Source organism: Centroberyx affinis, unplaced genomic scaffold (genome assembly GCF_046629955.1).
Source record: "Centroberyx affinis isolate AG114_WGS23_722 - 3 ecotype Tasmania unplaced genomic scaffold, CSIRO-AGI_Caff_v1 ptg003166l_1, whole genome shotgun sequence".
Taxonomy (NCBI): Eukaryota; Metazoa; Chordata; class Actinopteri; order Beryciformes; family Berycidae; genus Centroberyx; species Centroberyx affinis.
Genome location: NW_027281219.1, coordinates 128,058 through 272,236, shown reverse-complemented (window position 1 = coordinate 272,236; position 144,179 = coordinate 128,058). Strand labels below are relative to the sequence as shown.

The window sequence follows — 144,179 nt, the reverse complement described above, 5'->3', positions numbered from 1 at the left end:
GAAGGTGAGATAATTCCACTCGATTCCAACGTTAATTTCAATTGTTTCGTACCTTGAAACAAGGCAGAATAAGACAGATCACTCCACTAGTGTCAGTAGAACATTCTTCAAATGTTTTAATTTGCATTGGAAACACATACCATTATCTCATACTATTATCTTATACAATGTGACTTCAGTAGATTGTTTTCACCTGTTTCAAGAAAATAAAATTTTAAGGCTCAATACTGGACTAAATGACGATGAATATTTAGTCCTGTTGATGCTGTCAACAGTTTGACCGTTATTCCCACTGTAACCAATGGGAATTCACTAACAAAGACCACGCCACTGTGAGATGTATTTAGATGGTTTATTGAGGGAAAGAGGGGTCGAGAATGGAGGGATGAACAAGGGGTCGAGGGTGGAGGGATGAATCAAGGGGTCGAGGGTGGAGGGATGAAACAAGGGGTCGAGGGTGGAGGGATGAATCAGGGGTCGAGACGAAGGGATGAATCGAGGAGGTGGAATGAGCTGGGGTCGATGGTTAGCTCGAGGAACCAGGGAATCGAGACTCAGGGTGGGGGTACTGTCTCGCTGATGGGGAGTCTTCTTGGCAATTGGAAATTGAATGAGCTTGAGACGTGGTCTTTAGTTATAATATATATATCCCGAATATATAATATATAATCCCGAACTTTAGTTATAATAATAACTTCATTAAGAAGAGAAATGTTGGTGGAGATGTCATGCTCTACCTTATATGACCAGTGATAATGATATTCACTCGATAGTTCACTCATAGTTCATGTGGAATAATAAAGTATTGATATATATACATATATATACGTATATAGCAATGATATAACACACACACACATACACATACATGCACACAACAAATGATCAGTTCACTCCATACTCATAGTTAATGTTGAAACATATCATATCAGATACACAAATACACATTCATGCACACATGCAGACTTGCACACAGGCACGCACACACACAGCATCAAACAGTTCATATCTGACAGCTGCATGCTTGTCGATTAAGGAGATGTTCAGGTTTTCAGAGTCTGAAAGCCCATCAAACGTACAGGAAATAGTGGGGAGAAAATCCTCCTGAGGGCTCAGAGAGAGGGGGCCTTGTTTTTGTGCGGAGCAGAGACTATCATAATAGTGGATTTATCCTGTTAGCTCCATGTGGGCAATTCAAAGCCGAGCTGGAGCATAAAAGGAAAAAAAAATGATGGCTCCCATATGTTAATCTATTCTGAGCAGGCTTGTTGGGGAAATATGAATAAATGTAAATAGTGGAAATTGCTCTGTCTTAAGTTGAAGTGATTCCCCCCCTCCTCCCCTCCCCTCCCCTCCCCTCTCCCCTCTTGTTAATTTCTCAAAAGTGTAAAGGCACCAAATGAAATGTGGATATGCAGAAGTTCCTCTCTCACGGAGGATGCTTGGCAGTTTGCAGACGGCCTGGATCAAAACAGACTTCGGATATTGACAGAGAAGACGAAGGCGCGAACACAAAGGGAAGCCCCGCCGTCGGACACGTGTTGCACAGCAAACGAGCAAACATCTGAGCTCAAATCAAATCCAGGAGATTGGAGTCGGTACAGTAGATTGAAGGCAAACGTCCTGTCGCTCAGCCAGAAAAACGCAGGCGCCCAATATTATTTCCCCTTTAACGAGAGGAGATTCCTGTCTTCTGGTGTGCATCCGGCCCGGATGAAGATGATCGATTTTGGCAGTAGCTCAGCGGCAATTCCGTTGTCAGACGCTGATGAGCATTTCTGGAGTGTGAAATACACAAGTGATCGTTCTATCGGTGGTTTTACTTGCCACAACATTCTCGAACCGTTCCGATCCGCAGGTGTTTCTATTGATGTGCAGTCGGTGACAATTTTAACAATTAAGAGCAATTCTGTGGAAAGGATTTGTACGCAGTTGAGCCGGTGAAAGGATCCCCTCCGTTGGCTGTGTGACCACGGGCTGTATGTGTGTGTAGGATTGTATTTTATTTTGCATTTCTGTTTGCTGAGGCCCAAAACGCTTTTCTGTGTTTGGATTAGCTTTGTTGTAAAACCCCTGGCAGCCAAACAGGGAAGAAGTATTAACAGGACGAACTGGAGCCACCTCAGAACGGCAAATTAGGACAGAGAGGGGAGATGAGGTGTGTGTGTGTGTGTGTGTGTGTGTGTGTGTGTGTGTGTGTGTGATGTATCCATAGGTGTTTGTGTGTTGATGCATGCTTGTATGTGTGCCCTACTTTATGTATCACCCACTGTGTGTGTGTGTGTGTGTGTGTGTGTGTGTGTGTGTGTGGCTGGTAACTTCTGATTCCTGGCCAGTGAAGTGAAAAAAAATCAATCAATCCATAGACTAAAAACCATAACCTGTAGTCAGATTTAGCCTCCATTGTACAAAAGGACACAATGCACACCTGCAGTTTGTTTCCTTTAGTGGAAAAGTTTACCTTGTTGCATTTTTGTTATTTGGTTTGTTTAGGTTCACACTGACCAATTACAAGTGAACCAGGGCTTGTAAACAAAAGTCACATTGGCTCATATGTAGCTTGTTTATTGGACAGACTTTCAGTGATTTTTTCAGTGAGATTTTGGCAGCGAGGGGGAGTCAGATCTGATTCCAGTCTCTGTAACTTCAGCTAATCATGATGGACTTTGCCTGCGCTCTTCTTCTTTGGTGTTCATGCCAGTTAAGAACACATGAAGAAATAGCTGAATATGAGCATCAGTCCAGGCTTTCCACACATGAGGAACTGCTGGTTATCAGATGTCAACATCCGTCCCCTTATACCCATAATCCCTTGCGTTTTGTGGTCGTTTCCGCATCCTGGGAAAACTATCATTTAATCGTCAGCTGTCAAGCAGTGACCGTAGCACACAGTCTGAGCACATGATTGTTTCCTGACTATTCTCATCTTTTTCATCATGAAGGATTGTCAGCCCTTTCTCTGATTCTCTGCCTCGTCTGGGACTGTGCTTGTATGTACATTTGTCTTCCTAAGCCTTTGAATATTCACTAAGGCCGACTTCTCATTTAGTTCTCAAGTAGCCTAAACTTTATTCTTCAAGATAATGTCATTACACGGGGCTTGTAACTGTGTAACTGATCCGGCTAGAAGGCTAACAGTTAGTCCAGAGAGCTGAAATCCAACTGGACACAGTGTGTGTGTGTGTGTGTGTGTGTGTGTATGTGTGTGTACTTGTTTTGCTATCCTTGTGAGAACCAGGTTCAATTCATTTTAGCTGGCCCTTGCTTCTTCAAGAGGTTAGTTCAGGATTAGAATTTGGGTTTAGGATTAAGATTAGAATTAGGATGAGGTTTAGATTAGGATAAGGGTTCAGGTTATGCGCATAGTGGAGAGGGTTAGGGTTAAGGGGGTTAGGGAATTAATGTAGTCAGTGGAAGGTTTTCACAACTATAGTAATACAAACATGTGTGCGTGTGTGTGTGTGTGTGTGTGTGTGTGTGTGTGTGTCACATGCATGTGTATGGAGTCAGTGCCAACTTTCCACTGCCAAGGAGAGCAGTGGCCCCGCAGCAGCTGGAGCTCTGTCAGGTAGACCTTAGAGGCGTCGCCCGAGACTACATGGTTCATAGATGGGAAGGTCATTTATCACAGCGCTGCAGCTCAGCTGGGTCATTAATCAGAACGAACATTACACTCTCATCTGTTTGGAGACATAAGGTCTTGATTTCTATCTGCTTTATTAATCCCCCAAGAGGGAAAAATCTCTGTTTTCTCCCGCTGGTTGGGGTTCAGGGTCAGTGGAGCAGGTAGGGGTTGGATGTCTTGCTCGAGGACACTTCGGCAGGTACAGGGATCGAACCCGGGACCCTCAGGTTGGGGGTTTGATGACCATACTAATAGGGCTGGGTATCGTTTAAAAAATTACGATACCATTACCAATACCACTACCCTTAAAGTGATACCGATACCAATAGAGTACTTCATTCGATACCTTTTTTTTTTACGTTTTGGTGGCATACACCGCGCTCGACTTCACCACCACAGACTGTATGGGTTGTAGCTGCTGCAGTAGTGGGCCAATCACACGTCGCATTAAATCGAAGAACGCTTGCGTTAATTGGCTGCGAGCAAAACCAGACAAATAGTCATTTTTTCTAGATCTGTGTACAAAAAGTATCGAATGCAGGTATCGTTTGACTGAAGAAGTTTCGATACTACTTGGTACTGGGTTATTTCGGTCGATACCTTAAAGGTATCGAGTACCGATACCCAGCCCTACTTACTAACCACTAGAACGTCCTGCAGCTCAAGTACAGTATGGGCATTTGCAATCCCTTTGGTTACAGTGGAAAGGACACTCCAGGAAGTCAAGGTGTCTGTCTGCCATCTTTGATTTTGTTACAATGGAGATTTTGGGTATCCTTGTCTTTAACTGTTTTAAAGTTTATTTGTTCATGAGATGTAGCACGTGCCAGTGTGGTGAAAGTAGAAAATTCAACGTAATTTCCTCCTCTCTGACTTTTGTAGGGTGAATTCTTAGTGCAGCAGGACAGCACCCTTTGGGAGAGACAACAACCAATGCGACCAAAGGGTCCTGTATCAGGACTAACTATAGACCAGACCTAGGCCTCTCTAGGTGCTGATCTGATACCACTGATCACTTCACAGTGTGATCTTGAAGGATAACCCGACCCTAGGTCAGCACTCCTGCTCTGAGATGCTTGAGAACCACCAGCTCTGAAAAAAAAATTCTTATCTTTCTTATTTTTAAGTGAAAATCTCAACTGCCAATGGGGGTGAGACGCTTCCAATGGAAATCAACTTGTTTCTCTTGATGTTAGTGGAGAGATAGGTCAAAGGTAAGGGCTTGACTGATTTGAATCGGAACCTCTCGCATCCGAAATGGCAAAGACAAATCATATTATTGGCTATTGATTAAAAAAAAGAAGAGATGGTTAAAACCCCCTGCAGGAACAAATGAACTATTGACATGCCCTCCAGTGAGCTGCTTGAACCCAGCCAGTGAAAACACAAAATGAATTAAGGCAATGAGCTGCAGAACAAGGCTGCTGGAAATATGAAGCAGTCGAGTCTCGGTCTCCACATCGCTTTTCTGACGTCTTTGGTCTCTGCCTCGGACCTGTTTTGCTTCAGACTTGTCTTGGTCTCCTTCCCCAACCTGTGTATGTAGTGGTCCTGAAACATCTACACATTGACATTCCTATGCATTGATTAGTTGGATGTTGAAGATCGGATTTGCGGACAGATCTATGTCTCTGTTCAGCCTTAAAGGAAGGAAAAATCCATCAGTAAACACTTAAACACTGTTAAAAACAACTATTGGCGATGGTCCTTGCATCCGTGGGTCCATTTAGTTGTTTGGTGGTGTATTTTTATTATTCCTGTGGATAATTGGCCAAACGTAGACAATATGACTTCATGCTGAGATATTTCCAGCAGCTAAAATGGAGTTTGATAGCAGAAAATGTTTCATCTGTCTAAAACATCAGGTTTTGCTGTCAGTCCTTCAGAATAAAAGAGCGAGGGCTTCCAACCACAAGACATATCCGTTTTGAGTAAAGAGCGTTTTTACTTTTTGTCACTATTGCTCTCTCCACCTGCATGTGTAACCCACAGCTGAATGCAACAAGTTCACACCTCAGTTCTCTGTGGGTTGTCAAAAGGCATTCTGGGAAATGTAGGAAAGCACTAAGTGGAAGTAAAAGCAGACGAGGCCGGTTGAAGGAAAGTGGGTACAGCAAAAAAGTAAATTGCAGCACTTTATCACAAGCGGCTCCTGGCTCTCTTACAGCACTTTGCAGCTAATGGCTCTTGACTCTCGGACCCCCCCCCCCCCTCCGCCCTCTCTCCCCCCCACCCCCCCTACCCCCCTCCTCCCCTCCCTCCCCGGGCAGGAGTGAGGTTTCTAAGAAGTGAGGCTGGATTACAGTACCGTGGGGCTGGACGGCAGGTCAAGGCAGGTTCTCTTTTTCAAAGCCAGTGACGGGGTGCCATTCCTGATTATTTGCCAACATGCTGAAGGTCCATGTCCAGCCCATGTTGATGTGTGTGTGTGTGTGTGTGTGTGTGTGTGTGTGTGTGTGTGTGTGTTCCAACCTGCTGTGTCAGGACTGAAGGATGTAAGGCACAAAGACTGGTTTGTGTTACTGTGGACGGTGTGGAGTGCCGCATACTTCAGCCCTACATTAAAGCCAGCCAGAGGCAGACCGGCTCGATGAATAGGCCATTCTATAGGCAAACCAGGAAACGTTTAGACATGGTGGACATGTACCATTCCTAAAATGTAGTTTGTTATTTTGGTTTATTTTATTTATTATAAGATAAGTTGACTCGCTGAAGTGTTACACGATTAAAAGCGTTTCAACATTTCAACATTTTCAGGACAATTTTAAAATCACTAGTTCCACGTTAATGAAATTCCAATATATATATATATATATTTATATTTTAATACTGAAATAGACTTGCAGCCCGCTGTTCAGCCGGTGAAAGTGACAGAGACAGAATGTTTGTGATGCTGATGTTTAATCAATGCTGAGTAATTAAAACATCCAGCTGTTATTGGGGCTTTACAGCTTTAACGGGCTTCTAGTTTCCAATTAAGCTAATTCATGTCAACTACACACAAACACATGGCGGGCAAACACAAAGCAGACGGTTCTAGCTAGCAGGACACACCTCCCTATCAATGCTGCGGTGGAACGTTTCTGTTGAAAGTCGAACACTTTAATTGGAGGCTGCTATGAGTCCTGTCCTGTTCTTTTGTGACTCCTAAAGCCAGTCTCTGTCACTTTCTCTTTCTCTCTCCCATAGTCGTTGTCCCTCTAGCTAATTCACTTCCTTTGTTGCTGTCAATCAGGAGCAGTGTTGCCAAAGCAGCACACAAAATGTACATTTTCAAGAACTGACAAACATCTATATCCTGTGTGACTCGCCCACAGCAAATGGTTCACGACCCAAAATGGCGCAAGCATCTCTTTGAAAAGTCGATTTCAAGCAAATGGGGGGATTTAGTACACATAGGGTCACAGACAGACTGATAATTTATAATATATCCTATGTATTTGTTGTTATTTTGATGTGGAAAAAAAGTTGTGAAAGTTTAAGGTTGAAGTGGAACGGCCTTCCTAACCATCTAAGTGCAGCACAGACCCTGGACTCTTTTAAGACAGGCCTACAAACCTCTTTATTCAATAAGCCTTTTTCATGTTAACGTTAGCGTTTTTGTTTTTATGTTTTGTTTTTAACGCTGTACCACTCTGAGATTCACTGTGAATGAAAAGTGCAGTACAAATAAAATGCATTATTTATTATTTAAGTGGTAGCCTAATCTTCACAAGGTTCGTATTTTTATATTTTATTTTGTCATCTGTGGGCGGAGCTTAGATTTTCTGTTGGTGAAGTTTTAGTTCCTGTAGGTGGCGCTCTTTTCTTTGTCTGTTCAGCCATGGTGGCTATGGCCCAAAACGTAATAACTGACCATAATGTAATAAAATCAAATAAAGCCCATTACATAATAAAAATCCAATAACATAATAAGATTTTGAACCTGTAAACGAATAGCTTTTTTTTTATTGACTATATTGTTCTTTTTGGTGTCGACTTTTTGGTGCTTTGGGATCGGCTCCCTTTTAGAGCTGCAACGATTAATCGATTAGTTGTCAACTATTAAATTAATCGGCAACTATTTTGATAATCGATTAATGGGTTTGAGTAATTTTTTAAGAAAAATAAGTCAAAATTCTATCATTCCAGCTTCTTAAATGTGAATATTTTCTGGTTTCTTTACTGCTCTATGACAGTAAACTGAATATCTTTGGGTTGTGGACAAAACAAGACATTTGAGGACGTCATCTTGGGCTTTGGGAAACACTGATCCACATTTTTCACCATTTTCTGACATTTTATAGACAAAACAGCTAATCGATTAATCGAGAAAATAATCAACAGATTAATCGACAATGAAAGAGTCAGAGTTTCCAGTATACCTTGTGACACTTTGAGCAGCTTTGATACTCAAATACTGGTACTTGTGGAATTCTTTGTTTGTTTTGTTTTGTTTTTTGGCAATGCGAGTGTGAGTAGAAATAAGTTACTTGATTAATTGGTATTCATATAAAGTAATGGATGGTCAATGAAGTAAGTGAAGTTATTATATTACGGGCAAAAAATGTTATTATCTTACAGGTTCAAGATTTTATTACGTTATAGGATTTTATTATGTTACGGGCTTTATTACATTTGATTTTTATTACGTTATGAGTAGTTATTACGCTATGGTCAATTATTACATCTTGGGCCTTTACAGAGGATTTTTCCCAGGAAAGAGCTACCAGACACCGGCTGTTTAGAACAGACAGTGTAAAAGCTTTCATTAACTATACGTATATACAGTAGGTTGAATCACTATTGTGTCAAATCAATCAGAGATGGAGATCAGACATTACATTGGGGAATGACTGTGGTCAATGGAAGGTCCTCACAAGTATAGTAGTCCAAACGTTCTAAACTGCTTAGCTGTGTTTTCAGCACCCAAACCCCTTCACTGCACACTGACTATCTGCCATCCTACCTGGTAGCAGGTCGGAGCTCCCATGGGTGCTGTCTCCCATCCCTCCCAGTGTAAGTGGGTGAGTGGGTCCAGTCCACCTCACCAGTGAAAGTGTCATCGCTGCAGCAAGGTAATGAGAAGCAATTAGCAGAGCCGTCCAATCAGCTTCCAGCCAACACATCTGCACTCTCACCCAGCCTGACAGAGGGCACCCCGGGGTGCTGCTGCTCCTACTTCTACTGCTCTGTCTGTCTTCCTTTCTTTCTTTCTTTCTTTCTTTCTTTCTTTCTTTCCTTCTTTCTCTCTTTCTGTTTTTTTTTTTCATTTTTCTGTCTCACTTTCTCTCTTGTGAAAGAAACAAGAAAACAAATTCTTTCTTGCACTGTCATATTTTCTTTCTTTTGTTCTTTCTTGTTTGTTTTAACTTGGTTTCTCTTTCTTTCTTCCTTTCTTTCTGTCTTGTTTGCTCTATCTTGCTTTCTCTCTCTTTGTCTGTTTTTTTCACTCTTTCTTGGTTTCTCCTTTCTCCTTTCACTTTCAGTCATTTTTTCCCTTCCTTTTTTATTTCTTTTTTCTTCCTTCCCTCATTCCTTCCTTCCTTCCCTCCTTGGTTCCTTCCTTCCTGGCATCCTCCTCCTTGCTTTGTTCTTCCTTTCCTTTCCTGCTTTGTACTTTCTTTCTTTCTTTCTTTCTTTCTTTCTTTCTTTCTTTCTTTCTGTCTTTCTGTCTTTCTTTCTTTCAGTATTTGAATGGTATAGTATGGCTTTGTTCTTCCTTCCTCCCTTCCCTCCTCCTCTGCTCCCAGTATTGCTGTGAATAGTATTTTATGGCTTTATCCTTCCTCCCGTCCTTCCTTCCTTCCTTCCTTCCTTCCTTCCTTCCTCCCTTCAGTATCCCAGTATCGCTATGTGAATGGTATTGTATTGCTTTCTTCCTCCTTCTTTCCTTCGTTCCCTCCTCCTCCTCTATTCCAAGTATCACCACAATGTATGAATGGTCCTGTATGGCTTTGTTCTTCCTTCCTTTCTTCATTCTCTCCCCTTCTGTCATTCCTTCCTCCCTCTCTCTCTCCCTCCCTTCCTTCCTTCCTTCCTTCCCTCCTTACTTCCTTCTTTCCTTCCTTCCTTCCTTCCTTCCTTCCTTCCTTCCTTCCTTCCTTCCTTCCTTCCTTCCTTCCCTCCCTCCCTCCTCCTCTGGCCCTGTATGGCTGCAGTGCTGCTGGGTTTGTTCTTCCTTCCTTTCTTTCTTTATTCCCTCCTTCCTTCCTCCCTCCTTCCCTCCCCTTCCTTCCTTCCTTCCTTCCTTCCTTCCTTCCTTCCTTCCTTCCCTCCCTCCCTCCTCCTCTGGCCCTGTATGGCTGCAGTGCTGCTGGGTTTGTTCTTCCTTCCTTTCTTTCTTTATTCCCTCCTTCCTCCCTCCTTCCCTCCCCATCCTTCCTTCCTTCCTTCCTTCCTTCCTTCCTTCCTTCCCTCCTCCTCTGGCCCTGTATGGCTGCAGTGCTGCTGGGTTTGTTCTTCCTTCCTTTCTTTATTCCCTCCTTCCTTCCTCCCTCCTTGCCTCCCCTCCTTCCTTCCTTCCTTCCTTCCTTCCTTCCTCCTCCTCTGGCCCTGTATGGCTGCAGTGCTGCTGGGTTTGTTCTTCCTTCCTTTCTTTATTCCCTCCTTCTTTCCTCCCTCTTTGCCTCCCCTCCTTCCTTCCTTCCTTCCTTCCTTCTTTCTTTCCTTCCTTCCTTCCTTCCTTCCTTCCTTCCTTCCTTCCTTCCTCCTCCTCTGGCCCTGTATGGCTGCAGTGCTGCTGGGTTTGTTCTTCCTTCCTTTCTTTATTCCCTCCTTCTTTCCTCCCTCTTTGCCTCCCCTCCTTCCTTCCTTCCTTCCTTACATCCTTCCCTCCCTCCTCCTCTGGCCCTGGGTGGCTGCAGTGCTGCTGGGTTTGTTCTTCCTTCCTTTCTTTCTTTATTCCTTCCTTCCTTCCTCCATCCTTCCCTCCCCATCCTTCCCTCCTTCCTTCCTTCCTTCCTTCCTTCCTTCTTCCCTCCCCTCCTTCCTTCCTTCCTTCCTTCCTTCCATCCTTCCCTCCCTCCCTCCTCCTCTGGCCCTGGGTGGCTGCAGTGCTGCACTCCACACTGCAGCATCATGCCTTGTGGGTTGAACTGAGGTCACAGTGCAGACAGAGCAGAGAAACGTCAATACAATCTGACCGGAGAAACTGTGAAAATGTTCAGTTTTACACACTTGCTTTGGCAACAGTGTTTCTGCCAAACAGTCAGAATTGATGGGAGAAGTGTGTCCTGAATGCTTTAACCACACCTGTCTGGCATGGCACTCTGCTGTGGTATGTGTGTGTTTCAGAGTGCGTGTTTCATTCCGGGTTACGTGCGTCTGCTGCCGTGTGTGTGTGTCTCATTCATGATAAACATCAGCTTAAGCGTCAGATGTCTGTTTAATCTACCTGCCAGAGAGCAATCACAAACAGACATCGTATAGACATGACATGAATAATAATATGGGTCAGAGAGGGAGAGAGTCCAATATGCTCCGCCTGGATTTTGAATGTTCTCACTCTTCTCCATGTTGGAATGGTTTATGATATTACACATACTGATGATTATATTATTGTATTGTGCGTGTTTTCCAACCAAGCAATCTATCATCTCACTGTGGTTTGAATGTATAAACTGTTCTTCATCGGTTTTGGGTAATTGACATTTTGTACACCGCCTTATCAATATCGTTTCTGATAAACAGTCATGACTGCTTATAAATTAACTGAATGGAAATGAGAGAGAAACCAGACTGACAGAAAGAGAGACCCCGCCCTAGAAAAAACTACAGCACAGGACTGCTGCAGTAAGACAAAATACACACACACACACACACACACACACACACACAGGAACACACACTCACACACACACACACAAGCGCACACACGAACGCATGCACACACGCACACACACACACACAGAGGAGACACAGAGCAGTGAGAGTGGGAGAGGGTCCCCACCCCTGTCTGTCTACATTGCAGCAGTGCTGCAGTCAGACAAAGGAGAACAAAGGTTTCATAACAGCCTTGAAACCGGTGTTACAGCGACCCCTAGTGGGCCAATACTGAACAGCAGCACAGGGCTCGTTAGTGAGGCAGGACTCACTAGGAGACTAGGAGTCTAACATGGGTGTCATTTGGGGAAAGCATTCAAAATTTGATCTTGCAGTTTTTATCGTTATAATGGAGAGTTGCCAAGATTCTACTTGAAACCCATATCTAAAATTTCATCAGGGAAGCATTCAGGACCAATGTTCCCTCTAAGCTGATAGTTTGGTGACCCACGTCTAAGAATTCATCACACTGACCCAATAATAATATCTTGTCAGTCATCAGTCGTTGCTCCATTTTGTCTCCATAAATTTAGTCAATATAAGTTGGTTTGGAAGATTTGGTGGCAAATGATATTAGATGGAGGGACCTTGCCATAGCTCAGGTTTTATGAATTGACCCTAGACCAGTACATATTTCCAAGGGAATTGGATGCTCATCTGAAACAAGGAACCATCTTCAAGTCATGCGGTATCCCGGATTCCTGCTAAACCACCATGCTGACACAGAGTGACAAGTGGAACTGCAACACTGCATCATTATCAACTGTATACATGACAATTTACTAAGCATAACAATCAGTTCAGAACATACTCATTGCGTCTTGGATGTGTTGTGGGTCAGATTTGATTTGATTTGATTTGTGATGGTTGGTGCCCAATAGATTTTCCCATTCTGACACCATTTCCAGTAGGGCCTGAGACAGAAATCTACACTGGCATACATTTAAATGGCCATATTCTGTGTCAGGCTACACAGCTGAAGGCAAAATACTTATGCATGCTGAAGTTCCATTCCGTTTCAGTTGCAGCTAAGATGCAAAGGGGGGACCTAGTGATTGGACAAACTGTCCTGTAAAGTATCAGGTCTCAATCCTGGTAATATGAACAAAAGACATGAATGTGCAAAATGTTCCTCGATAGTGAAATTATCTAACTGTGTGCTGCTGAAGAAAAAGTGGGGTGGAAACTGGTGTGAAAGGTAATGAAGTAAGTTTTGGGGATCATTATTCCAGTGTGCAGATTTATGACTTTTGTTCAAGTTGCTGCTTCTCATGAATGAATTTTTGTGGATGCGCGCAGACTACAGCCCATTTCAATCCTGGTAACAACCAATGGGTCCATCACAACAAAGTGTCCTTGAGCAAAAAAAACACAAAACGTCTATGTGCTCATTCATTGTAAATCGCTCTGGATAACAGCGTCAGCTAAATGCCTAAAATATGAAAAGTGAAGGCAAGAATTAACTAAAAACAAGTGCATTGTCTTTGCTTACTTCATAAAAGGCCTACAGTGCAGATCTACTATCCTGGATAACACAGACATATTCGGTTTTGTGGTTTTCTTCACGCTCACAGATACACACACACACACACACACACACACATCCTCCAGAGAGGACCCATTATGAGACATGAGCAAAAGGGTCAAATTAGAAAAACCAAAAAACAACAGTGGAGGAGTCAGATTCAGCCAAACATATGGGAATCCTTGTCTGCATATGTGCGTGTGTGTATGCTTTTTCCGTTAGTGCGCGTGCGTGCGTGCGTGTGTGTGTGTGTGTGTGTGTGTGAGTGTGTGTTCGTGTGTGTGTGTGTGTGTGATGAAGGCTTGAAGGGTCTATGATTTGGCCTGGGGGAGGAGAGTGGAATAACAAAGAGGCTGATGTGTTTTATTATCCAGACGCGGGTTCACACAGGGTGACATTGTGCGGCCAGGGTCAAGTGTCTGACTGAGGGCCGATGGGTGGGGTTGGGGTTGGGGATGGGGTGTCGGCAGTGGTTGGAGTGGAGGGGGGGGGGTTTGGTGGGTCAAGGGTGAAGGGTCACTGGGGAATTGCAGTGTTGTATGTGCTGCAAAGTGTTTGGAGACACACAGACACAGTCCAGAGTTCACTGGCAGACAGACCTCCGCTATGAGTGAATCATTGTGTCGGCTTCCCTTGTACTGCCAATCTAGACGCTTGGAGTATAGATCGAAAGGTCCGAGGTGCTCAGGCTGGTTTCATGCAGGCATGCAATGCAAGCAATGAGATTTTTTCAGCAGATCTGGTTTTCCTGTAGCTATTTAAGTTTTAGATTTAGTTTTTTTTTTTTTTTTTTTAGTTTGGACAGCCACAACAGAATGAAATCTGCTCTAGGTTGAAGCTGCACATGGCAATTTCGCACTTTGGCGGCCCCAAGTGGCAGCGAGACGTAACTGTTTGAATTTTTTTTGAAAGTTTGAAGGACTTCATTACCCAGAAATCCTGTAAATAAACATGTCTTCTGCCTGTGTATCGCGCCATGTCAGATTTACCGTAAATTCGATCTGCCGACTGGGAAAAACTGTTCACGTCTGCCCCCTAGTGGTAATTACAAGTAGGACATGTATGAATTGTGTGTAGGCTGCAATATCTCCCAGTTTGCAGCAACAACAAGCATCATGATGTCATCCAAGCTGCAGCAACGAGATATCATCCTGTTCTCGCGCTTCTTCCGATATGACATGAATATGGCATGAATGTGTTCTTCTTAGTGTGCGGTGGGGTGGAGGTGGGGAAGAAGCACAGCCATCATTGAGTCCAGCTTTCTCTGGACGGAGCCCCACTCACTGCTGTTTAGGAGGCAGTGTGTATTTCACTCTCGAGTTTCAATTTGTCTCTTCCTGTGTGGAGAAGATTTCCCACCAGCAGCCAAACCCGACACCAGAATTTCATTTGGGCAAATTTAGCACATCCACAGCATCTTAATCAGCGGGGATGGGACGCTCTTCTCTCTTGCACCCCCCCCGACTTTATGATTTGGACTGATAGGGCCGGTGTATTTTCTACATTAAAATCCTAGGCTAACGCGAGTTTGAAAATAAATAAAATGCAGGAGCCAGGAGTCAAGTCGGGAGCAAAGTCGATTCTGCCTTCCACTAAATTCCTACAGCTGCCTGGGACTCGCTGTCATCCAGTTTATTACTAATCTGCGATGGATTGTGGCCATTGGCAAAGATATAGCTGCTGCCCACAGATCTTTCGCAAACAATGGAGGGCTCTGTCAAACACAGTCTCTGTCACAATCCAAATACATGGGAATGATCCGCACTAAATTACAAAGTCTTGCAGGGAAAACACGAGAAACAGTTTCCTTTTGCCTCACTCTGACTGAACTGAGTCCTGCATGCACACTGTCTCAGCACGTACTAATTAGGATAACTCTGTCTCTTTGACACCAGAACACAAGATTATAGAATAAGACTGTATGCTTTTTTGTTCTGTATGGGGAGAATAATGGGATGGGAAGTACTGAATCATAGGTGAAAGGGCAAATCAGAGTATACTGAGCTACAGTGAGTGGGAAGCAGGTTGATTAGCACATATTTAAGCAGCAGAGTCAATATTGTGAAGATGAGAAATGGATCAAATTGAGTTATGCTGGCCGGTTAAGAAAGACGAGGGGAAAACCAACAGAGGGAGGGCTGGAACGGGCCTGCGCCTCCGTCGATAGAGCCGAAAACAAATGCCACCGTTCCCTTTCATCTGATCATGTTCAAATCACATACAGTGCATAAAGAAAAAAAACACACACACACACACAAAACAACAACAAATCTGCAGGGAATTGATAATATTCAGTGTTCGCTTTGAGGTGTCTAATGAGATTAGGCGGCATTAATCATTGAGCCGATACTTCGCTCATCACCCTAATTTAGGAAGATCGTCATTTTGAAAGGATGAACCTTCTGCTTGAACAGATATATTTGGGCTTCGGGGGTTTGACTTTAAGCTTGTCATGTTGGAACAGCGGGGCCTTGGCGGCTGGCACACACTCTTTCAGGGCCTTAATCCGCATTACAGTTGGCTGGCATTCTCCTTCCCACCCCGCATCTTCTGCTACATGATCCGACCGCACTACAGAGCGAGATGGAAGCGAGACAGAAGAGACAGAAAGAGAGAGAGACGATGACAAGAGAGAGAGAGGGAGAGGAGGTGAGGAGGCCTTCCTCTCTCCTCACATGTCTCTCTATCTGCTGAGTGGCGGCCTATAAGAGAGGAGAGGCAAAGTGCTGTTTTATTAGATTCCCAGACAAAACACACACACAGAGGGAGCTGCGGCCTGCTCCGCTCGAGATCGAAAATGAATCAATCAGTCGCGAAAGCAGTGTTAAATTGTGGATATTACCTCAGACCTCTCCCCCTCCTCCTCCTCCTCCTCCCATTCTCTCCCTTTTTCTCGTTCCCTTCAGAAAGCGGTGGGAAGACGAGAAAAGGGAGTTCACGGCGAGTTCACTGGCACTCGCCTCCCTCTCCTACAGCGGTCTTTCATGTCGGCGTGGAGAGGCGGCTGCAGCAAATGCAGTCTGTTTGAAGATGCCAGCCTAGTCAGTCTCCATAATGAGCTTTCCCTTATGCGGAGTTCTCTCCCTGCTTATCAGCTTCTCACTTCTCCCGCAAGTTCCATGATAAACACGCCAATTACACATTTTTTTATATCAGTGATCGATTAGCACTTCCTATACGTCCAATCAGCATCTCTTTATCCATCACTCATCCATATTTAGGATTGATTCCTTGCTCCTAGACACTGGAGATGCGCAGTACTGTTGCTGTTAGGCTTGGTGTGTTTGCTCATCATAAATGCAGTTTGTTTAAAGGTGGTAAACAAATGAGCAGAAACACACAGTGAGCAGAAACAGAGGGGGGTTGAAAGGATTGAATGTGTCGTATGGGAATGTAATAGGGGCATTCGTCAGAGGCGCGGCACTGACTCATACCAGGCTCTCTCCTGCCCCCTAGTGATGCTGCTGGGCAGAACAGTGACAAAGAACAGGGAGGTGGTGGAGGGACGGTGAAGAAAGACGTTTGATACTGACTGAGGCACTAATGATTACTTATTTTGGGTGCGTTGGCTCAAAAGAATAGTGTATAATATAATACAGCTTCAAAAGGGAAAAGGAGCCCACACACCAGCCAGTAAAGACATCAAACCCAACAACAGAACATTAAGAAGCTGAGGTGGTATAAAAAAAAAGTTTCTTTTAATTTGACATGGTGCTCAAAAAAGTGCAAAATGAAACGTGAAGCCAAATAAAATTGAAGCAAACGTCATCAGCGCTCTGGCTACAAGCTGTGCAGGGCTTCTTCAAATAGATGAGATTAGACAGAGGATGAGGACGGTTAAGACCCTGTCCTTTTTTGGTCTCAGACTAAGTCATGGGCATCAATTGGGTATGACGCATTGCCCAAGTGAGTCAAATTTGATCGTGCAGTTTGTATCATTATAATGGAGAGCAAAGATCAAGCACATGTTGCCAGAAATCTATTTGGATATCATATTTCTTTTTTTTTTTAAATCACAGCAGGGAGGATTCGTGACCAGAATTTCCTCTAAGCTGAGAGTTTGGTGACCTACATCTAATAATTTATCACATTGACAAAATAATATCTCTATAAGTCATCATTCATTGCTCCACTTTGTCCCCAGAAATGTAGTCAATGTAGGTTTGGAAGTTTTGGTGGTAAAGTGACTTTCCCATAGCTAAGTGTTAAGTGAACTAGTGCCCTGGACTAGTAAATGTTGCTCAGGGAGTTGGATGTTCATCGGAAACGAAAGTCAAAAACAAGGACAGGTTGACAGGTTGCTGCTTCCATCCCCACTTCTGCTTCTTCTACTGCTGAAGTGCACCTGAGCACCCAAACCCTATATGTGAAGTGTGTGTGTGTGTGTGCCGGTCTGCTCCACAGAGAGATATTGCATAACATTAACCTAGTCGGGCTGAAAGGCACTTTTAAAGATTTTTCCAAAAGAACAGTGTTTCTCCCTACAGTAAGGGGTGCGATGAATGCACATCATCACACTTTATAGGTGCGACTTTCAGGAACAAAGCCAGTGTAGGTTTTGCATGTGAGGGGCTGGGAGTAGATGGTGGGATGGGTGCTGTTGTAATCTGGAGTGGGTTCCCTTCTTTTTAGGATAATGATGAAACACGATGTGGGTGATAACTGACCAGCTATTCACTGGACCAATTTCATCGTTCACTGAAAAGAGCCACAATTTGGAACCTCATTTGAAAAGAGCCACAATTTGGAACCTCATTTGAATGGCTAGAGCTTCACAGTCAAACTTGAACTTTAAGCACAAATCCGGGGTTTTCTGTTTTTTTTGTATGTCAGATTTGCATATATCTATAGAAATTTTCATATCCTAAATCATGTAAGAAAACTCTAATCTGAGCGATCATATATTTATGTCTACATAACATGAGTCTGACATGTGGATGATACTTCACTAAAAGTACTTGCAAATAACAGTCTGGAAGTAATGAATATGTTGCATTTAAATCATTCAATTTTCACTAGACAGCAACTGATTTATTTTTATTGAAAGGACATCTGTAATCAAAGCAGATTACAGTTGCTGAGGAGCATACACATGCACATGCTAATGGAAGAAGCAATGTGACTTCAAACGCACACAACCATATGTGAACCACAAACACAAGCACATGATTATGCAGCATATAAAACACCCACATACTGTATGTTCAAAGTATTAAAGTCACGCAATGACTGGTCCAGGCTCACACACTTAATGCAATGTACAGTGTGTTCCTCAGAAACTAAGGCTAACTACAGTAGAGTTAATAGATTAGATGAAACTTTAATGATCTCCATGGGGAAATTGGGGAAATGGGCAATTAGCAGGCTTCAAAATGAAACCACAGCGGCCAATTGCAGCATTTTGGATTTACAAAAAAAACAACATTGTACCCACTTGGTTTAAAGGATGTGTGTGTGTCCAGGCTGACATACAAATACAAACCATAGAAAAGCTGTCACATAAAAATGCAAACAGATAGACAGACAGGGTAATTAAACCCTTATTAGTCACATTAGCAGCAGAGTAGCAGGTCTCTTGCGTAGAAATATTGGGCAGCAGTGTTGAACTCCCATCGCAGAGTCTAGACTAACTTGCACTTCCCCGCTGTTCTGTCTCTACTGTGTTTGGTTAAATCTTTTACAACCAATTTGTCTTCATTTCTGCTGGCTTTCAGCGGAGGCCCGAGCGCCCGAGGCCAAGCCTAATTGGACTACAGTCTGTATAATGAAGCCTTCCCAACAGGATGCCAGCAGAGAGAGAGAGAGAGAGAGAGAGAGAGAGAGAGAGAAAGAGGAGAGAGAGACTGCAGGCTGAGGTGGAGATTTGTTCCTGTTCCCTCCGCAGCAGCTACACACGAGCCCAGCTCCACTTACTACAGGTCCTACTGTCACCATCTGCTGTTAGAGGACAAGTGAAATCTAACACACACACTCACACACACACACTCGAATCCCCAGACTGGCTGGGAAAATGTATGTGGAGAAAGTGAATGAGTAACTCTATTGTGGAGGATGTTGAGGTCGACCCCCACCTGCTCAGTGACCATGTGAAGCAGGGCGATGCTGGGAAAGAGCAGTCAGTCCACTTTCCATAGTGAAAACACACACACACACACACACACACACACACACACACACTTACTACCTCCTTATAACTGTCATCTTGTCACACCTTTCATTTAGAGTTATAGCATCCACAAACAGCTTATAAAACAGGTGAAACCAGCATATATTTAGGATTATATGGATTTATATGTATGTTATGGAACGACATCGCTCTGAGGCAACTTTCTTAATTCAATTCACTTCTTTATTATCCTATAAGGGAAATTTGGTTTGCAGACAGGATTTACATTACACACACACAGTAAAACACATCAGAAAAACACATATAAAAACACACATAAAACATAGTAAAACACATAAATGTCAGCATATACCATGCAGACAAACATCAGTTGATAAGACCAGATAAGGAGTCAACTGCTTGATATAAGGCAATAAAAAGTTTTGCATCGAACTTACATCATTATCACGTGTATCTTCTCATTTCTGAAGCAGCACCCAGGGGACTTCGGCTCAAACTCCATTTAAAGCAGACCATCATTATACCACTCGTGTTAAAAGAGTTCATCCCCTGTGGGAAAAAATAAGCTCCTGCTCAGAGACTCTATCCATATTTGTCTCGCAGCAAAGTTTTGCTATCGACAGCAGTTCCCAGGTACAGTATGTACAGTTGTCCAGCAATCCACTTTCCTTAATGATCTGAAAACCTGAATAAAATGTCGATCCGCACATTGCCTGAGGCGGCCATTAGTATATAAAATGTACAAAAGTGGGGAGAGAAGAGTGGGAGGCAGTAAAGACGTAAAGAACCACTCCAAGAGGGCAAACGCACTGAGATCTGTCAATAAAAAAGTCCAGTATTCAGCCCACAATGTTCACATTTAGAAGAGCTTCTCTGTAAGAATGTTGAAGGCTGGAGAAAAATCTATGAACAGGAACCTTGCAGGAGGCTTTGGGTCCTTAAGGTGCTGATGCAACAGATGAAGTCATGCAAGTGTAGCATCTTCCTCTCCTTTCCCTGCCCTATAGGAACACTGTAATGAATCCAATGCAATGTCAACTTGATTGAGGATATATGTAAATGTTCTACTTACTAGGGAAGTTAATACCACTAGCATGAAATCATTACATTCCCTTTGATTTCTCTTGTTGGCAATGGGAACAGAGGCACCTACAGGCAGCTGAAGTGTGAATTAAAAATTAAGCTAAAGATGCAGCTGAGGTGTGAAGTATCTTCCCACAGACATTATCTGGGTTCCTTGAGACTTTACCTTTTGGAAGAACTATAAATATGTATATTCCTGCACACTGAAGACTATTTCAGGACCAGCTGTTTTTCTTCCTAATGATCTCATTACTTTCAGAAATAAAATCACGACAGTCAAAATGTAAATAAAAGCTACTCAGCTCATGTGTGTCTGAGTTCAAACCATCCAGTGTTCTCTGTCTTGTTATGTGACCTTGCCACAGCTCTCGTGTCGTGACTGTGGCCACAGATCTCAGAAGAGGGGGGGGGGGGGGGGGGGGGGGTGCGGCACATATCGGCTTCTTCAGGATAAAATATCACAGCAGCTCAGTGACACATAATCTACAAAACTGGTCTTCCAAATCAATGACATCACAGGGCAAGCAGCATGAGCCTAGAAAAAGAGTGTCTAGAAAGGCCATTCACATTCATATCTAGTCTACATTATTCAAGGAACCACCAGATTCAGTGTAAAGATTCACAGAGTAGAAGCAGGCTAGATTCTACTTTGTCAATGTAAATTGAATCCTTGATTGGTTCCTTGATTTTTGTAGACATCCTACTATCCTATTATAAAATGAGGAAAACTCTGTCCTTCTGTCTGTCTGTCTGCATCCATTTTGCTCCTCAATGGTTTGGCCAATCAATCTGAAACTGCACATGGGCATTGAGCATTGGCATAGGCAGGGACTGACAAAGCTGATTTTTCCATTTTCCCAAATTTAAGCTGTTTATGCACATTTTTGGCAAGTCTGCGCAGAGTTGTGGTGCGGGTATCCCCGGGTATGGACTAGTATGGATGTGAATGGCCTTTCTTGGTGCTCTTAATCATTTTAGGATCCACTTTATTTTATTATATTTTACGACATAAACTAAACTAAAGACAGGGAAGAGCCTTTCTAGTTCTTGGACAGCCTCTGCATGCCAGGTCACTCTGATGCCTTTCACCCATAGCTGTGCTTCATGCCAATCCCACCCAGTTAAAGTTGTCACAATACCATCAGTCACCCACTAGAGGGAGACCTACAGCTGCACTACATGTTATCCCATTGCATCTTGTTCGTTTGTTTAGTGGAGACACAAGGCACACCGGGGGGCACATGAAATTTAGTGCCAGTTATCGCAAACAGGCAGCGCTTTAATGCTTTGTTTTAATGCCTCATTGATTAATACTTCCTGCAAAATGACAAACACACATAAGAATGCTCACTAGTGCATTTTATTGATTTGTTTTTACTACCTGATGTGCTTTCACAAATGCCTTTGCACAGCTAGACAATAATATGCCCCCCAATAAATTGCCAGCTGGGGTTTATTTAAAATTGAGGTCCATCCCTTAAATGCAGCAAGTTTGGCTTTTACATAAATGATGCATCTGCTCTAAGTGTCAGGCTAATGAATATGCAGATTTGTTCCCATAATTTAGTTTTTATTTACAGATCTGGGTTTACTGCTTGAACCATAAAAGCGAGCACTCATCACAAATCCTCCCAATTGATTCAAATTGTTTCTAGGCCTGTATTAAAAAGTCTTCTTCTTAAGAAATAAATGTTTAATGAAACATGTACATGCACTCACATCTTTGCAAAAGGCTGTTGTGTCATCAAAGCTAATGACGATGTGGAGTGAAGCTGCACAACAACAACAAAAGCTTAAAGTAATAGCTGATAGAATGTCGGCTTCCAAATCTAGCTGCTCTGGTAAACTCCCTGGCATTTTTCTCTCAGCTTTAAATATCAATACTTAATATCAATGCTTGAAAACAGATATTACTTTTTGAAGTGTGATTCAGGATACAGAATGAAATAGCAATACCTGGATCTACTTTTACTTGCATGTAGCTGTTTGAAGAACAATTTTTAGATTATGCTTTCAAAATAAAAGTAAACCTTAAATCCCCAGAATGGGCAATTCCGGGCAGTTATGTGCACTAAAAAATTAAAATACTCCCAGTGAGCTAATGTGCAATGCAAGATCAAATTTTGATCATGCAACCTCCTGATATAAAGGCACACTGTGGTGTAGATATGAACTATGGTTTAAGACACATTTTTAAATCCTCAGCAGATGATGATATCATCATCATAATCATCATCAGAATTTTACTTTGAAAAAATTCAAATTTAAGATAAAAATAGGGTGAAACTTTAATGATCTCTCTGGGGAAACTGGCAAAATAGCAATAAGACGCAGCAAAGGTGAATATAATATAAATTAGAATTAGGGGGATATTAAATATAACGCAACTGACAATTACAACACTAGAATCCTGCATTAAGTACAAATATCTGATTGAAAAGTATGAAAATACATTAATTACAGCATGTATGCACAGTGTGCTTAATACTTGCAGTAGAACATACTGAAATAGAGAAATAAATGAAACATGTCAGAAAATACAAAAATATGAAATATATGAAACATAAAATACATGAAAATGTATGCAAATATATGGAATGTATAACAGATGAGAAAATATGACAATAAAAAACATTAAGTTACAGTATATGTCACATTAGCAGGTGTACAAAAGGCCATAGATATATACAGAAAGTAAAAAATATATAAAATACATGAGATATATTCAATTTCCACGAGTAAATTTATTTTACACATTTCCCTCCAAATCACACATTAGCTGGCTAATAAAAGAGTGGCACCAGGTACAATCACATTTCAACCAGTCAGCATGATGCTGTCATTCTATTTTAGAAATCCAAAGTGGCCTAACAGCCTCGATCCCTGGAAGTGATGCTCTCATGATATCAAATTCACAAGGAAAATGCATTTTGAAACAGATTGTTCCCCTCTAAGCTGTAATGATCGATGCCCGGCAGTTCTATGATCTATGGCAGGAGCGGTAAATAATCCATTTTTAACTATTGATCATCAATGGGTGATGATCTCTACACAGACAGCTCCGTAGCTGCAGAAAACATCAGGTAACAGGAACACAGGACTCAAGGCAAACTCATCTAACGTGTACACTATTGAATTATACCCAGGTTAAGCCCAGCAGCTCTCTTTGGCCGACCCCTCTCTTCAATGTGATGTAAATCTAAAAAAGTGCAGACCGTGGTGCTTGAAATGAAAGTATAATGATAACCGAGGCTCCACATAATCTACGGCCGACGGGAGCCGGAGAACCTCAGACTCTCGGCAAGGTCAGAGATGTTCCTCTCCTCCTCTCCATTACCGCAGGTCGCTCCCCGGAGCGGAGCGGTGCGGAGCGGGACGCGGTCATCTGTGTGCCGAGGCTCGGCTTACACAAGGCTTCGGGACTCGGTCCAGGGGCGATAACTCTGAGAGACAATCAAGCGAAGCAGAATTGAATCATGAAGGAGTGATAAACGAAGCAGCAGCACCTGGATGATAGTGTCTCTGTCTGTAAATTCAATACGCGGTTTATCTACTTTTCAATAAAGCAGATCCCCAACTATAGGACACTGGGGACATGGCGCTACAGCCAGGGAACAAACTGTGATGCAGTTGTGTGCTGGAAGACTACTACACTAACTACTGCGTGAGAGTAAGACATGAGCTGATGTTAATAAAGCACTTAAAATACGCTCCCATGAGCTTCTAATTACTTTTCACCTAATTAATTGCTCATGAAGTATTGAATCTTGTGCTCCAACCTCTGACACTTCACTGACAGCACTGTTGTACCATTCACAATGAGGCTAGCTGCTTGAATAATCGCAGTCTAATCCGTAGTCAGATGGTGTGATAGGGAAGAGCTGCTGTGTGATTAATGAAATCATCAGCAGACATAGTGAGGAACTGCGGCATAAAAGAGTCAGTGCTGCTGAAATACAGGCAGCCATGCTTTTGTCTGTATTATCTAGCCCTATAGACCGCTTTTGGGTGACATAACACACCCACTGGCAGCCATATTGGAGGTCCTCAGCTCTTGGGCAACAAGAAAAGCTGATTACATTAAGCTACTAAACATCTTGGGCATCTCCACAGAATTGAATAGATAACTTATGGTTAGTTTCTGTGCTGTTTGTGACAGGGAACACATCGTTTTGCCACTGATAGGCCTACCTCTGATTTATGTTTAGGTGTCAGCTTGTTAGCTATATCAGTGGTTCTCAACGTGGGGTCCGGGCACCACCAGGGGTCCTTGAGGGCATTCCAGGGGGGTCCCCAGCAAATTGATGAATGAACTTCATTAATTTGTCATTTTAGAATGACTATTTTGATCATAGTTTCACTGTTATCTCTCTACCTACAGTACAGATAGTCATAGAATTCTGGACAAAATCATATCTAACAATAAAAATATTCTCAGATTTGGGTCCGAGAGACAAAATCTCATCAAATGGGGGTCCGTAGCCCTAATGTGGACTAAATTAGGGGTCCTTGATATGAAAAGGGTTGAGAACCACTGAGCTATATGATCAGCTAACCATCACTGTCTTGTAAACACATTTGATTTGCACTCTAGCTAATGTGTAATGGAAGCTAGCATTAGCAGTGGTTGCATGGTTGCTTTGCTAAATATTCCTGCTGGCTAGTTAGCTAGCTAACAAAGCCAGAAAACCAACTAAATTGACCTTATTAGACTGTTCACTTGCATATAACTTTACTCAATTGGCCTACACCCACACCACAACAGTCTTTTTCTGGTTGTTAAATATTTAGACATGCATAGCCATTTCTCCAATGGACCTCCATGATGGCACCAGCTGTGGCTGCTGGGAGATTTGTGACACAATTAAGCCTCTTTTCTATCAAGGTATTTAAAATAACTAAAGACAATTATTCAGAAATTGTATGATGAGAAGTTAACACTACTTGACTCTCACTACTTGGTGGACAAAGACAGTGATCCTCGTTGCATATAAGAACTTGATGAAATTGTTTTTAGTTCTTGTTTTTGTTCTGTTAATTGAGTTCATTGCAGTGTCATTACTGTTGTACAGTCTTAAAGCCCCAGTCCAGAATGTTTCTGATATCTGATATGTTATATCCATTATGGGTGTTCACTGGTACAGCTTGCTGATAGAAAATAATTGTGCAATTTCAGACCCAAATTAAATTACAGGTCTATTCTTTTAAAGCTAGCGTAAATCACCACATATTGTCGATCCTTGTATCAACAGCTCAGTTGAAGAGTGAAAAAAAGGTTTTCAATCCAGTAGGCTAAATCAAAACAAAGATTATTGATGCAACAATGCCGTAAAAGGGACATCTATTCCACATTTTTATGTTTTGGGTTTTTTTTCTACCCTAAGAGTACACGTTCCTGTAACTTTTGCCCAAATTCTCTGGTTAACATTCAAAGGGACTGTCTGAGTTGAGCCTCCAGGTTTTCCATTTCAAATTAAAAGTTGTGAACGTGCTCCATGGAGAGAGGCACACTGGTCAGAAGTGCCCCGCTGAGTCCAATCAAACAGAGACCAATTAAACAAGTGACGTCTGTCAGAGCCTTCAAGGTCTCATTTCAGCTCTGTGATCCTTCTGCCCCTCAGCTTAAACGATAGTTGGACGAAGCCAGGAGCCAAGTGAACATATGGCACATTATGCTCTTACAAAAAAAGGTGCTGTGTAGACCCATAAGGGGTTCTTCAACTTCAACATAGGGGAAACCTTTTTAGTTCTGGTAAAAACCTTTTCCCCAAGAAAAGTCTTTGAAAGCACCCCTTCCTTCTAAAAAGGTGTAAAGTGAAAAAACAGGAAAATGCTCATAAGGTATTATAAGGCATCAAAGGCACATTGATATAATACAATACATATGATGTAATAAATAAAATGTGCCAAAAATGTAGGGGATTGGTTTTTTGTCGCAACTGTATAATTAATGACATGATATTAAATGTATTACAATTTTCTAATTTTCTTTGTCTTGATTATTATTTCTATATCTTGATGATTATATTGCAAGAAAAATTTACTAATGCTTCTAATGGGCTTCTTATCTCCTTGTAATGTATCACAATGCAGACAATACATGAGAAAAGTGTTACTCATAAATGAGCTCACTTTGGGGTTTCAGTCCACAAATAAGACTCAAATGTAATCTAAAATTGTTGCAAAAATGAATACTCACACCTTCTACATATGCATTTATACACATAGCTATATCCATATGCATACATGAGGAAGGCAAGAGAGGTTAGGACAGGATGGAAAGCGCTTGATCTGTTGTGTGCTGGCCCTTTAAGCGGTCAGTATGGATGTGATTGGATTGATGAAGGAGTGTGTTTCAGCCTGTATCGCTGGAGTGTGTGGTGCTCCAGTGGGGGTCTGGAGCAGCAGGTAGCCCCAACCACAACACAGTCAGGCATCCTGGAGCTTCACTACACCTCAGTCAGGCCAGTCAGTCAGTCCAGCAGCAGGGAGGGAGCAGGAGCACACAGGGAGTGGATGCACACACTTTTTTAAAGGGGAGGACACACTCTCATCATTACACACACATGCACACAAACACACTCGCACTCACCTCCACACACAGTTTGGCCACTTTCTTGATCTCAGTCATGCACACACACTCTGGGGGGCGGTCAGGATGAGTGCGGTGTCTGAGCCTTTGGTGGCCAGCAGCAGATCCGTGTCTGCAGCCAAGAGACACAAGAGTGTCAGGAAGAACTCCAGGAGGATTTATTCGCCCTACCAGGACCACCAGCAGGGGTGAGTCAGCTCATACTGTCTGGATTTTAAAGCAGCTTTCCTTTATTTGAATTTCTAGGATGTTTGATCTTCTCCCATTTGCTTTGTTCTCTTTGCGCTCAGCTCTGTCAGTCTCACTCTTTCGCTGCATGACTGTCCTCTTGGTTGTTGCACTGAGTCTTCAAAGAAAGAAAATTATATCCTGCAAGGCATTCAATTAGGCATTTACAAAATTTCTATGAAGAGTTTCCCATGTGCTATGTTGTCATTTTACTCTCATCTATGGAGATATTGACTTTTTGGTCTTCTTTGTGAATTTACTAAGCTCATAAATCACAAGTGGTGGTAAAAAATGAGTGTGACTCAGTGAAACAGAAGAAAATGCTATACAGTATAATAGTTGTGAATCAATTAAATGTTTTCTAGTAAAAAACACAAAAGGGAGCATCACTGGAGCATCTTCTTGCTGTTTCTGCCATGAACATCGAGCACCTGGTTACATTTTTGGATATGATATGCATCAAACTCTTCCTCGCTGCAAGTGAAATGATTCATCTTTGACAACTTGGTCACAATGGGACTTATTTATCAACCAATTTAATGACAAATTCATACAGAAAGAATTTTTACCCTGGGCGTACATTTCAGCCACAAAGTAGCGCATTCCCAGCCTTTAACACATTTGTCATCTATGTTTTATCTAATAAACTGAATCCTTGACCAGGATTAAAATCAAGGACAAAAATCACAGTCAAGCTGGCAATGCAGACCAAAGCCGGAATGACAAGCTGTGAAAGTTGGAGACTCCGACCTTTCATTTCATCAGTGATCCAGATCTTCTCCATCATGTTATTTCATCTTTCCCCCGAAGCCTTGGAGCATCTTTCAGCATTTTCCACATCAGAAAGTCCATTATGTATCTTGGAAAAAATATTTGTCTTACAGAAAATACATATGCAGGATTTTTTAAGCATTTACACCAGGAGTCCTTGAAAATGAAGTCCTGCCGTTTTACTTTTCGTTATAATGTAACAAACCAAGTCATTTTTCATTGTTTCCCCGTATCTTATGCTATAGCTTCTCAGATGATGAGGATAAAGAGAATGAGCGGGTGGACAGCAATGACCCAGAGGAGATGTTTCAGAATATTCAGTACCAGAAGGAGATCATCGCCAACATCCGGACCAGACCCTGGCCCATGAGACGCAAGCTCAAAGTCTTAAAGTACCCCTCTATTTGATTTCTCTCTTTGTATCTGTGCATGCGTAATTTCATTCTGTTTGCCTGTCACCTCTCTTTCCCTCCTTCCCGCTCTCTCTCTCTTACACACACACACACACACTCCAAACATTTGAGAAAAGCTACTTTACTTAATGAAAGTGCTCTGAAAATAAATGCGTAATTGAATTTAAACAAAGCGTGCCAACACCTCAGCAGCAACCTGCAGGTCTCGAGGCGGAGGTAAATAGGACTGCATCATGCTGTGCTACTGAAATGTATCCATGGATCAACACTGTGTTTTATCTGTTGAATACATGAATTAGACACCACTAACTACCTTCTCTGCACTAGCATTTGGAGCAATATTTAGTCTTTCCTCGCATACTCCCCGCATCTCTGGACTTTTAGAGGTTCAAATAGGGATAGCGTGATCTAAACACTACCTCTTCATTAGCATCAGTGCTGTTAAATAGCTAGAAAGCACTAACTCTCTGTGGTTAATGGGTGGAGAAACCAGCAGTGTTTAACGCCTGGGAGGTAAATAACGATTAACCACTCTCCACTCCGGGGCTCTTAGCATTAACCGCCCCTTCCCTTTATGGAAAACAAACCAAGGTGGCTCGATAATTATTTCACCACTTGCTCCCCCGGTTTCTCCCTTCCACAGGGTTTAGGGACCTCAGACCTCAGCCCTCCTCTCTAAGAGTATCGGGCTGTCTCTTTCAATTGGTCAGTGATGGATAAGTAATTCATGGTACAACACCATCAATACCACCAATAGAGGCTTTGCAGCTGCATCACAAATCTCCTCACAACAATGGCTGGTGCTATCATGGAGGTCCATTGGTGAATTGGCTGATTACCTGATTACTCCTATTTATGGTCACAGGGGGCTGGAGCATATCTCAGCATGCGTTGGGTGGAAGACAGGCAAACACCCTTGACATCACAGGGCAGTGTGTAAATACCCACTGAGCAATTTTACGTTGATTAGACGTTTAAAACACGTCTAAATGGCCCTAGCCGTCTAGGCTAAATTGAGTTTAAATGGGGTTGAAAAGTGAAAGTTTATTAGATGTCTATACATAGACAAAATTATCCTAGGCTATATGAGAGCTACGCATAGACGCAATGTTGAAATTACTTCTTGTGCTCAGATAATTATCTTGTAGGCTAGTCTACAGGACTTCTCTGGTGCATATTTTTGGTATTTACAGATGTTTATTCACTGTAATAATGTATTTACTGCTTGGTCTAAAATAGGTCTATACATAGCCATAATGATCCTGGGCTATATGAGAGCTAAAGCATAGACGCAACGTTGAAATCACGTCTTTTGCTCAGTGGGTAATGTCTACATATATAACAAGCTGGCTAGGAAAAGAGAGATACCTGAAAAAAGATTGCATGTAGATCAATTCGGTAATGTTATAAGAAAAAGTGAATAGACTAATAAGGTAGATATGTTTCCAAATATAGGCTGTGACACAGTCCTAGCCTCTACTCACTCAAAACACTGAATTGTAGCTAAGATGAGTCAGCTCAGTTAGCCAAACAGTTGGTTTTTGGCTATGTTAGCTAGCTAATGCTGCATTCCACAGATTTCAGGGTCAGGGTTACGGTAAGTTGGAAATTCAAACTTCCTACTAGGCAACCCTGAGTTTTCTGACATCATGTTAACATGGTGGCATGCACTGTAATGCACTGCATTAGTTTTAACATAATCCTGAAAATACACTTCAGTCCAATTTTCATGACCTTAAATCTATCAACACACCTGTGTCTTTAACATCTAAACTTGAAATGTAAAGTTACACTTTAAGCTGCTAACCATTCTATGCCAACTGTAGCTATAGCTAACATTACTAAATGGCATTGACAAAACATTAGCTGCTGCATGGGGAACAGTATTAGGTTGGCATAGAAAATCTCGAGGGCGTCCATGTTCTTCCCTGTTTTGCACCATTAGAACACACATAGGTCACTTGCCAGCAGACTAATTTAGCAAAGCAACTGATGTTAACATGCAACTAGCCACTGCTAATATAGCTTCTACTAGGTGCGTTAACTGTTGCACAAATCAGATGTGTTTCCAACAAGTGGTGGTCAGTTGACCAAATACTATGGTTAGCTAGCTAACAAGCTGAAATCATCTGTACACCAAATTGTATCAGTGATGAAACAATCAGTTCCCAGTCAAAAACAGCACAGAAATTAACCGTGTTTGTGCTGCCAAAGAATTTATTATTACAACGTTTCGACCAGGATGCTTCGTCAAGTAAATATTGCAGGAACCTTGTGACCTAATGAACACAGTATATATATATTTGTAAAGAAGCCTATCCCCAAGCATTTTATAAGACAGCCATATTCTTTTCTGTGATGGTGAGAAATTGTGTTGGCTATTTACTATGTTTGGGTAAAGGTAAGTAGATGGTACAGTACAGATGGATTAAGAGGGAGCCAGATAGAGAGCTTCTAAGATGTGCTGAGTATGTCCCATGGATAACAGGTTTTATATGGGTAGTTCATTAATGCTGCAGAGGCTTTATTGCCATCATCGGGAGGCGATGCAAGTCTGCGTTTCTACACCCCCTGTAATCTCTGGCTGAACGCCTGTGATTACTCCCACTGCAATAACAGCTCATATTTCACACCACAAATCAAACATTTTTACCCCCATTTTAATCTACCATTTTGTTACCCATGTTTGATTTATTTTTCAGGAATTTCACTGTGACCCTAACCGTAACCATAACTAGTGACATGGCATCACAAAACTGGTCGCACAAGTTTTTTCATGGGTGTTGAGTGTGTAAAATGCATGTGGAGAATCATCATTGATTAATACATGTAGGCTCATCGCCCTCTGAATGGGCCCCGGTGCTTTGATGGGATGAGCTGGTTTCACTGTACTGTCTTCATGAACGATAAAGCTGATGAATCACTTTATCGAATGTGTTTTAATAGGACCGGTCTGCTGTGGCTGGTTTTATCTGAATTTGGGTGATAGTGCTCTGGTTTGCACTGTGATTTAAAAGATTGAAGCCATAGTCTGCAGCAGCAAGTCTTAAACCACTAGTTTAATCAAGAGTAGAGTACAGCCATCTTTTTAACTGGGCTTAACAGAGCCACCCACTCACCCACCTACTATATCAGCATTAATACCGTTGGCTGTTATTGGATGGTAGAGTCACATTATATCCACCTCCTGGTCACAGTAGGCTACACATATCGTCCCAAGGCGTAAAGTTGTTTTTTTACAGTATTATTATTATTATTAGTAGTAGTAGTATTAATGTATTTACCCTGATTTCTACTTGCAAGGTAATTACATGCAAGGACCATGCTGAAATTGATTTTGGAGTAAGTAGCCTATTTTTTTCAGTGAGTCACAATATTACTTTTACTCAAGTACAAGTTTGACTTCAGGACAATTAGGCTACTCTTACTCTGACTACTGGCTACTTACTACTCTGACATGAGGAAAACTGAACTTCTACTTGGGTAAATAATTTAAGTCCTCTTTCTAACTCTGCTATATCTTCAACTACAACTGTACTACTGTCTTTATGTAATAATAATAATTACCAGAGCACTTATCAAAACAGTTGCTAAGCGCTTTATGAGATAATGCAGGCAAACAATAAAAATGTGAACATCAAACAATAAGATAAAGAATACAATACACAAGGGTAAAGCACAGAATAATTAAAACGGCAACACAAACAGAATGTAGACCGTAGTTCAAATAAAACGTGTGCTTTTAAAAGGGTGTTAAAGGAGGACACTAAGTTGGCTTGACTTGGCATAGTTCCTTTAATATGTTGGCATAGTGATGAATGTGTTGTGCTGTTTCTGTGTTTCCCAGGCAGGCCAGAGAGATTGTTCTGAAGTATGAAGGCCGGCTGACCAGAACCAGAGGTTACCAGGCTGCAGGAGCTGATGTACGTACACAACAACCACACACTGTACTGCTACAGCAACTTTCTTCAGTCCAACATATACTAGTGGCACTGAAGCCTGCTTTAAATGCAAAATTGGAGAGACTGAAAATTAGAATCCCTCCATGTGGTTCAATATTCGTCTTTTCACTTGCATAATGTTGCACAATGTTGATTTTGATCCCCATGGGTTCTTTGGCTAAGGTAGTGGTTCTCTATGGTAGTGTTTCTCAACTTAGTCCGCAACTTTTAGCACCAACTCTGCTCTTGCACACCTGATTCAATTAAGGGCCACACATTCTCGTGACACCTTACTTAAATCATGTGTACAAGAGTAGAGTTGGAGCTAAAAGTCGCAAGACATGGGGGTAGTTAAGGGCTCTTTCTCAATATTCATTCTTGTGCGTTCTTGTTCCCGTACATGACGTGTTTTACGTAATATCTAACTGCCGAAGCATGATTTCAAAATAAAACAACGCAAGAATGGAGGATGGATAAAGATACCGGAAGTTTACTTGCCAGCCGAGGATGTATTGGATGGTGACTCAACCGCCGAGAATGAATGGGAAGATTTTTTGCGAGAACGACGCATTACGCATCACGGAAACAGCCCATCTCAAACTGTAAGGAAGCATCTCTGTGCTTCATGAGAAGATCGTTCTCTCCAAGACGACTCGGGAAGAACTTTCTCCACAAGGTCACAGGTATTGAGTTGGAGTTCTTGAATTTGATAATCAGCTGAGGACTGGGTTGAGAAACACTGCTGTATTGGGCCAAAATGATTCAAGAACCCTCTGATTTGTCAAAATAAGAATACTGGTAAATCAGAATAAAGGACCCAGCATGGTTCTTAAAACGTTCCTTTAATATGAATGCATTTCACAAATTATTAAATGGTTCTTTACAGCACCATCAAGGTCCTATGTAGAACCATTGGAGCATGGTGCAATAGAAAACCATTCTAAAAGGGTTCTTTACAGCCCCAAAAAGGGTTCTGGTAAGGTACAAGCCTAAAGGACCATTTCAGGGTACTACATACAGTAGAACCCTTTTTATGTATGTGTTTGTGAACCGTTAGTGCTGGTACTTTAAGATACTTCTCGTCTTTCCTCCAATAAGTCTGGAATAGGCAACTTCAGTGAAAAATGGGCTCTTTACAGCCACAACTCCATTTTATTCTATCAGACTATTTGCTGAGAGGAGCTTCTTCCACCGCACTGCAGCAACCTGATGCCTAGTGGCTGAATTATAAAACATGTTTGATTTCTGTTGTCCACACTGCTGAGTTCTGCTTTTAGCAATGTTTTTCTCCGCCTGTGGGTTTATTAGGCAGCTAGGTCACCTTGTGTGTGTTTTTTGCTCTATCTTCCTCTTTCTATCTCTTTCTCTCTTGTGCACTCCCCATACATACATACACAGAGAGAGAGAGAGAGAGAGAGAGAGAGAGAGAGAGAGAGAGAGAGAGAGAGCCCTACGCAGCCATAGCACAGCAGCATGACCAAATTTATAGCCTGTTGTTATGGCCCAGTTTAATTAAAATGTTCCAGAGACATTGGGCAAGGCTGCTCAAGCCCCATTAGAATTAATTGACTTTTAGCGAGCGGTCTGAAGATGAATTATTCATTCTAAAGATTCGCTCCAAGTTAATTGAAATTAGAAATCATTGGCCTTGCTGACCCCGTCCTGATTGACAATCATCATCTCGAATCTCGAATGATGGAGTAACTCGGTAGAATGAATTGAGTGAAATTCTGTTATCACAAATATTTTTCATAGAAACTCTGATTTCCATGCTAGAAAAAGTCTAGTCTCTCATACACAGTTCAGATATTCAGATTTGAGTTTCAGTTATACAAGTATTTCTCAGAGACAGAGCTGCTCTGGAGGCAGAAATTGGTTGAGTTAAACCTCAGTGGGCGGAGCCAAAGAATCTCAGTTTTTCTGGTTAAGTAATGTTAGACTGAAGCCCAGTGAAAAAGGAAAGGGGTAAGAGAGGTGGAAGCTAATATTATGAAGCCTAGCACTCAGCTACTAACTGAAAAAAATACAGTCTAGCCTAGGTTATCTAGCTTAGCTGGTTAGCCTAGCTGACCTTCCAAGTTCAAACTAGCCTATAGCTTTCGAGTTAAAGGATAAGGCTGGTGTTTTTTAATGCATTGCTTACTGTCAACAAATCTTATGAAAATAACAAAATTTTGTTTTGCCAACAAGTCTTGTCTATGTAGCCGGTGCCCAATGCAGCCATGTCCCAGCAGCCATAGAAGTGTCCAATCGTCCTCCATTGTATTAAAAAAACAATTAAAAACACGTCAAAGAGCCATGCTGTTGCTCTGGGCAGCATATTTAATCATCACCGACCTTTTCCTCAAACAACTTAATAAACCGGATGTAAACATGTTTGCAATCTCAGGAAAGTAGTTCTGTAGCACCGGAAATAGTCCCTGGCATAATGAAGAATTTGTTCCCATTTGAATTTGATTTGGTAATAACTACAACAGCCTGACTTTTCGTGGTAACAGTTAGCTATTTTAAAAATTGAAACTATGTCTTTGTGAGCTGTATTTCAAGGTTTTTAGCTTACAATTGGAGCCAATGACTTCCGGGTTGACGGCTAAAAACGGTCTGTGGGAAGTCAGAAAGTAACGGGAGTAGAGCAAAAGCATTGTTGGTTTTGTTATTTTCATAGGATTTGTTGATGGTAAGCAATGCATTAAAAACATCAAAAACACCAGTGTTATCCTTTAAGCTAGTTAGCTAGAATGTTGACCTTCCAAGATCATGCCATGGTCATGAATGAATGAAAAAGATAAGTCATTTCCATTTATATTTTTTATATGTTTATTTTTAGAGTTCTTTCTTTGCCATTCAAGTTTACCAGTTAGCTACAGTGTTGCCAAACCTTTCTAAGCTATTGGCTGTTCAACAAGTCACTAGAACTGCTCTTTGGATTAGACAAGCAAGTAATGCCAATCAGCATCAGCTGTACCAATTTGCCACCAAATACTTTGAGAGTCAACAAGATTGTTCCCCAAGGTCAAGTTGGCAACAGTGGCTTGCTAACTTGCGCTCTGAAAACAATTTTGCTGGCTCCGTCCATTGACGTTTAACAGTCGTCTTCTAATGTGATTCCCTAAATCCTGTTATCTCCTCCTGCAGCTGTTGAAGAAACTTTCTCGACTGCTTTACAACATTGTGGTTCTGTTCATTCCCTGGGAGATGAGGATCAAGAAAATCGAAAGTGAGACTGCCATCCTTTTGCTATAGAGAAGTGCGAAAATACTGCATTGACATTGCCCCACCTACTGTATACACACAGTTTGCCCACCTTTTTTTATTTGTGGACTAGTTTTTCAAACTGTTTAAGCTGACATAAAACTTTATGTCCTAAATTCATAGTATACCTAATAGTAGTATCCAAAGGATGTAAATCATATGAAGATAGGGGCTTTTAAAGGGTGGGGGGGGGCATAGTTCACCCTGCTTTTTACTTACCACTGGTTGTGTCTGAATTATTTTTTTTCATTTGATTCCTGGTTGATGGTCTCAGTCAAATGTTTTCCAGTCTATCCAGTGTTTTGAGTTTTCTGTGTCTATTCAAGGTCACTTTGGGTCGGGCGTGGCGTCCTACTTCATCTTCCTCCGCTGGCTGTTTGGGATCAACATCGTCCTCACTATCATGACCGGAGCCTTCATCGTCCTACCAGAGGTCAGTAGGTGTGTGTGTGTGTGTGTGTGTGTGTGTGTGTGTGAGAGAGAGAGAGAGAGAGAACAATTGCTAAATACAATAACAAATTATTTCATATCATTACTCAACATCTGGTCAGTCTGAATGTTAAAAGAATTTCACTACCCAGTACATTCAGAACTGATGCAGTTGTTCCTTTTATTTTGTTACATTTTTTTGTTTATTTCTTTATTCTTTTCAGATATTCAATATTTTTTTAAACCACTTTAATATTATTATTATTATTATTATTATTAATATTATTATTATGTATTTACTAATTACTCATTTACTTCTACAATATGTAAATGTTTCTCCTCTGTTTTATCATTTCATATGTGATGCTTCCACCACCTTTGTCTCAAGCAGCACAAAATAATACATAGAGGACCATAGAGGACAATGGAGAAAAAAAAGCTATTAGATTTATGTCTGTCACTGACATGCAGACACAGGCAATTTCCCCAGCCATGAGTTGTCCTATCACTCATCCCCAATCTCCTTCCTCCTTTTATTTATTCTACATTGCTCCCTCCCTCGATTTCTTGTAGGTAACCTGACATGCTCTGGCCTCAGGTGTCCCATCTTCTTCTCACCTCTTCTTACTGACCTTGTTTTGTGCTGTGCGTTATGCGTAACCAGGGATGTAGTGGAGGGCAAACCCGCCTAAACTAAGTTTTTTACTCACTTTTTATTTGTGGAATAGTTTACTTCCACTACTCCTTTTAAGGGTGACTTAATCTTCACAATGTAAATTCATAGTATAAATCATATTAAGTCATGGCAAACTGATTTAAGTTATATGAGGGTGAGATCTTTAAAGAAAAAAACAAAAAAAAGAATGCTTTTCTGAAAATCTAATTGGATTTTTGTCCATATTGATGGTTGTTTGCCTTAAATGGATGATTTGAAGAATGCTGTGTGTTTGTCTGTGCTAGCTGCTGGCCGGAGCTCCGTTCGGGACGACGAGGAGTAAAACCATCCCCAAGGAGCACCTGGCTTCGGCCCAGGACCTGGACACCATCTGGTCTCTCGGGGCAAGCCTCTCTCTCCTTTTACTGTTCTGTCAATAGCACATTACACACAGACAGATACAATAGACCATTATTTAATCATTACTTTACTGCCTCCCTGACCTCTTTTACAGGGCCAATTTCAATCCCCCCTCCCCTCCACAAGTTACATAAGCAGTATACAAGGGCCGATATATCAGTTTGCTAATATTAACCTTCAATTAAATATCAGATATGGTTCAGTCATGTCGTCCACCTCTGATATGATGGAGGTTCCTCCCTGATTCCAGCTACAGAAAAGCAGTCTGGAAAACCTCCAATGAAATTTTATTTTTTATGCGCGTTTTATTTATTCATTTAATTGTTCAATTATATTTTTTTGTAAATCAGTTTAAAGGCAGTAATGTATCACAGAGTTTCCCTGTCCCCCGGTCATCCTGCTTTAAAGAGCTAACCCTAAAAGAATTTCATTATCCTGGGTTTCAGTGGAGAGTTTCTGGTCTAAATGCTGTTTCAGAGGCTTTTCCACCCTGACAAGAATAAAATTATTGAGGAAACACTGAATACTTGAAATTTATTTGAAACTGAAATTTTGATCAAATGTAAAGATATTAAATATTGGCACAAAATGTCAGCTATCGGCAACTAGCAATAATATCAGCCTAGAAAAACGTCCTTGTGGCTCAGTGGTCTTTGTAGCGTGTCATCCCTCTCTCTCTCTCTCTCTCTCTACCCCAGTCTTTCCTGTTTCTCTTCACGAGGCAAAAAAGAAACTCTTAAAAGCCCGAATCAAACCCTACAATATAGAGTGTAATAGATGAGATTAGTAAAAAAAGATTTAGCACTAATGGTGATTTGTAATGCTCTGCTGAGTGATTTATTGTTGCATCTAATCTGGTTAGAAGCATTAGATCGGATAGCCTTTATACTCAAGATTATACAGTTGGCTTACTTGTCATGTCAATCTCTGTGCGTGTGTGCATGGATGTATACCCTTGTGTACGTGTGTGTGTGTGTGTGTGTGTGTGTGTGTGTGTGTGTGTGTGACTCTCCACAGGGCTATCTCCAGTACTCGGTGTTATTCTACGGTTACTACGGCAGGCTGAGGAAAATCGGCAGCGCAGGCTACCGGTTGCCCCTGGCCTACTTTCTGGTTGGGATGGCTGTTTTTGCCTACAGTTTCATCATTCTGTTAAGAAAGTAATCATTAGTCTCTTTACAACTCGTACTGATGTGATCATGATGTGATAATGTCGTGATGTGGTTTAGTGTCATAGCCTGATGCTGATGTTGTAATATATTCCGGGGGTAAATTAGCTGTAACTTCACAACATTCTTGTGTTGGCTATAAGGAATATATAATTCAATTTAATTAAATCAATAAAACGAGGCAACAGTAAATATGTTGTCCAATACGAATGATGCAGTCTCTCTCTTGGACAACTTCAAAAAAGCCATAATGAAGTGGTGAGATGCATCATTCCCCCAAGTTTCATCAAAATCCAATCAGTGGTTAAGATATCATGCATGATGGTTGAATGAATGAATGAATGAATGAATGAACGAATGAATGAACTGAGACCGATCCATAGCCCCCCCCCATGGAAAACCTAATTCTTTACATGTCAAAGAAGAATTATGTGATTTAAAATAAATGCCTATGACTCTATACTAAAAGATAGTCATATTTGATCATCAATGATTCTTAAAACAATAAACATGATGCTATGATAATATATCGTATGGTATGATAAAATGTTATAATGCTCCTCCAGAATGGCCAAGAACTCCCGTCTGAGCCTGGCCAGCGCCTCCGACGAGAACTTCACATTCTGCTGGAGGGTTTTCTGTGCCTGGGATTACCTGATCGGAAACCCAGAGGCTGCAGAGAGCAAAGGAGCGGCCATCGTCAACAACATCAGGGTCAGAAACACACACACACACACACACACACACACACACACACACACACACACTTCAGTCCCAGTGATACTCTGTTTTTAATTTGATATACTTTAATGAACTGCCTAACTGAGCACAGCAGTCAGTACAGGGAGGTTTATGAGTCATTATATCTTTTGCTAGTTTCTCAAAAAGGCAATTAATGCACGATTTCTTTACCTGCTTCCATCTCTGAAAAGCTATCCTCCCTAACTCTACTTGGTTTTTTTTTTCTGTTCAGGAAGCTATTGTTGAGGAGCAGGAGAAGAAGAAAGACACAAGCCTGTAGGTGCCTCTTTTGTTTGTGTGTCTTGATTGCATTTTTTCTACTGAAGCTGCACCTACCCATGTAAAAACCCCAATAATGACTCAGTCAACCTGTGTTCTATTACACCTCCTTGCTTGTTCCCCCTCGAAGCGCTTTCAGATCCAGCTGATTTACAGCACCCAGCATGTGAAATCCCAACCGTTCATACTCAGCGATGCACATTCTTCCTGGCGTAGCTCATACAAACGGCCCTTTACTGCCCTTAAATCACTACCAGAACATCACTGCAGCAGCTGAAGATATTAAAATTGGATTAACTCGTCAGTGAGTGGGGCTGACAGCAGACCCACTACCCTCTCCATCACCCTCCATGCCTCAGGTGTCACAAGCTGGGTGTCAGCCCTCTACTCCCAACCAGAGATATATGTGTAAACAGACATGAGAGTCAATGAGAGGAGGGTTGAGATGATATAATCATTCACCAATATTTCGGGCCAGTATTTGCCTTAAAAATCAGATATGGCCCAGTCTGTGTCATCCATTTCATTAATTAATACTATACTGGTTGTCTGTGGGAAGACCGTATCCTGAATTGATTCTAATGTGACATTTTGATTGGATTCCCCACAAATATTAATGAATATGCTGTATTATTGGAGGAAAAAAGCGGGTATTTTTATAATTTGAGTAATTATTTTAATTTTTACTGTTTCAGAGTTTTAGTGTTCCATGATGGCCTAAATGCTGTTTCAGAGGTTTCTCCACCCTGACAAGAATACAAATCTGAGGGAAACACTGAGTACTTGGAATATTCTGGATGTTTTTGACATGAAAATGGTCAATTTGAATATCAGTATAAAATATCAGATACTGGGAACTTCAACATAAATCGTTATCATCCTTTAAAACCCAAAGTAGTCAAACTCTACGGTATATTTACACCAGTGTACATTCATTCAGCCTCATTCCTGAAATATTGCCACCACTGCTAAAGAAGTACAGTGACAAGCTGAATAGTCATCTGAGCCAATTGCTCAGCCAAAACAAGCAAATGGGGATTGCAGTGTGATTATTCTATATATCATGTGTATTTGAAGATTTTGAAGATAAAATTTGGCACACTCTTTCTGGATTTCTGTGTTCCTCTCTGTTTCTTTAGGGCAGTCTTAATCAGTCTTCGTATCTTAGCCAACATCCTGGTGCTGCTGTCGCTGGCCGGCAGCATCTACATCATTTATTTTGTGGTGGATCGTTCTCAGAAGCTGGAGCAGGAGAAGCCGGAGCTGACGCTGTGGGAGAAGAACGAGGTATAGCCAGAGCAGGGGCGGACATCGTCGTCATGAGATTCATCCGATTATTCACCGTACAATACAATTACAAGGAATCAATGAAACCGGAGACCTGAGACTAATCCAGTGGAAGCAGACTGTTGATTGTCGGCTTCATTTACCTCCATCTGTCAATGACAGCTGATAATGTAATTCGCCTCCTAAGAGACTATGGTGGTTTATCAGCCAAACATTTCCACTGCCGGGTGTTCAGCTCTGCCCTGTTATTTTTTCACACAAATATGACACATTACAGAAAAACAGGTTGTTTTTAAGCTGTATGACACTTTTTCCTCTATATGGTTGTGCACGTTTATATTTGAAATGTTTTGAAATATATACTATTTGGAAAATATGGCATCTGCTTTTACAAAATGGTTATTGGTATGATAGTACCATAAAACTCAATGTTATTCAAATGATTACCTATCATAAAGCTCCTCTTCTTTCTTGTGTTTGGCAGGAGTTCCAGCTCTGTGTGTGTCCAGTGTTAAAGCTGCACTAGGCAACTTCGCACTTTGGCGGCCCCAAGTGGCAGTGAGAGATAACTGTTTGAATTTTTGAAAGTTTTAATTAGTCTTTGGTTGGAGTAGAGGAGGTGAAGAGGCTCAGTCATCGTTGGTGAGTCCAGCTTTCTCTGGACGGAGCGCTCACTCACTGCTATTTAGGAAACAGTTTGGGATTCAACACTTTCTGTTTGCAGAAGATTTCCCATCGGTGACCATAAGGACACCAGAATTTCATTTTGGCAAACAGGGTGAATCTACAACGTCTCAATTAGTGGGATGGGACGCTCTTCTCTGTTGAAGCCCCACTTGGTGATTTAAGCTCATAAGGCATGTGTATTTTTACATAAAGAAATTTGCCTAGTGCAGCTTTAAATGAGTTTGCTACAGAACACACTAGCATGTTAAGTGGATGGTATGAGCTTGTCTGGCATCATCAGAAAATGTAGTACAAGTGCTGAACACACACAGTTGACACCGAATCTTCTTTTCACACAACACTTGGTTCATCAAAGATCTTATCTGCCAAAAAGTTGTATAATACTTAAAAATCTTTGCTGCTAAAAGAGTGACATTATTGAGGATCTATATCTTCAAGGAGCGAAAATTTATATTTTGGTGTAAACCCCCAACAATTTGGAATAAAATCCTTTTCCATTTCATGTCATTTCTCCCTCCAGGTGAGTGTGGTGGTTTCTCTGATCACCATGATTGCCCCATCTGCCTTTGAGTTGGTGGCTCAGCTGGAGATGTACCACCCACGAACCTCGCTCCGGTTCCAGCTGGCCAGGTACTCTAGTTTGCAAGCATTTTTGGAAATCAGCTGTTTTGTTGGAAATTTGAGTTTTATCTGATAACGTGACATGGGACGCCCCAAGTTTAGATTTGTCTTTCTCATGAGGGGTCCCATGTCTCTTATGGAGGGTCCCACTCCCTCCAGCCCCCTCCTCAATTCGGTAAACATGAGCGTGCTGCATACAGTTCACTGACATCACATGATTTCTGGTTATTGAAGGCCTCAAAATTCAAACAGTCAACCTCTCGCTGACATTTGGGGCTGCCAACGTGCAACATTACCTACGGCAGCTTTAATTACAAATAATGTTTCACAGGTGTTACTCCAAAATGACATTGGCAGTTGTTTGTTTGCAGGGTGCTTGTTTTATACCTTGGGAATCTCTACAGCCTCATTATCGCCCTCCTTGATAAGGTCAACAGTATGAGCTCTGCTGTAAGTATAGACGTTCACACTTTTCCTCTGAAATCATCTAGTCTAATCATCTTGTTTACTCATTCCATGTCACAGAGCATTGGTTTCTCACACCATCACTGTAAAAATCCATTATTATCCAACCATTCACTGTATAGAAGTTTACACTGATTCTGCATTCACCCAGTCTGCCTACCTGAATATCCACTCACGTAGTTTCTCATGTAGTCATAAACTGCTGTAAAAGTCCATTTTATGATCCAACCATTTACAGTATGTGTCCCCCAGCTGCTGATAATGTAATAACTGTCGGATAATGTCATAACATGTAATAAAATATTCCTCTAAACGGGTTGGGCGAAACATCTGTTGCGACCTCGCAGCTCCTCCAAGGTGCATGAATAAAAAATTTAAAAAAACGAGGAATGAAAAATTCCAGCACATTTTGGAGAGTAAATGAGACAGCATTAATATTAAAAAAAACATGCTTCAGCTGCAATAGCCTTTGTCATGGTTACAGGATTGCATACATTCTCCTCTGACTAAATAGACTATATTACAGCTGAAACACGTTGGTTTTTAATATTAAAGCTTTGTCAATTGTTCTGCAAGAGTAGCTGAATTTTTTCACTCCTGTAAATGGATTGAAAATGTAATAAAACCTGTAAATGTAATAAACTGCCAGATAGTATAATAACATCTTCAGACTGCTAACCCTTAAAATTAGGGCAGAATGATTTTGAAAAAATATCTAATTGTGATTATTTTGACTGATATTGCAATTACGATATGATTTGCGATATTAGAGGGAATGATCATTTTTACATCATTATTCTCATTTTCATTGAAAAACGTATTAAAATGATTATGGTGTGATTTTTGCGGGGATCTTTACCAAACAAAGATGTTTTCTTTAAGTCTGTAGAATATGATGTGTAGGCCAGGACATCTCTGCAGCACGACAATATTTATTTTAAAATGGTATAAATATTAATATAATATATTAATGTAAATATTGCGCCTCCTGTGATTTGAAAATTGCAGTTGGCCATATTACGATTTTGTAAAAATTTTGATTAATTGTTCAGCTCTACTTAAAATCTATTCATTTCTGGTTAATGCAATAACGTATTACATTATCAGGGAAAAACTGATTAAAGTTAAAGTTATACATTATCAATTGCTACAGTCCCATATAACTGCACCTATTATATAATAATACATATAATAGCATAGCATCCAACTGGTGATGGGTACTACTGTATTTGTATGTTTTCCAGATCCCAGTGAGTCCAGGTAACTGGTCTGACTCTAGCTCCTTCCTGGCCACCATCTCCCAGCCAGAGGAGGACAGCCTCTCCACCCTGGTCTCCGACATCTCCGTCTCCGAGCATCGCAACAGCACCATAGCAACCATCGCCATGGTGCTGGATGTCAGCAACAGCACCAAGAGCAGCGCAACGACCGTCTCCAACCAGACGGCTCTGTTCGAGAAGAACACTCGCTCTCAGCAGGACCAGTGCTGGGAGACCTACGTTGGACAGGTTCTCTTTCTTAGACTTGATTCCTTTATACTTTGTATTCACATGGCTGAAAAGAGAAACCATTCCGGTGTGGTGTGGGAGGATTTTACTCAGCAGCTTCAGTCAGTCTGTAAAACCTGACATGAGTTTACTCTGCCTTAAGGAGCTGCTAAGAATGCTAAGAAGTTCATTAGTCTGGCTTTCAATGGAGAGTTTAGTGTCCCATGATGGTCGAAATGCTGTTTCAGAGGCTTTTCCCACCAACGAAATTTAAGGGCATGAAAATTGTAAAATTTAGAGATAGTTAGAAATAAAGCATCAGGTATCTGCAGCTTGAATCCAAAAATATCAGTCTTATTTTGGCCTTCAGAAATCTATATCAGTTGAGCCTTTCTTTAGCTACTGTAGGTTTGCCTTCATTACCAGCCAATGTGACTGGTGGCCAAAAAAAACCTGCAAAAGTTTCCTGCTTTGCTGCTGACTGCATATGTCAGAAAAGAGAAGAGCCTATTTAATTCAAAATATCTGTATATCCCGATGTCTCCTGTCAGTTTCTCCTGACAGATATTTTTGACTGAATGTGATTGAAAAGAACAACTTTCTTCTGGATCCTCAAAATAGATATGTGATGGTGGTTACACAGGATAAGTTTGGTTGGTTTGTCTTGAAGGAAAATGATATAAGCCGTTAGCTCTGCCTCCCCTTCATGTCCACACCAGTGAGCATTATTGCTCTTTCTATCATTCCCTCTTCACTGACTGGATGATCACTGAAGACATTACTCACATATCTTATCTTTAATAGTCTCTAGCTGCATTACACTGACAAGAAAAATGAACATGCTCTGTTGAAATTGTTTTCTACATGTGAGACCCTGAGCTACAGATTGAGTTTGGACTGAAATGTGCAGCCAAAGACGTTTCACTAACCATGAAGAGAAGACTTGAGACTTCACTTGACTTGGGTTCTGGTGACTTGGGACTTGCCTTTGACTTGTACTTTGATGACTTGAAAAGGTTTCTAAAGTCTTGACTTGAGGTCTTGTGTTTGTGTAAATAACTTAGATTGAAAGTGATGAGATTTGTTCCACCAGACGAATGATTGAATTTATTGAAGTTGAAACTGATTCTAGAAATCAAACTCATGATGCTCTTACCAAGTTTTTATCCTATTAAAACCATATTGCATTGAAGGGTTCTAGATATTTGTTTTTCTTTAAGGTATTAAATTGATACTGGACTGGATTGATTTGTTCTGACTTGACTCTGTGTTCTACATTTAGACTTGAGACTTGACTTGAGACTTTATATTAATGACATGGACTTGACTTGGCAATCCACAATTAGACTTGAGACTGCTGAGGGACTTGGGACTCTTGAGGAAAGATAACATGGCCACAATTCTGCTTAACAGGCATCCATCCACGTTTTGATGGTGAAGAATGAAATTAACGTGTGTGTGTGTGTGTGTGTATGATGCATAATGTGTCCATGGGTGTGTGTACGGTGTGTATGCAGGAGATGCTGAAGCTGTCCATCATTGACATGATCTTCACGGTGGCCAGCATCCTGCTGATCGACTTCATCAGAGGCTTGGTGGTGCGCTACCTGAGCGACTGCTGCTGCTGGGATCTGGAGAGCAAGTTTGTAAGTACACCACCTCTACTCTATTTTCTAAACATCATTACCATCACATTTGTACCATTTGCTGCTCTAATACTCTCCAACGTCTTGTTTTTACTTGAATCGAATGTTTGCTAGGCTTAGACTGACTTTTGGGGCCAATTGGCCTTTTTTAAAATATCAGATATCAGCCAGTCATGTCATCCACTGCCAATATGATGGAGGTTCCTCTCAAACCACAGCTACATAAAAACAGGCTGTAAAACCTGCAATAACATTTTATTTTGTTTGCACATTTTATTTATTTTTTTTATTTTATTGTTCAATTATTATATTTAAAGGCCAAATGTATCCCAGAGTTCCTCTTCTATTAAGTAGGTGGGGTTGGCCTTAAGATAACCCTAAAGAATTTCATTATCCTGGGTTGCAATGGAGAGCTTTAGTGTCATATGATTAATGGGACACGTAATGCTGTTTCAGAGGCTTTTCCATCCTGACAAAAATTCTGGGGGAAACACTGAATACGTTTAAGTTTTTGGCATGAAAATGGTTCAATTTGAAGACTTTGAATATTGGCACCAAATATTGGCTATTGGCAACTTCTTAATTTCTGAAAAGCTGATTGCAAGTTTTTTGTCTGAAAGCAGCACATTGTTTCACTTCCACATCAAGTAACACATTAGGCATATAACAACTCGACAATAACACACTTTTTTCTGTCTTTTCTCAGCCTGAATATGGAGAATTCAAAATTGCTGAGAATGTCCTGCACCTGATTTATAACCAAGGAATGATTTGGTGAGTCAGATAAATGATCTAAAACAATTGACGAAAAGTTGATCATCAGAGACATTATAATTACACTGTATCACCTCTGCCTTGCCATTGGACGGGCAATACAGGAGCCCATTCACTCCTAATAGACTGGCTAGACCTGACCAGTCCCTGTGACCCTGGGTAAAAGACTTCAGTCTGCTCTAATCTCTCATTACACCTCTACGGCTGGCTGGACTGTATTTCCCCAACTCATTTCAGAAGTGTCGACTTGCGGCAATGAACATAATGAAGCGAAACCACGAGCCACTGGATGTAATGTCTTTTATATGGGGTGTGAGCTGACCCCGGTGTGTGTGTGTGTGTGTGTGTGTGTGTGTGTGTGTCTCTTAGCTCTGATTTCTCTGTTTCTCTCCTCCAGGATGGGGGCGTTTTTCTCCCCCTGTCTCCCTGCCTTCAACGTGTTGAAGCTGATTGGTCTGATGTATCTGAGGAGCTGGGCCGTCCTCACCTGTAATGTTCCCCATCAGCAGGTGTTCAGAGCCTCCAGGTCCGACACACACACACACACGCAGTGGCATACACAGACACTTAGGCACACATACACAAACAGGAAACACCCACACAGACACACACACACACACACACAGTCAGAAAGGACATTGTCTCTCACTACTTCCAGATTAGCTCCCCCTCTCTGCAGCTCTGCATCAGTGTGTGTGAATCAGCAGCAGCAGTCCCAGTGCTGCCGGTCCTGAGGGCCTGGTGTTCCCTCTGGACAGGGAGACTGGCTCATTACATATCACACATTATCAACCACCGTTTTCTGCTTATTTTTCCCATCTCATTTCATTTTCCAGCTCCGTGGTGATGGCGACAAATCAGTGCGCAGTCCTATATGCATCTCCCTACACATACACACACACACACGCACGCACACACACACACACACACACAGCCCCCGGCCCTCAGCCCACTCTGATTTATGTAACGAGGCTGTCGGTGCTTCTTTCAGGCCTTATCAGTCACTCCCAGATGTGGTGGAAAATACCAGCATCCTTCCACACACACACACACACACACACTCTCTCTCTCTCTCTTTCTATCTCTCTCTCTCGCTCTCTCACTCTCTCACACGCACACACACACACAGTGCATGGTACTGCTGAGACACCCTTCATGTGAGCCATTAAATCCAGCTCTGCTGAAGGCGAAGGAGATTGATACTGACACTTTGCTGATAATTAAAAGGCCATTTTAACATCCCCTCCTCACGATTATGGAGTGTCGAGACAGTTGAAAGTGTAAAACACCAGCAATATTGTATTTCTATTGGTGATAATATGGATTTTGTTTTCAGCACTGTAGCAATAGTTCCAGCCCTGGAACACAAAATGCGGCAGCTAAAAATCCAGGCATGTGTTCAAAACATTCAATCAGCGTTGCAGATAATCTGAGATGACAGAGTTATGGTAACTATGTGTGTAACGGAGAAAGAGACTTGAAATAATGTGGAAATAACTCAACTGACGAATGACTGCATATTCGTAGATCTTTTTAAAATGTTTTCATAGTCTTTCATCATAGCTTCCAGCTTGCCAAGCTACCAGTCTCCCTTGTAAATACAAGCTGCAAGTCACCGCTTCTGTCTAACGCCTGGTTCATGCTTTATGCCGAATCGAATGTGGCAGAGAGTCTGCAGTCAAAACGATGTGATTGCAGCCAAAGCGACTAGTTGCGTTGGCCGCATTTAAAGTCCCAAGGAAACAGTGTTTCAATGGTGTCTCGCTTCCATAATTCATGAGGATGTTGGGGCGAGGAGGGGCTGTTTAAATGTGGGTAGGTTGGACCATAAAAAACATGGAAAGTGACTTGGAAGAGCAATAACAAACCTCCTCCAACACATAATGTTGAGCCGTCACAAATTGCGTATTCTTCAAAATGAATAAACTCCAGCCACCGCAATGCAGCCATGGTGTGTTAGGAAAAGGAAACAGGGATTTTGAGGGGTGAACAGTAATGGGATTTTGATTTAAAACTACAAGAAAATGTCTTTTTTTTTTATTTCATTGTGACTTTCAATGAGTCGCAGGTGAGATTTTTTGTTCTGCCTTTTCCCGTGTGGTATTTTCAAAATGGAGAATTCGTAACAAAGACTATCAAACGAGGTCGGAAAAAATACCGCCATCCTCTCTTTGACTCTTCTTTGAGGGACTATAAAGACATCCAACATGTTAAAGGAACATGACGTTGGACTCGGTCAGTGATAGAAAATATAAGAGCCGGGTCAAAACTGAACCTCATAACATGGAATAAATGTGTTTGTTGTATTGTTGCATATGCCTTCACACATTAACGTCAGCATTTATATCATATTTAAAGAGTTTCCAGGTGTGCGGTAGTCATGAAAGCGCCAGAGGCATGACTGCCAAGGTAGACCGATAGCTTGTCTGTGTATATATGTGTGTGTCAAGTCACACAGAACCAGAAGAACAGGCATTAGCCCATAACCCCACTCACCCAGCGTTTTGCAGACATGACTAACATGTTATTGTACACAATTTAGGCCAATTCAAAAAATATATAGAGCTGAGGATGATATCGTTCCACTACTACAACTGGCAGTTCAAGTGTTACTTTTGAGTGAGCGATAGACCAAATTCTGCTCTCTGTATTAATATTACATCTGTTTCTTTTCTTCTTAGATCAAACAATTTCTACCTGGCCATGCTGCTGTTCATGCTGTTTCTGTGCATGCTGCCCACCATCTTTGCCATCGTGAGATACAGACCGTCGCAGCACTGTGGGCCATTCAGGTAAACCCTTTAGTGTAGTTTATTTGGTTTTTATAGATTCAAAAGTGACCTGACGGAAGCTACACTATCCATATCATAAGTAATACTGAGGGCAGCAGTAAAATATTGAGGAGGAATAAGATGGGTGAATTTCATTATATGCAATAGCACATTTGGCCCTTTGGTTCCACCTCCTCTGTTCTGCAGTTGTCAGAGGACGTTTTATTTTTTATTTCCTATATATATATGTGTGTGTGTGTTGCAGTGGTCAGGAGAAGATTTATGACATCATCTCTGAGACAATCGCCAGCGACTTCCCCCTGTGGTTCAGTAAAGTGATGAGTTATGTCACCAGCCCCGTCGTAGTGCTGCCGGCACTGCTGCTGCTGTTGTAAGGCTGCACACACACACACACACACACACACACACACACACACACACACACACACACACAGTACATTGTATGCACAGACACAAACTTTAATCTAGGTATCGAACAATGAGAATCATGTGTTGAATCATTCATGTGTTTCAGCATGCTGATATACTACCTCCAGGCCATCGCCAGATCCCTCAAATTCACCAACAACCAGCTGAGGATGCAGCTCCAGACTGTGAGTTCCTGATGCTCTCAGAATGGAGCAAACGCTAGAATCGTGACGTGCTGAATTTCTAGGAAGGAGTCAAATTGAGGCTACATCTTCATTAAAGCTGCACTAGGCCCTAAAAGGCAGCGATAGGAACATTTTTCAACCGTTTTAAATCATTAACGGTAAATGTCATGTTTTGCTGTCAGTCCCTCGGAATCAAAGAGCGAGGGCTTCTTTCCAGAGCCGCCATTTTGCACCAAGAGACGTTCAACAATCATACAGGGAGAAATCCATCGTAGAAGAGGTAGAGAGACCAGTTTCTCCACTGACAGTAGCCTCAATAGACCAGAATGCAATGCAGCCACAAGACATGTTGTGTTTTGAGTAAGGGGCGTGACTCTTGCTTTTTATGGACTGGAAACTCTCGCTCTCTTGCTCTTACTTTCACTATGTACTGCTCTCTCCGCCTACATGTAAAACCGAATGTGACAACTTCACACCGTTTTTCTTAGGGGTTGTTGAAGGTCATTCTGGGAAATGTAGGAAATCACTAACTGAAGTAGAAGTAGATGAGGCAGCTGGAGGGTACAGCAAAAAAGTAAATCCCAACATTTCATCACAAAATATCTCCTGGAATGAACTGCACATCACAGCTTGATGAAACATCACAGTGTAAGTAGACAGAGTATCTGAGGGTGGATGTTTCCTTTGATCCCATCAGGAGCGGACAGAGGATAAGAAGAAAGTCTTCCAGATGGCTGCAGGTATATCCCTCTTTGGTGTTTTTTTTTCAGTTTGATGCATTCCATTACCTCCCGGTGTGTCATAACCCTGTGACCTTTAACCCCCTGTGACCCTCTCAGCACGCCTACAGGCTCCGGAGGCAGCGGCGGATAAGAAGCCTGACCAGCAGGAGAGTGACATCACCAGCCACGAGTCCTCCATCCACACGCCGTCGCCGCGTCACAACGGGAGCGTCACCAACTTCCAGTCTCCCGTTCGTCGCGGCAACAGCATCCGCACCATCACCCAATCGGCTTCTAGGGCCGACCTGAATAGAGGAAGTGTGGCCGGATCCTCCAGAAGTCCGACAGTGTCCATACTGCACAAACACAGGCTGGAGCACGTACCCAACAGGTCTCACACACACTAGGATTAGACCGATACATTTGTTTGCTGATATATTGGGCCAGTATTGGCCTTTTATTGAAAATTGGATATCAGCCACTCAGTGTGGTCCACCTCTGATCTGATGGATATGATGCAGTTTGATTGATATCAATATTTATTATAGAACTGATCAATACTACACTGGTTGTCTATGGGAAGTCCTTAACCTGAATTGATTCTAATGAGACATTGTGATTGGATTCCACACAAGTATGCATTAATATGTTACTATTAGTATCAGTATTTATATTAGTATTAGCATTATTATGGGTTTCAATGGAGAGTTTTAGTATCCTATGATGGTGATGATGATTTTCCACCCTGACAAGAATAAAATACTGGGGCAACAGTGAATACCTGTAATTTTGGCATGAAAATGGTCAAATTTAAAGTATATTGAATATTGCTGGGAAATATCAGCCAGAAGAAGCTTCATTCCAAAAATATCGGTATTGGTTTCGGCCTTCAAAAACCCAGTATCAGTTGAACCCTACACTCTTACAAAGGATGTGTCATTTTTAACGCATTTGTGTGTCTTATCTTGTGTTGAAAAGTAACACAAGTGTGTGTTGCCCCAAAGAAGACACACAGACGTGTTAAAAATGACACATCCTTTGTAAGAGTGTAATACACACACCTGCACTTAACGGCTAAAGAGAAAGAAACTTTAAATATGACTCTGACTCTCCACCTTCAATGCAAGTTGATTACTCTGCGTTCTCCTTTCTCATAACAGGCACCCGCCATTTCTTGGCGGCCCTAGCGGTACCTGCAGGTCCAAGTCCTACCACCATGTGGCGTACAATCCCCCGGCTCGCTACTCTGACAACATCCACTCCGACCCCCTGTACAGGAAGACCATACGGCCCATGCACCCCGCCGAGGCCGCCGGGATCATCACTGCTCAGAGCTACGCGGGGCGGCGTGGCCACACCACCCGCTACGTGATCGTCAACGAGCACGAGGCCAGGAAGAAGCTGCTGCGCTCGGCCACACGCGTCCCACGCCACTACCGCCTGGAGGAGCCCGGGGAGATCCTGGAGCTGTACCCGCGCAACATCAAGCGCTACACGCCCCGCACCCCCCACCACCAACCCCACCCTCACCGCTCCCACCCGTCGCAGCCGCACCTGAGCGAAGAGGAAGAGGAGGAGGAGGTGGAGGGAAAGGGCACGAGGAGGGGGTCGTTCGGCCAGGCTCACCGGCCGCGCTCTCTCTCCGACCTGCACCAGCCGGCGCGCTTCTACATCGGGGAGCGCGTAGAGAGCCAGCTGTCCATGGCTAAAGGGGGCCACTCTGCTCGGGGCAGGTACGGAGCCCGAGAGGCGGACGAAGAGGAGGACGCTGAAGGAGAAACGGACTGGGGAGATATAGAGGCACGCTCCCACTCCCAGACCAACGTAAGAGGAGCAGAGCCTCTTCTGATTCAAACCAGGCGCCACGTGCCTTCCCCAGGACGACACGGTCAGTCCCCGGCCAGGACCCGGCACGTGGAGCCCCAGGTGAAGCCCAAGACCAGGCCAAAGCTGGAGCCCTCTCTGACCGAGTCAGACTCCGCCTCCCTGGCCTCCAGCAGCGACCAGCAGAACAGCAGCACTGACCAATACATTCAGGTCATCCACAACAAGGAGCGCTATCTCAAGTCTGAAGCCCGGCAAGGAAAGCTGGCCAAGAAGAAGTCCAAAGCCAGCTTTGATCTCGGTGTCTCTGGGTCAAACGACCTGGTTTGCTCCAAAGTATGATGGCTGTGCTGTAATGATTTATTATGTTAATATGTTTATCAAGGGATCATAGATGCAGGCTATCAGGGGGCAAATCATTTGCATCAAAAGCACAGAGAATATGTCATTATAAATTCCTATTATTATTTATTTCTCCTCTGTGTCGTCTTGCGTCTTTTTGAAAGAGCTGTGTAGGCTAATTATATAATTATATGTTTGGTTTTCATAACATAATGTGAAACAATAAAATCAAGATACACCGAGGCTATCACAGTGCACAAATGAAATGATCAAACCAACCATTAACCTAAATATCAGATTTACACTCACTTCCCATGAAATTATCATGATATACTTTATCATCTTACATGGATCCATCCTGTACACTTGTATATTAAACTGTATTTCATCTTTAATCTTTGACTGCAGGCCAATGATTTTTTTTTTAACTACAGTTCCCGCCATGCTTTGCTTCAACCGTCGTGGAAGCGAAGGGTAGGTGCGTCAAGCCAGCCGATATACTACCGGAATTTGGCCGATTTTGCCTTCAAAACAAAAGCATAAACCGTCACTTCTGAGAAAAATGTTATTGGATGTACGAAACAGATACGATATTAACAAAATATTTGATGGAATTAATGTATTGCTGGAAAATATACACTAAAAAAACATATTGTATTATGGCTCATGGTATTTCTTGCTCACGAAAGATCACATGTTCGTTAATAGGAGTTTTATTTTGAAATTTAAGACCGGAAGAACAATTTTTCATTCTGGCCGATTTGACACCTGTGCCGACGGTTCTCATCATTTTTTCAAGGGATTTCAGGTTTGGGTGACCCAGAAAGATATGGATTATTGGCCAGTCGCTAAGGCTAAATCTAGTTGTGACAGCTAATTGACAGAGCTATGAGCCTTATTTTCCATCGAGATATTGTTATATTTGTCTCTTCCCATTGAGCTAGCTATCTTAGTTTGCAGTCGACGATGCGAGGATTGCACAAGTCATTCATTTTGGCTAACACTAGCTACAGCTAGCTAGTGGGGGGGTGACCTCACCGCTCACCTCAGCTGGGTTTAGTCGACTTGATAGGTACTTTTTGCTGCTACACTTGTGTTACCTGGTAGCTCGGCTAAATTGTGGCTGTGGTTTTTTGATAAATTAAAAGACAGCCTGCTTTATCGGCCCCTCTAGCTAGCTAGTGTGCAAAGTGAATTAAGTGGAGCACAGCTGCAGCCAACATCAGGTACAGTATGGATTATGAACATAAAGCGACGGCAGTGGCTGACTGCTTGCAGAGCTACAGGAAGGACGAGTCTGGGTGGAAAGTCTGCAAGAAATCGGTAAATGTGTGCCGTTATAATCTTTTAACATTAACAACTACACATCTTATCCCCTGATACGTGCGTGCTGTACTCCCGTACATAGAGAACGGAACGCCAAACCCCATTCAAAAAATCTGTCAGTTTAATGTGGCCTTGCTCATCGGCAAAGGTACTTAACGTTACCTAGAAGAACATGATTTTAAACCCATCATGATTTAAAAGCTTAGGATCCACTCTTTAATTCGGCGTGCAGCCGATACACCCAGCAGGACGTAGTTTATTATGTTTTCAGTTTTTGATATTGATTCGCCGGTTATTCCCACAACCGAAATACACCGTGGTGGGCCGTAGTGAGCGGTGTGAACCACTTCTAAAATGGACATTTTATTGAAATGAGGTTGTGCATAGTGGATTGTCTTAACGCCGAATTTACCAGAAGACCTCAACACTTCGTAAATATTCTCAAGTCATGTTCTACCAGATGCGTATGTTTACTGATAAGCAAAGCAGCATTGAACTGCCGGATTTGTGATAATGGTTTGGCTTGACGTTTTCTTGTGTACAAGAGAGCGTGATGTAACGTTGTCAGGGCTATTCATTACCCAAAGTCAAAGTTGCTCGCTGTACATTTCTTCTGTTTTTATTGACAGAACGACGTGGTCGTGTCTTGGCGTCCCTCCACTGAGTTTCCTGGGAATGTGTGAGAAGCCTTAATTCATGTCTCTTTTCCCCTTGTTTTCATTCCATTGATAACTGAACATAGTGATTAATGAAGCCCATAGTTGTCCAACGACTACTTTCAGAATAACCTTTTGCTGAGTTTAGAGAAGGGACATCAATGTATGGTGACCTATTGTCATCTTCTGTAACATTATAACTAAAATTGAGTCCCCAACAGGAAATCACTATACAATATCTCTAGCAACTTGTTGTACTGAATAGTGAATTTATAGTGACAGTATCATACTTTATGGCCTGGAATCCCTATGATATTCCTATAGGGACTGTGGTACCGAATAGGGAATTTATAGTGATCTTATGGTACTTTATGGTATATTTTTTATGACATTATGTTTTTTATATGATTTTTCTATTTTTTTGTAGTGGGTCCACTTTATTGATTAGGTGTACATGGATCCTCTGTTGTTGGCAGTTATTCAGTACACATGTCCCATGCCTGTTAAAATCATGTGCGTGTCCTAGAATGCGTAAATCTAATTTAAAGCAGAGAGTCATGCCTTAGTAATCTACTGTACCTTCCTGACCCTCCTGTCATCTAACTTGTCTGCAGTTATAAGGGCGAGGGGATCGTCAACGGCAGCCCAGAGAAAGTGTGGGAGTGTCTGAAACCGGTACCGAGCGGGCTGAGAGTCAAGTGGGACAACAACGTCAAAAAGTTTGAGCTGTTGGAGCAAATCACAGAGGTTCGTTCCCAAAACTCCTGTTATTTTTGAAGCTGCAGTAGGCAACTTCACACGTTGGCAGCTCCTACTGGCAGCGAGAGGTGACTGTTTGAACACTGAAACTTTGAACCTCGATACCCAGAAATGCTGTAAGGTGGTGTCGGTAAACTCCACACAGTACACTCATGTTTACCAAAGGGACGAGAGAGGCAAAACACCTAGTAAATAGGAGGAATCTATAGCATCTCAATTAGTGGGGACGGGACACTCTTCTCTCTTGCAACCTATGTGAATTAAGCTGATGAGTATTTTTAACATAAAAATCTTGCCTAGTACACCTTTACATACCCTAAATGCATACATATGACGCCATATAGTACAACAGAGGTGATATCTACTTTCTCTTGTGATTTGCTTTCATGTTGACTGAGACTTTGAGCACACTGCCTTGTCTCCCACTCTCGCACAGGACATCTCCGTCTGCCGAACAGTCACGCCCTCGGCCGCTATGGGTATCATAGCCCCACGAGACTTTGTAGACGTAATTTTAGTTAAGCAATACGAAGATGGCACCATCTCATCAAATGGTGCGTAACGACTGGTTCTTTTCCCTTTTTTTTTTTCTTTGTCTCTTTCTACTTTGTCAGATCTCAGAGTGCAGCATGTGATGTCTGGCTTCATTGCACCGCACAGTAAGGGGGCTGGGCTGTTTTCATTTGCAGGGTTGTTTTAGATTTCGCTAAGGCTGGGGACACACTACAGGACTGAACACTGAGAGAAAAGATTGGACATCACACACTTGATGCCCGGCGTTCACAGATTTTTATTTTTTCTCGCATTATAGAAGGTAAAGACTGAGACTGCACACCTCTCTTGCACAACTCCTCAATCTCACAAAAACTCTCGCACTATTACAACACCAGAGCAAAGGTTGAGGTGGAGCATTTTTCTTCCCACACTTCCATATTTTTTTTCCTTCTCTTCCGCTCAACGCCGATTGGCTACTGCTGGTCTCTGTTCAGCTCTGAGCGGTTTACCAGCTCACACTACATGACTGCATCAAGACTTGGAACTTGGAAAAATCCAAAATATTTGAAAGAATTTTGATGGAATAGATGGAAGTCCTGAACCGTCACACACTATAAGATGATCTACGACTGCCACAAACTAGTAGCAATTTGCACCGATCTCAAAATGAGTCACAATGCCAGATCGTGACTATAATCGGCCTAAAAGTCGTGTAGTGGTGTCCTCAGCCCAAGACAGCGAAGAGCCGCTTGTCGTCGATTCCTGGTAGTGTTATCATAGGCTGACTCAGAACTAGTCTCTGCAGCTTTAATCATCTGTGTAGAGCGGTGGCACCCAACCATGTGACTTTAAGGCCCAAGAGTCTGCAGGTTTCAATGTCAACCGAACACTACAGCAGTAGAGTAGCACGAACCAGACAGGAGGGACTGTAGTGTTTTAGTGTAGAGGATAGAACGCAGCCCCTCACAAGATCGAGATAACAAAGAAAATAAACAGGAGCGTGTGTGTGTGTGTGTGTGTACGTTGTGTCCGACAGCCACCCATGTGGGTCACCCCGGCTGTCCTCCCCAGTCAGGCTACGTCAGGGGAGTCAACCATCCATGTGGCTGCATCTGTGTCCCCATCTCAGGGTGAGTACAGTGGAAATGTACTGGCTGTTCAGAACAAGTGTGCGTTTGTATGATATATAGGCCGGGCACAGTTCAAGTCGTGATGTGTAGAAGAAATACATATATATATATATACACAACATTTTGCAATAGGAATGTGTACATCAGGACTTGCACAGGCAGCGCTCGGTCACAGGGGGGCAGCGTTGAGTTGGACACCACCGCATTAGCCTGAACACGTGTTGCTTCTCTCTCCATTCCGTTCTACCCTCTTTCTTTCTTTCCCTCCCTCCCGTTTCCAGAGAGCCCAGCAAAACGCAGGTTTTCAGTTTCTTCCAGACAGACCTGGGTGGTTTCCTCCCTCGCTCCGTGGTCGACTCCTTCTTCCCCTCCAGCATGGCCGAGTTCTACAGCAACCTGGCCAAGGCTGTCAAGTCCCTCAAGGACCATTGATAACCGAGAGTCTAGGAAGGATCCGGTCAGACCCGAGGCCTCGCAACTGCTTACGCCAGGGGTTCATTCCATTTTAATCGATTCCAAACTGAACAGCAATCGGCAGAGATTTTGGGGGATTAGGGGTTAAAATTGTAATTTAATCAAAATAGAATGGACCAAAGCCTGATGTCAGAGGTGCATTCTGCAAGTTTGTATTTCCTGTGTGCTAACAGGTGTAATTGACAAGAGGCTTCCTCCCAAAACAAAATGGCACTTCTTAGGTTTCCCTATATTCCGCTGTCACTGGTGGACACATCCGTAAATCTTTATCACTCGCCGCCCTAACCGGAAAGCAAGCTTACAGATTGCACAGTGGATTGCACCCAAAGAAGAACGAGGGCTAGCAATTGCCAAAACTCACTTCCAAAAGAAGAAAATCCCTTTACATTCCCTTCTGCGGGATGCGTTCACTTCCTCCCAATCTAAAGAATGACAATAGATATATTTTGTACAGAATTGCTAGAAGGTACAGAATATCTGGAGATCTTTCCTTTTGTACCGTAATTATGTGACTCCAGACCATTCCTCTTCTATTGACTGCATACTCGACAGTGTACAGTAAACATGCATGTTGCATGGACCTTACTTACCCTACGATGGAATCACATTCCTGGGCCGGGGCAGTGACTCATACCTCATATTTTGTCATTTGTGTTGTACTTGAAATGCTACGTTTTTTTGCTCGTCTCCACTCACCTTTTACCCATGGATAACTGCCTCTATTGTCTAGTACACTAAAACATTGAAGCACAGGAATAAGCACAGTAGTTTGCAGTAAGGGGAAATTGCAGTATTACTTACACAAGATTAAAAAACGTGATAAGGGGCCTTTCTAAACGGAGGCAGCTTTGTTTCCAAAAGTACGCACCGCTTTTGAATAGGACACTTGTAGTGCTGCTCTGTAGAACTGAAATGTTTCCACCCTCTCTTTCAGCGGCACTGGTTCACAAAGTCAATTTCCCCTTCATTTTCTCCATAGACATTTCAGGAAATACCAATGTAACCAAACCAACCAGCTACCAGTTGAATCATGCGCTTATAACATTAGATCCAGAAAAAAAAAAAAAAAAAAAAAAAGGCGACAGTACATAATGTTTAAAAGGGAATGAACTACTCATCCCATACAGCATTAGGATTGACGTCATCGACTCCCTTCCCCTCATTTTCAACCAAATTGTAATATTTATATATGTAACTTTGGAGCAGGTAACGTTTCTATGGTAACGTTGGTGGGAACTCGCTAAAGCTTGTGGCTAGTGTAGTATTTCACAAGGAACTCAGGAAATTGTGAGGAAATCGTGTTTAAGTCCTTAATTCAAATTAGATTGATTGGGTTCTACATGAATGAATATATATATACATATATATATATATATATATATATATATATATATATATTCATTTCACAATCTGAAAGCTCATGCTTAAGGCGGCCGTGTTCTTGCTGTGGAAATGACTTTGGGCAGATTCTTACGAAAATCAAGGCACCACCTGGGCTTTGTACTCCCCAGTGTGCGCAGGATTGCTAGCAGAACTAGTCATATTCTTCATACATTCTTCGTCTGTGATTGGTCTAAAATATCACGACTGGTTGTGTTGCCCTGCGGAAAAGCTCTGCCCTTCCTCTTCCGGTTCACGGCCTTTGTTTACATCTTTATTTGAACACCAGATAGAGTAAAACAGCTTCTAAAGCCTCAATTTCCCTCAGCCATCTTTGTCGCTCTTTGACTGCAGCCAGCATTGTGTTCTCTAAGTTTTGGTCACTGCCATTTCCAGTTTAAATGAAGTGTAAATGAAGAAAACAAAGTGATAGTGTGTGTTTCTATCGGTCAAGTTTATATACGGCCGCCTTAAGCCTGCTTTACACTGTCAGTTATCAAATTGGCTCTGGAAAAATGAATGGGAAATGTAGTTGCGGAACCTGATATTTGAGCTGTATTGGACATTGTACTGAGATATTGCTGCCAGTCTGGATCAGGACACGTCTCAGCTGTATTTTATTCTTCTCTACACCTTAGGACACATTAACAACTGGACAGAAATCTATCCACACTGGCCCTTGGCTGTATTTTTTACATCAAGACCCAAATTCAGCACATTCAGTCGGGGCGAGACGCCTCACTCCTCTCTATCTGCGCACTATCAAACTACATCACAGTTTACAGCACCTAGTAATTTTCTAAAAAAAAAAAATCATGCCTGTTCTTTATTGAGCAGTATTTAATAAAATCAAACTTCTATTATTGTGCAAATGCAACTTTAACTATGAATATTCACACCTCTTAAGTTGTGAATTTCTACACAGCTTCCACAATCTTCTTCAGGTATTCAAAAAGAAGTAGACGTCACCATGAACGTACCGTGGAACTGTACAGAATCTGTACTTATTTAAATCTGCATACACTGTGGCACGCTTCGGTCAAGGAGGGAGAATAATGCTGTGTGTTGGTGGTTTGACAGACACTGTAAGCCTTCCCTTGCTTCCCACTTTGCATCATGTCGGGACACTGTAGTCTTATTGTTAGGGATTCGTAGATTCCTAATGATTGCACCCAGATTAAGGTCGAGGTTCAGTCCAAATCCGACGATGCCTGACTGAATTTCCCACTGAAATCATTGGGTTAAAAAATTCTGTAATTAGCACTTTACTGTCAGAAACTCCTTCAGGCTTTTGTCAGGTTTGGGCTCACAAACAGTTAATACTCCTCAGGCCCCAAGTCGAGCTTTGAGTTACGATGACATCAGAGGATGGAGATGAGTCTATAGCTAAGGGAAGGCAGGATACTGGATGTGATTTGTTGTGAACGGCTGGTAGTGTGACCTGCATGCCCAATTTCTTTAGAGCCTTTACATGTTCGATGAGCCATATGAGGGTGTCCCGTTTTAACTTCTCTTTTTTAGTCGTATCAAGATTCCTTTCCAAATGTTTTGTCGCCAAACGTTTCACCTCTTTTTTTTTCCCCTTATATCCAGCGGGGGTCATCTTAATAACGACAAACCTTTATAAGTGCATTCCACCATTTACAAGTCATGTGTGCTTGCGTTTTTTTTTTGTTCTTGCTTACATGTGGATCTAAAGGCATTTTCATGCGTGTATTCAGTAAATGGAGCCTGCAATTCTTACTTGTTATGCGATACTGTCTTAAACAGAGTGCATGCAGGTATCTGCTGAAGTAAAAGAAACACCCTGAGTATATGAGGGATATAAAATGCATTGGAAACCAGGGGGGCACCTTTTTCCTGACATGGTTTAAAGGGGCATTACGTAAATTATCAACTTTATCGACCTCTACCTGCGAGCAGTAGCAGTTGCAACAGCATTGATACAACTGATCTCCTCCTATACAACCTCCCATCCCCTTCAGTTACGGTGGCCTGTAATTGACAAAAAGTCACAATATAAAGGAGGAAGCTAGCTAATTGGAGCAGAGATCCAACAGAATCGTCTGGTGAAGACGTAATATGTCCCCATGCAAAATACTGACATAATACTGCAAATAATGATTGAGTCATTGGTATTGATCAACAACCTTATCTGATATATTATGGTCATTTTGTGCTATGGGTTAGGAAACACCTCACTGATTGCCCCTTTAAGTCTACTTAATCCCCAGTAGACAAAGCCATTTTGACCGGTCTGATCCAGTATGACACTAATGAACATGAAAACCATGTAAACCTTGGCTTTCTCAACACCAAAACACAACCCAGTTGACCCCTTACAGTATAGCAGACTGTATCTGTCCCTCCATCTAATACCTGATTGAATCTTCTGTGTTCTTCAACAGAGATTCAGATACCTCTAAACTGTCTCCTCTATCTGCTATGGCAGCTCATGGCCCATCAACCAGTTCAGTTATGGTGTCGGTGTTTCTTGCGTCTCGGCTGTTATCCGCATGCTGTCCTGGGTACACCGTTCTTTTGATAAACTGATAATGATTTGTGCAACATAGGTTATATGTAAAATGGCACTTGTCAAATGTTACGTTTGTAAGGTTTTCCTCCTACTGAAAGCAACTGCTGCTAATGACAATGATCTAAATGTTAAATATGTCTACTGAACACACATGAAATAGACTGTTTACCTTGTACTGTACTGTACCCAGTAGGTTTTGTATTCCACCAGCATTATCATTAAAATTATTGATAGTAACACCCACCCACTGTTGTCCACCCTGGTCTTATTTAAGCTACTGATGATAGAAAACAAATTTTAACTATTTCAAAGCCATCAGTGTAGTCTATAAACTTCAATAAACGTCACACAGACATAAGTAAAGGCTCAAATTTGGATAGTTTTATTTTATAAGTTATTTTGACCTCTTACAGCAGATGCAACTTATTAACATCAACAGTTTTGTAAATTGATATTTTATGTGTACCTCATAGAAAACGGCTTTGTGGGTTACATACAAAGAGGGATCCAGTTGTCTTTGGTTTGAATGGTACCAGGTAGAATAACGGGATCAAAATCAAAGCTACCGAACAACAAAACAAAAGTGCTTAACAGTGTTTGGTCTTCTGTTTCAACATGCATACAGTACCACTCCTGATAAAAATAGAAGTATACTCTAATAGATTTTTTTTCCTAGTTTACAGGTAACTACACCATATTTGTTTTTCATACTAGCAATTGGCTGAACAGTTCCTCCATTCTGTTTCAGCTTTGTGCAAATGCCAGTATCAGACTGAACCATGATCTAGACTTAAGGCTGATTTGTAAGGCAGCAGAAAAAAACCGAGACCACCTGCATGATGCGTAACAATCGGTCATTCATAATACTTTTTTTTTTTTGTGGAGAACTGGTACAAATGGCTTGATTTTTGGTTTGCTGTGTTATGAAGGGATGTATAATGCAGAGACAAAGTGCCAAATATGTCTGTCCACATATTGCTTGTGTCTCATAGCTACTACTGTATCAGATGATGTTTGAAGTAGGGTTACACCGATATGGGTTTTTGAAGGCCGATACCAATAGTTTTCAGGGTTCATTTGTAGCCACCCTACAGGCCTTGACAATCTTTGGAAGTTTGTGGCCTTACAGGTTTTTGAAAATGAATGGATGGCTTTGAAAGTACTTGTTTTTGTTTTTAAATATGGCACCCAAATTCATGAATATGCCTCAACACTTCCCATCCTGAGGAAAAGCAAATTAGTGTTGATAGAGCAGCAGTATTCAGTTTTGATTTCACCATGATTTCTTGAAAATGGGCCTCAGTGATGTCCAATTTAAACCAAAGTCATGTCTTACTGCAAAACATGCCAATTTGGAGTCTTTGAATTTCACCAAACAAAACCTTGAAAGTTGAAATTCGATGTCCAAGTGAGTGTTGGAACCCAGATTTTTGGATTGAAGTTGCCAATAGTCCATATTTTATGCAATTTCTTTAAACTGGCAATTTTCAAGCCAAAGTTAGCAGCCCTTTAAAGTTTCCCTGCAGGTTTTACAGACTGACACCCTGAAGCTGCTGAGTAAAATCCTCCCACACCGCACTGGAATGATTTCTCTGGTCAAACATCTGATCTAAAAATAATAAAAAATAAAAACATTCAGAGTGGAACCTCCATCATATCAGAGGTGATCAACACTGACTGGACCATATCGGATTTTTAATAAAAAGCCAATATCGGTGTAACCCCAGGTTGGAGTGTAAATTGCCATCGTTCAAATTCCCAGAGGTTGTGGAGGGGTTTTTCTTCTTCTTTGGTCTCAGCATTTTTAAGGATGTACCGTTGGCTGTGCCGGTCACTCTGTATCCTCCTTTCTCCTCCTGATGACGGCTGTGACGGGTCCTTCAGGCAGGGCCTTGATGAGGTTCCAGGCCTCGAAGCGGGTCATCTCCTGCAGACTGACGTCCTGGACCTGCAGCAGCTCATCTCCAGACTGCAGGCCGCTCTGCTCCGCCGCACCACCTAAGATACAGAAATAATCGGTATTGGGCTCCTTACTCAAAAAAAGCAGCATATCATTCACTACTTGCTAGTACACCCCCAAAACTTGACGACTGTCTCCACTATGAATGATCACAGGTAACCAAATAGTACTTCCACCCAGAGAAAGTCAACTTTCCTACCATTTCTCATCTAAGCTAGTTTAGGACAGGGGTTCTCAAACATTTTCATGTCCAGGATCCCCAAAAATAACTCATTTTTAGATTTAGTCCCACAGACTCATATGGGCAGGTTACTGCTGTTGATTTAGCATTGAACTGTTGACCTGTCCACACAGTATGTGGGGAGATAATAGTGGAGAGATGTAACCTATGATCAGTCATTCAATCCCAAACAATCAATGATCCCAATTACAGAATGTAATTGGGATCATTTCTAGTAAATTGAACTGAAGTGAAAGTAAACTATTCCTCATTTTGCTGGGGATCCCCTCAAGGACCCCTGGAGGTCCCCAGACCCCACATTAGGAACCACTGGTTTAGTGTGTGTCTGAATCAACTGAGAGGACAACGACTAATTATGGTGAAAACAAATCAGGGGATTGAGGTGGAATGTAGTTTATAGATGTTTCAACTTCTATCTGATCTTTAGAGGAGGTGATAACAAAAGTACTAACTTATTCTTTGACTGTTAACTATCAATTGAAATAGTAATTCTTCACACTGGGAAAAGTAATATAACACGTTACCATCCAGCAATGGAAATAACACAGTTCTGTGGTGGTTCACAAAATAGTAAAACTTTTGATTGCATGGAAGGTATGGATCAAGGTTATTATAGTAAACTAAAACTAAGACTAGGTTTTAGAGAAAAATGGCGTAAACTGAAATAAAAATTTAAAGGAGACTGAAAAAACTAAAACGATCCTGTCTACTTATGAAGATAAAAATATATGTGAAATGTTTTTAGCTTTTGCCTTTTTGTGTATGTGCAAGGTAAAAATGTGAAAAATGGTTGTTCTTCAGCGGTTCTTTGGGGTGGTTGAGGTGCTATATAGCACCGCTGCCGTACAAAGAACCTGTTAAGCCCCTGTATGGTTCTTCAGCTTAGTTTAGTTTAGTTGGGGAAAGAATAAAAAATCTACATTAAAATACAGTGTATTTCCTGAGGATAACACATTAAAGCAGTGGTTCTCAACCTTTTTGCCCCCAAGGCCCCCCTGTGTCTAAGGAAATATTCCAGGGCCCCCAAAGGAGACATGTCTACATGTCATCATTGCGGCTCCATCTGTACACACTCCAAAGCATTTAGTCCAGCTTATTCTATTTGACCTCAGAAAAGCATAAAAGTGATTCAAAAACAGCTGTTGCCATTGTAGTAGTCTTCAAATATTTACAAAGCAAAAAATATTCTTTACTTCCTTACTCACTAATTTTATCACAGCAGTGTATTAAAAATATGGTTTTGACCATAGAACTACTTTTGACCAGAGCACGTAGCCAGGCAAAGTAGGCCTATCCCCTGAAAAACCAAACCCTGCGCGCGCCTATCAGCGTGCAGGTGCATGCTGTCAGTGCGCGAGCGCTCCTCAAAGAAAATTCGAGAAAACGGCGTCGTTGGATTCATCAACCAAAACCGAACGAACCGACTTCAGAGAGAGAAGAAAGCAGATATTTCTTGAGGTGAGTGTCTTAGCGTTACCTGCCACAGAAATACTTGCTTGTCAGGGGGAAATTTTCATTGGTATTTGCAAACGTTGTACCGTGTTTTGTAACGCTAACGTTAGAGTCACGCTAGCTGACAGCCGAGCGTGACCAACCGTGTTGGCTACGATAACTTGCAGGTTGATTTTTTTGCTCAATAAACAATGCGGATAGCACCCCATTGACGCTCAAAAAGAAAAAAATAAGAAAGTCGAGCCAGTTGGAGCAGTGACATTATAGTAAGTTACGTTAACCAAAGATACTGAAACGCCTTCGGCCTAACCGACAAAGCTCGAGAGACAGAGAGAGAGGTAACGTTAGGGAAGTGTAAGTTAGCTAGTGTAACGTTATGTCAAAGACTTCTATGCAAGTGTGACTGGAATGGAAGCAAACACTACAATGATGTAACGTTAGGTTAAAAGCTTTTTTTAACGTATATCTTGTGAATATTTGTATTAAAGTGTTCGGATTGAAGATAATTTTCAATTACCTTAGGCTAGTCTTTATTTTATCCAGTTAACAATTTAACATCACTGACTATAATAACTGTTGAGCTCAAATGGTGTTTAAACTGAGGTGCTACATTGGTCGGATTTTGAGCCAGGAAAACCCTATATTCATAGCCTATTTAACTACAAATGCTCAGATAATATTAGGTTTGGTACTACTATAATTGATTTTGCATAAGAATAAGTACTCTATAGTGTAGTGGTTCTCATCCATTTAGATGATTGCCCCCTAAAAACAGAGGAATGCCTTCTCGCGATTTTGATGTAGTTTACCAGAATAGCAATTTCTTTAGTGTAGCTACTGATCTTTTTATCTGTTATTTATATTATGTTTATTATAAGTTAGCAGATATGAGTAATTCAGGTTTCCATATGTGGGCCTAATGTTAGTCATCACTAGGCTGCAGATAGGGTTATAGGCTAACATTCATCCTAGTTTTCTAATTTGTTTTTTTCTCTCTCTCTTCCTCTCTTTAGGTTATGACAGAGTTCACATCTTGGACTTAGGTCCAAGTTTGCCAATGGCTGAAAGATACTGACTTGGGGGACTTCTGTGAAGCTTTTGCGGGTGAGCTTCAAGTATTCAGTGATAGATACACCAGTGTCCTAACTGCCATGTAAGAACAGTCTCTTACAACAAATACCTCAAACACCTGCAGTATTTCCATGAAAACAAGCCAGATTTCTTTGTTGTATGTGGACACAATGGCTGCCAAAAAAGGTACAGAAGAGTGAGTTCTTTACGTGTCCATGTTTTTTGGACTCATAAAATCTTGAGAAACTCAGAGGACTCTGAGAACAATCAGGAGGCTCCAGGGATCTTAACTAGCCTACCTTGATCAATTTGGAGGAGACTTTTGATTCTGAAGAACCAAATATCTCTTTTTCTGAAAAAATATGCGGGTTCAGATCGCTAATTGAGAGACATTTTGCATTGTTTTGTGTAAAACTTCAAGAAAAGCACATTCTCCCCCAAACTGTTCGGCATACTATTACTCGTGATGTGAAAATATTGATTGAACTTTTTAATGAACAGTCTAGAGACCTTCTACAGATCTGTCTTGAAGAAACAAATATCAAGATTGACAATCATTCAAACTTGAACTCCTTGGTTGAAGACAACCTCTTTGAGAAGTGTTTTGATGTTATTGTGTCAGACTATCAGTTTGAGAGGTACTGTATTAGAGAGTTTGGGTTAATTGAACCAGTCGAGTGTTTACTCGGATATGACTCAACAGGAAGAAAAGAGACTTTCCAGTACATTCCCATTTTGGAAGTTTTGAAAAATATTCTGAAAAGAGATGATGTTTTTCATTATGTTGTGGAGGACACAGTTTTTGACGGAGAAACACTTAAAGACTTAACAGATGGATTCATTTTTCAACAGCATGCCTTTTTTGATGGTGGCTCACTAGACTGAAGCACCGTTTGTGCAAGCTTGCTCCTCTCCATATGTCAAACTAGGCTAGCCAACTTTCAGGTTAACGGCTACTCTGGAATGGCATCTCTTTCCAGTTGGAATTTTTTTTTTAGAGAGTACCATGTGCTACGTCAGTCTCATAAATAGACAATCCACTTTCTAAAGCGCGCGTGCCATATAAATTAATGACGTAGTCCATTGTAGCGCTCTAACTTAGGCTCGACTTAGGTCCTATCCGCATTGTTTATTGAGCAAAAAAATCTACTTGCATGCTGGACTTTAACTCTTGTCCTCTATCATTTCACGGAAAAATACAAAATATAATATAGATAAATAATATAAAATGTCGTGTGTCTGGGGTGGTTTTGGGGAAGAAGAAAAAATATAAATAAATAAAATTGCGGTAAAGAAAAATTCAATACCGTCTTACCCTAGCCAGATCCAAATTAGCTAGATAATCCAATACAGCAGATGTCATATTATCCAGGACTAGTTAAGCAAGTTATGAGGGACAGGGTTCTGTATTTTGATATGATGCCTTAAAAAAATTCTAAAAAGTGTTTTTACATCTACAAGTCAAACTCTTCAAGAACATACTGCAAGTATGCATGTACCCAAAATGTAAATGGTCAAAAAGTGTAAGCAACAACCCAAACTTGCTCCAAAGGTTCTGCAATGTGGCTGACTGTGTTAGCATGAAGGTAAACGTTTCATCAATAACTACAATCTCTTTTTTCCCCCCCTTTTGTTTCACAGGATTCCATGCTTGAATCACTGAGGAATACATTTAAGAAGGAAAGGCGGCCAACAATGAAATCCAATGAATGAAAGAGAGATGGGCTGGAAGGAAGCAGCCTCTTCAGACAGCTGAAGCTAATCCAAGCACCACGGTAAAAAATCTCAAATTCTGCAGTAGACTTTTTAAATTCCACGATTGTAAAATTGCAATTTCTGCAATAATCTATGGACATCAGAGAAAACACTTTTAAGTATTTAAAGGGATAGTTCGGATTTTTTAACAAAGTGGTATGAAATACTTGTCAGTAGTATAATCGATGCTGGAATTTCAGCTGCAAAGTGACAAAATGTTGAATTATTTTCTACTCTGCAGAGTCGCGTCACAAGCATGTGTGTGCATGTAAACGTGCACCAGCGTGAATTTCCACGAGATCGAGCATCACTTGTCGCTTGGCAGGCAGAGAACCCGCGAATGTTCACTTATCGTCCTCTTTTCATTGAAAATTAATGGCACTCTTGCGATGTCATCTACCATCTGTCGAGCCCATTAATGTGCAAATTAATTGGATTATCGTTTCTGCCATATAATCATGTAAGGTTTATAGAAATAATAAGCGAATGTGTATTCCGTTGAATTATTGATTGTCCTCTGACAAATGATGTCATGCAGGCAATCTTTATTCTTTTAAATTGAAACTCACCTATTAAAGGACCTGTTAACCTTTTTGAACGCAGGCCCTATTTAAACATTGTCTGGCATAATGTTGACTGGTACAGGCCATAATTTCACTGATTGCTTTAGTATTGAGAAACTTAGCACTGTGCTGTGAGAAATAGGATATGCAATTGCTGGATCTTAATTCATATTTGATCTGCAACGCCTAGTTTGACAGTTTAATCTGACAGTAGTGGGAAAATCATGCCGGCTCCTCCTACCTTCCTGACTAGCTACACAGATCTGTTGTGTAATGGAGAAGCGCAACACGGCACGGGTAGGATACAATTGCACGCCGTCCTGTACCGTGCCGTGCTGGTCAATGAAGAAGCGCCATATGTTGAACTGGCTTCGTAGTATAGGCCTCTGTTGAATTTTGATTGTTTTTGCATTAATTTTACTTGTTTGGTGGTTGGCTGGGAAGATAGATACAATTCAGGGTTCGGAATTAACGGGGGTTTGGGGCAAAAATGCCCTCGAAAATCTTAAGGGGGGGCAAAAAAAAGCCCGGTGGGAAAAAAAGTTAATTTTGAACTCTGATACAATTGTTTATCTATCTGTTCTTGCTTGGTGATTGGTGGTGGTTCTTTGGAATGACGCTTCAGTCTTATAATTTGGACATTATTCTTCAGGATTCCTTGCCGTTTATGTTTTTCTGTGGTGCATGTAGTTTTCCCTAAAAAAAAAAATCCGGTAGTCCTGGATTCCGAATTCTAGGGGGCCTGTAGCAGTGCTCCAATAAATACTGAGGTATATTGTGGAAAATAAATATGATGGGATAACAACTAGAACTATACTTGATATTTTGTACAGTTGAAAACTCGAGCCTTTGCAGAATGACCATTGGGCCTTTTATCCTGATACGCTTAAAGGTCCCATATGTTGTAGTTTTTCAGCAATTTTATATGATTTCCTTGAATCTGTGGAACTTGTTTGGTTTTTTTGGTCACATTTTACTGACAGCCCCCATTTTTTACAATTTAACTACCTCAAGAGGTTGATGCAGGAGAAGACGAACGAAGCATCAGGGAACATCTGCGAGTAATGAAAGAGGAAACAGAGAAGCTTCGACCAAACATAGAGCTCCTCAAAGAAAGGATGGCACTGATAAAATACTACCGAGTGATTTTGTGTCCAACCACAGCACAGAGGAGACTCTCTCTGAGTTCCTGTGTTTCAGACTGGCCAAAATGGTAAGCACAGTAGTGTGTTAATTGCCTCCTTATTTAATTGTATGAGTTATGACTATATTTTGGCGCATGATTGATGACTGTGAGGATGGCAGACTGAAAAAAGGTAATTGCATCAATTAAATCTGCACTGCTTAGATTTTCAATGTACCAATGACTGACCGACTGACTGACACCCTACCTGACTGACTGACTGATATTATTATTATTTATTATCATTATTCTATCAATATTATTATTATTTTGTATTAAGGCCTACAGTTGGAAGCAGCATTCTGCTCTTGCCTGCACTGTTCAAGGAGGACCCGGGGTTGCTGTTTGAAGTTGAGGTGAGCCATGAACAGTTGACTACAGTGTGTGTGAAGCACAATCTAATCAAAGCACTACACTTTTTGCACATTTTGTTATGCTATAAAATTATTTCAAATGCAAGCATTTGTTTTTTGTTCAGTTCAGTTTATTTAAGAGGGGACAATGCATATTAATCAACAATAAATGTAAATACGCCAGATTTAGCCAAAAGGCTAATTTTCATCTGTAGTCCCTGGCCAAGGTGTTATAAAAAGGCATCCTAAAAAGATACAAGATAAAAGTAAACAGTAAAACATACAGAGCAAAGATAGTTAAGAAAGGAGACACAGTTATTTAAACTAGGTAAGCGGATAAAAACATACAACATAACAAGACAGTACAAGCAAGCAGGATATACCGTGAAGACAAATGTTAATTGCAGTTAGACATAACTACAAAGCACAACCAGCAAGCCATACATAAAACACAGAAAGATACAGACAATAGTGGCCAGCATATGCAACAACAGATGTTAGAAGGTACACGGACATACTGACATGACACAGAAGCATAGGGCATGTGACATTTTAGTGCTGACAGGTTTGTGTGTTAATCATCGTTTTAAGTGATGGCTGAAAGACCTGTAGGTATTGAGTTTTTTGAGATGAGTTGGCATTGAGTTCCACTCTCGTGACCCGCTAACTGACTAAATGCACTTTTCCTCATTGGAATAATGCAGTCCCCTCTAGTAACCCCCCTCGTGATGCGAGATGTACCCGTTCGTTGGCTAACGAACGCTTTGAGTGGAGGTGGAGCCAAGTTGTGGGTAGCTTTATAGTTGAAGGAGTAGTTATACGCACATCACGTAGGTGCAAGGCTATCAGAAGAACTGTGTCAATGAATAAAAGGAGTAACGCCTGCACACTTGCTCCATGCCACAAAAGTTTACTGTTGACAACGTTTCGATCCTCCTTGGATCTTCGTCAGGTCAGAAAAGTTTGAACAGAGACAAGGCATATATTTGCATACCTTATTAAGTTATCCCAGCTCAGGGTGTTATATTTTTCCAGGATTAAACAGTGGTCAAAGTGCCTTGGTGTCTTATCTAATGTTTTGAGTGTTTGTTTATATAATGACTCTAATGGTTTACATGTCGTGTGGTTGGCCTGTGACCAGCTTGTTAGGCAGTAGTAAAAATGTGTAAGAATCATTGAATGAACATACATCTTAGCTGCCTCTGTTGACATATAGTACCTTAGGAAACGGAAATTGGCCAGGTTGAATTTGATTCGCTTACAGATTTTTTTGACTTGTGCCTTGACTGAATAAGAGTGGACCCAGTATGGATCCTTGCGGGACACCCGTAGGCAAATTCAGTGACTCAGATTGATGATTATGTACTCAGACTGATTGAGACCGGTTTGAGAGGTATGTTTACACCCATTTCACTGCACCTTCAGAGAAGTTGAAAGTAGATAACTTAGAGAGGAGAACTTTGTGATTGACAGTGTCAAAGACTTTCCTAAGGTCAAGAAACACAGCACCAACAACACCAACCTTAGCAATGAGGGATTTAATTTTCTCTATGAAGAGACAGTTAGTCTCAGTAGAATGTTTGGCCCTAAAGCCAAACTGCATAGGGTGTAAGGAGAAGGAGCTGTTATTGAGATGGAAAATGATCTGCTTGGCTACCCATTTCTCTACAACCTTGGACACTGTAGGGAGGATGCTGATTGGCCTGTAATTACAGATTGAATGTGGATCGCCGGATTTAAAAATAGGAGTAACAATAGCTGACTTCCAAGCACTTGGAAACTGCCCCAGTGATATAGAGAGATTAAGGATTTTAGTGATGGGATTAATAAGTGTTGGACTGAGATCTTTGAGCATGGCTGTATCCATCCCAAACACATCCTTTGCTCTTGATGAATTAAGAGATCTGATGATTTTCATAACCTCTGACTCAGGGATGTTCTTTATGGTGAAGGCTGGTTCCATTGTACTTGCTGGACATATACTATTCTGGTCAACTGAAAACCCCTGTGCAGTATTAGCCACAGTAGGGCTGGGCGATAATTCAATATTATCGTTTATCGTCTTTCAGTGGAATCATATCGTGATGATATGAAGATATTTTAATATCGTGACACACATTTCTGCTGTCTGAATTGATGATGACAAGCAAATTTTAGTCCAACCAGTTCTTCATTGAAAATCCAGGATGCCTGAAGCTAATTCTGTACCAGGATGCTTTTGAAATTGTCAATCCCCTTGGCTCTGCTAAGAAAAAACACAAAGTTGTTGCAGTATATCTTTCTGTGGCAAGTTTACCTGCTCATGTGCAGTCCAATACTGATCACATGTCCCTTGTCTTATTGTCTGGAGAGAATGACCTAAAACAATTTGGAAGTGCTAAGGTTTTCTCAGAGATGTTAGTGGATTTAAAAGATTTGGAGGAAAATGGAATAACTGTAGGTGGTGAAACGGTCAAAGGGGCTCTGTATTGTATTGCTGGTAATAATTTGGGTTCACACAGCATTGGTGGGTTTACTGAAAACTTCTCTTTGTCTCAGTACTTTTGCAGGTACTGTGAAATCACGCAAAGTGAGTTTGAGAGTGATGATCCAAATGTAAGTGGTCCACAGCGCACCCCTGAAAGTTACGATTCTGCTGTTGGTGATCTACAAGCTGAAGACAGTCAACACAGCAAAGGCATAAAGGTAAACTCTGTTTTCAATGCTCTGAAATCTTTTCATGTTTGCCAGCCTGGTCTCCCACGTTGTTTAGGCCATGACATTTGAGGGTGTCTTATCCTATGATGTTGCACTGTACTTTCTGTAGTATTTCATTAAGAAAAAGAAATTGTCCAACCTTTCGGGTCAAGCCATTCAGAACTGGAATTTGTTAAGGTTGCTGCCTGTATTAATTGGTGACAAAGTGTAAAATCCAGGAGATGTCTGGCAGTTAGCTCTCCAGATCTGTGTGCAAAAGATTTTGTTGTCACAGGTAGCCTATGTTGACATTATAATATAAGAATATTTGGAATCAAGAAAGTGTTTATTTCCTGAGTGTCCACTAAAAACAAAACACCATTTCTTGCTGCACTATCCGTCACTACTTTTGAAATTTGGCCCCTTGATCAGAGTATGGACGATGCGTTTTGAAAGTAAACACAGCTACTTCAAGAGATGTGCCAGGCATTTGAAAAACTTTAAAAGCATCTGCCTAACTTTATCCGAAAGACATCAGATGTTTCAGGCAGACAGTTGTACTTTTTACCCAAACCTTTACAGTCACGCAATTAAACATGCAGTGAGAGTTTGGCTTTTCAGAAAACAATACTAGTGTTTCCACAGACATACAATATACATCATATAAAAAAGGGAATTTCCTTGTGTCAAAAAATGATGAGTCCATGGAGTTTGGAGAACTTCTCATTATTTTAATTCAAAATGATGCAGCTGTGTATTTTGTGATGGATATACATAAAGCTGACTATCATTCTGAATACCATCTGTACTCAGTGACGAAACAGAGTACAAGGTTGCAATGTCTTAACATTAACGACTTGGTAGATTTTTATCCGTTACCATCATACATTGTTGACGGGCACCAAGTCATTCTGCTGAAACACAGCGTGTTGTAAAATAAACATGATCTTGGCCACTTTGGTGGAGAAACCATATTAAAAATGCACATGTATGCTTAGTAAAAATGATAAAATACTATTTGAAAAATATTAAAGTAACAGCAGTTTTTCCTTCTAGATGTACAGAAATAAAAGGTGTAAATCCTCACTCACATATACTCAAAGTACAGGTTCCTCTTATCTGTATATACTGTATGTACAGTGTTACTTGACTTAATGTCTAATTACTTTTGTCTTCTTTTATTTGTAATCTTGACAACTGGTGTCATTCTTCCTTGATTCCAGAAATGACTGACTTGGAGCAAACATTTCTACGCGCCGCCATCACTGAGGTCTTGCCTGACCTTCCAGAGATGACGAAAGATATTCTAGAAGAGACCTTACAATCCCTGGGGGTGGAGACATGATGATTTTCGGTTGATTGAGGAAGCCGATTTGCTGTCAGCGTTGAGACCAATTCAAGCCCGAAAAGTCCTTGCTGCTAAGAAGCTGAGATGTAAGTCAAGTATTGCAGTACAGGATGCAACCAGTGCCCAAAGTAGCCTGCATAAAAGATCAGTCAGAAATATAAAAACATTCACATTGTGTTCCTGATATCTCTCTTTGTGTGTATGTGTGTGTGTTTTTGCAGGCCAGACTCCTAAAACCAGCAGCTCATCTGTTGGTGCCTCGCCAGGACCTCCCGCATCCTTGCAGTCTCTTTCACCCAGAAGTTCATCCTCAACCTCTTCCAACAGCTGCCAAAGCCCTGATATAGACTGGGTGGATACCTTTATAATACCGTGGGAGAAGTTCCCAGAGGAACTGATGCAGTCATTGGAGAGAGGAAAACGACCAAGTCCACGAATGAGAAGGGAGATGGTCCGGATTGTGGTTTGTGAGATGATGCAAAAAAGTTCTTGCATAAGTAAAAGGATCTCTACTGAAGTTGCCAAAAAGATGGTGGCAAAATATCCAAAATCTCTGCAAGACATAATAGAGGGAGACGTGATTGGGCCAGGGTATCGCTCTCTAGTCAAGCAATTGCAAAATAGGATAGAGAATGTGAAGCGATCTACGACCCCAAAAATAAGAAAACCAAAAGTCCCTCCAGAACAGAGAGCAGCAATCCAGGACACTTATAGGTGCATTCATTGGGATTTGAAATTCCTGCCCCTTGGAGAGACCCCAGAGAGCCAGCAGGAGAGGACAGAAAAACTGAAGATGATGTCTCAGCAAACTGGTGCAAATCCAGAGGAGGTCAAACTTCTAATGAAGTCGAATTTCTACACACAGCGTAAACAAGTCAACCAGGGGAAAAATATAAAATACCTCCTGGAAGAGTGGCTGTTTTGGTTCGACGAACTTGGCATGGCAGTCTGCTTCAAGGAACTCATCGGAATTGGGCTTCAAGAAACTTTCACACGGAATGTGGATCTGAAGGGGCTCCTGAACTACACGAATACTGTTTGTGTGTACAAGAACAAGAAGTTCCTACAGGCTGTAACAAAGTTTAAAGTGATGAAGGGAGAGCTGAGTGGTTGCTCTGAAGACGTCAAAGAGATGGTGCTGCTTCTGCTGTCCTGCTTTGATGAGAAGGAAGACGCAATGTTCTGTTATGTGGAGGACACATGCCTGGCAGGGGAAGTACAGATGGACCAAGTTCACTTGACTCCCACCATTGTTGTGTGTGGTAAGTTAACATTTTTTTCTTTCTTGGTCTTTCTTTCATTCTTTTGTATTTCTCTATTCTTTCTTCCCTTTCTCTCTTTTCTGTCTATTTGGACACAAATTCATGTTGCACAATGTTTTTTGTTACTGTAAGCTCTTAAGGTTAGTCGAAGTGGCCTTAAAAGGCCTTACATTTCTCTCCCCTAAACCTGCACATACACTGATTTCTGTATGAATGGTAAGCAATTTAACTGACCTTGAAGATTTAAAAACATATATGCTCAAATTGTTTTGTGAAATGTTTCAGGAAGACAAGTCTTGTTTAATTTTGTTTGAATTATGTTTTTGTTGTTTTTTTTCTTTTTTGGACGATCCTGCTCTTCTTCAAGACGGTTCATGCTGAGTGTGGATGGAAACATCGTACATGACAACATCCCCTCCTTGGTTTCTGCCCTGTGCATGATGTTTGGGAGCTATTACTGCTTCAACATCATTACCCATCAGAGCTGGCTTCAACCCTGGACTTTCTGCAGAGGTGGGTCTTCTTGGGTTGGCTTTATCCAACATTTTCACTTTATTGAACTCCTCTCTCCTCCCTGCTCTCTCTCTCCCCCCCTCTCTCTCCTCTCCCCCCCTCTCTCTCCTCTCCCCCCTCTCTCTCCTCTCCCTCTTTCTCTCATCTCCCTTTCTCCTCTCCTCCCCCCCTCCCCTCTCCTCCTCCCCTCCCCTCCTCCCCTCCCCTCCTCCCCTCCCCCCCTCCCCTCCCCTCTCCTCCTCCCCTCTCCTCCTCCTCCCCTCCTTCTCCCCTCCCTTCTCCCCTCCCTTCTCCCCTCTCCTCTCTCCTCTCTCTCCCCCTCCTCTCTCTCCCCCTCCTCCCTCTCTCCTCTCTCCTCTCTTCCCTTTCTCTCATCTCTCTCTCTCCTCCTCCCTCTCGCTCTCCCCTTCTCATCTCCTCTCCCCATCTCCCCCGCCTCTCTTCTCCCTCTCTCCTCCTCCCTTTCTCTCATCTCCCCTCCCTCTCTATCTCCTCCCTTTCTCTCCCCCTCCCTCCTCCATTTCTCTCATCTCCCCTCTCTCTTCCTCCCTCCTCTCCCCCCTTTGTCATATCCTCTCCTCCCTCTTCTCTCATCTCTCTCTCCTCACCTCTCTTTCTCCTCCTCCCTTTCTCTCATCTCCTCCCCCTCCTCTCCCTCTCCCCCCCTTCTCATCTCTTTCTCCTCCTCCCCTCTCTCTCCTAACTTTCTCTGATCTCCTCTCCCTTTCACTGATCTTCTCTCCCCTCTCCTGTCCTCCCTCTTCCCTTTCTCTCATCTCTCTCTCCTCCTCCCTCTCGCTCTCCCCCTTTCTCATCTCCTCTCCCTCTCTCCTCATCTCCCTCCTCTCTATCTCCTCCTCCCTCCTCTCCCCCCTTTGTCATATCCTCTCTTCCCTTTCTCTCATCTCTCTCCTCCTCCCTCTCGCCTTTCTTTCTCCTCCTCCCTTTCTCTCATCTCCTCCCCCCTTTTTCTCCCCCTCCTCCTCCCTTTCTCTCCCCCTCTCTCATCCTCCCTCCTTGTCATCTCTCTCTCCCTCTCCCCCCTTCTCATCTCCTCTCCCTCTCCTTCTCTCCTCCCTTTCTCTGATCTCCTCTCCCTTTCACTGATCTCCTCTCCCCTCTCTCTCTTCCTCATCTTCTCTCTCCCCCTCCCTTTCTCTCATCTCGCTCTCCCCCCCTTCTCACCTCCTCTCCCCCTCCTCCCTTTCTCTCCTCCTGGACTTTCTGCAGTCTGAAATCGTCTAAGATAGAAGTGTTCAATCTGCCTGTAATGTATAGAAACAGTTTCTATTTTTCACTGAGCAATAATCCGAGGCGATGAAAAATACTTTTAGACAGTTTATATTTGAGATTGAGTCAGAACAGGATTTTATGCCTTTAAACAATGTTTGTTTGGTATTTTTCAGTGAAACTGAATGGGATTCAATGTACAATAAGCTATTCTAATGTTTGTAAAGTACATATTACGAATATGTATGTTGATAAATGACAGATGTTGTTGTTAACTGCTTTGAGGTTAATAAATTCTTGGAAAGGTTATTATTGGAATTTTTTTAATCTTTCAGTACAGTAACTCTTAAGGTATATCTAGCTTTGCTTTTGAATTTTTAGATGCTTAATCTGTGTACACTGGGTTACATTTTTCACATTTCTGCTAAAAGTCAAACATCTGTAAGAAGGCAGTGAGGTTTAAATGAAATCGTCTAAGATAGAAGTGTTCAATCTGCCTGTAATGTATAGAAACAGTTTCTATTTTTCACTGAGCAATAATCCTAACAGGCGATGAAAAATACTTTGACAGTTTATATATTAAATTGTAATGAATACATTTTTACAGAAAATTCAATTGCAGTATTTAGATGTTGCTTTCACTGTAAAACTCTTGTCATTAATACTGCAAAATACACTACATTATAAACAACTTTTGAGTAAAATCTGCAGAAAAATTCAGTAAAATGACAGTCTTATAATGAGGCTTTTACAGTCAAACAATGTTTGGTATTTTTCAGTGAAATTGAATGGGATTCAATGTACAATAAGCGACAACTGCATGTAAGTCTTACTGAAAGAATTAGTTTAATAGCAGTGTGGTCATGCTAATTCAGCAGAAAAGAGCTGTTGGTTTTATCGGTTTAAAATGTAATTTTTTTGTAAATTATAACAGTTTTAAACTGTAAAATTTACAGGTTGTTCTGTAAAGTTGTTCACATTTTTACTGTATTTTTTACAAAATTATTCTGGCAACCACAGCTGCCAGTTTTTTTCCGTAAACAACAGGATTTTTTTTTTTTTACAGTGTATTTATGTATTTATATGTTTTTTTTTTTCCTGACTTGTCAGCATTGAATTTATTTGCTGAAAGAAATAAATAAAAAGGTTTTGAAAGGGTAATGTGTTTCTCAGTAAACATTTAGTACAGGATTCTGAATCTTTTAAGCCACCATTTGGTAAGAAATGATTAATTATCATTCATGTTTTAAGTAAAAGTGTCATTTAGAAGCATATTGACTCGTCTATGGTAGTATCTGGCATGATTTAACGGCCCTACTAGCTCAAAAATGTAAAAACAATATAGTGCTATATGGCACCTCTAATGGTTCTACATAGCACCATTTGACAAAGGTGCTATATAACACCTTTAAAGCTAGGTGCTATATAGCACCAAAAGCGGTTCCCCTATGACTACGAGCCAAAGAACCATTTTTAGTGCTATTTTTGTTTAGTGTGTACCTGCAAAGATCCTGTTGATGACCAGCGGTCTGTCTCCATGGATGGAACCTTTCCCTCCCTCCAGAGTAAAGCCGACTCCTCCTGCTCCTTTCTCCAGCTCCACACTGACTGGAGCGCCCAGCTCCTCCACTGAAACACACAGGGAAAAGCCTCCAGACTGGGGTTTTTTCTCACAAACCTCAAATCTCGATGCAAACTCCCTATTTCCCAGTTTCCCTACACAATTCCCCAGTTTCCTCATGGGGATCGTTTAAGTTTCCATCTACTCTGTTGGAATTGCACAATAATAGACGACCCAAACCCAACATACAGCCTAGAAGAAACAGTTTTATCTTAAGACTATCCTCTATCGGCCTTCACCCACTTGCTGGGTTGGGGTCGTCGCTCCTGGAGCTTCCCCCGTCTCGTCCCTCGTCCTCCGCTCTCTTGCAGATCACCACCACGGCCAGCTCCAGGTTGCGGGCCTGGCGCAGAGCGGCGGTGGCGTCGGCATGCGTGACGCCGCGCAGCGTTTGTCCGTTGATGGACAGCACCTCGTCTCCTTTCTGGATGGTGCCCTCCTGACCCGCCAGGCCGCTGGGGAACACTCTGTGGACCTGGACAGCGAAGGGAGCAGAGGGAGAGAACAAGCGTCATTCATGGAAATGGATTTCACGGAATGGGTGTTTGCGTTGGACCGATAGTTCCTCTCTGATAGTTCCTTCCCAATTCTAATGTGGCATTCTGATCAGATCCTACACAAGTATATATGAATATGTTGAGTTGCTGCTTACCGTAACTGCCTTGCTCTCCAGGTCGGACCCTCCAGCGATGCTGAAGCCCAGCCCGGCTCCCTCCTCCTTGTGTAGAATGACAACATGGATATCCACCAGTTGCTGTGGAGAAAGGGAGAGAGATGGATGCAGCTTCGTAATTCTGCATTTTTTTTATTTTAATATGAACAGCTCAGTATTTCTCTTACCAGCTCGCTCCACTGGTTTTGGGTTGACACGTTTTTACTTTCAACGTCAAAATAAACACTCTTTGAGAAAGTGAGGGTTTGTCGTACATACTGCTTTGGGTTTTTTTTTAACTGAGGCACTTTCCGTTTTGGAATCATCCGCATTCACAGAGGAATCCCAGTATGATGCTTAATAAACAGCAGATGTCGAGCACAGTATGGCTCCCAGATGGTTGGATGTTTGAGTTGCAATAGAGATCTCTAGTTGACCAGGAGACACAAGCAGCTCGCTCTTTCCTTCAGGCCACACACACACACACACGTGCACACACACACACGGAAAACAGTCACAGTACCAGACCTGCTAGCCAGCTAGCATCTTTCCAATCTGTCATAAAGGCCAGCTGGCAGAGTTTTCACTAATCGTCACCTCTATCTATGTTTTCAGATTCTGCCCTCCACCCACCAGGTGGCCGATGGCTTTAACCCACACAATGTAATGCAAGGAAATGAATGCGGTGAATGTAATCAATCAATCGGGTGTCTATAGATTGATGTGACCCTTTTGGATCCCAGATAGCTGCAAGCCAACCTCACAGTGTAGAGAGAGACTGAAAAGTGAAACATGGAAAATCCTTTGTGACGAATAGAAGATAACAAATGTTAAAACTCCAAGCACTGAGCTCTCAGCATGTATGTGTGTCCCCCAGTGTGTGTGTGTGTGTGCATCTGTGTGTGCATCTGTGTGTGTGTGTATTTGTATTTTTAGCAGCCGAGTACTGTGACTTCATCTTTAATGGTCTCGGCTTCTGTAATGTTGTTTTGCGAGAGCCGTACGAATCTCCTAATGGCTTTCAAAACCTTCACCGATGTTTTCTCTTTGGATTTTCTCTCAACCACTTATGGAGCCACAATCTGGCCTGATGGGGATTTAGCGAAGTCCAGTTCAGAGTAAGCCAGTACAATCAGCCAGTTTCTGCAGGTTAAAAGGCTGTTTTGATGCGTTGAGCCAGTGGTGCATAACAATTGAAGAAGAACAATGATCCATGTTTGGAAACTAGATAAAGCATCATTACTTTTTTTTTCAGACTGCATGTTTACACACAGTCTGGAAACTTTACACAAGGCCTTACAAGGCATCATAAACTCATTATAAGCACATTGTGAGTGTATGGTACTTATTATAATCAAATTTAGGGGGTTAAGTGTATCATTTATGACATGACATTAAATTGAATGCACATTTCTGATTGTTTCTCTGATCATTATATTGTAAGAAAAGTGTATCTATGCTTATAATCTGCTTCTTTTTTTTTTTCAAATAAAGTGTTACCAAAAAATGAATTGGAATATCAAGGATTTTTTTAAATGACGTCAGACAAAATCCTATTTCTTCAGCGTCTTCTTTGAATATTAGTGATGATCAATGGCTGGGCTGCAGCTATTTATTTGAAATAAGAAGGATAAGACGAGAAAGTCTTGTAGGGTTTTTTTTTTAGATGCACTCTACCTTCAGCGTCTCTTCATCCAGAGCTTTGACTTCCTGGATCATCCTCTGTATTTCCTGTGAGGGGATGGCTGAGATCACAGAGTGAGCGCAAGCAGAAGTGGCTGGTGCCTCCTCGCTCGACCCCCCCTCCCCTCGCTCGATGGTGCACTCTCTCAGTTTGGCCAAGCTGTGAGAAAAAGAGGAACACGCACTCTCACGTGAATATTATGTGACATTTTTTGGATGTCGATTCAGTACAATTCATGTCACACGTTTTCAAGCATTTTCGGAAATTGTGCATACGTGTGCTGTGCTTTAATATAATACTGTTTGACGATAACTCGCTCGCTGGTTCTCTATGATAAACACTGTTAACGGGAAGTGAAAACAGCTTTCTCAACCTGAACCCACTTCCTGATGATGATAAAACAGATACACCATTCCGAGAGCTTTGGTGTGTTTCAACAAATCCCTCTAAATAATAATGATACAACAAGTCCTATCTGCCTAAATCACATGTATCTGTATCTGTGAGAGTTTTACCTGACAGAGAATCCCTTCTCAATGCTGTCCGGGGCTGGGTCGGCCTCCTGAGAGCTGGACTCGTTGGGGAAATGGGGATCGGTGGACCGAGGGTTACCATGGCTTAACAAGCCGGGGGACATGGGCAGGGAGCGCATCAAAGCTTGGGATACCTGGAAAGAACAGAACAGAATAGAATAGAATAGAATAAGTTATAGACAAGATGAGATTAAATTTGCAGTGTGGTTCATTGCAGCAGCAAATAGTAATAGGATACAGCAAAGAAAAATATAATATAAATACAAATATAGCAAATTTAAGATCCCCTGCATATTATGCATATTATGTAGAAATGTATGAATGAAAAGTATGAAAAAATATTAATTATGAGGGCGTGCAAACGGGTGTAACAGCAGTAGAATATATTGAGAAAAAGAAAAAATAAAGACTAAAACATGAAATTAAGGTGAAAATAAAATTTTAAAAAACACGTATAACAAGGGATTTGTGATATACATGAATGAGAAAGAATATGGGCATGTGAAGAAAAAATGTGAATATACATATGTGGATAAAGTTGTGGGTAAAAAGGTGGGTAAACTTTTACCACAAAGTAGTGATCATCACTAGGCAAACAACTACCAATATCAAAAAAGACCAGTTATACTTTAAGAAAAGCTTTCATATAGGCTTTTTTTCCCCTCTTAAAAGACCCTATACTCAGTTTAATACAGTTTACGATGATATATAGCCTACTATAAATTTACATAAAGCTTTAAATCAACCTAAAAACGTTTAGGTGGGTTTATCCTCCACTAAATCCCTGCACAAGACAAACCGAACTAAAACTTTTCCTCATATGGACTAAAGAATACCTGGTTACTGAAGGCGAGGATTTTCCCGAAGCTCTCCCCGATGGAAGTGTCTGGGGATGGAGATGGAGATGGAGCATTCCGGGTCAGGCTCAGCTGTTTCCCTTGGCTCTGCTCTCCATGGGCTTCCGGTGGAGGACTTTCTCCTTTGGCACTGCTGCTGGATCTCCTGCGGGTCGGACCAGCAGCGGGAGGGGGATCCTTCGTCTCTGTGGACCCGCTAAGGGCCTCTGCTTCCGGGTCTGCCTCTGAGGCGGCTGCCTCCTGGCTGGACGGTGAGGGGTCCGTGTCATCTCTGTCTGGAACCAAATGGGAATCGCTCGTCCCAGAGCCAGGATCTGTGTGGACGGTCTCAGAAGATGGGGGGGCAACGGGGGATTCGACGGAGGGAGGATCGGCGCTAGAGGAACTGGCCGTTACTGGAAGGCCAGCTTCAGGAGGGGCGGAGGTGAGACCAGAAGGTGAAGGGGAGACGGGTGCGTCGCCTCTCTCCTCCGCAGGTACGGGACAGTCTGCCTTGATCTCTTTGGTAATTTCATTTTTTTTAGTCCCGTGATCTCCCAGTGGGGCATGGTGACTCCTGGGAGAATCCTTCTCCATCAGAGGCAGGGAGGTGGAGAGGGCCAGGGGGCTCCTGTTGCCCCCCTTCTCTTGACCCTCCGGACTGGAAAAGGTCTCGAACGAGTGGATCTTCTGCCTGATTGACAAGTTGGCTGCAGAGGAGGTAGATCTGAGACTCACTCCGAAGCTTCTGCTGAATCCCCCAGCAGGCCTCTGATCCGCGGGTTTAGCTACATCCTTCTGGTCCCGCCCGTTACGAATTTTTCTCAGACTCTGCCGGAACCCGGCGGGCTTGGGCGCCACCGGGGGACCCTTCTTCACTTCCGGAGGGGTTTCAGACTGCGGCTGGGGAGTCGGGTCGGAAGCTGGGTCTGAAGATGAATGTGACGTGACTGTCCCGTTGAGTTCGGGGGTGTTCCCTTCGTCATTCATGGTGACAGGATTGCTGTTGGCGTTGTGGTGTAGTTGTGGGCTGTGGTGATGGGCTTTCGCAGGCGGCGTGCCGTCCGCAGCGTGGCGATGTGGGATCTCTAGGGGATCTCCGGGGGAGCTGTCCGAAAGGCGAACCCAGGGGTCCTGCAGCTGCTCTTGGGCGTGCTGCTCGACGCGGGCCTGCCTCCTCAGAGCTCCTCTCTTCGCCTGGGAGCAGAGCTGAGCCGACGAATCACCTGTCCACAAAACGGAGAGTAAAGATAGTAGCAAAGATTGAGGGGTTCTCACATGTTTTCATGTCACAGACGCCCAAACAGACATAACCGTGCATCCATACTGTAAGCAGCACGATCAACAAGTTACCGGAAGTCCATTCATTTTCTATAGAGCTGAAATTAAACTATTCTTCGTTTTGCTGAGGATCCATGGGTGGTCTCCTAGTCCAGTTTGAGAACCATTGCTCTAACTGAAGCAAGTGATCAGGGTTGAAGCCGCAGCCTCATTTGAACTTTTACTTGACTGATAGGAATTCCTCATTGAACAGTAAAGGGAACTTCACAATTACTTTGCACTGAAATACTACGACCAGAATTTGTTGGAGTAACTAAAGTCATAACTGACCAACTAGTTCTGAAAATGCCCTTTTTGGGGGGTGCGTGTATGGTGAAATGTAAGGTAATGCCACCTGTCTCCTACCTCTGTGTAGTCTGTCCTCTGTGCAGGCTGAGGGCGGAGGGCAGTCTGCAGTGTGTGTACGGCTGAAAGCTTCTCTACTTCCCTCAGACGGCTCTCTCGTTCGCTCTCCTTCCTGGTGCACAAACAGGAAGTGTTGAGGGTGACGGCTGTTCTCGCAGCGACCGCAGAGAGGTGCAGTAATGTAACTCCGCTTCCGCTCAGACTCTCATCCACATGCAGCGTTCTACGCAATCTAATTCAGCCGCTAAAAGCCGATAGCCATAACCCAGCAGCGACGAGCCTGATGCGTACGGGCAGAAGAAAAGCACTTTGCACGCACGGATACATGTGCACCCGCAGGCATGCACGCACATACACACATACATGTCAAGTCAAGCACATTAAGCATGATGGGGAAACACAACTATAGGATCAGTATTGTGAGCAGCGCATCATACAGATTTTTCTAGCGGCTGCATTAGTCTCTGTAGTTTTCAAGGATATGTTTACACCCACACACACACACACACACACACACACACACACGCGCACACACATACATATAAAAGTGTGCAAATTAAGCACGGTATAAGCACGGTAAATCAGTATCAGTCACTTATTCTAATGCCTGCAATAGTTGAAGATATGGTAGATGCAGGGTAGATACATATAGGAAAGCATAGCAATAAAGCTATTGTGATAAAAAAAAGACCTGGCACCTTTACATGTTACTAAAAAGAACAAAAAGGCCAAAGACAGCCACCATGCTTTCACCAGCAAAACACATAAAGCAGCATCACTTCACATACATTTCTAAAGAGTAACCTCAGGATCTTTCGCAAGGCCTTGTATATACTGCTGAAAAACTGGAGGCATTGGGAGGAGAGTAGCTGTGTTAGATGCTATTGTATCACAGGCAGCATGATTAGTACATTGAGAGAAACAGTGCACTGATCAGGCAGCAGTATCCGCCTTGTGATACACAACAGAACAGGAACTCAGAGTAAAAAGGGAAAAAAAACAGACTGAGATGACAGCATCTTTGTCCCCACCCCTGCTTTCAACATCCTTTTATGGACAATAGTCTTGAACATAGATTGCACAGACAAAAAATGAATCCCTCATTGCCCTATGAGAATATTCATTCCTGGGGTCTTTATGTAAAAATAAGCCATGCCTCTATCACTATATAGTATCAGTGCACTTTCTTATCTCCACTTTGACTATGCAAGTCAATGAACAAATTGGACAGGAAAAACCTTCTGAAAAGTGCGCCCTCTGTCCTTTTAGTGATGGAAGGATAACGGTTATGTTTTTTTCTTTGGAACCACAGGTACTGGACTCATCCTGCCTGGGACATTTGTCACATCATTTCTCTCTTTCCTGTTTCTCTCTACTGAGACTGTCCAATAAAGGCAAAAAAAGTAATAATCTAGTATTAAAAATCTAGTATTACCTAAGAATAAGGAATAATTAATAGGAAATGAGTATATGGGATGAATACTTTTGCAAACTAGATTTATCTATTAATAGGAATTGTATACTTTCACATAAAGTTCTTGAATTTACACTTTAGTAGGAAAGAGTACTTTGTATTGATATTTAGACCAAAACATTGTTGATAGGGGATACCAGAGTGTCTTTAATCTGGAGAAGCATAAAGCAAAGACACGCTTTATGCTTCTCCAAATTAAAGACAAGTGTGCTTATTGCAGTCAAGGGTAAAAAAAATACTTGAATAACGGAAGCCACTCCTGTTTGTGTGCAATGTTTTGATAGGAGATCTATGATCTATGACCCCTGATGAAGAAACCTATGCTGAATCATGTAGGGTAACCGCAGAAAAATAAAAGCCTTTTTTATTTTTTTTTTATTTATTTGCACACAAAAGAAGAGTGACTTGGCTTCCTATTTTCAAATGTAAATAAATGTATTTTGAAATAATGATGTAGCACAAGAAAATGTGCAAAAAGTCAACGGGAGTGAATACTTTTCATAGCCACTGTACATACTCATTATGTCTGAGTAGGGATGGGATGATATGCTGATCTCATGATACGATTCAATATGCAATATAGGGTTCACGATCCAATACAAGCATGATATGATGTAATAAATAAAAGTTCTATGACAACAAAGTCTGAATGTACAGAATTACGTTTATTTCTAAGACACAAATCTTTCTAGCGATGTCACTAGCTTGCTAGAGAGTGATTGAATTTCGATATATTGTCCCATCCCTATGTATGACATTTTAGACATTTTGTGAAAATAGGCATCTTCCTAAGTGACATGAATTACAGAAACTTGAAATATGAACTTTCCCATCCTAGCTTCTGTAGCTGAGTCGTTGTGAGTGTTGTGAGCGTACCTGGCATCCGTTGTGTGCAGAGGGACCCAGACCATCGTCTCTAACAGGAGATCCTCTGCTAGAGCCGCTGGAGTCTCCGGCGTAGCCCTCTTCACTGGTCACATCCTGAGGCCGGCAGTACCTCCGCGGAGCGACACACACCCTGGACTTGGACTACACACACACAGCAGCATGTTCTCATCTACTGTATTCATTTGCTGTCCCACTAAACTAACGATACCCTGATTATAGGTGCTGGATGGATGCAGGCTTTTAGTCTGTTCCCACCTTGCTGTTCCCCCTGAAGGCCAGGTCCAGGGCCTGCTGACTGGACAGGTTGGCAGCAGGAGAGTTGTACGGGACGTTGTAGTCGTCATCAGGATACACTGGCACCGACAGTCTGTTGTCAGACCACTGCTCCGTCATAGACTGGAGGAGAGGGAATGAGATGTATACACATTTGCATTATCTTCAGAAAGAGGGACATTGCACTGATACACATAAACACATACATAGACAATAACAGATATTTCCAATAGGATTAGACTGATATATCAGTTTAGATATACAGTACTGTGCAAAAGTCTTAGGCACATGTAAAAAAAAAATCCATAAAGCAAAGATGTTTTCAAAAATAATTAAATGAAAAGTTTCTCCATCCATATCAAAGAAATGTACTAGTCTACTGACTCACTAATGCAGAAAACAAATAAACATCAAAAATACATTTTATATAAAAAAGCTAGGGTGCCTAAGACTTTTGCACAGTACTGTATATGGGGCTAATATTGGTCTTTTATTAAAAATCAGATCTGGTCTAGTCAGTGTCACCACCTCTGATGATGGATATGATGCAGTTTGATTACATATTTATTTTAGAATTGATCAATACTACACTGGTTGTCTATAGGAAGACCTTAACCTGAAGTGATTCTAATGAGACATTTTCAGATACCACATACAGGGTTCGTACAGCTTTTTAAGAGTAAAATTCAAGCACTTTCAAGGTACCAAAACCAAAAATTCCCAGACTCTCGAAGCCTTTATCATCACATCTAAATTGTTACTATAAATGCAATTGCGAAAAATAAAGTTTACAGTATTCCTTTATACCCACAGCAATCAATGTGATTTGATCATGATTATTTAATGCTTGCTAACAAATATGATGACGGGATCGTTTCATTTCAAATATTAAAAGATTTTTGGTTTACATGAGTGATTGTGTAGATGAAACACCAGATTATGTTGAAAATCAAGTATTTTTCAAGGAGTATATTCGAATTCAAGCATATTCCTAACCTTGAAAACATAACGGTTAAAATTAAGCATTTTCCAAACTTTCAAGACTTTGTACAAACCCTGCACATAAGTATTAGGGCTGGGCGATATGGACCAAAAATCATATCTCGGTATTTTTAGGCTGAATGGCGATACACGATATATATCTCGGTATTTTCTACGAAGTGGGCTAAATGTTCAGTTGTAAGTAGGGCTGGGCGATATGGACAAAATCAAATATCACAATATTTTTGACCAAATACCTCGATATCGATATTGCGACAATATTGCAGGGATGACTATTGGTGCTTTCACAAAATATTTACGCAATGAGATTTTTGATAAATAATCATCAGTAATGTGGATATAATGACTAAGTGGGTAAAGGCAAATAATAGAACAGCTAGGACAGTCTGGTAAGTTCAGAAAATGACATCACTTTACTGTAATGCAGCCTTTAAAACCAGGAAAAGACAACACTTATGCCATATCACGATATTACAATATCCAAAATCTAAGAAGATATCTAGTCTCATATCACGATATCAATATAATATTGATATATTGCCCAGCCCTAATAAGTATGCATGAATACGTTTATCATTATAATAATGTATGACTGAACGACTGCATGTTTCGCCCCTGATAACCCATCTGACATCAGCAGACCTCCCTGAACCCTCTCCATCCCCATTCCATAAGCCATCAGTGGTGAGTCTGGCTACCATGGGCGTGTCCAGGCTGTGGACGCGGGCGGGGGGGTTGTGGTGTGTGTTGTGCAGGTTGTGGACGGTGACGGTGGGGCTGAGGCAGCGGCTGTGGTGGTGGTGGTGGTGGTGGTGGTGGGGGTGGGGGTGGTGGTGGTTGTTGGTGCTGTCGCTGCAGGAGCGGGTCATGGCCTTCTGCGCCCGCCGGACCGTCAGCTGACTGAAGCTCCTCTCCAGGCACCGCTCGCATTTCTGCCGGCTGTGAGAGCAGGACTCCAGCCTGCGGAGCCCTGGGGCAGAGCCAGGCACAAGGAAATGCGTCAAAACCAAATCCACTTTTTTTTTAACCATTTTTCTTGTTGTCTGGATGGATAAAGAAGCTTTTACCGTCAATACTCCACTGGCTCTTGTCTTTCCTCAGTTTGCTGTTTTCCACTGCTTGGGCGATAGCGTCGTTCAGCTGCTGCTCTGATACCTGGGAGACACAATGCACAGAAGATGGGAATCAAAGCATTATGCCACATAAATCAGCCCCCATTCTTGTATTATACATGAGGAGAAAAGATATTGACACCCAGGACAAATTGTTCATAATATCTCAACTTTAAAGGTCCCAGATTATTCAGTTTTCAAATCTGCTATGGCTCAGGATAAGTATGATGTTCTTCATGATGTTTTGCAACTAATGTACTTTTTGTAACTAATTGAATTAGTTAAATTGAATGAATGTGAAGACTAAGTCCTCACAATACTGGACCCTGATTGGCCGACACCAGCAGCTCCTCTGATTCAAATGTGGTAAACCTGCTGAGTGGAGGCTTTCCACTTCAAATGCTGCAAACTGGCCTAATAGGAAGGATTTCAGTATTTTTTTAGTGAGGGGAGCCAATCAGGACCAAGTCCAGTTGCGATATCTTGACTGGAGTCAGTCTGATCATATACTGTATGTATACAGTATATAAATAGAAGAAAACTTGAATTCCTATAATATGGGACCTATAATTACAGAAGACTATCTTGGATGTTTGAACACATTTGAATAAAGTTTTGACGTTTGGTTTCACTTTAGTTTTTTAAAACAATTTAGCCAAGCAAAGTTACCACCAAGTATAACCACAGTCTACTGTTGGCTACTGAGCAGCTCCACTGGAGCAGTTGGGGGTTCAGTGCCTTGCTCAGGGACGCCTCCAAGGCAGCTGGTGAAGGGAAGCATTACTCATTCATTTTTCTACCCACATTTTCCCATCCAGTCTGGATTTTCCTATCCAGTCTAGATTCAAACCAACAACCTTTCAGTCACAAGCCCACTTCTCTAACCTCTAGGCTAAAGCCACCGCCATTACTGCCTGTTGCTGTGAAGCATTAGCCGTCCATGCCCATGAGTTCATCACATCATAAGTCCATCTTTCTCCCCCTGCCCCATGTCCAAACTTAAGGAAGAACCTATGTATAGCTGGTGCAAAGTCATGATGATTGAAGAAAACTGTCATGTTTTTAAATGCCTTATACTTTGTCTGTGTTTATAATTTAACTGCTTAATTGTTTCCGGCGTTTTGCTTATTCAAGCTGTTTGGCAAAGTGCTTGTAACATGTATTACAGTCTAATGCAGTAATGGTTATGCCTCCATTTCCCCTCTGTATATACGGTCATATTTCAGAATTAAAAAACACTGATTTGGCTGTGTTGTTTATATTCAAACATAAAGTTTTCCAGCATGACATTTTATTTCCTTTGTACATGAAGTTATTAGATTTGCTGTGGATATTATTGCATGTGCTGAGTTGATCGGTGGGACTGAGTTGAAATAAAATCCCCTGGGGCTTTGCTCTTTATGTGGAAAGGTAACTCAGCATGACTAAGTCAGTTTGATGTTGGATATTCAACAGACATTCAAATCAGACCTTTCGAACTTCCCCAGCTCTGTGGTTTGTTGTTGGGGTATTTGCTTAGGGGCCGTCAATAAATGACTGAGCAAATGAAAAAACACAAATAGCTTCAGGGTCACCTGCCCAACTGATTCAAAACTAAATATACAAATTTGATTAAATTCTGCTACCAAGGCCACCTGTGACACACTAATGTTTATTGTTATAAAAAGTGTAATTTTTTTTTAATGGAAAATAATGGATTTTTTTTCAATAGTGACCTAATGATTCAAGATCAACAATTAAAAAGTGTACTATATAGGTTATATGGGGCACACCTCTTTTTGTTTTGTGTGTTTTCTTTATTTTACAAAAATATTTTATTGGAAACATAATGGATTTTTTTTTTTTTCAAAGCTTCCAAGTACTGTGACCGAAAAAAATCAGTAGAAAAAAATTCTACTGCAAGACCCACATGAGGCACACCTCTTTTTATTATTCATTCCCATTCAAGCCCATTAATAGATTGTTGATTCCAACAGAAGTCATTCTGGACTGGCTGGAGCTACTGTAAAAAAAAATCCCACAATGATGATAAGCAGCACAAACATACCTTTAAGCTCAATTTTGAAGTACAACAGTCAGTTGAGGAATCAATGAGATTTTGAGCAATATATCTGAAAAACATCCCTTTATGCATTGCCTCCCATTCAAACCCATAGGGATAATGGTGGAGTATTGATTGAGCTACTGTAAAAATGACAACTGAATTACAACTATCAGTTAATGAATCGCTGAGGTTCTGAGCAGTTTGGGGGGGAAAAGTTTTTCAAAAAGTTATCCCATGTGCCCATGTACTAAATATAATACACCTACACAAATGGCTATAATTCACAAACTACAATAAATGCATAATGGGACAGAATACAATTATGATAAGATTGCATCCCCTAAGGGAAATTGATTAATTATGTTTGTTTGGGTGTTTTTTTTTTTTTTTTTCAAAAGTATTATTTGTCATTTGTTAGAGATATGATGCCAAAAGGGGGGGGGGGGAAGAAAACATCTATATGTTTTCATTCCTCAGTAATGTATTGATGGCAGGGAGGTGTGTCCAAGGAGGTTTTGTCCCCGTCCCCTAACATTGTAAACACTGACCACGCCGTCGAGATCAGAGGTCTAATCTTATCTATAGAGTTTGAATTCAAATATAATTCGACTATATCCAACATCAAACTTTACCACGGTTTTCCACTCGTGGTAAAATAGCTCAGCATGACTAATTTTCGCCATTGTAATGTCGGATAACCTAATTAAGTTAGTCTTGCACCTGCAGGAGCTAGCGTCGGCTAACGTTACTGTTTACTACTCTTGCTGTAGGACATTACAGCTTGCTAGCTACTGCACTGGAAGCTACATATGGTCTGAATTATAAGAGGGTAAGCAAATGAGCCAATACAGTTAAGTTAAAGAAGTAACTCACGATAGGCCGTAGAGATTACTGTTTCTTTTGTAAAGTAACCTCTGGCGCATTTCCGGTGTTTTTCCAGCAGCCTAGCGTCCTTTGTAGTTTTCAAAATAAAAGTATCCGAAGTATAACGCCTACTAGAATTGTGGATTTTGGCAGCTAAACTAATGTGAAGTGAATTGTGTGGCATCACAATTTTGTGTTTTGTACAGTGGTTCCAGTTGTGAAAATGAAATTGAGGTCATTTATTTTTCAAAGAGAAGACTACCTCTAGCTTGTCTTTTGGAGTACCGTTGTTTTTGAAGTGCTTGAAACAGTCTTTCATGGCTCTTTTCTTTTTCAGGTTTGAAGTACTGAGAGTTGCTCAGAGCCAAGAGGTGAGCAGATAAATCTCCTGTGTTGTAATGACTAAGCCTAAGCAATATAGATGTGTTTGTCAATTTCAACATACAGTTGCTAGTTGTCAGCTTCATTACTTATAATTATGAGTTCAGGAGTTCAGTTGTGACTTATGAGTCAGATTATGAGTCCAAGGAACTTCTTACCAAGTATTCACTAAACTGCGCATATTAAATATCTTAAGAAACAGTTTATTGGCATTCTTCCCAGCATGCATTGCATTTGAGGTGACTCTTCAGAGACCCTTCTTTCTTGTTGTTTGGATAAAGTTACAGGATGGAGACTTTTATGTTTGTATGTTAAGTGAACTAATGATTCAAATTAAAACCAAGGGATTTTAGATAAGCTATACAGTAGTTTGCTGCTTGTTTTGGCTATGAACATCAGAGTGGGCTCTGCAGACTATTTGAAGACTATTTGAATGATAATGATGGTGAGGGGAGGGAAAAAATCTTCGGCTTTGCTCTTGACTGTCTTTTCATATTTCTGTCTGCCATTTCACTACTGTTTTTAGTCAAATGTTACAAGCCCATCTCAAATGATATCGATGGATCTGATGCATTTACTATTCTCACCGATGCCTAGGCTTTTCCACTATTAATCCATTTTTAGGGATGACCACATGCAGATAGTTTAAAAGTAGTCTTAGAGGTAGACAGAAGTAACACTTGGTGCTCTTGTACTAAGAGACGTTTACAAGACTGGTTAGCCAAACATAAAAACGCTATCCATAAGAACAACCAGGATTACGCTATGGCTAGACATTTTGCAGAGTGTTATAACAGCAATTATTCCCTTCTGAGTATTGAAGGTATTGAATATATCAAGGCATCGGTATGGGGAGGTAATAGAGTATCCTGGATTATATGAGGAGATTGATTTCTTGTAAATCTATTGCTATATCTGCTACTTTTTGTAATATAAACCTATAGCTTTATGTGTGTGTGTTATAAGGATCTAATGATGATTCAGCTGATGGATTGTATAGCTTATAAGCTATACAATAAAAACACTGTATACAGTATTTTGGATCATGACTGAGGAGAGATTCTATATTAGATCTGTTGCTGTTTGTTAAAAATGTGTTGCTGCCATCTCTCATGTCCTATGATATGAGCTTACAGTACCATTTGTATTATGGTCCTATGATGATTAATTTGTATTTTATGGTTTACATGAGTGTTGTTGAGTCTTTGTCTTCCTCTTCTCTCCTTTGTCTTGCTCTCTCACACTTTTTTTTACTAAGTTTTTTTTCACCTTTGGAGTATTGTATTTATTTTTTTTCCTTGGTTTGGTCCTCCACTGTCTTTACACAGACTTTTTGCATGTGCCTTTATTGCTAGTCTTTGACTGGATATAGTATTTTTAAACTGTGACTTACTCATTGTGGAGCCATTCTTGCTCTGATGAAGACCTTATGGGCAAAACATGTTGGCTTTAACAATAAAGGCTTTTTAAATGTCAAGCTTTTAGTCTCTTCCCTACTTACTGGATTTAGAGAGCCTTGGACTTTGTGCATACAAGAGTTCCCTATTTTCTCACTGGAGGTTTTCAATCTTAGAGCTAGTATCTCAGTTTTCCACCAGTCTTAGAGTTGTTCTGAATAGCATTTGCACAGTCCTCACTAAGCAATATAATTTGATCATTTTGTATCTGTTGAATCTCAAGTTACATTTTCTGAGGACAAAAAGACACATCAAGATTTGCTCTACTTTCTGACTTTCTTGTGGCCATGCCAAAGAAAGGAAAGAAATCTCAAGCTGCAAAATCTCAGAAGAAAAACAGAAGTTGGATCTGTTGGACTGTGGAACATCAGGTCAAAAGGTGGAGTCTCATAGTCTCTGAGCAGCAGCTTGCTGAACACAATATGTTGGGCACACCACCTACATGCCAATATGAGCTGATGCCAGTGCTATTTTACAGTGTGGACATGCCCACACTGGATGACGGTATCCCAAAACACAACACGTCTGACCCAAACACACACACAGGGTTGTACAGAAAGGTTACAGAGCTTCAGACGCACAAAAACCACTCCCAAGTCATGTCACTAAAACAACAAGGTTCCTGAAACCGTCTGCCAAAGATACTAGAACCGCCAGACAATACTGATCCAGCAATTTTGACCAAGTTGCTCAGTGACCCCCAAACTGCCATCTCTAGATTTACCTCAACTACTGGCCGAGTGTAATTTGAGCTTTGAAGAACATGGTTATACTGAAGCGTGATCCAAAGGACTGCTGGGTAAGCAGATACAATCCTTATCTTCTTGATGCCTGATATCCAGCACATTCTCAACCCCAACTGTATTACGTACATCCCATCCTGTATAACCAAGGCTGAGCATGGGCTGACCGAATACCTACAAAAAAATACTAATTTAAAACCAACAACCAAGAGGTCAGTGCTCAGTTACCAGAAAAAATACAAAGCTAGACCTGAAACACTTGAGTTAGAGACCATGTGCTTGGCTGATTTTTTTTATCCAAGTCCGTCACTGGCTTAGTGCATCACCATCCTAACACACACACACACACACACAAACACACCCATGTAACCGCACACACAGCTGTCACAACAGTAGAGCCACATGGTGAGGGTGTTGTTAGTGGAGTGGTAGTGGAGGCGGTTTGTACTTTGGGGTCAGGGTGTCGACTGATGATGATCTGGACCGGACCCGGAGTGCACTGGCTCAGAACTGTGTAGACGTCGTTCAGCGCCATGTTGTAAACCACAGTGTCGTTGATCTCCATGATCTCATCCCCACACCTGACGTCCGCACCAAGAGTTTGGAGAGAAAGGAAAGAGAGGGGGGGAAATTAATTTGATTTTCATACAGAAAAACGTTTACAAAACAAGCACAAAGAACTGATCCAACACACAGTCAACAAAATCATATTTTTCCGAATGGTGGGAAAAAGTAGAACACAACAGTAGAACAACAGTTTGAATAATGAAATACATTTTAGCATCTTATGCTCAGAAAGCTATAATAGTCTATAACAATGTTTGAACTCCGTGATCTTGTGCTTGTTCATTGCATGGTCAAGATCATATGTAACAATGTCTGTGTTTTCTAAGTAACTGACTAACTTTTACTTAAGTACATTACACACGTAGTTTATGTCTACTTAAGTAAAATTGCATGAATGTAACTGTTCCCCTACTTAACTGGATATTTTGGTACTCTTTCCACCCCTTGTATATATTCTCTGCTATTCCTCTGTATTAGAGAATCAGTTTTTCCTCCTTACCGGAGTCTACCATCCATGTGGGCTACAGATCCAGGAGAGAGGGTGTGGATGTAGATACCAGGGCAGCCGTCACCAGAGGGAACACAACACAGTCCAATACCCAGACCAACACCAGCCTCTGGAAAACCAAAGAGTTTGGGTTAGCTCACATAATCAATTGTATTCTGAATTGACTTACAGTGAATTGATTGAGGATTGTAGCAAATATACCATCAAAATGCTCTGAACATCCATTTACTTACTGATATATCGATCTAACCCTGTTTTCAAGGTTGGTTTTCCAAACTATACAGACCTTTATGCAGGGTGATCTCCATCATGATGCGGTCCCTGGGTTTGGCTGGCTGACCCGGGACGGTCAGTGTGTTGTTGCTGCCGTTGGTCAGGTAGTTGTAGTCTCCCATGTCGGCGCTGACCCTGGCCATGCCTGTAGTGGAGCTGAGGGAGCGCGACCTGCAGAGCTGGGCGACCTGGGCCTGGCCACACAGGGCTCCGACACGCAGGCTGGTCCGCACCGCTAGAGTCAGCAAGCCCTTCTTGATTTGCTGCAGAAAGAGAGAGAGAGGGATATATACTGTATATAGAGAGAGATCCACTCAAATGATCCCATCCCCACCCTGCTGCCACTTTACCCTAGCCAGGCCCTGTATCCCACCTCCACCCTTATGACCAATGATGTAGTGATAAATAAAAAGATGACAGTGACCATCATAAGGCAAACAGCAACCAGTGTAAAACCAAAATCTGTTATATTTTCAGAAAAGCATTAATTTACGCCTTTTCATGCTTGCTAGAAAGGCCGGCATCTCCATGTGCTGATGTGTCTAATAGGCTATAAGATTTTCATTAGGTCCTTGTTGAACTGCCATGTGGTAGAAACCTTTACAGACCAGCTCATGCTCCTGCTGATGCTAGTTTTCACTGCAGTTACATTGGAAGATTGTTTTTTCCATTTCACATTTCTCTACAGTTCAAACTGCATGTGGAAGAGTTTGGCTAGCTAGCAGAAGATTCATTTCAAGTTCCCTGATTTCCTGATGAAGTACAGTACGTCAAGTCATTTTAACATTCGTTTTTTTTATTTAGATTTAGCTTGTTATTTGTTGGACTTGTAAATGGGCTGAATGCTTTGTTAAGGATGCAACATCAGCATAGTAGGCCTCGCTGTATGTTAGCAGTAGTTAAGTTGTAGTCATGAGGTGAGCTATTATTGGTGATGTGGTTTTATTACATTATTTCTCAAGGCACTCACAGCTGGCAAGCTAGTGCTAAGCTATTTTTCATATCTTTCTTTTTAAGACCCTATCTTTATATACTTACATCAGTTGGTTACTACTTATTATGATCATACTTTGAATGTAGGTCATACATTTTTATGTCGGCCTAAAAAGGTGCTAATAAGAATTGCTGTTGTTCCACTAGATTGGATTGTGCATATAATCTTACCTCCCTCTCCCACCCCTTAACCTTAATCAGGGTTTGTATGCCGCCCTATGGCTGTGTCGCTAGAAGTCGCCAGATGAATTCATATGCTAATTTTCATATCAATATATTTGCTACAGTCCTCACTCTTAGCAGATGGATGGGGGCTACGCATAGACTGTAAAAAAAAAAAAGCTGCTGTGTAAGAGGAGCTGTGATCTTCAGACCTCCTTAGAGAAGCAAGTTTGCGTCAGCCATTATTCACCCTATGATTCACTGAGTAAATTTCATAGTACATTAAAGACCCCACACACATACCATTTAATACTGAGGTAGAGAAATAACAAGAGGAAGTGAGGATGAAAAGCTGGCAGGCAGTGGGTAGAGGGCTGATTGGGGAGATGATACAATGGCCTCATTTTATGAGGATGTAAGCCCAACTGTTGATACCACATACCTTTATAATTTACATAGAAAACAGAGATTAGACCAACTGAAAAGAATACTGTTAGAACTGCAATGATAAAAGCTCAGTGTACAGTTGAATTTATCATTAAAAAGCCTTACTTTGAACCTCTGCAGGGCGTCGTCATGAGTCAGACCATGTAGAGACTCTCCATTCAGTTCCAGTATCTCATCTCCTGTACAGACACAGATACAGATGGTGTGAGCTCACAAGTCTGCACAGTAGCTACTGACACATAAACACATCTGATATGGATAAGACAGATAGAAAAGAGCCCAGTTTGGCTAATTCATGTACACTACACTTACACATTGTGAGGCTTCATTAAATACATCATATGAAATCAAAGCATTTGTTATTCTTGCATTACAATTACATCGAAAAACTGCATGCATCACAGTGCATTATGCATAAGAATACATTATGGATTTGGTATGCCAGCGTTGTGAGATATTATCTGTAGAGTTCATTTGACTGCTAGAGTTGAGGATAATGAATAAATGTATAATGCTTAAAAGCTTTCATGAAATGGCTATAGGTTGAATTACTATTGTGTTGGCAATAGTAGCAAAACAGTTAATACAGATTATTAGTTTTGTTATTAAACTTGTATTCATGTGCCCAGTGTCCCTCACCCTCCTGCAGCCTTCCATCAGCAGCCGCTGCCCCTCCAGGGAAGATGGTCTTCACATAGATCCCCATCGGTCCATACATGCTGTCCCTTCCTCCCACTATACTGAAGCCAAGACCCTGGACACAGCAGCACAGTCAGCACTCATGAATGAAGACTAATACTAAGCGTATAACAAGAACATTAATATTAGTAATAACATGCATCACAACCACAATTATAATTGTAATCATAAACAAAATAAAAATCAGCATCATAAACTTCAATTTAATGAAGGAAAGGAAAAATAAAGTAAGAACAGAGCACACAAAATAACATACTATTTGGGGCTAGGACTAGGGCTTGACTGATATGGGTTTTTGAAGGCCAGTACTGCTATTTATGGATTGATAGCCAATATTTTGTGCCACTATTCAATATCTTTAAATGTGACCATGTCTATGCCAAAAAAATCAAAAAAAAAATCAGTGTTTCCCCCAGAATTGTATTCTTGTTTTATCATGGGACACTAAAAGTATCTGATGAAATCGAGGGGGAAAAAACATCATAATAAAACTCATCATCATGCATACTTGTGTGGAATCTGATCATGTGGCATTAGAATCAATTCTGGTCTTTCCATAGACAACCAACTGATCCATTTTACAGTAAATATCTGAGTGGTGTCTCATACCTACCTTGCCATGACCCTTCATCAGTACAATATTACAGATTATGAAGGCTTGGACGTTACTGCAGGAGTGGACCAGCTGGGCGGAGCTGAGAGAGCGGGAGGGGCGGTGCACAGGCTGGAGAGGAGCAGCATGCAACACACACACACACACACACACACACACACAGACACACACACACACACACACACACACACACACACACACAGTGCAAGGCAATCTCATGATTCATTTGTTCTGTTTTTTCTTCGCTAATACCAGATGTTTGAAGTTTTGTTGCTGCTGTGTTATAGTCTGCCTCTTCCTCTGACGGAAAAATTTTACACATCTGTAGTTCATCTCAGACTCTCACACAGTATGAGGTGATAAATGAATTACATAAAAATGACATGATGATGCAATGACTGGAAATCATTTACTGCTCTCGTTCCTTTGCTTTCAAGGATCCTATTAAAACGCTTGCATCCTGAATACATCAAGAGCAAATCCATGTTTTTTTGTACTACATTTTTAAGTATTTGTTACTTTTTCATATTTTTCAGTATTATTTTAAGTATTTGTTACTTTGTCACCACTGGGAGTTGCCCACTACAACCGGTCCACTGCTGCCCCTTGCATTTCTGGGTCCATTTTTGTTGCTTGGTGGTGTATTTTTATTATTCCTGCGGATAATTTGCCAGATGGAAACAATGTGACATCATGTCCAGATATTTCCAGCAGCTACAATGGAGTTTGATCAGAAACGGTAAACATCAGGTGGTGGTGTGAGTACAACAGAATCAGAGCAAATGCTTCTTTCTATAGCGGCCATTTTCCACTGACAATTCAACGTTCAACAATGATACAGGATTATAGACCAGAATGCAATGCAGCAAACAGCCACGCGTTTTGAGTAAGGAGTGTGGCTGCATTCATAGACAGGCCCCCAATAGTCACAAAGTAGTTGGTTAGCTAGCTATATTTATACGCCCACACACATCTTTGATTGTAAGCAACACGCCCCCATTCTCTGAGGGTTGCTGAAAGGCATTCTGGGAAATGTATCACTAACTGAAGTAGAAGTAGCCAAAGCAGGTTGAGGGCATGTGGGTACAATTACATCACTTCATTACAAAACAACTGAAATGCGTTGAACATCACAGATTGATATCTAACAGTGTAAGAGGATCTGAGGGTGAATTTTTCCTTTTACTCAAGGGAACTTTGACAGTAGTTGTCAAGAGAGGGAACATGTTCCTCACTCACTTTCCTCACCCAGCCAGTCCAGGAGTTTGAACTGGCGGCCTTCCAGTCACAAGCCTGCTTCTCTAACCTCTGTCCCCTCATCTGTGTGTTTATGGTGTAACTGTAACTAATTACAGTTGCTTTCTCTGTTATCAGATTACAGATTCATCCTGTTTCATGTAACCTGTCAAACACACAGAGATGTGTTGTGTGTACCTGCGTGGCGCTGTGAGGAAACTCCAGCTGCTGGGACAGAGACTTCCTGTTTCCATACAATCCGCCATTCCCATGAGGATGACTGCTGTACAGCTCCGGAGTCTTCATGATGATGCTGTCCAGATCCCCGATCCAGTAGGGATGGACGCCTGCATACACACACAGTATCATATCACTAAATAAAAGTTAGGGTTTGACTAGTATGGGTTTATGTATAAAATAATGAAAATACAGAAGGAAAACTACATCTGCATCTTTTAATTTCTTGTAAATTTCTCATTTGCTAAATATAAATCATTTCCTAAATGCACATATCACTATTTACATTTTGCAATTTCAACATAAAAATCCACACCTATTGGCTTTTAAGTTGTATACATTCGTTTGGCTACAGCCTCCACTGAACTAATACTAAATATAATGGAGAAGGAATGAGTACAACTGTCTAAAATTACAATATTACCATACCACACAACAAGTGAGCACCTGCTATATGTGATATATGATATATATATTTTTTTACTAATTTAAAGACATATCTGAATCTTACATCGCTATCCATAGCTTACCAAGACCTTAAAACTTACATTGTTTTGCCAAAATCTATGTAATATGCTTCTCACAGATGAAGAATTTGATACTCTCTCATTGAATCCCAGCCAAAAAATAAACAGTCCAGTCTGCCTAACAGTGTTTTCAGTGAGGATGAAAGTAGTCGGAAGTGAGAAGTGCTAATAAAGTGACCATGGATACAACATTTGTGGTGTAACGTAGTTTGTTGACCGTTCAGAAACAGCAGAGATAGTATAGGGCCTAGATTTTTTGTGTTACTATATACATTGACTGGCCATTATCTGATTTTTAATAAACTTCCAATGTTGGCCCCCTATATATCGGTAAATCGATAGATAAGTCTTAACGTATATTGGCACCTCAGGACTGACAATGCTTTATACAGCTACTTTGTGTCATGGCTGAAGTAAAAGCTTCGCTGGGAGAAGATGAGGGTAATAGAATATACAGTAAGAGGCAGCAGAAAGCAGACTCAGTGTCCAGTTCCACATTATCAATGCCAGGCTGCTTCCGACAACAGGAAGGAAATCTAATGAGATCTCATCCAGGAGCACAACAGTTAGCTCATGAGGACGGGCGGGTATTGAGGGAGGGAGGTCTTTAGTAGTGAGTTGGATGTGTGTGTTGTGTGTGTGTGTGTGTGTGTGTGTGTGTGTGTGTGTGTGTGTGTGTGTGTATGTGTGTGTGTGTGTGGTTGATACACACTAGTTGAATTGGAGCGTGTCCTATTGCTGGCCATCTGTCCCTGTGAGCTCTGCTCTGTCTTATCCGACTCCCAGCATCTCTCCTCATTCACCTCTGGGATGGGTAGCTACACACACACACACACACACACACACACACACATTTACGTCAAAAGGGAACACATAGAGATAACTGCCTCAGCATCTGACACTCAGCATCTATTTAGGAAAGGATTCACTTTTAAATATGTAATCAATCAAACTGCATCATATCCATCTCCCCCCTGAAAATATCCAATACTCTTCATTGCATAGTATCTAATAAAGTGCCGTTAGTAAGACTACAAGCTTGCAGAGGGAGTATTGAGACTGTTACCTTAAGGTGGTTGTTGTTGGCCACGAGGTCTTTGTCTGTGTAGCCGAGCACTGATGGAGGATCAGATGGGGAAATGAGGGCCGGATGCTGTGGGATTGTGGTCAAACTATGGGAATGGAGATTGTCTTCACATGTGGAAATGTCCTGCAGAACACACAAGGCATGAGAAAATGTTAGTGCATTGACTTACCCTAACTAGTTTGAAATCAAAACATTTTTACAGCTTCATATTCACTTCAGCCTTGCATTAAATGCTACAAAACAGTGAACTATATTGCACAATAGTTCAATCTACTTGCTCCAAAAATAAAACTTCTACCTCCTTAGCTCTTCTATTTCTCTTTTCTTCCTTTTCTTTTCCCAGTACTCTATACTATACACATAATACTACACTGAACTGAACTGAACTGTACTGTAATATACTACACTATACTATATTATACTGCACTGTACTGTTCTGTACAGTTCTATACTATATATATACTATATATATATATACTATATATATATACTATATATATATACTATTCTGTTCTATACTATACTGCTCTATACTATACTATACTGCTCTATACTATACTATACTGCTCTATACTATACTGCACTATACTATATTATACTATACTGCTCTATACCATACTGCACTATACTATACTGTACTATATTATACTATACTGCTCCATACTATACTATACTGCTCTATACTGTACTGTACTATACTATACTGTACTATACTATACTATACTATACTATACTGTACTGTACTGTACTGTATTGTACTGTACTGTACTGTACTGTACTGTACTGTACTGTACTGTACTGTACTGTACTATACTATACTATACTATACTATACTATACTATACTATACTATACTATACTATACTGTACTGTACTGTACTGTACTGTACTGTACTGTACTGTACTGTACTGTACTGTACTATACTATACTATACTATACTATACTATACTATACTATACTATACTGTACTGTACTGTACTGTACTGTACTACTACTACTATACTATACTATGCCCGACCTCCAGTTTGAGAACCACTGCAGTGCAGTACAGTATAGTATAGTATAGTATAGCATAGAATAGTATATGTAAAGCACAGTAAAGTTCAGTATAATAGTAGGCCCATTGTGTAACATGAATCAGAAATCAGATAAGTGATTGATTTTGCTGTTTTGTAGCTCCACGTCTCCATGGTAACTGTCTATTTATCCTCTGTATATTATGAATTGGTATTGGGAACCAAGTGAAAGAGGATGTTTGACCGCTGCCAGGGCGCCATTATGAAAGAAAAACAGACGGTGTTGAGAACAGGATCAGCTGAGCCCAGTCGTCACATGGCAGACATTCTTTCCTACCGCTCTGTTCATCCAACTTTCTCCCTCATTCTGCTCCTCTTAAAAGTGACTTTAAGGGACTTGGCTGGATGATGAAGTGTTATGTCACGTAGCAGGAGAGCTCCCATGGCAGCAAGGATACTCAAAAACACATGAAACCACCTCATACTCTCCCACCATGACTGGTCAGGAACAATGAAAACACACTGTGCAAGTCCAATATGAAGATATCCACTAATTGAAAGATGTGGTCCTCACTCTTGTAAATGCAGTTCCTGGCATGACCGTAATACTCACTGAAAATATGATTAAAGCTCTTAGCAAAGTTAATTTGTTTGCTTACAATGGTAACATTATTTCCGAGATCCTGCTGTAAAATTCCATGACTTTTCCCTGACTTCCCATGACTAAGTTCCATGACTGAAAAATGTTCTTACTTACTGGTTTGTTAATGTTATTTCTCTAAAGGGGAGAACAGTCTGATTTCCACTTCAAACACTGAGCTGAAAACCCCAGTTTAACGCGATGAATGTGTGAAAAAAAAAATGTGTGAAAGTTGTAAAACACATTCTGCTGTATTCCTGTAAAGTGACCCATTTGTAAAATTCCCTGATACTCCCTGACTTCCCAAGAGAATTGATCAAATTCCCTGTCTGGAATAAACCTCTCTAAACTCTATGACATTCCAGAAATTCCATGACCAGTGGGAACCCTTTAAATTATATAAATCTTATAGATTTTTTTTTATTATTGTGCAACAACCAGACATCTTGACTGGCATAATCCCTGTAGATAGGAGCGAGTAAATCTTCTCATTTTACACCTAGCCAGACAGGTCGGGTCTGTTATTATTTCATTAAAGAGAGGAAGAGGGGATGTTGGGTCACACAAAGCCTCTATAGTTTACACTGCATATGATTACTGAACTCACACTTATAAAACTGTACTTTTTCACGACATTTTCTTCGATTCAACTCTTCCTCTTTAGGTTGATCAAATTGGTTTCAAGTGTTTTGGTAGTTCCAGTTAAAATCTTGCCTGCACTATTTCTGGCTGGAATCCATAGAGGCCAGTGTCCGGTGGGTGTGGGACGACTGGGAATGTGGCTACAGCATGAGAAATATGCCACGCCCACGCAGACCCAGTTACTGTAGAGAAGGGAATTACAGTAATTACGCTGTTATTTTCAATGCATCAGCGTCTGCAGCTTTGGTTAAACATCGTATGTTGGCATTCAACTCAACATGTATTGAATAGCAGCACTTTTTGTCTCACCATGTGATCATATAAACACATCTTTAACACGTGTTGTGTAGTGAAGAAACAGATTACACCTACTGATGTGCTGAAAATTACACCACTGTTTAAATAGTGAATAATAGTGAATAATATAATAGGAAAGTTCACTGATCCCCGTTTGGAAATTTGGTCATAATAGGATGCAGCAAAGGAAAATAGAATATGAATAAGAATAGAGCTAATGAGGGGGTATTAAACATAAGAGGACCAACAATTTCAACACCATGATCCATGTTAAGTAGAAATGTATGAACTTCATTATGGAGGTGTGCAGCAGTAGAACATACTGAGGCAATATACCACAGATTGCAGGATGAGATAAGTGAAAACATACAGTATATCCAATACGTAACACATTAGAAGAACACGTGAATATGAAGAAAACAAATAAGTGAATTTAAAGTGTACAATCAATGTACATCTGATTTGCATTAGGTCTACAGAGGACCATATGTACAGAGAGAGTCTAGGCATGCAGACATGTGATGTAAAAACTGTTCAACTTAGCAAATATATTCAATTTACTCATGTAGAAATCTAAAGGCATATAGTTTACTCAATTGAACATTGTGGGACAGTGTTTGGAAAAGCGGAACAGTAGTCACACCACAAGGATCCGTTGTGTGCAGCAGTCTGTCAGCTGGTTTTACCTTACTGTAGGCTTTAATGTGGACGTTCCTCGATCCCTCCCCCTCCATCCGAGCATAGCCATTTAAACACTGTCCGTTAAAGGGTGCCAGCTTGTCTGGGCTCAGGAAGTTGCAGCTCCTGGAGAGAAAACACACAGAGAGAGAGAGAGAGGGCTGAAAAAGAAGCAGTTCCAAGGCAAAAAAACCAAAACATTTTACAGCTAGAACCATTCACAGCTAGAACAATAACTAAAAATAACTAAAGATATTTATAACTATAAAAAGATTTAAACTGTTCTAGGTAAATACAATGTCCATGTTCCCACTACAACAATAACTATAAAAACATCCAAAACGATAACTATAACTATAGTTTTTGTTTTTTTGGATGCAGAGACAATGATAAAACATTTTCAACCATTCAAGATATAGTTCAAAGAGAGAAGGGGTAGAGAATTCGATAGCTCACTGCAGTGATGCTTCGTTTGCTGAGGACCTGATGACAGATGCTTGAGAAACAATATTGTTTTAATTTATGTCTTTATAGTCATCGCTCTAGTCTGTCGTCGTTCTATGTGAATGGGACTTCAGACCCATATGGGTTTTTGAAGTCCAAAACCGATATTTTTTTGGTTGAAGCTGTAGATACCTGATATTTTGTGCCAATATTCAATATATTTAAAATTTTACCATTTTCATGCCAAAAGTCCCTGACAGAATTTTATTCCTGTCAGGGTGGAAAGGTCTCTGAACATGGGACACTAGAACTCTACACTGAAAACCATACTAATGAAATTCTTTCAGATGGGTTACCAGCTCTTTAGATCATGGTGAGGCAGGAATCATATTGGTTTCATTTCAGGTTTCATCCATCATTATCGGAGGTGAACGACACTGACACTTTGAATAAAAGGTCAACATTGGCCCAATATATCAGCGAAGTGATGTATCAGTCTAACCCTAATCAGCACCTTAAGACTTACAATGCTAAAGTTTATACTACTACTTCCTGAAGTCTCTTGGAAGAAGTAAAGGCGTCATCGCAAGAAGTTGAGGTAACAAAGCAGAAGACAGTAAAAGAAGCTGCAGAAAGCAGTCTTCATGTCCAGTTCTACATATCTCCACATGTCTACTACATATCTCCAGTGCGCTGTGCCATGTTTTGGCCCTCATCGAGGAGTAGCACACCAAACTGCATTAAGAACAACATGTTCTTTCTCATTGAAAGCAACAACCCCACACAAAAGCAGCTCCACACACAGAATCCAACAGAAACACTATCCTGTCTTCTTAGGTGCGAGAGCTTATAAGATTACACACCATAACTAATGTGTAGGTTCAGGTCCACAGCATCACTGATTAGAATGGCAACTAGCTCAAATGTTGAATGCATTTTTATTCACATTACTACCTGTTTAAGACAAGGATCGCTGCTAGGAACATAAAATTTTAAAGCTGCACAAGGCAACTTCACACATTGGCGGCTCCAAATGGCGAGAGGTCACTGAAAAATTTGGACTTCACTACCCAGAAACCCAGATTTCATTTCATTTGGGCAAATAGGGAGAATCTACAGCATCTCAGTTAGTAATGATGGTACGGTCTTCTCTACTGCAGCCCCACTTTGTGATTCAGGCTGATAAGACAAGTGTATTTTTACATAAAAAATCTTGCCTAGTGCAGCTTTAACCATTTTTCCACCACATTCCTCTAAATTAAGAAACTTAGAGTTGTGGTATTGTGTGTTATTACCTGTGTAGCTCCACTCCATTCCTCCCCGGCTCCACACTAGTCTCTTTGTCCTCGGTCTGGACGCTGTTATCAGCCATTTGTGGTCCATGCACCTCCTCACCCGGCCCTGTGGCTACACACATCCTCCAGATACTACTCTCCTACACACGCACACCCACACACACACACACACACACACACACACAGTGAGCGAGTATAAGGGGACCTCTATACTAGGAAGTAAAAAGTCTGCTTTATGACCAAATCAACCATCTGGGTAGGCGAGTTGACAGCTGAGGAAAAAGAAAACAGAGCAGTAAGGTTTTATAGGTCCATGAACTGGGCCACAGTGTTTGGAGGTTACCCTTATGAGGCAACCTCACGCATGTTTAGACGGCTCTCCAGAGGACGCTATCTCACCAGATTATAATATAGCACAACGGGTGTGTTTTTAAAAGGGCTACTGAGCTATTTCCCTCCTTAAAAAAGAAGCACTCAGGTTCTCTAAAAGGGTACAAGAATATATGCATGGACTCTTTTATTGGGTGTAAATCAAGACCATTCTACTGACTTTCTACTAACACTATCTCACCAGATTACAATATAACACAAGGGGTTGTGTTTTTAAAATTGTTACTGAGGTATTTTCCTCAAGCCAATGACTTTAAACATGGCAGATGCTAACATAGGGTGCAAAAAAGCATGCATGGACACTGTTTTCTTCTATTTCCCTCAAGCCAATGACTTGACTAAACGCTGAGCACTCGAGTCCCAATTTAGGGCACAAATACATATGCATGCACACCTCTAAATCAAATAAATCAAGCATCACTTTGAATAGAATCACTATTTATCAAGAGGATGCTATCTCACCAGATTATAAGAGCACAAAGGTTGTGTTTTTAGAGGGGTTAGGTTAGAGGTTAAGCATACAGTGGAATTGTTTTGAGGTATTTTCTTCAAACCAATGAAAATATTAAGTAGTCTAGTATGAGTATAGGGAGCATCCTTGGACACCTGTATTGGGTGTAAACCATGGGCATTATACATACTGTTCTATAGTATCAAGAGGATGCTATCTCATGAGATTACAGCACAAGGGATACAATTTGAGAAGGTATTTCCCTCAAGCTAAAGAAATCTGAATAGGACTATCCTGTTGTATTAACATTTAAAATAGAAGGAATCCAATAACTGATGAACTTGGATAATACTTTCATGAACCTTCATGACAACCACACAGCATTGACCTCATGCCTTCATTCATACAGACTTAGTTCATGAGTCTGTGTTGGACTTTGACATAAACATAAAGGCCAAAGGGATATGGCTATGATATTGGCCTTTGTCTGGTGGGCGGTTAAGAGTGAGTGATGGCCTACCTGACATGAATTAGCCCCACAGGAAAAGAATTGGCCGATTAAGTGACTGCTCAACTCGACTTCAGTCAGAGCTGTTTAGCTGGGCTTTGGTCCATGAGGTGGTAGACCAGAGCCAGCTAAACACTCTTCACTGTGACAGATACACTCTGGTCTCTGCTGTACAGGATTTGTGTATTCCACTATAGTTCTGCCAGTGTACAGGTGAAGTCACAGTGATCAACCAGTGTAGTACTGATCAATTCTACAATAAATATGGAATCAATCAAACTGCATCATATCCATCATATCAGAAGTGGATCACACTGACTCCCATTTTTAATAAAAGGCCAGTATCGGCCCCATATATGGACAAAGCAACAGTATAACCAGAAACAACAGTCGCTCTAAAACCATTGCATCTATCTATCTATATATATTTATTCCTGTAACCTACATCTGTTGTTCGTGTGATAAATGATTACCGACGGCGAATCCGTCTGACCCTATCTGACATCAGTGGAATGCGCTGTGAGGCCTGCAGTGGTTAGCGTGGCTGCAGAAACAGCGGGACACAACAGAACTCGTCTTTGTCTGAAGGCCCCACATTCAGGCCAGCAGCAGCCCTCGGTCTGCCAACGCACAACACAGGGCATGTGACTATCATTACATTTAGAGACGAAACACCCGGCCCAACACAGCGCACTGTTAGCACGATGATATCATATGGGGTTCGGCATGTATGGCACTTGATGTTTGAAATTTCATAGCGGTTTTATACCAATGAATGCCTTAGATGCAGAATTGGCACAGATGTCCGGGCAAGTTCTCCCAGTTAACACTGTGTTACAGTGGGACCCAGTTATCCTACTTAAAGGCAATCAATCTAATTACATGCCACTAATTTACAAATTGGCACAACTGTGTGCAGTGAGTCATGCCAAATGAATCCCTCTGGGCTGAGAGGACACTCATTTTGCACTGCATGCTATTCAGCAATGCACAGGTCCTATGGATGAGAAATGCTGAATACTTTATAATGAGTTTATATAATTGACATCTTGGAAAAATGTATGGTATATGGGTAAGTAATAAATGTGAAAGTCCATAAAGGAATGTTAAATGGTGGATGATTCAGTCAGTCACTTGACAGGAATAAAAGGCTGTTTACTGCTGAGCCATGTGTGCTGATGAAACATGTGCAGCATATGTTGCTATTACTGTGACTATAGCACAACAATCCATCTTCACATCAGCCTTTAAACTGTGTAACTGCTGCCTGAAGCCATAGATGCTTCTGTCCATCTCTGCTATAATTAACTAGTTTATTCCTCTGATGTGAAAATGTGACTTTATTGTTTATGTCAATTACAGGCCACCGTAAGCCATGCCAGTGTTGTTGTAACTCCTACTGGTCACCAATTGAGGTCGATAAAAGGCATAGATTACTTAATGCCCCTTTAAGTAAGTTTAATTAATGTATAACGATCTGGTATCAATATGAATATTTAACGTTTTTTATCCTCAAAAAGGGAAATTCATTTGTTCACATGCATTAAAAGCCACATTAAAAAAGAACAAGTGATATAAGACAACAACTTCTGACTCTATGCTTTGCTCAGCTGAGGTTCAGAATGCAGGGGGTGGGAGGGGAAGACTTACCTTGATGCTGAAGGACCTCCTGAGGCTCCTCTTGTTCTCTCTGAGCGTGTTGGCGTGATGCTCGCTGCCTCCTCTCTTCTCCAGACTCTTCCTCCAGTGGCCGTTCTCCGCATCCCCGCACCCCTTGCCGTCCCCGGTCGCCAGGTCCGTCAGGTCTGTCCTCCAGCCTGGCCCCCATGCCCTGCCCCCCTCCAAGCCCTCCCCAGAATGCCTCTCTTCTGGACCGGGGCAGTCGTCACTGGTCTTAGAGTGGCACAGGATCAGGGACCTGGACAGGGTCAATACAGGCAAAAACCATTAAAGAAGTTGAGATAAATAACGATCCGCTCTGTGTGATCCTGCAGGCTTTCTGACAGCAAAATCCTTGAGCAGTCCAGCAGTGGAAAATGCAAATGAAGTGCATGCCAGAGTTGCAAGCTGATGTAGTGGTAAATAAAATAAATAAAGTGGGTAAACTATGACCTCCAGTTGGTGATCAACATAAGGCACTGATATAAACAAAAATCAATCATACTTTCAGAAAAGCATTCATTTTCATATATTCTTCCATCAGTTTGGCACAATTCACTATGTTGTCCACTATAACTTTACATCATAGAAATTCATATCCACCTAAAAAAAAGTGGATTAAGTCTATTTCTGAAATAAAAAGGTGGGTAAACTGACTTAACCCTCCACTACACCCCTGGTTGCAAGCCTGTCTGAGCGGTGCCGGTACCTGGAGAGCATGGCCAGCTTCTTGGACCGGTAGTTGTGGCTGCTGCTGCCGCCGCTGCTGTTGTTGTTGCCGCCTTTCCCCTGGTCCCTGCGTCTCCTCTCCATCCTCCTAGCAGCCGCTGTGCTGGCTTTCCTCCTCTGGTGGGAGTATCTCTGGGGCATGGCCGTCAGAGTGTGTGCGTGTGTGTGCGCCGGGAGCTCAGAAACAAACGCACCCCTCCCAGCCGGCACGAAGCCTAATGGAGAGGGACGCTCTGGAGGGCAATTAGAAAATTCAGTTAGGACAGCCTGGCTGCATCTGTGTGTGTGTGTGTGTGTGTGTGTGTGTGTGTGTGTGTGTGTGTGTGTGTGCGTGTGTGTCATAAGTGTTCTGAGAAACTGCTGAGGCAATGGTGGAGACTAGCAGAGATAAGAGCGCTTTTCTTTCCCCGCTTTGGAAAAAAGGCGATGTTTTGCTCGTTCCTCCTGACTTGAACTTAATCAGACTGACATTGAGGCTGTTACACACCACACACACACACACACACACACACACACACATGCACACTGACATAAACACACAGGCAGAGGTAATCTCCGGTCACAGACAGACACCATAAATAGCAACTATGCTATGACTGATCAGGTGGTAGAGGCACGCTGTTCAGCACAATGCACCTTTTTATACTATAGGCATGCTTAATATAATATGCATACATTCAAACACATGGTGAATGGTCCTAGCCATGGCCTACAGGTCCCATTAATGGTCTGAAGTGAATGATGGTCTGTACACTGCAACGCTTCACACTCCAGAGAGCACTATAGGATGACCCTCAAAATGCATTATACATGTTACTCTATATGGCCTCTGGTCTCTCTCACATTCGCCGCGAACAAACACTTAGTGCAGAACACGATGTTGGGAGGCTCTTTAACCGAAACCCATAAGCCCTGACATCATTATCTCGCTACCTTCTCTCCCGCCCCCCTCCTTATCAATGACTCACTCTCTCTCTCTCTCTCTCTCTCTCTCTCTCTCTCTCTCTTTATGTTTATACACTTCTCCAGCTTAGTCTGCATGTGTTGTCGATTGAAAAGGAATATGAATTAATATCTTACACCCCTCTGGTGTCTACAGCTTCAGTATAAGCATCGGTATAATTACAGTTAACAAACAAGACCATCGCTGAGAAGATTGGCAGCCTCTACCGGCCTCTACACTGCATTGAATGGCCGATGGAGAAATAACTTCCAACATGTTTATCCTCTTCAGGGAGGGGGGGGGGGGGGGGACAGAAGGCAACAGGGTTTAGCTTTAATTTTGAGAAACAGTAGCACTAACAATGCCACTGCTGTGAGATAGAGGCTACCAATCATCTCCATCATGGTCTCATTTGTTTACAGTAATTCTACCAAGGTATCACAATTAACCTGACAATAATATATGATGGTTAAAAATGCTACACAGAGCACCTTTAAATAATACTGCAGGTGTTGCTCTAGGTCAGCGATGGTTCTGTCTGCCACAAAGTTATTTCAAATATATGTATAAAGTATTCCCTACTCCTGCTTTGAAGTATGAAGTACTGGCTCACAAAGGTGGTGAGGCTGTGTGTGTGTGTGTGTTTGTGTGTGTGTTTGTTTGAGCTTCACCATAGTACAGTGAACCTGGCTGGTGCTGCTGTATTACAGTGATGTGACGGCCCACATGCTGACAAATGCCTCTCTGTCCTGTGAATATGACAGCATGCAGGTGCAATATAACAGACCTCTTCAAACAGTAAATACACTGTATAAAATATGCTGACCGCAAGGCAGCCAGTCCAAATATCCACTCCAATTTTTCATCTAAGTCTCAACCACACTGAAATGTACTGGAACTCATTCCACCAGACTGGCCGTGTGGCAATATAAAGAAGTTCAACCTCTAGAAATAATAATAATAATAATAATAAATATTACTTTTTTTTTTTTATTACATTAAATAAATGAATGCATAAACTTGCTCTCAAACTAACTAACAAGTAAATTAATATATAAGAGATGAATAACAACCACAAATTAAACAAACAAACACACAAATAAATAAATAAATAAATAAATAAATATTGCCCCAGTTTCCAGTGGATGAGTCCAGAAGAAAGGCTTTGTTTTCTGGTGAATCAGTAGTTCTGATCCTGGAAGTGTGTTAGCAATTATGGAGCATTAGTGTGTTTGTTGTGTTGGCCAGATAGACAGGAAACACAGACATGGATCTCTGTGCTGGAGGCCTATAGGCTCCATACACACATCTCTCTCTCTCTCTCTCTCTCTCTCTCTGTTGGATCTATGCCAGTACAGTGGGTTGACTTAGTAGCACACAACTCAATCACAGCTATTGTCCCTCAACCAACTATTCAAACATCACATTTACTCAAAGCACTGAGTAAATACAAATGCAAATATGCATTTAGTTAAAGCCAAGTCACACCTGCAGCACTGACCTACAAGGTAGCAATCATCTAGTGCAGGTTTTATATCTAAAGCTATTCCATGATAAACAAGCTCACTGATACAAATGCAAATGAGAGTTTTAGTACAAACATGTCTTAGAGGCAGAGCTGCCCTGGAGGCAGAAATAATGTCAGAGTGCAAATTAGCTAACTGGCAAACTTGAATGACAAAGAAGGAAGTTGATGTTGGAAGGTCAGCAGCTAGCTAATTAGCTTATCTAGATAGGCTAACTATAGGCTAGTATGGCTAGTTTGAACTTGAAGGTCAGCTAGGCTAACTAGCTAACCTTAGTATGGCTACATTGTATTTTTTCAGTCAGTAGCAGAGCACTAGGCTTCATAATATCAGCTTCCTCCTCTCTTACCTCTTGCCTTTTCACTGGGTTTCAGTCTAATGATACTTAGCCAGAAAAAAAATGTGCTTCTTTGGCTCCGCCCACTGAGCCCACCACTCAACCAATGAGATCTGCTTCCAGATAAACGTTTGGCTAACTAAAACTTTTTATATCTGTGATATAAAAAAAAAGAAAATCTAAAGTGATGGCCAACAGATGCAAAAAAGGACTGACATTAATTTACATGAAGTGCAAAAGTGACAAAGAAAAATGCACAAATGGGAAACATTTTGGTCAGTAGACCATCATCAGTTCTGCAAACTTCTGAGAAGTGATGATGGTCTACTGACTGAAGTTTTCTTTTGGTCACTTTTACATCTCATGTACATTAATATCAGTCATTTTTTCCGCATCAGTTGGCCTCTTAAATTTCTTCCTTTTTATCGGTGTGCAGTTGTTGGTTTCCCACTTACCTGAGACAAACCTCCTACACTAACGCTATAGGCTAGACCACCTAAAGCCTTCCATCCCACACTGTGTGTTGGTTGGTGTGTGTATTTATAGCCTAGCTTTATGAAAACCTTTTGTTTCAAAGATGTGAAGGAGAAAAGTTGACCGCCTCCTATAATGACTGCAGCACTACAGAGTGACTCTGACTTTCCTTGGACATGCACTCTATTCTATTGATGTAATGGCACACAGCAGCAACACTGTTTAGTATGAAAACTTTGAAGGAGAGAGGGGGGAAAATGGAAAGACGGGGGGAGAAAGTAGCATGGGTCAGGTAGGTCAACTCTATAAAAAGGTGTGTCTGTGGTAGAGGCTGAATGAACAGTGTGTGTGTGTGTGTGTGTGTGTGTATGCACACCTACACATGCATATAGATGTGTGTGTGTGTGTGTGTGTGTGTGTACATGTCCTCACAGAAACCATATTTTTGTGCCTGTAGCATTAGCTAGGCAGGCTAACAGAACCTGATTGAGTGAAAGCAGAGGGCGGGGCGGCCGAGCAGCAGCCAAACAACGTGTGTGTTGTTCTGAGTTTGCACCGGGGGATTTTTCCAGTCTGAGAGAGACGGAGCAGGACCTACAGTGGACAGCTAAGAGTTTCCCCCCCTCACCACCTGACCCAGGAAGGGAGGGAAAACCTCTCAGTCATGCTGCAAAGGAATAGTCCAGCACTTGTATAACTCCGGGAGCGCTTGTGCGCTTGGCATCGGAGGTGGCGTGACTGATCTTGACTCCTTGTTACGCAAACGATCTCGGGGAGGCTCGGCCCAGGGCCTCTGTGTGGAATGACAGCTAAGCTATGTATGGCCCATGTGGCTGTATGTGTCCAGTCTGTGGCCAGCATGGCTCAGGGTTTTATGGGAGAGGAAGCCTTGCCCGTCCACCGCTGGCTGCACCGGGCTGTTTGTGCTCTAAAGGTCCTCTTGGACTGGACATACACGATGTTATGTAATTTGTGTTTTCATGAAGGACTTCTGTGTGTGCCTCTGTGTGTGTGTGTGTGTGTGTGAGTGCACACACACACACACAGGCACACTTTATTACACACATCCATCCCCCGGGCCAACAAGTGCATCATTTAACTTCTTTCCCTGCTCTGCAACCAATTTTGATAGTTACGCAATGCTCACTGCAATATCTGAGCAATCTTCAGAACTCCCTCAACGCTGACACACACACACACCGCTGGGTATCAACAGAACTGTGAGTGCAATTAGTGCATGGAAAGAACAACAACTTGGTACAATATCCCTCTCCTCTATGACACCTGTCTGGATCTGTCAACAATATCACATAATATCTAATAATCATCTTTTACAATGGGAGACCCCGAAACATCATGCGCACAGCTGAAGTCAAACATGAACTTTGACTCAGCTTTGAGTCAACTTTGACATAAGCAGTGAGTTACCTAACATCCCTGTTTAAGCCCTGCAAGCTGCGGGAGTGGCGGTCCTACTCACCGTAGTCGATCATGTTGTCACTCAGCCAGCATCTACTGCTTCTACTGAGGCTGCAGCCGGGAGGATCCCAAGGCTCGATCCAGACAGAAGGACTATAGTCCAGAGAGCACACCAGCACACAACTGATGTTCCACTCAGAGCATGGCTTCCTTGCTGTGATTCATCTGGGGTATATGCCTCTACCTCTTCTCCTCCTCCTCCTTCTCCTTGCCTCTCCTCCTGCCTTCTCTCTCACTCTCTCCCCCCCTCCTTTCCTCCCAGCTGTCTGGAGAACACAACAGTGTGTCTCAGTAAGGCAAGGCTCCCCAAAATCACTGCCCCTTTCCTGTCAGCCAGCTTCCAGGGAGGAAAACACTGCACTTAGTTTGGCCTGACCTCACGCCTACTTTACATCACACACTGGTTGTAGTCTTTTATGGGCTCCTGTGAGTGTGAGTGTGTGTGTGTGTGTGTGTGCCAGCGGTCTACATGGGTACATATGCTGCAGAGGATGAATGGATTCTCTGTGGCGCTATTACACTCCCACTCCGGTTTTGACGCGAACGCACACCCTCCTCATTTGAGCGTGTGCGCATTAATGTTAATGTGTGTATGGGCAGTAAACATTCAGCCCAGGGTGATTCTGGTAAAGGCTGGGGATGCCTAGAACAACTCCGGGTGAGCACAGTTTGTTTTAGAGCGGCTCTGATGGGAGGAGAGGCCTTTGTGGGGTTTGGTATGCGGTTTAGGATGTGGAGGAACATGAGATGCGGGTTATTTTCTAACTCGAAGGGAACCAACACTCTGAACAAAAAGGGTTCTATATAGCAGGGGTTGTCAAACGATTTCATGTCACGGACCCCCAAATAGACCCAGATTAGTTCACCCACATTCATCTGATGAGATTTAATTCCAGGGACCCATATGGGAAGATTTTAGTTGTTGATTTAGGATTGAATTACAGAATTGCCTTAATTAAACTATTCCACATGTTGCTGGTACCCCCTGGAACCTCCTCAAGCAGCAATGGAACCTCCTCAAGGACCCCTGGAACCCCCTCAACAACCCCTGGAATCCCCTCAAGGACCCCTGGAACCCCCTCAAGGACCCCTGGAACCCTCTCAAGAATCCTTGGAATCCCCTCAAGGACCTATGTAACCTCCTCAGTGACCTATGGAACCTCTTCATTGACCCTCGGAACCCCCTCAAGGACCTATGAAACCTCCTCAATGACCCTTGGCACCCCCTCAAGGATCTATGGAACCCACTCAAGGACCTATGGAACCTCCTCAATGACCCTTGGAACTCCTCAAGGACCTATGGAACCTTCTCAATGACCCTTGGAACCCCCTCAAGGACCTATGGAACCTCCTCATTGACCTATGGAACGTTCAAGACCTATGGAACCTACTCAATGACATATGGACACCCTCAAGGACCTATGGAACCTCCTTAAGGACCCCTGGAACCCTCTAAAGAATCCTTGGAATCCCCGCAAGGACCTATGTAACCTCCTCAGTGACCTATGGAACCTCTTCAGTGACCCTCAGAACCCCCTCAAGGACCTATGGAACCTCCTCAATGACCCTTGGAACCCCCTCAAGGATCTATGGAAACCCCCTCAAGGACCTATGGAACCTCCTGAATGACCCTTGGAACTCCTCAAGGACCTATGGAACCCCCCTCAAGGACCTATGGAACCTCCTCAAGGACCTATGGAACCTCCTCAATGACCTATGGAACATTCAAGACCTATGGAACCCTCTAAAGGACCAACAGAACCCCTCAAGGACCCAACTTTGAGAACTGCTGCTAAATAGTTCTGGAAAATTGTCAGAATCCTTTATGGCGCTATATTACAAGACTAAAGAACCATTGTCTTGCATTATACAGCTACAAAATTGTTCTAGCTGCAAGAAAGTGGTTCCCCATAGTACCATGCTCAAAATGGTTCTACCTAGACCCTTTGTGATGCTGTAAAGAATTCTTTAACAACATACAAAATGTTCCAAACCAGCAGTATTAAAGGAACTTTTTAAAGAATTGCAGTGGGTTATTTATTCCAATGTACCTAGTTTTTTTTTAACAAATCAAATTATTGGAGTCATTACGGTAGAACCACTAACCAAAGAACCCTTAAAGAACCCTCCTTTTCCTGGGTGAAGAGCTTCTCTAAGCTGGATCTGAATCTCCTGTCGTCCACAATGATCTTACCTAAATTACCTGATGAATTGTTTCTGTTTTAGACTTTTTTATCTGCCATTCACTCTCTTTCACAGACTCTTTCTACCTCCACCTTGCTGTCAGACTCCCCCCTCCCTCACTCACACACACACACACACACACACACACACACACACACACACACACACACTCACACTCACAATGGGAAATACTAACTTCCTTTATGGACCCAACAAGACAATAAGACTATCAAAGTATTCAAGTCATATCACATACACCACTCATTCACTTTCCTCACCTACATGTTACCAGCCGTTCCAGGGATTTGAACCGACGACCTTCCTGTCACAAGCCTAGCTTCTAGGCTTCCACCTCAAACACACTCCATACAAAATGTTTTTGCATCTCTCTGGATAAATCCAATGTCGTCTCTGTAAGGAATGTGCCATGTGTGGTGTTGTGCTGCCCTCTAGTGGCTTCCTTGTCTCATTGCAGAGGGAGTCAGACTGCAGCCTGGACTTCTCCTAGAGGTCGGCTGCAGCTCAAGGTTTGGTCACTAGGGAGGAGGAGTCATATTTTGTGAGGGTGTGATAATTACAGGATGGGACAAATGTGCAAGTGTGCGAGTATGTTTCACATTTTATACAGAAGCAATAACAGGATTTGTCCAAACCCTAAGCTTAGTATGAGATAATCCACAACGGATAAATAAGATATGTCACTTGTCACCCCCCATCCCATCTTTTCGTCTGTTTTCATTGTAGACTGTCTAATAAACAAGAAATACCATAAAAAAAAATATATTTACAAGGGCATTTCTCCAAGAATCTCTTAAAAATCAGCTTTTAAAAAACTTATTTCTGGTGAGTTTTGTACGTGAACCTGTACATACCCTTTCAAGGGAAAGAAAAGATACAGTAAACTTGCATTTCTGACCTCTCACTGAGATTCATATGTAACTAATCTACTAACTAATCTAAAAATGAAAAGCAATATGAAAGTTTGAAATATCAAACCCTACCAAAATAGTTTGTTTGTTTAGCAAGATAATTTCCATTTCCATTTTCCAGCAACTAAGAAAAAAGATAAGCAAGCAGAAGTCACTTGGTTTATACAAAATATGTAGCGCTGGGTTAGTTGCTCAACTCTTTTCCCAGAATAACTCCAGGTGAAACTGCTCTATGCTGCTGAAAGTGAAGAGGCATTTTGATTATCACTTTACTGACAGTTTGGCATGCTATGTTAAAAATATGGCTGATATTCAGACCCAAAGTAATCACACAGTTGATGAGTGAAATAGATGTCTGATGCCAAAGTTTAAACTGTGTTTCCATGTCCTAATAGTTGCTTCTCAGTGCAGTTTGACAGTTCTTTCTTCCAAAGGAGCTCGGCATTTTATCTGTAGACACTGGATAAGAGAAGGAGGCAAGAGTCTTATGAGTTTATAGAGGATGAAAACATTCATGTGATGTTCACTGTTGCCCATTGTAAGCTCTTGAAGAGAGGTAAGGCATGTGTGCCAGGGCTGAATAGCCTACATATCATGGAAATACTGCATATAAATGCCCTTCAGACTGATTATAAGCCCCTTTTAGCTTATAGCTCCTGTTGCCCCATTAGAAACTCTTATTTTGGTGTTTCAATCTGAAAGTGGCACCTAGGACGCACCATCTGAGGTAGTCCCACCTCTGTGTGCTCAGGATTCAGTATTCAATGGTGCCTCTGAGGCTATGCAAAGCCAGATCATACCATCCACTAATCATATGCAGTGCCTGAGCTGCACTGTGGCAGACTCAATAAGTTCTGGATACACTGAAATAAAACTGATACCACCTTTCCTGTTGCACCACTCTAACTTGATCAAAATTCTGTGTATTCCTTTAATCCATGGTGTCATGAACTATTTCAATCTGTTTGCCATGGATAGATGGCACCCTTAAGAGTATATTTTGTATTCTCTTTGAGAGGTGGCACTTTCATTTCCTCTCTTTTGATGCTTTGAAAAAGCTAATGCACTGTCATTAACTTTAAATGAAGAGTTCTAGTAGAAGTAGAGTACTCTGTAGAAGTGTTATTTTGGCAAGCAAGGGCTTTAGCTACCTAGTAGTATCCTTTAAAATATACCACATTTTGTACTATCAATCATTTTGTAAGAGTAGGTGTCTCTTGTTTTTCTATGGTGGATGTCTCATGTGGGGAATGAACTCAAGCACAGTGATCTAATAGCACACAGTGGACAGGCTCTGCTTCTGTACTGTGCTGTACTGTGCTGTGCTGTGCTGTGTGGAGGAAACGGACCACACCTCAGAGGGAAAAGAGGGTAAAAAACATCCTCAGTAAACAGCCTGAGAGCAGGAAACCCTCTCTCTGTTCTCTGTGGCCCTGACCTGAGTGGATCTCACTTCCATCTCTGGGCGGACCCACAGACGCTGGAGCGCTGGGCTGAGCTGGGCTGAGCTGGGTTTATATTTAAAGAATAATACACTCCTCTCACTCTCTCTGATCTGAGATAGCACAGCAGAGCAGAGCAGCATATGCCTTGTAGCCTGTGTTCTTGGCCCAGGGCTCAGAAATGCAGTTTTTCTTTCTTTCTTTCATGCTGGGTCTTTTATGTTCTACCTTCCAGACTATTTGATACCAGAGTTTTTGATACAAATCTTTCCCAGTGGCAGAAATAATCTGATTGGTTGACCTCAATGGGCGGAGCCAAAGAGACCGTTTTTTTTCTGAGCAGTTAGCTTTTAGCTAAGTTAGCTAACTGAAAAACTTGAAAGGTAAAGAAGGAACTCAACTTGTATTTATTCATGACCATGGCATTCATGATGTCAGCAGGCTAGACAACTATCTTACCTAGCTAAATAGGCTAGTATGGCTAATTTAAATTTGGAAGGTCAGCTAGGCTAACTAGCTAACCTGGTATTTTTTCAGGAGCCTCATTTTTCTGTTAGTAGCGAGACCGCAGACCAGAGTGCCTTCCTTGCCATTCAAGTTTACTAGTTTGTTAACTTGTTTCTTTACGCTCCGCCCACTGAGGTTTAACTCAACAAACAAGATTATTTCTGCTTCCAGAGCAGCTGCCTCTGAGAAACACTTGTAGAACTAAAACTCCAATCTGCCCAAAGCAACACAATGTAGGCTACATAGTGTTTGAATCCACAAAGATAAAGTTACAGATTTCTGTTTTATTGTGGATACTCCTATACAGCAGGAGCCTCCATAACACTTGTGTAAATACCAATGTGAATCTAGTGTTTTCTCTCAGTCGTTACAGTATTTATTTAATGCATGGAAACCACTGTTTCCCATCAAAAGTGTCCCAGCAAAATCTATATTGAGTTAACATGATACAATAGGTAAAACAGACGTGAAACAGGACAGTGTCCAGTGAATATCTAAGGCTTATTGGACAGTATGTGGGTAACATGGAGGAGAAAAAAATGGGCTGAGGAGCAGCAGGGAAGCATGACATCACACCCTGTGAATGTTCCCAGAAGAGAGGGTTACTGCTGGTTCACATTAGCCTGCACACACACACACACACACACACACACACACACACACCCCACAGGCCCTTTTCATTGAATCTTTTATTGAATCAAATGTTTTGAATGTTTGTAGTCAATGAATGATTAAGATGCTGAAAATTCATATCAGAAATGATGCTTTGCCACACACAGTCCAGTTTTTTTTTTAAATTTACAAATCAAAAGCAGCAGCTGGAATGGGATTTCTGGCTGTGATCACCAGACTACAGTGAAATGAAATGAAAGTGAAACGAATAACTATGTCAGTGGTTTTTAATGGATTTGATGCGCCCAGGGTTCATGGCAACTCCCTAAACTTATCTCAACTTTCAAACTGAGTTTAAAAATATAAAACACAGACATCACAGCAACAATGTTTTGACAGTAATATGACTTTGTGGTTGGATGCTCTACTACAGTGTTTCTTAGTGTTTATGGATTGCAACAGAATGGTGAACTTTGACACCGAATAATATTTGTTTTCCCTTTTCAGGTTACATCGTTTGCTTGATAGCATATAGAAAGAAGCCTAGAAGCAGAAAAAAATATTCATTATTTCAAAATAAAAAGGCAATAATTGCAAACACGATAATAACTTTGTATAGGAGACATATATCTTTCATATTCTATTAATCCCCTCCTCCCCCACCCAAAAAATAGCTTATTTATGATGATAGGAATTATAGGAATTTTGAAAGTGTAGAGAACAATATACTGTCAGTGTGTAGAAAAGTAGAAATATGAAAAATCGAACCTACATTTTCTACAGTCTTCATCATGATACTATAATTCCTCCATGTTTCCACCCATGATTCTATTCATCAGACATGACACTGCAGTGTTAAAGCTCCAATCCAAACCTTTTGCAATTAACTCTCTCAAAATAGACACACCGCTTACAGATTCAAAGTACATGTGAAACACACATTCAGCTGTTATTGTCCCTCCCTGTCAATCAAAAGGTTAATCAATTGCTTTGAGAGTGAAACAATGTGTTCCATCCAATCAAATGTAAGATAAATCAAAATAATACAGGATGAAGCCTACAGACTGGGGCTTTAAGGAATACATATTCACCATGGGAACGTAAGTATGCAGAGACCTTTCTTGTTAGTGGCACTGTGCCTTTAATTGATAGGAGAGTGTGCTGGCTCCATCAGTATGCTGGACAAAGTCTGACAAAAAGTGTTTGGGATTTTTTTTTACCCAAAACAAAATGGGCGCTTGCATCCTGTCTTCCCTTCACAAATCAGGAGAAGTTAGTTTCCTCTCCTGTGAATGATCAGCAGACCAAACAGTGTTGATGTTCTTTTAATGGATAAACTTCCCTATCACCCCCCCCCCCCCCCCCCCCCCGCCCTCCTGCTGCAGTGACTAAAATGTAATCATGACCAAAACAAGTCAGGGGTGGAACACAGTTTTGGGATAATTCAACTTCAAGCTGACATTTAGAAGGAGTGATAACAAAACGTAATATTACATAGAAATTGAAATTTGTTACACCACTGGTGAATCACTGGGGGAAAGTAATTACATTACCCTAGTACATGAACACTCAACACCGCTGCCATAGCGATGACACGCACACCGAAACACATCACGGCTAACTAGAGCGCAGTCGAGCCTTTTCCCCTGACCCGTGCCGCTTTAACGGTCTTATAAGAGCATCCAGTAAAAGCAATAAGAGCCGCGGGCCTTCAATGAGCCGTAAGAGCTGCAATAAGAGCCGCCGCTATCTAGTTTCCACGCTCTAATGGCTGTAATATCACCCACCCTTCACCTAGAGGATTGGCCCGGAGACAAGAGGAAGTCAGGATGAAAAAAATAACCCTTCTGGTAGAAACAGGATATATGAGTGGTGCTCACATCAGTGGGAAATCACACACATTTGTCTCTCTCTACCACACACACACACACACACACACACACACACACACTTTCCTACAGTAGTGAGCGATGAGGTTTATCCTCTGTATTGTCAAACCAGCAGGTGGTTCTGGGACTTCGATAATGTTAAAACAATGACTGCAGAGGTGGGATGAGGCCCTGCCCTGCATAATGTGTGTGTGTGTGCGTGTGTGTGTGTGTGTGTGTGTGTGCGTGTGTGTGTGCGTAAGGGGATGTGTGGGTGGGTGGTGGGGGGACAATAGCAGGCAGGGTGGGGCAGCCTTGGTCAGGGACAGGACATGGACATGGGAAGGGTGGGAAAGATCCTGGAGTGTGTGCGTGTGTGTGTGCGTGTGTGTGTGTGTGTGTGTGTGTGTGTGTGTGTGTGTGTGTGTGTGTGTGTGTTATGGGAGGGGGAGCGGGGCTGTATTAAGAATGTGTACACTGTACGTTCAGCAGGAGGCAGCTCTCCAAGTGCTCCAAGTCCAAAAAAAGATCCTGGGACGAGTGAAGCCACTGCGGCTGGAAGGTGTGTGTGTGTGTGTGTGTGTGTGTGTGGGCCGTCCGGAGAAGCGAGCGGGTCCCAACACGGGGGGCCGAGGTCAAAGGTCAGACTTGTACCGCAGACTCTCACCCTCGGCGTGAGCCAAGGAGGGGCGGGCCTGGAATTAAAAATGGACTTGAGCGACGGCCAAGTTTCCACATTCTGCGGCTGGACTGGAACGGAGGGTGTTTTCAGGAGAACACAGCAGATGTCAAGGCCAGGGAGAACAACAGATCGGCTTCGTCACCTGCAATAACAGCAGCGCGGGATCGCCTCCCGTCAGCCGCCGTGTCCCCCGTCCTCCGGGCTCATGTCTGCTGCTGATGTGTGGAGGCTGAATGTCCCGTCTTAACTAACTCAGAGCAGAGGACAGTGTTCCAGTCACTCGACACAGCGCTTTACAGTGATTAGGCATTTAGACATATCAGGGACACTCTCTCTCTCTCTCTCTTTTCATGAAGTCCACTGATGAGGTGAAGCCACGATTCCTTATTGGTTTCCCTTATTAAATCTACACCATATCACAAAGGAGGAGATGGAGATAATAAAAAGAAGGATTTTTAAGACAATTGAGATGGGCTGCAACTCAATATAAGAAGATGTCTAATATTTTGTTCATTCACTGTAAAACAGCTAAAATCCTCTTAGCTGCTCTAAAATCATTGTAAAGCACAGTGCTGAGTGGCTCATTGTATCAAAAAAGAAAGAAATATTATTTTTTTAATAATAATTCAATTTTAATGATTAAATGTTATTCTTCTGGCAAGCAATATAGTTCTTCAACAGTGGCTAAAGGAGGTTGTTGCTGAGCGACTGATATGACTTTAAATTAAGTTATGTCATCAAAGGTGAGTGTTTACATATGATAATATCATAGCGTTCATATTTAAATGAGCAGTTATGCAGTATGCGGTCACAAGTGAGGGTTTGCATATTAGAAGATGATATCATTCATATTTAAATGAACTGTTATGCTATCAAAGGTGTGCAAAAATGAACTGTCATTCAGCCACAGGTGTGGGTTGATACATCATAATATTATATCACTCATATTTACATTAGCTGTAATGCACTCACAGCTGTGTGTTTATTGGGTGTTTTACAACGGCTTTGCGTGTGACTCATCCAATCAGAATTGAGGATCCTGAACTGTCCATTTTATAAGCATCTATAATGTTATATGAATATCAACATTTCCTCCTTCATAAATGATTTATAAGAAAGGTTCTGAATAGGCTGAGAGTGACCAAGAAAGTCAGATCTGGGAGCATATGAGGATGTGTTCCAACCTAGTTTGTGTGTGTTTGTGTGTTTGTGTGTGTGTGGTATTAGGTTTCCTCGCTTTCTCTCCCACAATGAGACTCGCTGCCACAATATAATCAGCTGGCCCAGCCATCAACCTTTGCTGTCGGTGCGTCCAGAGCTAAAAAAAAAGAAGAAAAAAAGTCCCTTAATTTCCCCCTGACTAAAAAGTGTCAGTTCTTCCTCATTTGGAAATCGGGGATTTATTCACAGAACTTCCTCATCCAGGAGTTTTAACCAACCATCACCTTTGCCTCTCCAGTCATAGTGAAATTAAAGTCGTTGTGTCACCCAACCTTGTGATACTGTATCAGTACTCTCAGATACTGCAGGTTTGAATACATAATACACATGCTAGGGTCAGAGGTCAGGTCCTGTATTGCTAAAGCCTCTCAGAATAAGAGTGCTGGTCTAAAAATTCAGGATATATGGCTGTGTAATCTCCAAAGTTCTGACTATGCTGCGGTGATAGTGATGATATGTGGAAGCTGATCTGCTCACTCTCCGTTACCTCGGTAGTTTTGGTAATGTTATCTGTGTCAGAGCCATAGCAATACTGTAATTTGATCGGCCAAATCTATCAATAATGCATATGGCATCAGTTAGCTCTCCTCTGGTTCCTACAACACACCTGTTGAGCTGGTCGGCCTGGCAGACAGCATGGTGATATTATATTTGTGTAACTCCGCATACAGAGTCTCCTTCACAAACTCACACTCTGAAGCCACCTTTGATTGAATGCAGCAAGTTCACGCCTCTTCTCTGGGGGCTGTCGCAAGGCATTCTGGGAGGAAATCACTAAGTGAAGTAGAAGTAGATGAGGCAGGTTGAGGGAAACAAAAAAGTAAATTGCATCACTTCATCACAAAATAACTCCTGGAATGCATTGACTATCACAGATTCATATCTAACAGTGTAGGAGGATCTGAGGGCGGATTTTTGCTTTAAAAAGCTGGTCCTGCTCAGAAACTGAGATATAGGAGTGTGTGTGTGTGTGTGTGTGTGTGTGTGTGTGTGTGTGAATCAGGATAAAGGGCCTTGCCTCCTCTCAGCCAATGGCAGGCTTCTTCTCCTCAGAGGGCCGTGCCGTCACCACCGCAGGGATGGGAGCTCTCCTGGGGACCGGGATAGGCAAATGTTTCCCTCCTGCAGCAGGAAATGGGCGAAACCTTGCTCGAAATTATGACTCCGGCATTTTGTACTGGAGAAGGAAGCCACTCCTGATAGCGGAGGCTATAGGTTTCCTGTTGTGGGCCAACAGTTTTGGCTTCACCGAGCGCTGGCAGGAAGGCTGAAGAATGCTGGGTCAAGGAACACTGCTCTGACAAGTAGTGGAGGCTTACAGCTCGGTGTCATGTGGCCTGCAGGGATAAAAAACTGAATATTCCAGTTTTAACTGACTGTTTAACACTAAAGTATAGGTAACTTGCTGTTTGATTTAATGTTTGAACTGACAAACTGAAAGTCATGGCGTTTGTTTAGTTAGTTCAGTGGTTCTCAAAGTGGGGTCCGGGGACCCCCAGGGGTCCTTGAGGGGGTTCCAGGGGGTCCCCAGCAAAAAGGGGAATCATTTATTTTCACTATAATTCCATCCATACGTAACACAATGACAGAATGTATGACTATTTTGGTCATGGGTTTCATACACTTTCTGTAATAAAACATCTGAAAGCAAAAATCTTATCAGATGGGGGACCCTGGGACAAAATCTTATCAAATGGGGGTCCGTGGTCTAATTTGTGTCAGTGTAGGGGTCCTTGACGTGAAAAAGTTTGAGAACCACTGAGCTAGTTTATCAGCCTGCAAAATAGCTTTCTCTCATCTCCTCAACACACCCAGGATGCCAAACTTGGCAAACACTTCACCGTCATAACAGGGCTACCTGCACTGTGTTAGACGGGGATTCAAACTTCAAATGCAGCATGCAGGACATCCCTATATAATACATTTCATTAAAGGAGGATTTCAGCGCTGTGAGATTGTCAAGACCCGAGGCTTACGGTGGCTTTGCTCCAGAGGCGGGAGTGTGGACTGGGATGCACTGGGAAAGGGGGAAGGGATGCTGCTGCATGTGGTGGGATGTGAGGGCAAGATAGAGCTCTGCAATTTCAGTCACACCCAAGGACTGGCCAAGAGTTTATCACGGCACTGCGATAACAAGTGGAACATGTGAAGCAAGGTCTAGCCTGCTTCAACTTTAGATCGACATCTTCAAAGAGAGCTGACCCAGTAACATGGACGATGACACAACCTGGTGATGATGACCTGAGGACTAACATACACTGCCTGCAGTCAGTATTTCCACCATTAGTGTCCAGAGGCTCATGTGATACTTCACTGATCCCTGTAGAGAAATCCTCTTTTCTCTTGCTACACTTTCAGAGAGGTCAAAGGTCAGGGTCTGGAGCTGGTAGGGATTCAGTGTCTTGCTCAAGGACACTTAACTTCAGCAGGGATGTTTGCCACCACAGGGGCCTGAACCCAGGTCATCTGGTTGAAGGGCTGTCTCTCATAATTACACAGTAGAAGTAATGGCCAACTTAAATAATTTAACTGGCTATAGGAGAGTGAAGAGGCCGGACCCAAGCAGTGGCCGACACATTAACCAGTGACAGTGAACCACACACTGACTACGTTGACATGGACAGCAATGATTCGATATTATCCTGATTAAGACAATAGTCTGAATAAGAAATTGCCACGTAAACAGCATTTTCTGTTTACCTGAACCTGAATAAGGTCAGAGTAAGCCTAATTGCAAACTTTACAGAATAAAAAGTTGACTAATATCAGAAAAAAGAAGTCCCAGCATTTCTGGGGTGAGGCTGAAACCGTCACCATGCTGTAGGAATTGAAACGTTTGTCTATTTGCACCTTCAATAAAGGTTTAAACTGTTTGTGTTCTCCTTTGCCCTATTAATCAGACTTTGCTCTGTAGCATGTAAACAGGAATATGACTGGAATAGTTCTATAAGCGACATATGGAAACAACTTGCATTGATTAGAATAAGGCCAATAGTTGGATTATTGCTGTCCACCATGTAAACACAGTCACTTCCAAGACATAGGCTAATGTTTCTTGTCATCAGTTGTGAGCCTGCAGGCATCTACATCATGCTGCCACAAACCAAAATCACCTATGACATGCAAATCTGTTGACACTTTAAAATAAATGATACAATCTTGTCATTTAGATTATTTCTCGGATGTTTTTGTTTCTCCACTGTCACCAAAGCATCTCATTCATCATTTTGAAGTGCGAAAGAGGAGTGACTATTAATACTTGTATTAACAAATTAACAAAACAACTAAATTGGAAATATACTTGTTATCAACCCTAATCTAGCATGTTCTTATCTAGGCCTACCCACATTCAGTCATCACATCCATACACTAATTTAATAAATTAAGAGGGATTTGGCAGGAGAGCGAAACAGAGCTTTCAGTCTTGTATCAAACACCAATCAATCTGGCTTTGTGTAACACAAGACATTAGCCCAACAGCGGCATATCGGAAAGAACATTTTTAATAGTTGAAATAAATACTCCGTTACATGCATGATCAAAACACATTAAAATACTATGGTAAGTCTGGTAAATAGTGTAAAACCTATGGCACACACTCACAGCAGCTTTTACCCATTAAGAATTCACACATGTTGAAAAACAAGCATTGAGACACTCTTCCCAATCTCACAAAGCACATGTACTTGAACAGGTCACCCAGCCATAGGTTCACACAGCAAGGCTACATCCATCATCAAGGCTGTTGTTTTCACCGTAGCTGAAAACTGAGGTAAACTTTTCAGGTTTGAAGACTGCTGTCTATTGGCAAAGAAAGGGCTGTCAGTTGAGCGTGGATCGGGCTGCCGAGGTGAAGTGGTCAGTTTCTAGGAAGGTTTTCGTCACATCCAGCGCGACACAAAACCCTGTAGCGGTTGTTGTTGTGCTCCGTAACACAAGACACTTCATCCATATGAACAGACCTATAGACAGCCTTCTTTTTGATGTTACTCTGTTTTCTCTAAACCTGAAGAACAGGGCTAACCCAAGTGAGTCTCTTTGGTATGCCAAAATAAGGAGAGAGGGGACTGTTGATCATTCACGTCAAATGGGCTGACATAACCTCTTCCTAAACTAATTCACAGAATGGGAGTTGACTGGCGGCAGAGTCCTTGGAGAGGACCGTTCTCTGAGCGCCTGAGTGAGCAGAGTGCAGCCGTCCGATACGGCACAAGCCGAGTTACGTAGACGCTCCCGGTAGTCCGCCATCTTGGAACTGCTCTCGGGATGCTGGGCAACGTCCCTGAGGCCCTGAGTGAGGAGCACACAAGCCGAAACCACGCTCATGGCCCCCCCTAAAACTGCAGTCTGTACCCCCTTTCCCTCAGCGGAGATACTCGCGGCTCTTCCCAGGAACTGAGGCTCCGTGGCGAACCCTACCAGGGCGTTGACGGCCTGGACCAGAGCGGCGCTGAACAGGACGCAGCGATTCCTGGTCAGCTCGCTGGGCTGGGTCTTCACCTCTTTGACGCAGGCCAGGAACGCGGTGCCGCTCGTGCTCATGCTCTTGACGCTCAGTTTGAACTGCTCTTTAGCGAAGCGGTCCCTGGACCTCTCGCTGGCCAGCGACGAGGCGTCCGTAAGAGTCTTGAGGTTGGTGGAGATGTTCTGGGAGAGCTCCAGGAGGAGCTGGGGGGTGAGGTCCGGCAGGGCCGTGACTCGCAGGACGCCGCAGCTCTGCTCCACCTCGTGCCGGCAGCGGGTCACCTTGTAGCGGTCCACCAGCCCCGGCAGGCAGGGCTGAGCACCGGGGGTCTCTACGGCCGCCAGGTAGGCGGCGTGGGCCGAACACTCGGTCAAGGACACCACCAAGTCCCCCATCTCCAGCAGGCGGTCGCCCACCTCTGTGAAGCGGCCCATGTTGAGCTGGCTCTGGATGTCGTGGGTGAGGATGGAGAGCTCTTTAGTCCTGGCGATGACCGTGTCGCGACACTGATCGAAGGTGTCGGCCACCGCCACCCCTTCGGCGGTCATGACCGGCCTAGTCTCGCTGGACAACAGGAGGAGGTCGGCCACCAGCTGCATCTTGCCCTTACATGTGTCACAGACTGAGGAGAGCCTTTTCCTCTGCTGCAAGCTGCCACTTGGTGTGCTGGTTGATCCCTCGCTAGCTGACTTGCCAGAGCCACCACTAGCCATAATAAGGGGGGGGAGGGTCAAACTGCTCTTCTGGAGGGGTCCGATTATATCTAGTTTTCTGCTGCTGCACACTGCATTGTACTGTTTAAGACATTTTCTAAAATATGCAAATACAACACCGCACCTTTTTTTTTTTTTTTTTTTAACAAAATCTTTTAAATATCAACTGGCCAAACAGTCTTCCTTGAATTCCTTCAGAGTATAGGTAATCCACTCTACATTATAAGTTGACACACAGGACATGTATTCTCAATGTAAACATCTAGTAAGAGCGAAACCAAATTACTGCATTAAATTGTGTCAGAGAAATATCCGCATTGCTAATCAATACATTTCTGAATTCTGAAACTTGGTTGTTTAAAGACATGATGAATGACCTACAGCTCTGGCATATTCCCAAGTTATTTGCTCTTTAGTTACTAGTAATTTTTACAATGAAAACACAATCAATTAAAATCCCTTCAATTTCTAAGTAATCAGTGTAATAAGCTATTTGCTTTATGTTTACAGATTAATTTAAATGCCCTGAAAAACATCATCCGAAACTCTATCTACTGTAGTCCCAGGTGTTTGTGAAACAGAACAATTCACAGGTTGTTGAATTATTGATCACATAAAATCACACACAAACTGCAGTGCCACCAAGGTGCCCTCTAAAAGGCAAAGTGCAGACTGAAAATGAAAACAAAAACAAACAAAAAAAATCATCAAAAGCTCCTTATCTTTTGAAATAAGAACACATTCCCAATTGGAATCACCTTACAATAGCTGAACTGCCTCAATATTATTTTAGTAGATGCCTTTTTGAGGGTCTTTTTTGACTATAATCAAGAATATATCACCTCAACATTTAGTAGATGCCTTCTTAGGGTCTTTTTGACTATAATCAAGAGGATATCGTTTTGTGTCTACTTGCATAGGGGCAAGTAGGCTGTAACATCACCGAGGACTTGTCCGAGTTGTTCCCACTGAGTTTGACCGGCCTGACTGCACGGAGAGACGGACTCATGCTGGTTACAAACGGGGCACCACCCGGGCAGCTCTTCTGGACCACTGGAGGAGTTGTGTTTCTCTCCAGCACCATCATTTCATGAGTCCTCCCAAGTAAAATCCACCGAAAGGGTGACTGTCCAACAACGCTAACCCTCCATCCACTTTCAACCTCTTCTTTTTCAAGCGCAGTCCCGTGTTTGAAGCTAGTAGTTGGTCGGGTCGCTTCGACTCCATATGCATCGTCCGTCAGTCCGTCCTCCACCTCCTCCTCCGCGGCTTAACTCGGGACCTGAGTGTGTGTAGCCCCGCATATCCTCAGTAGGGACTGGGTTTTGATATCCATACCGGTTGGGGGTCCCCGAACTCACAACTCGCTTATTTAAGCGCTTCTTACGGCCACAAAACCCCAAACTTAGCTTGAAGAAGTGGCCGTTATTCCCAAAGGTTGAAAGTCGTGCTGCGCGCTCCCGCTACAGTATGAGGAAGCGGGGAGGGTGTGGTCGCGGCTGAACGGCTTGACTGTAGCGAAGTTGTAGCAACGGACCAACACAAGGGAAGCCTTTCGTTTAATTTAAGTTTCTACGGTGTCTGTCAACAGGTTGTAGTCTCACATTATCGATGTCGCTAGGAAATATTCCGGTTATTCGGTCGCTAAACCGCCCCAAGGAGTTTTAGGACTGATTTTGTGAGCTTTAGCCCATAGTTTCAGGGCTGACTGATCCTCTGCCATGATGAGACATCTGCGTCAAGCCAACCACTTAGCGAACCAGAGTACCACCGGAAGCTAAGTGGGTTTGTCTTCAAAATAAAAGCATAAAATATTTGACTTATGAAAAAAGACAACAACACTAATTGTACCAAAGACTTAGGTGGCGTCATTGCTTTGCTTTAAAATGGACGTTGAAAAGAAGTCGTTATGATATGGTGTATGGTATTTCCTTATATTCACGTGTTTGTCAGTAAGGGTTTTATTTTGAGTTCAGACCGGACGTTGTAATGTTTACACTGGCTAACTTGACATCCTGGCCCCGACGTCCTGGGTGCATTTCAACTACCGGTGTAGCTAAGGGCAAAGTTACACCCAAAAACGTAGCTTCCCAAAATTGACCTACATTGCAGTTTTCCCTATTGACTCTCCGTGTTTCCGCCTCCAAATGACAGCTTGGGGTAAATATACAAACAGATACACCTGCTCCGCATTTGTAAAAAGTCAAAGTTAAATGAAAAGCACTTTCCGCTGTTGGATCATACAATACATAAGCGGCGCCTACAGCCATAATAATTCTTTGTTTCACGTCACCCCTGGGCTGGTTGGTACTGGGGGAAGCGACTGGAAGGAATGGGTTGATAAAACAAAACTAAACTCTGTTTCTTTGTGGTCGGTGTCACATCCTTCCACACAGAAGGTCATGTCAACTCTGGCAGTTAAATGTTGCCTTGCCGATGGGCTAACATAGGCTAAGTCACAGTCAGAACATGACTTTTCTTAATCGTAATCCGCATACATGTGATCCAGCAGGCAGCATTTATTTCAATAAAGTTATCTTATTACTGCTTTGCTCTATTACTCTATTGCTCTATTACTGCTCGCTAGATGGCAGGAATAACAGGAGGACCAGTCAATCACATACAGCTGTAGCCTAAGTGAAAGATAACACAGGGACCCTGTATGAAAAAGAAACCCTGCCCTACCACCACGTACAATTTCCTCCCACATTGTCCCAGAACCAAACACTTTTCTATGGGCGGTGGTGAAACCTGACTACTCTAAACGTTGAGAACGATGGCGTCCCGGTCGTCGTCCAATCACAAACGGCAGATGTGAACATTGCCCAATCACAGAAGGCAGATGGGACGAGTCAACAATGGGAGGGAGCCAATCCAATTGTAGTGTGGGAGGGACTTTACTTAATATAGTGGACCACTGTGAGGTTGAATGATAACGTGTGAACGCCAGTGCTGCCACTGGAAGTTTAGGCAGGTTGGGGACTTGCAAGGGGAGCAATCGGCTCCTCATAGAAAGCAACACAAATTCTTAGGATTATGTTTTTTTTCCAATTATGTATTTTAGAGATTTTCATACTTTACATATAGAGCAGATCAACTTATATGGCACTTTAATGATTCCTGTGGGAATTGAAGGTAAAAACAACAAGCAATCACAACAAGAGAACATACTGATAATACTACAACATACATCAACAGACAAATAAATAAAGATAAAGCATCTTTATTGGCAGATTTACACATTAGAAGTGGATGTGAAAGTGTGCATCGCTAGCTGTTCACATGGTCAGATTTACAGATGGAAGACCATGTACACAGATGTGCATTGTAAGTGATTCACATTATCAGATGACATTTACAAATGTAGCATACACACAGAAATATGTATCGGCTTAAATACAGAGGTATACGCAGAGATATGTACAGGTCATGTGCAAGAATATTCAATATTCACACACACAGACACACATGATGTTCTAAATTTGAATTCACAAAAGTTCAAATCAGTATTTGAATAAATGCAATAGTGTCTCGTAATACGACGTGTGCTCACGTTTATGTTTTTTCTTGAATATATTTTCCTAGTTCAAGTACAGTTCAGTGATTACAGCTTCTGAGTCTGCTGGTTTTCGTTCCAACCAAACACAGCAGCTGATTTCACCGATTAGCTCCTCCTCCTCTGGCTGAAGTTGTGTTACATATCAGTGAAATGAGCTGCTGTGGTGTTTGGCTGGAATGAAAACCTGCAGACTCTTGGGTCACGATGACACGGGTGAAAACCACTGCAGTAGTCTATTTGCCTTGTTAATACACTGAAGATGAGTAGAAGAGTGTGTGTGTGTGTGTGTGTGTGTGTGTGTGTGTGTGTGTGTGACAGATGAACACTTTTGACTTTTAATTTACTGAACATCTTGTCTTGTGTAGCGTTCATGGATATAGATTCAGCAAATATTTAAGGAATTCTGCTCCAAAATGAGATATCCTACTCTTACAAAATGATCGATAGCACAAAATTTAAATAATTTCTGTTTATTTTTTGTTTTTCTTAAACGATAGTAGGTAACTTAAGCTTTTTTTGTTGTCAAATTCGTGACACTGTTACAGACTGGATCCTCTGTATTTTAGAGATACTGAATGATGAACTCTAGGTATTTTTCCCGGAATGGATACACAGCATTTGGGAAATAAAGTCCGTTTTTATTCTTGGTAGGAAGCTGTGATGTGTGTGTGTGTGTGTGTGTGTGTGTGTGTGTGTATTACATGTGTGTGTGTGTGTGTGTGTGTGTGTGTGAGAGAGAACTTGTGTATTGTCAGTGGGACTCACAGCTGCACAGGGCACGGTGCCATTGGGTGGAGTCGTCCAGAGAGGAAACAGCTCTACAGTTTCTGTCATCGGGGCTGATCTCCACCGCTCCACTGACCCCACCGACACACACACACACACACACACACACACACACACACACTGACACACACACTGCCTGCTAACAACGTCTGAACAACTCAGCAGCATGTTCACTGGCCTATCATGGTTTGTTGCCATCATGTCTATGGCTGTAGCTACTAGAGTTAGACAAATACACTGAGCTGATATTGGCCTTTTATTTGAAATGAGGTATTGGCTAGTCAGTGTTGTCCACTTCCAGTACGATGGAGGTTCCTCCCTGAGCACCACAAATGAATATGTTTTCATTATTATTGTTTTTATATCAGATGTCTGACCACAGAAATTGACATGAAACCGGCCTCACCCTGCCTTAAGGAGCTGCTCCCACCTAAAAGAATTTCATGTATGAGAGTTTTAGTGTCCCATGATGGTCGAAATGCTGTTTCAGAGGCTTTTCCACCCTGACAAGAATACAACTTTGAGGGAAACACTGAATACTTGTCTTTTTTTTTTTTTTTGGCTTGAAAATGTTCAAATTTAAGGATATTGAATATCGGCAAAATATGGCTACAGCTGGCAGCTTCAATCTGTATTTAAAAACCCATATCTGTTGAACCCATAGCCTGTAATGGCCAAACCCTAGCAGCAACTGCTGTATTCTGTTTTAATGTAATTCATGCATGCTTAAACCAATCTGAGATTATTATTGAAGTGATTTGAATTGAACTGAAATAAACTGAATACATTTGGTTGGGGATAAACCAGTTCTGTTGAACTGGTTTATCCTGATAACCAGATAAACCAGTTCTGTTGAACTGGTTCATCCTGACCTCACATTCACATGATGTGTTCATCATGTGAATTCGAGGTCAGTAAAAAAATACAGTAGCAGTGAATCCAGTTGCTTAAGTGAGTTGTAATAATTAGGTGAATCTAAGGTGGGGAGGAGATTAGGGGGAAGGAGTAAACTGTGTAGACGTGAAGCTACCTTGTATCCCCCTGCCACTCTTGAGGACACAATATAGAAGTGGATAGAAAGCAGGGAGCTTGCAACAGACTGAAGATAGAAACAGAATGGAGTTCCAACCCAGAAGTGAAGTGAAAAGGGAAAGGGAAGGGTGTCTCATCACTGCCGGTAATGTCAAATAACCCACTTTCCATCACCTCACCTCAGTCTGTCATCACTTATTTTAAGTGAGCTTTGTGTTTCTATTGTGTGACAACTGAAGGACCATGAAAGTGACCTGAGTCAGAGTGCTAACAGCCCAGGAAACACAGCTGTGACATGAAAAGACAAAATGATAGCTAACAAGCTCATATCAGCACGTAGTAACATTCTGTGAGTCCAGTTTTGAAAACGCTTAACAGTTCTAAATATTATAAATATTGCTTTGATGTTCAATATGTGACAGCATTTTTGTGTTAAGACAGGTGGATTTGAATGGTAATGTTGTTGTTTCTCAAAAATAACACAATACATGAGAAAAAGACAAAGATGTTGTTTCTATTGTGGGAATACAGGAAAGGTTATGACAGCTTCAGCAAAAAGAACAAGACGGTGAAGGTGAATTTTAACAATAGCTTTAATTTGGAGTTCACATGCTGTCTACAAGGAGGTTGTCTGTCTTCCCCTTTTTCCTCTTCCTTCCTTTAGACACGCCCCCTCGCGTCTTGTGACCGGCAAACTGCTGAGCCAATCAGAACGCACCATCTGTAAACATGGCGTCTGACTTCAGGTGGAAGTGTGTGGTGCTCTTGCTCTGCACATATCTGTTATGTATCATAGCTGCTGACAGTAAAAATAAGCCGAAGAAAAAGAAAGATATCCGGGATTACAATGATGCCGATATGGCGCGGCTTCTGGAAGAATGGGAGGTAACGTTAGCGTTAAATTCTTGGTATTCATTCAGTCAGCCTCCAGACAGTGCTAGCTTAGCTGTTCGCTAACTAACGTTGCATCATCACAAATCCCTTAATATCTACTCTAACATTAACCTCTTCATTTAAATTCGACCTTATTTGTGTACAAATTGCTAACCAAGTAGGAACAAATCTACAGTATCAAATCAACAAACAGTATAGTATCTACTGCTGCTACTTGTTTGATAGCCTGACGTGCCATTCTTGACAGAACGTTACTCCATTCGAAAATCTGTCAATTTAATTCTGCATTCACTATCTGCAAAAGTACATGCGTCATAAAATATAACTCAAGACGTTTTCTGAATCAGTAGAACCTACTCTTCAATTCGGCATGCATATAGTCCACCAAGCAGCACTTAGTTCAATTAAAAAAAACACCTCACGCGACTCAGCACTGCCCACGACGGTTTATTTTTGGTGGGAGAACTTTGTGGGACAGTCAAACCGATTCTAAAAGTTTAAATCTTATCGAAATAATTGCTGATTATATGTATGCCGAAGTGGCTACTAATAATTTAGGAAATCTCTTAAGTGATATTTTATTAGGTTGTTTGCCTCAGAAATATACAGTGAGGGAAAACCATCCGGCCAGTTATAATCCAGTTAGCTACTTCCTGGGTCACTTCCTTCCTATCTGAAACTCTCACCACTCACACTAGATTATTGCTCCTCTTTGCTCTACAGAAGGATGATGACATTGAGGAGGGTGACCTCCCGGAGCACAGGAGGGCTCCGCCTGCCATCGATTTCTCCAAGGTGGACGCCTCCAAGCCCGAGGAGCTGCTGAAGTTGTCCAAAAAGGGGAAGACTCTGATGGTTTTCGCTACGGTGTCAGGAGATCCCACCGAGAAAGAGACGGAGGAGATAACAGGCCTGTGGCAGGGCAGCCTCTTCAACGCCAACTTTGATGTGCAAAGGTATTAACTCACTCACTGTAGTATAGGACCGGGCCTTCTATGGTCTGGTACATCTGACATTTGTATTACATTCAAAATCTATTCTGATATGAAGCGACTCGTAATGTAGGCATTGTTACAGTAATAGTACTACTATTCATACTATAAGTATTACTGCTACTACTTCTGTTACTACTACTACTACTGTTAGTACTACTACTGCTACTACAACTACTACTTCTGTTACTACTACTACTGCTACTACCACTACTACTACTACTACTTCTGTTACTGCTACCACTGTTTACCACTGTAATGTAGTCCTGTTAAGTACTATATTACTTGGGGGAAGAATAATATTTCACTATTATTATTTAATCATTAACAATTAAAATAAAAGATACATTTAAATTATTGTATTACATTGGTGTGTTACCCCTGTTTTATAAGAACAATAAGCCACTCAGCTGTGATTTAAGAACAACCTGTGTTGTGTCTAACAAGGCCTCTTAGCTGTTGTTAATAGTCCAGGAGTGGATAATCTCTTATGTAATCCACCTTCCCCTCCTCCTCCTCCTCTCCCCCCAGGTTTGTGGTGGGCTCCAACAGGGTGATCTTCATGCTGCGGGACGGCAGCTTTGCCTGGGAGGTCAAAGACTTCCTGGTGTCCCAGGAGCGCTGCGCGGAAGTCACCGTGGAGGGACAGGTGTTCCCCGGCAGCGCCGCCAAGAAGGACGACGGCAAACACAAGCAGCAGAACGAGGTCAACGCCAAGAAGACGGGCAAGAAGAAGAAGATGGAGGGCAAGAACCCGGACTTGGAGGGGAACAGGGCCAGCCAGCTCAAACAGGAGCTGTGAGGGAATAACGCGGGAGGGAGAGGAGGATCACGGGCCCCTGTCGGTTTGCAGGTCTGATCTGGCTCGGCTTTGTCTGAGTCTTCCAGGTGTGTGAACATTAAAGTCCTCGGGGGGCTACAGGAGCACATGAGGAGGCAGCAGTCCATCGATCGGTCATAAGTCGGTGTTGGGAACGAACTACATAAATCCTGTGGAAGCCAGGCTCATTAACTTGACTGGTGAGCAGGAGTTATCACTCAGCGGTTTACAGCATCTTTTACACACACACTCTTCCTCGTTGATATTTGATGGGTTAGGGGTCAACATGTCGCAGTGTAAAGCACATTGCCGACTTCTCTCTAAATCATCTAGGCTTTGTCACAGGGCGGTAAAATGTTCTCTATAATCAGCCATGAAATCGGTACTGTTAAGTTTCTTTTCATTTTTTTGTCGTCACATTATCACCTAATGCGAGTTTATTAGAAAGATATTCAAGGCAACATAAGCATTTCTTTTTTCTTGTTATAATCTTTTATTCTGTGCCAAAAGCCATGTTAGGCATTGGAAATGGTTTTCTGGGTATCAATGCTTGAGTAAGGGTACAGAGTCGTTCCTTCACACTAAATGATTTACCACACACATAGCATTCATGTTTTCTGTTTGATTTTTCACTGAATGAGAAAATAAATTTTTTTATATGACTGTGTGAGAAATCTTCCATTGGTGTGGTGTGTGTCAGGCCCTCTCAGAATCACTTTTCTTCTACAACTTTGGTGTGAGGATGTCATTTTGCCAATAGGAGTGAACTGGCCATCTGTTATTGGCTGATCCATGGTGCCAAGTGATGCCACCACCTGTTCTCTATAGAAGATTGGGGTTTTGGGTTTAATTTAATTTCACCCAGATATGAAACGTGTCTGTTCCTGACACGTCCCTCTTACTGTGGTTTTCGGGAATTCTTGTTTCGCAAAGCAGCATTTTAGGTGAATGTGAACGGAGCATAGGGGCCACACTGTTTTGACATTCAATACAATGCCAGCGTCTTCATATGATGTGGGTCTGGCTGAGATTAACAACCAAACATCTGTCAGTGGATCTCCTCATCTGGGAGGTTGCATGGGAAATAACACTCAGCACACATCAGTCAGACACCATGCTGCTGCTGCTGGGAGCCTGGCAAAGACGACATCATCGGGCAGAAGACGCTGAACACTTAAATTTGATATGTAGTTTTTATCATCTCGTCACGTTGCACTTACATATTCTGGCTGGTCGGGGAAAATCAGCGCTGTACGTTTTTAATATTGCGCACAACTTCAAAGGCTTCGTGCGTGTGGAGAAAGATTTGATCGATGAGGTAATTGGATAGAATGATTGTAGAATTAATACAATATGTGTGGAGATGCTGGTGATGATGGTGGTGGGTGGGACAAGATGCCGTGATTGGCGGCATTTCTCCCGTTTCCACATCAACTACTGAAATGAAACTTGCACAGCTCTCTGAGTGAAAACACACTCTGGTTATTAACACTGAAGACGTCATTCACACAGAATCCAGTCTTCACAATTGCAAAACTCAAGCCACCGAAACCCAGTTCACCCACTCTTTCAGGCTGACATGAATCTTGATTATGGAAATTCATAGTAACATCATTACCAAGTGATGAAGATCGGGCCTTTGAGGCAAAAATGCATAAATGAATGGTTTTCTGAAAGCATATATTCTATATCTGTGGTTGTTATTGCTTTATGACTGGAGGTCATGTAGTTCACCCTCCTTTTTCTTTCCCACCACATGACTGATCAAGCTCCAGCTAAATCCAATATTCAGGACCGCAACACACAATGGGGCTGAATTATCAAATTTGAACACTAATGTTCAAGTACATGTTGCTGAACTATTTCAGCCACATGAAGCAAATGTTCGGTGGTTTCAATTACATTGACATTCTTATGTTTAATTGTGCAGTTAAGCTTGTTTACTATTGAAAACTATAACTATATTTTGAAAAAAAAAATCCACATTTCCCACTTTTCCTGTTGACTTTTCCAGACCTTATGCAAAGAAGTTGCAGTGTGACCGATTCATTTTGAGGGTAGAAAAACAAGTAACTTCTTTCAGTATGGAGTTAGTATCACTTTATGAATTTTCCAAACAGAAATGTTATGAAAATAAATATATTATCAAGGCATTTCATTATTCCTGCCTCACTATGTGTGACCAACATATACCTAAGTGTAAAAAATCTATCCATCTTAATAAGGCTTTTTAATTTAGTAAAACATTTTAGTTTTAAAATCAGATTTTTTTCTTAAAACATCAAACAAATCTGACAACAGGGTGAGATTTTCACTTGTTTCCAATGCAATCCTTTTCATTTTGTCTCGATGCTTTTAATGTTTTATGTAAAGCACTTTGAATTGCCTTGTTGCTGAAATGTGCTATATAAATAAACTAGCCTTGCCTTGCCTTGCCTTGCAAATCAACTTATTTCAGGTTTTTTTCTTTAATCAAGTGTCTTGATACTAGTGGAGCGATCTGCTTTCTTCAAGACACTGACACTTGTTTCTAGTAAAATTCCTGAAACGAGTGAAACCGCATTGGACACAAGTGAAATTATCTCACCCCTGTTGGCAGAATTTCTCACTTGTTTTAAGAAAAACGAGCCTTAGCACTGAATGTGATGTATGACTTGTTAAGGCGAACATTTTTGCAGTGTGCCTGAGCAAACAATAAAAAATGTGTTGTTGGTTTTCAGAGGCAATTATGGAAACCGTGCACAGGCTCAGAGACCAGCAGGAACACACTGCTGGTTAGGAGGCCTCAGCTAATGGCTTAGTTTTTTTTACAAGTCGTCTTTTTTCCCTTCACTTCCTCAGCATGTGAGCAGAACTCGGCATTCCACAATGATTTATAATGGGCTAGGGAGCCACACCCTTTACTCTGTACACACACACACACACACATACACACACGCACACACACACACACACACACACACACACACCAATGGCCCAGCACCAGACGGAGCCCCTCCTCATGGTATTTTAAACCTATAGAAGCCATTAACATTGCCAATAAAAATGGCAGTTATTTTCCAAGAAATCAAAGTGTCTGTTCTAAAAAAAAAATGCAGTCATGGTAGTTGGTCAGAGTAAAATCTGGATGTCATTTGTTTTCATGTTCAAACAATGATTGCATAAAGCAGTAAAATTGCATGGGAAAAAACGCTGGTGACAAGGCCTGCGGGTGTGTCGAGGGTAAAAGCTGTGAAAGAAAGAAAAAAAAAAAGAAATATTCTAAGTGCTATCATAATGACAGACAGGAGAACCGTCCATTTATTCATTCATCATTTATTTCTGTACAAAAAGTCTTCAAAGAGATTCAAAGGGGTCATGGGGTTTCATCACTTTACAAGCCCAAGCCACATATACAACACATCCATTTGGTGTACGGTTAAAACAACTCATCAACTATACCAAGAGTCATATGCTTGTATGCAGTGAGTGCCCGGCATAATTCTTTTTTTGAAATGAAGCTATATGGTTTCTTACAGTATAGGACAGTAATACATTTACAACTCAAAAGATATCCCTTCTAGATTTTGATCAATTGTGTCTGTACAATAAATAAGTATAAAATATATCTCTGTTATCAATCTGTGGATTCTTAAAAACACATTAAACATACAAAACACTAAACTGCTACGACCTCCGAAAAAAGACCAGCTATTTCGGCAAAGGGGAATCATCCTTTTTCTTGCCAGATGGGAACAAATATTTCTCCTTAATTTTTAAACGGGGGGTAAATTGCACATTTAAAAATTCCCTGATTTTACATTCAGTTGGATAATTTAATCATTTGCCAGTTATCTTTTGATTTAGTTATGGGCTTCTCGCTGGTACACTCCAAAAAACACAGACAGATGGAACCACAAACATTGATATGAAACAAATATGAGAGGAAAAACATCACAATATCAAGTGAGCTAGTGCTCAAGAGCTCCACGGGAATGAAACAGAGCAAGGTCAACAACCACTGGGCAGGATGCAAAAAACGAGGAATGTTTCTTTTAATTTTTTCTTCTTCTCTTTTCTCTCTTTAAACGGCGACTTTATTCAAACAAAGCAGTACGGTCGAACCACTCAACGTCCACGTTTGTCACAGAACACAGAGACCTGCATGGGAAGGGTGCTTGGTGGTGCAGATATGCATGCGTTTGATTAGCTGGCCCACACTCTCCTAGTCTTTCCTCCCTCTCTTACTGTAGAGGCTTTGCAGTTGTGTCACAAATCTGTTATCAACCGCGGCTGGCGCCATCATGGAGGTCCACTGGAGAATTAGCTGTTTGTTAATAATGTCTAAAAATATAACAACCAGGCTGGAAAAAAAGAGATACCTGAAAAAACATTGTGGCTGTAGATCAATTCAGTAATGTTAGAAGTAAGAGTAAATAGTCTGATAAAGTAGCTTTGGCTTCAAATTAGGTTATAGGCTACTATGAAACAGTAAACTGTCTTGTGTTTAGTTCTAGTCTCCACTCCAAAACACTACAAGTTGTAGCTTGAGAACCAAAATGAACTTGGGTTTTGGCTTTATTAGCTAGCTAACTAGCCAGGAAGCTAATTTATCAAGTGACTGATGTTAATGTTAACATGCAACAACTAGCCACTGCTAGCTTCTGCTAGATATGTTAGCTAGAGCACAAATAAGATGTGTTTCTGTTTACATCAAGACAGTGAGGGTTAGCTGACCAGATACTATGGTTAGCTAGCTAACAAGCTGACATTATCTGAACACAAAATCAAGTATCAGTGATGATCAGTTCCCAGTCAAAAACAGCACAGATATTAACCATGTCTATTGAATTCTGTTGAGACGGCCAAGATATACATTAAGAAACGCAACCAGCTGTTCTCAGCCACTGTTGCCCAAGAGCTGAGGACCTCCAATATGGCCGCCAGAGGGTGCATAATGTCACCTGAAAGCTTTCCATTGATGGGTGGGGGGCCTCACACAGACACAGTTCAAGTTGGGCAGTGCTGGCTCTGGGTGGAGGTCTTTCCCTCACCCACACACCGGATCACATCATTCTTTCTCACCGCCAATCCAAAAAAAAAAAAAACCCCACTTGATCCTGGACCGATGGCTTGGAGCAACTGACTCTTCAGCGCTGGCAGTGTGTGTGTGTGTGTGTGTTCGTGTGCGTGTGGGGGTGTGTGTCCATGTGTGTGTTTTCGTGGGGGGGGTATGTGTGTCAGTATATGGGGGCTATATAGTCTCTCGGCTGTCCTCCCCACTCTGCCTGGCCCTCATAGCTTCATCTTGTGCACCACAGGTATGGGCAGCACCTGGTGGATCTTGGCTCGGTCCTCGTCCGCCTCCAGGCGAACCCAGTCGGGATGGAAGGAGCCCTTGAAGCCCACGAACACCAGCTTGTCTGCAGGGAGGGGAGACAAGGACTCAGTGATCCTGGTTCACAAGATGAAGAGTCGTAGCAGCATGCTATTTTTCAACACCACCCTGCTTTACATTCAGTCAGTTCCACACATTCACACTGGGAGCTGCCCAGTACAACCACAGTCTGTAGCAACTTATCATGTAATAACATCAAAATGTAATACATATAATTTTATTGATCACTTTTAAGGCACGGCATGGCCTAAAACGTCCTTCTAAATGGCTCAAAAACGTAATAAAAGCTGCTAATGTAATAAGTCGCTGGATAAGGATGGGACGATATTTCGAAATTCAATATATAATCGCAAAAATATTGTGGCAAAAATGTGACAATACGCATCGTGGGGCAGAAAAATGAATCGCAATATTAGCCACGCTAGCTTGCCCATCACAATTTCACAACCTCTCCATCCAAATTATATTATTTGCAATGTAACTTTGTAATGACATTTTTTAATTGATGTTTACATTTTTGCAAGCCAACGCCATTACGAGAAAGATTTGTGGCCTGGGATTCAAACTGGCAACCATCTGATCACAAGCCTGCTTCTCTAAACCAATTCACTACAGAATGAAAGTAGATAGATAGTTGCAGAAATCAACGCTGGAAATGCAGAGCTGTCCACTAGTCGTCCTCCTAAAGTGAATACCATAGAGTTTCTCACCCTACCCAGGAATACCATTTACACAAATAGACCATACATTTGTTTGGCCGCTCAGTCAGAAAAATGCACCCCCTCCCTCCCTCCCTCCATGTCCTCTGACCCGGTCTGGGATGTATGTGTGGAATGTGGACTCCTCATTTGAAATGCTGCAGTTTTTAGCATGAGTGGATCGCTCTGACTTTTTTTTTTTGGAAAACAGAGTTAGAAAGGGTAGGGCTGGAGGAAGGACCCTGCTGCTAAGGCATGTAGCCAACTGACCCTCCACACACACACACACACACACACACACACACACAATGTAGGCTACGTTTCTTGGGCAGGGGCCACATGCAGTGGAATGTTTTCCCATTCTCTGAAAAGTGCTGAGTCACTACTGCATGTAGAATAGGGATAGGGAAACTCGGGTCTGGTTTGCAGGACCGATATCTGCAGGTGCTCTTTGGAAAAGTCAGGAAAGATCAACAGCAACTTAAGAAAAACAAGTGGAAGAAAAACAAGAAAAAACTAATTCTAATTGTTTTAATTCTACCATGACCAAATAAAGGCTTTTAGATTTGGTAGAGGGCCTTGGACTTTCTTCCGAGCGACTCATTTCATAGATGACTAGCTTTTTACAAGACAGA

At 41.9% G+C, this 144,179-nt stretch overlaps 6 protein-coding genes across 6 annotated transcripts in view; 3 read left to right on the top strand and 3 right to left on the bottom strand.

Moving 5' to 3' along the window:
- Positions 1 to 26,821: 26,821 nt before the first annotated feature.
- Positions 26,822 to 52,293, top strand: LOC139659941 (transmembrane channel-like protein 3). Its single transcript, XM_071537964.1, has 22 exons — positions 26,822 to 26,943; positions 28,000 to 28,146; positions 32,015 to 32,090; positions 35,244 to 35,325; positions 35,687 to 35,793; positions 36,750 to 36,848; positions 37,882 to 38,024; positions 38,600 to 38,747; positions 39,007 to 39,050; positions 40,193 to 40,340; positions 41,548 to 41,657; positions 42,020 to 42,098; positions 43,358 to 43,621; positions 45,118 to 45,246; positions 45,953 to 46,020; positions 46,418 to 46,546; positions 48,702 to 48,812; positions 49,057 to 49,182; positions 49,327 to 49,405; positions 50,103 to 50,145; positions 50,245 to 50,518; positions 51,288 to 52,293. Exons 1-22 carry the CDS (start codon positions 26,822 to 26,824, stop codon positions 52,291 to 52,293), a joined length of 3,534 nt encoding a protein of 1,177 aa, XP_071394065.1.
- Positions 52,294 to 53,119: 826 nt separating this feature from the next.
- stard5 (StAR related lipid transfer domain containing 5) lies at positions 53,120 to 57,091 on the top strand. Its single transcript, XM_071537965.1, has 6 exons — positions 53,120 to 53,616; positions 54,249 to 54,298; positions 54,890 to 55,022; positions 55,471 to 55,588; positions 56,566 to 56,659; positions 56,941 to 57,091. Exons 1-6 carry the CDS (start codon positions 53,527 to 53,529, stop codon positions 57,089 to 57,091), a joined length of 636 nt encoding a protein of 211 aa, XP_071394066.1. The 5' UTR covers positions 53,120 to 53,526.
- Positions 57,092 to 61,418: 4,327 nt separating this feature from the next.
- On the bottom strand, positions 61,419 to 109,342 carry il16 (interleukin 16). Its single transcript, XM_071537961.1, has 24 exons — positions 109,267 to 109,342; positions 106,268 to 106,407; positions 104,537 to 104,654; positions 101,235 to 101,378; positions 100,881 to 100,986; positions 99,603 to 99,751; positions 98,169 to 98,279; positions 97,496 to 97,610; positions 96,962 to 97,035; positions 95,268 to 95,517; positions 94,973 to 95,090; positions 94,355 to 94,487; positions 88,373 to 88,460; positions 88,004 to 88,275; positions 86,286 to 86,426; positions 86,019 to 86,171; positions 83,669 to 83,780; positions 81,983 to 83,208; positions 81,129 to 81,280; positions 80,607 to 80,772; positions 78,930 to 79,031; positions 78,521 to 78,752; positions 78,157 to 78,285; positions 61,419 to 63,047 (listed from the first exon to the last, which is right to left on the bottom strand). Exons 2-24 carry the CDS (start codon positions 106,387 to 106,389, stop codon positions 62,881 to 62,883), a joined length of 4,380 nt encoding a protein of 1,459 aa, XP_071394062.1. The 5' UTR covers positions 106,390 to 106,407; positions 109,267 to 109,342; the 3' UTR covers positions 61,419 to 62,880.
- An 18,359-nt stretch (positions 109,343 to 127,701) lies between these two features.
- tlnrd1 (talin rod domain containing 1) lies at positions 127,702 to 131,158 on the bottom strand. Its single transcript, XM_071537962.1, has one exon. It carries the CDS (start codon positions 129,384 to 129,386, stop codon positions 128,322 to 128,324), a length of 1,065 nt encoding a protein of 354 aa, XP_071394063.1. The 5' UTR covers positions 129,387 to 131,158; the 3' UTR covers positions 127,702 to 128,321.
- A 4,334-nt stretch (positions 131,159 to 135,492) lies between these two features.
- mesd (mesoderm development LRP chaperone) lies at positions 135,493 to 138,131 on the top strand. The gene is made up of 3 exons (XM_071537963.1): positions 135,493 to 135,648; positions 136,381 to 136,613; positions 137,181 to 138,131. The coding sequence occupies exons 1-3, from the start codon at positions 135,493 to 135,495 to the stop codon at positions 137,449 to 137,451; spliced, it is 660 nt and encodes a 219-aa protein (XP_071394064.1). The 3' UTR covers positions 137,452 to 138,131.
- A 2,665-nt stretch (positions 138,132 to 140,796) lies between these two features.
- The window catches only part of cemip (cell migration inducing hyaluronidase 1), a 77,808-nt gene continuing 74,425 nt past the window's right edge, over positions 140,797 to 144,179 (bottom strand). Inside the window, exon 28 of the mRNA XM_071537960.1 lies at positions 140,797 to 142,871. Coding sequence (XP_071394061.1) covers positions 142,744 to 142,871 — 128 coding nt within the window. The 3' untranslated portion in view covers positions 140,797 to 142,743. The remainder of the gene's footprint in view (positions 142,872 to 144,179) is intronic.

Bases quoted from the DNA above. Each gene is read 5' to 3' on its own strand.
- LOC139659941 (XM_071537964.1), top strand. From the start codon at position 26,822: ATGAGTGCGGTGTCTGAGCCTTTGGTGGCCAGCAGCAGATCCGTGTCT. The intron at 36,849-37,881 runs GCAAGCCTCTCT...GACTCTCCACAG, and splicing joins ACACCATCTGGTCTCTCGGG to GGCTATCTCCAGTACTCGGT. The intron at 46,547-48,701 runs GTCCGACACACA...TTTTCTTCTTAG, and splicing joins CAGGTGTTCAGAGCCTCCAG to ATCAAACAATTTCTACCTGG.
- stard5 (XM_071537965.1), top strand. From the start codon at position 53,527: ATGGATTATGAACATAAAGCGACGGCAGTGGCTGACTGCTTGCAGAGC. The intron at 53,617-54,248 runs GTAAATGTGTGC...TTTTATTGACAG, and splicing joins GGAAAGTCTGCAAGAAATCG to AACGACGTGGTCGTGTCTTG. The intron at 55,023-55,470 runs GTTCGTTCCCAA...ACTCTCGCACAG, and splicing joins TGTTGGAGCAAATCACAGAG to GACATCTCCGTCTGCCGAAC.
- il16 (XM_071537961.1), bottom strand. From the start codon at position 106,389: ATGTGTGTAGCCACAGGGCCGGGTGAGGAGGTGCATGGACCACAAATG. The intron at 104,655-106,267 runs GTAATAACACAC...TTTTCTCTCCAG, and splicing joins AATGGAGTGGAGCTACACAG to GAGCTGCAACTTCCTGAGCC. The intron at 88,461-94,354 runs GTACAAACCGCC...TGTGTCTCCCAG, and splicing joins GTCGACACCCTGACCCCAAA to GTATCAGAGCAGCAGCTGAA.
- tlnrd1 (XM_071537962.1), bottom strand. From the start codon at position 129,386: ATGGCTAGTGGTGGCTCTGGCAAGTCAGCTAGCGAGGGATCAACCAGC.
- mesd (XM_071537963.1), top strand. From the start codon at position 135,493: ATGGCGTCTGACTTCAGGTGGAAGTGTGTGGTGCTCTTGCTCTGCACA. The intron at 135,649-136,380 runs GTAACGTTAGCG...TTTGCTCTACAG, and splicing joins GGCTTCTGGAAGAATGGGAG to AAGGATGATGACATTGAGGA. The intron at 136,614-137,180 runs GTATTAACTCAC...CTCTCCCCCCAG, and splicing joins GCCAACTTTGATGTGCAAAG to GTTTGTGGTGGGCTCCAACA.